This window comes from Miniopterus schreibersii (assembly GCF_964146895.1).
Source record: "Miniopterus schreibersii genome assembly, chromosome: 19".
NCBI lineage: Eukaryota > Metazoa > Chordata > Mammalia > Chiroptera > Miniopteridae > Miniopterus > Miniopterus schreibersii.
In genome coordinates, this window is record NC_138119.1 from 5,078,917 (window position 1) to 5,216,152 (window position 137,236).

At 50.1% G+C, this 137,236-nt stretch overlaps 8 protein-coding genes and 1 long non-coding RNA gene across 15 annotated transcripts; 5 read left to right on the forward strand and 4 right to left on the reverse strand.

Moving 5' to 3' along the window:
* The first annotated feature begins 339 nt into the window (after positions 1-339).
* Positions 340-8,519, forward strand: GPR61 (G protein-coupled receptor 61). Its single transcript, XM_081121450.1, has 3 exons — positions 340-435; positions 3,781-5,964; positions 6,630-8,519. The coding sequence occupies exon 2, from the start codon at positions 4,361-4,363 to the stop codon at positions 5,711-5,713; it is 1,353 nt and encodes a 450-aa protein (XP_080977576.1). The 5' UTR covers positions 340-435; positions 3,781-4,360; the 3' UTR covers positions 5,714-5,964; positions 6,630-8,519.
* Positions 8,520-9,757: 1,238 nt separating this feature from the next.
* GNAI3 (G protein subunit alpha i3) lies at positions 9,758-44,420 on the forward strand. The gene is made up of 9 exons (XM_081121141.1): positions 9,758-10,042; positions 28,098-28,140; positions 28,255-28,396; positions 30,948-31,105; positions 32,827-32,955; positions 36,483-36,612; positions 37,029-37,182; positions 41,020-41,232; positions 41,323-44,420. The coding sequence occupies exons 1-8, from the start codon at positions 9,925-9,927 to the stop codon at positions 41,208-41,210; spliced, it is 1,065 nt and encodes a 354-aa protein (XP_080977267.1). The 5' UTR covers positions 9,758-9,924; the 3' UTR covers positions 41,211-41,232; positions 41,323-44,420.
* A 6,438-nt stretch (positions 44,421-50,858) lies between these two features.
* GNAT2 (G protein subunit alpha transducin 2) lies at positions 50,859-59,180 on the reverse strand (the record flags this gene model as incomplete). Its single annotated transcript, XM_081121142.1, has 8 exons — positions 50,859-51,092; positions 51,608-51,761; positions 53,333-53,462; positions 53,665-53,793; positions 56,029-56,186; positions 56,891-57,032; positions 57,316-57,358; positions 59,063-59,180. 8 exons carry the CDS (start codon positions 59,178-59,180, stop codon positions 50,902-50,904), a joined length of 1,065 nt encoding a protein of 354 aa, XP_080977268.1. The 3' UTR covers positions 50,859-50,901.
* Positions 59,181-66,922: 7,742 nt separating this feature from the next.
* Positions 66,923-69,256, reverse strand: LOC308548959. 2 transcript variants are annotated; one of them, XR_013997691.1, is made up of 3 exons: positions 69,115-69,256; positions 67,549-67,787; positions 66,923-67,138 (listed from the first exon to the last, which is right to left on the reverse strand). It is a non-coding gene; the product is annotated as an uncharacterized lncRNA (long non-coding RNA). The 2 variants fall into 2 exon arrangements; XR_013997692.1 differs by lacking the exon at positions 69,115-69,256 and having other exon boundaries at positions 67,549-68,002.
* AMPD2 (adenosine monophosphate deaminase 2) lies at positions 68,087-79,758 on the forward strand. 3 transcript variants are annotated; one of them, XM_081121144.1, is made up of 18 exons: positions 68,087-68,504; positions 73,412-73,542; positions 73,749-73,879; positions 74,360-74,428; positions 74,527-74,638; positions 74,885-75,071; positions 75,334-75,475; positions 75,583-75,672; positions 75,868-75,997; positions 76,119-76,313; positions 76,393-76,524; positions 76,722-76,885; positions 77,171-77,297; positions 77,388-77,551; positions 77,823-77,943; positions 78,215-78,388; positions 78,522-78,632; positions 78,733-79,758. In XM_081121144.1, the coding sequence occupies exons 1-18, from the start codon at positions 68,495-68,497 to the stop codon at positions 78,940-78,942; spliced, it is 2,400 nt and encodes a 799-aa protein (XP_080977270.1). In that variant the 5' UTR covers positions 68,087-68,494; the 3' UTR covers positions 78,943-79,758. The 3 variants fall into 3 exon arrangements, with proteins under 3 accessions (XP_080977270.1, XP_080977269.1, XP_080977271.1); XM_081121143.1 differs by lacking the exon at positions 68,087-68,504 and adding an exon at positions 69,222-69,465; XM_081121145.1 differs by lacking the exon at positions 68,087-68,504 and adding an exon at positions 71,891-72,163.
* A 12,130-nt stretch (positions 79,759-91,888) lies between these two features.
* On the forward strand, positions 91,889-105,195 carry LOC308549208 (glutathione S-transferase Mu 1). Of its 3 annotated transcripts, none has more exons than XM_081121617.1 (9): positions 91,889-92,016; positions 92,219-92,294; positions 92,704-92,768; positions 93,071-93,152; positions 93,249-93,349; positions 94,042-94,137; positions 94,222-94,332; positions 96,455-96,549; positions 105,132-105,195. In XM_081121617.1, exons 1-8 carry the CDS (start codon positions 91,981-91,983, stop codon positions 96,542-96,544), a joined length of 657 nt encoding a protein of 218 aa, XP_080977743.1. In that variant the 5' UTR covers positions 91,889-91,980; the 3' UTR covers positions 96,545-96,549; positions 105,132-105,195. The 3 variants fall into 3 exon arrangements, with proteins under 3 accessions (XP_080977743.1, XP_080977744.1, XP_080977742.1); XM_081121618.1 differs by lacking the exon at positions 105,132-105,195 and adding an exon at positions 96,672-97,005; XM_081121616.1 differs by lacking the exon at positions 105,132-105,195 and having other exon boundaries at positions 96,455-97,005.
* Positions 99,693-105,417, forward strand: LOC308549207 (glutathione S-transferase Mu 1-like). Its single transcript, XM_081121615.1, has 9 exons — positions 99,693-100,015; positions 100,218-100,293; positions 100,703-100,767; positions 101,070-101,151; positions 101,248-101,348; positions 102,048-102,143; positions 102,228-102,338; positions 104,460-104,554; positions 105,132-105,417. Exons 1-8 carry the CDS (start codon positions 99,980-99,982, stop codon positions 104,547-104,549), a joined length of 657 nt encoding a protein of 218 aa, XP_080977741.1. The 5' UTR covers positions 99,693-99,979; the 3' UTR covers positions 104,550-104,554; positions 105,132-105,417.
* Positions 105,418-114,122: 8,705 nt separating this feature from the next.
* Positions 114,123-117,162, reverse strand: LOC308549478 (glutathione S-transferase Mu 5). The gene is made up of 8 exons (XM_081122116.1): positions 117,034-117,162; positions 116,548-116,623; positions 116,180-116,244; positions 115,426-115,507; positions 115,229-115,329; positions 114,945-115,040; positions 114,745-114,855; positions 114,123-114,488 (listed from the first exon to the last, which is right to left on the reverse strand). The coding sequence occupies exons 1-8, from the start codon at positions 117,076-117,078 to the stop codon at positions 114,390-114,392; spliced, it is 675 nt and encodes a 224-aa protein (XP_080978242.1). The 5' UTR covers positions 117,079-117,162; the 3' UTR covers positions 114,123-114,389.
* Positions 117,163-119,169: 2,007 nt separating this feature from the next.
* On the reverse strand, positions 119,170-130,523 carry EPS8L3 (EPS8 signaling adaptor L3). Of its 2 annotated transcripts, none has more exons than XM_081122113.1 (19): positions 130,429-130,523; positions 128,856-128,919; positions 128,662-128,726; positions 126,952-127,110; positions 126,510-126,659; positions 126,332-126,387; positions 125,869-126,008; positions 125,682-125,797; positions 125,360-125,483; positions 125,222-125,283; positions 124,896-124,970; positions 124,395-124,543; positions 121,918-121,999; positions 121,644-121,678; positions 120,965-121,058; positions 120,649-120,777; positions 120,278-120,351; positions 119,742-119,874; positions 119,170-119,489 (listed from the first exon to the last, which is right to left on the reverse strand). In XM_081122113.1, exons 2-19 carry the CDS (start codon positions 128,884-128,886, stop codon positions 119,478-119,480), a joined length of 1,686 nt encoding a protein of 561 aa, XP_080978239.1. In that variant the 5' UTR covers positions 128,887-128,919; positions 130,429-130,523; the 3' UTR covers positions 119,170-119,477. The 2 variants fall into 2 exon arrangements, with proteins under 2 accessions (XP_080978239.1, XP_080978238.1); XM_081122112.1 differs by having other exon boundaries at positions 119,171-119,489; positions 120,965-121,157.
* Between the last annotated feature and the right edge of the window lie 6,713 nt (positions 130,524-137,236).

A 137,236-nucleotide genomic window follows, 5' to 3' on the forward strand; every position in this document is an offset into this window, starting at 1 on the left:
CAGGTAAGAAATGCAGCCAGAAATGGGAAATGACTTGCCCAAGGTCACATTGCTAGTCAGTGCCAGAGCCAGGCCTTAACTAAGCGTGGATTTTCTGATGCTGAGCCCTCTTTTTACTTTGTCTGGCTCACCAGGAGGGTCCCCCCTGCCTCCCATCACAAGGCCCCACCAGGTTTCTGAGATGCCACTCTAGCAGCCTAAGCGAGGTGGGAGGGGCAGGGCCTGCGCCTGGGCGCCTCGCCTGGGGGCACTGGTGCCTGAAGTGGCTCGGAGGGGCTGGGTGGGAAGTGGGAGGCCATTAGGACCCAGAAGCTCTCGGAGCCTCCTGCTCTGCCGGCTGCCTCTCAGGCTCACTGCAGTGGCTTCGGCAGCCTTGGAGAAGCCTCAGCATCACCGGAGGAGCTATCACATGGGAACCAGAGCTGCTCAGCAAAGGTAGGAGTTGCCGACTAGGCCAGGAACAGGGGCGAGACCTGGGGCCTGGTGCTGGGTGCTCAGGTGCCTATGGAAGGGTCGCTCTGCATCCCAGGGACCTTATGCCAGGGATAGCTCCCAGGTATCCCGAAGGCAGTATTGGGGTGTGGGCATCTCCAAAGCTTAGAGATGGGGGTTGATCTCCTGCCAACTGGAGTACCCACATTCTGCAGGCAGATGGGGTTCTCCGTCTATCTTGTTCCATGTCATAGAGAAGGGTTCCCACGTCCTAGGAATGCGTCCTTTGACATCTAGGCCGATGGGCAACTCTGTGTCCTGGGCGTGGGCAACTCTGCCAGGGAGAGGTGCTACAGACCCCTGGAGGTCTCCCTTGGCTTAGGGGGGGCGTGCTCCTGTCGGAAGGAGGGCCGGCTCGGGTCCCTGGGATGGTAGCTCTGGCCTGGGAAACAGGTGCATGGGAAGCCTACCGGCGCCTTGGTGGCCCTGGGCTGGGCACTGCTGTGTGTCTTGCATCCAGAAATGAGGATATTTGTAACTTGACCATGTCCTTGCTAGAGGCCCAGACCTCAGCCCTGAGGGTGGCAAAGCCTTCAGGTCCTGAGAGGTCCTGAGGTGAGGGCGGGGGCGGGGTGCTGGAAGGAAGCTGTGGATGAGAGCGTCTCAGAAGGCATGATATGAGCTAGGAGGGGACCCAGGCCCCGGGCTTCCCTCCGACACTGGCACCCCACAGCCCTCGCTCCTCAACCCCAGCCCAGCAGTGAGGGGTGCCCGGAGCAGGTACATCAGCCCATCTGTCAGGAGGTGGGCTCCTGGGATTTAGGAGTCAGTGTGGAGATCCTCGCGAGGCCAAGGGAGCTGTGGGAAAGAGAAATGCCCGAAGCTTTTTTGTCTAGGACTCGATCATGTCTGCACAGCACCCACCCCCCTACCCCCATCTCCACGTGGCAACCACGTCTGCTTCCCTCAGTCTGGGACCCTGAGTGGGCCCTGCCGGCAGACTTGATGTCCATGCAGACCTGGCGGGCCTCCACTCCTCCAGCTTCTGAGGCCTCGGAGCTCCATCTCCTGGGCCCCACTCCCAGGTAGAAGGGCTGGGGAAGTCGTGACGTGGAGAGTAAGGGGCAAGGATGCCTCCCCTAGTATTTCTTTCTGCATTTGTTCCTGGTAGACTGTCCTATGAGAAGCCAATGTCTCCGCATCGGGGCTCTCTCCCCACCTTCTCTGCAGCCTCTATGTGGCCATTTTAAGCGTGAAAGGAGCGTTGTTATCCCTGGGGAGAGGCATGTCTCTAGGCAGTTGTCCAAAGTTAGGGCTGCCTTGAGTCCAGGAGCCAGGTCCCCTTTCCAGGAGAGAGGCTCCTGGCTGCACACAGCTGGCTGAGTGTTATTGGAGTGTGTGCTGGCGGCAGGGATTCAAATGATCAATTGGAGTTCGATTCAATTCACAAAACTGTACGGAGCACCTAGTGCCCGCGTGGCAGGCTGGAAGTCAAGTTGGTGCAAGGTTGGTGGTAATGCCCGAAACCAAGGGTGATTTTGACTGTAACCATGGAGGGGATTGGGGACCTGTCTGCCCCATGTGGTCCTCTTTACGGCAGTCAGAGATATGATGGTTTTTAAAAAAATTTTTTAAATCCTTATCTGAGGATGTTTTTATTGATTTTAGAGAGAGGAAGGGAGAGGAAGAGAGAGAAACATCAATGTAAGAGAGAAACATTGATTGGTTGCCTCCCATATGCGCCCAGACTGAGGATCAAACCTGCAACCTGGGTATGTGCCCTGTCTGGGAATCAAATCTGCAACCTTTCCATGTATGGATGACACTCCAACCAACTGAGCCACACTGCCAGGGCTGAAATGGCAGTTTTTTAAAGTTGAGCAACCTCCAGGCCCTCTGTAGCCCAGGAGCTCACAGAGTCATCAGATGTTATCATATATGGGCACCTTGGAGGTCGTCCCGTCCAAGCCTTCCTTTTTACAGATGAGGGAACTGGGACCCAGGCAACTTGTGACTTGTCTACAGAAAGCCCATCCGACTTGGAATGTCCACAGTCTGCCTCTCAGTCACATAACTTAGCACACTATACTGAGGGGGTCTGGACTGCAGGAATGGTCTATGGGGATGAAAAACATTGAAAATTACGTTACGCAACTTATTTCAATTGTATGCAAACTCAGCATGAACAACGAGGCACATGAAACTGATTTGATCTGCCATTTGGTCAGGAGACATGAGAGACACTGAAACCCCAGACTTCCTCTCCCAGTTTCTTCCAGTTTCTTTTCTGGTTCACGCTCACCCACTTCCATGGTCGCAGTCATCTACCCACTCTCACACCTACTCCCTTACACAGATGCCTGCTGCTCCCCCCCCCCCCCCCGGCCCGTTACCGCTGTGATGTGGTAACAGTCCCGGAACAAGAGGGCTTTGGCCCAGGGGTCCTCTGATGGTCACCTCCAATGACCAGAGATCTTGAGCCCCGAGGAGTGGGAGGTTAGGGACAGCTCCTTTCCCACCTGCAGGGACACAGTGGCCTTGAGAAGTTGAGTGGGTGAAGGACAGCGTCCTAGTGACTTCTGCCCTTCCAGCTTTGGGAGTAGTGGAGGCTCAATGAGCTGAACTCCCAGTTTCCTTCCAGCTGGGATGGTTGGTTTGGCTGTTCCTTTTTAAAAATTTAAAAAAAAATTTATTGATTTTAGAGACAGAGAGGGAGGGAGAGATCAATTTGTTGTTCCATTTACTTATGCATCATCGGTTGATTCTTGTATGTGCCTGGCCGAGATCGAACCTGCAACCTTGGTGTATCGGGATGATGCTCTAATCATCTGAGCCACCCAGCCAGGGCTTGTCTGTTTCTTCTTAACACTTCCAAAGTGTCAGCTCTTTGTCTTGGGGGTTGTGGTGTTAGAGCAGACTAAAGCATAGTCTGTCCCCTTGTCAGGGGATCTCTTCCCAGTGGTGGCCCCAGAGCAGCGAGAGACATTTTTAGAGATGGCTCAAATTCCACAGCTATTTACTGGATGCTGATATGTTCCAGCTGCTGTGGAGGGCACCACTGAACCTAGCACGGCACCCAGACCTTGCCACTTACTAGCTGTGTGACCTTCGGTAAGTTACTTACCCTCTCTGGGCCTCAGTTTTATCGACTGCAAAATGGGAATAAGAACAGTACCTACCTGACAGGGTTGTGTGAGGATGAAATGAGCTAACATACCGAGTGCTTAGAACAGGGCCTGGAGTGCGGAAAGCATTATATAATGTCACTGCTCATTATTAGTACTCTTGTTAAAGCTCACAGGGTGCTCCCAACACGGTTGTGAAATAGGTATTATTTCCTATTTACAGATGCCTGGATGAGGAACTTGAAGTTCGGAAGAGTCACCGAGCTAGTAACTCCCAGACCTGCCCCTCAACAGCACCTGCCATTCTGAGGAGCCGAGACATCAGGAAATTTACGTAAACAACTGGGACACTGTCCCAGAGCTCAGCAGGACCCTGGGAAAGGCGAACAGAGGATTTAGAGTCTCTGGATAACAGTCATCGAAAGGACAGCGGAGGAAAGAAAGTGGCGAAGGAGCCAGAGACCAGTCAGCAGGTGGAGTGTTGAGTGGGCGAGGCTCCCCCATCCCTCATGTCTGTCTCTTACGTGGTCACAGTCACCGGGGCAGCCCCAGAGCTACCTCCTCTCTGAGAGATGAGCTCCTGAGCCCTCAGTTACTGGCCTGGCACTTTGTCCCTGCCACCCAGCCTCCAAGGCTGGCCACCAGAGCTTGCCCGAGAGACTCCAGCAGGAGGCGCCCTCTCCCCGCATCCCCCCACACAGCACTGCGAAGCCTGGGCCTGGGCTGGCCATCCCAGGGTCACTGGACTAGGATGGGGGATGGGCCTGTGACAGGAGGTGCCCTGGGTGTCCTCTCTCGGCCCCATGGAGTCCTCACCCATCCCCCAGTCATCAGGGAACTCTTCCACTCTGGGGAGGGCCCCTCACACCCCAGGTCCCTCTACTGCCAGTGGGGTCCCGGAGGTGGGGCTGCGGGACGTGGCTTCGGAGTCCGTGGCCCTCTTCTTCATGCTCCTGCTGGACTTGACCGCCGTGGCTGGCAATGCCGCCGTGATGGCTGTCATCGCCAAGACGCCTGCCCTCCGGAAATTCGTCTTCGTCTTCCACCTCTGCCTGGTGGACCTGCTGGCGGCCCTGACGCTCATGCCCCTGGCCATGCTCTCCAGCTCCGCCCTCTTTGACCACGACCTCTTTGGGGAGGTGGCCTGCCGCCTCTACGTGTTCCTGAGCGTCTGCTTCGTCAGCCTGGCCATCCTCTCGGTGTCGGCCATCAACGTGGAGCGCTACTATTACGTGGTCCACCCCATGCGCTACGAGGTGCGCATGACGCTGGGGCTGGTGGCCTCGGTGCTGGTGGGCGTGTGGGTGAAGGCCTTGGCCATGGCTTCCGTGCCCGTGCTGGGGAGGGTCTCCCGGGACGAGGGAGTGCCCAGCATCCCCCCAGGCTGCTCACTCCAATGGAGCCACAGTGCCTACTGCCAGCTCTTCGTGGTGGTCTTTGCTGTCCTGTACTTCCTGCTGCCCCTGCTGCTCATCCTCGTGGTCTACTGCAGCATGTTCCGCGTGGCCCGCGTGGCCGCCATGCAGCACGGCCCGCTGCCCACGTGGATGGAGACGCCCCGGCAGCGCTCCGAGTCTCTCAGCAGCCGCTCCACCATGGTCACCAGCTCGGGGGCCCACCAGACCACCCCGCACCGGACGTTTGGGGGAGGGAAGGCGGCAGTGGTCCTCCTGGCCGTGGGGGGCCAGTTCCTGCTCTGTTGGTTGCCCTACTTTTCTTTCCACCTGTACGTTGCCCTGAGCGCTCAGCCGTCAGCCGGGCAGGTGGAGAACGTGGTGACTTGGATCGGCTACTTCTGTTTCACTTCCAACCCCTTCTTCTATGGATGCCTCAACCGGCAGATCCGGGGCGAGCTCAGCAAGCAGTTTGTCTGCTTCTTCAAGCAGGCTCCCGAGGAGGAGCTGAGGCTGCCCAGCCGGGAGGGCTCCATCGAAGAGAACTTCCTGCAGTTCCTTCAGGGCACCGGCTGCTCCACGGAGTCCTGGGTTTCCCGACCTCTCCCCAGCCCCAAGCAGGAGCCAGCTGCTGTGGACTTTCGGATTCCAGGCCAGATAGCTGAGGAGACCTCCGAGTTCCTGGAGCAACAACTCACCAGCGACATCATCATGTCAGACAGCTACCTCCGTCCTGCCCCCTCGCCTCGACCTGAATCGTGATGGGCTGCTGGACACATGGAGGGAGATGGGGCTGGGGGCCGGTTAGGAGCATCTTGTGGGATCACCTTTTTCCAGCTGGCTGGGGCTGGGGCCGGGGTTTCTGCACACAGCTTTTGCTTAGTGATTTCTGGGTCAGGAACCGAGCCAACAGGATGGACAGACATGTGGCAAAAGCCTTGGACATGGCTATGATCCTTGACTACTGGGGGAGGGAACCTGGTGAGATGGTGACGAGAGTAAAGGTCATGAAGGTGAGAAGATCGATCTTTCACCCAGTGAGCTTTCCGTGCCTCAGGAAGCAGGGCCACTCTGTAAGGGTAGGAGTTGAAGGATATAGGGCGGCAGGCCAGGCTTGGAATTATTTCGGGACCCTTTAGGATATTTCACTTTTCACTGTAACTGTCCAGGGCAGTAATTGCACCCAAGCAAGGTAAGAAAATGACCCATGTCTTATCTCCTTGCTAGGTTTAAAAAGAACTATTATAGCCAAGTGTTTCAATTTGAGTACATAGATCTTTTTCTAGTTGTGGACCTGAGGGTTCTGTAAAGGAAGAGGACCAGCTGGCTATAGTCCTTTCCTGAATTTGGCCAGAAGCAATGGGAAAGAGCAGTCAGGGCCCACTGAGTAGAAGACAGGAAAGCTGAGTGCAGCTCGCTGTCTCCTGCCCTCCAGGAATGGCCCCTTCTGTTCTATTGCTGTCTCCTGCTCATGGGACATCAAGCTGGGGATTTATCTCAGCAGAGGCAAGAATAAGGCAGGATGGCTCTTTCTCCTTGTCTTTTAGGAAGTGGAAAGATTGGAGGTTGGATGGCTGAAGGTGGGGGTTAGCAGTTGAATTGCTAAGGTGGTTGGATACAGAGAGGCCAGGCAATCACCTTTGCCAATAATACTGTAAATCTTTTTTTTCTTTTCTAGGATTGGCCTCCCTGATCTCTCTCCTCACGGCAGTGACCCACCTCCAGCCCCCTGGACCACTGGGTACAGAGACTAAGGTTGGGAATGGGTCGGGTGGGGTTTCCATGGTCCATTAAATGCCTCCCTACTCCCATTCATCGCTCTCAAAATTAGCTTCAGTGACAAAGACTTAAATCTCTCTCCTATCTGTAGCCCTGGGTTGGAGAGAGGGCACAGGAGTGGGGCTGAGCTGTTCACTGATTAAGACCGTAGGAACTGTGTTGGTTGGTGGTGGCGTTTTCAAGGGAGGGGGAATCATTACAAACTGGACAGGACATCCATCTGGGACTACTTGTCCATCCACTTCCCTCAACTGAATCAGGTAACATTACAGGGTTGAGGCAGGACCAAGAGGGTGGTGTGGTCTGTATTTGAACAAACTCCTGGCTCATTGAGCATCAAGGGGAAGATGACCTGGTGGGAGTGGGATAGTTTCCCCTTTGAACAACCAATAAATAATTTTTATTATAAAAGTTATACTGATATCAACATTGACTCCTTCAGTTCAATTCAGTCCATCATAGTTCAATACTCAATATTCTCTGGGTCCCACATAGAGGATGTGAAGTCACTGTCTTCAAGGCGTTCATAGTCTAATTTGACCAAACACCTTGTATTTTTACAGAGCTTTTACATCTGGTAAAGCACTATAGAGTTGTGTGAAAAGTATGCCGGAGAAAATATGTTCTAACTTCTGAGAGTTCAGTCCGTTGCAGCAAGATACTAACACAGAGGTTTCCTGCAGATCGTGGAAAGTGTGCTGGTTGTGAATGAAACTCTAGTTGAAAAAAATAATTTATTTAATGAAATAGGGCAAACAGCTTTCCCCCTTTAGATCTAGGAAAATTTCCAGGTTTTTCTCTTCTTAGTTTAGTGCTTACTGCATCGAGGACATCCCTTAGATACTATATACACCCAGGAGAGTCTTTTGTGATTGCAAAACACATTCTCTTCTCTCTTCCCTGTTAAGATAAACTCATAAGGGTGGAATCTCAGTTCCTAGGTAGGGGAAAAACTCCCAAACATCACCGATCTGATAGTAGGCCCTAAGCATTGCCAGTAGGTGGCAGTGTGAGTCCAGTGGAAATAGGAAAGGTGCCTGGAAGGAGGGGGCAAGGGGAAGGCGTAGGAGGGGGCATTAAACAGTGTCTGGCAGCCATTTTGTTAATTTATTTTGCCTTTTCCTTCGACTTTGCCCTACAACCCTTCCTTCCCATACATCAAAGAAAAATTTAAGTGTAAGGATAACTCCAATTTAGGCTGAGATTTCCTGACCCTGTGATTTCACAGGCCTTTATTACGGAATTTGACATACCCTGGTTTGTTTGCCATTTATTTTCCCTGAGTGGATCATGAAGGAAATAAAAACTTCTATTATGCTAAGAACTTTCCCAAAAGTTTCCGCCATGACAACCTTCCAGGAGTTTTCTAGTCGCCAGGATCGCAAGTTGGATATGTAATCCTTAGCTGTCGAAGTTGTTCCTGGACCAAATTTGACCTAATCTCCCTGAAGAATCAGCAGGTTGAGACAACCGTCCTGTCAGTTGCTTTTTCCTGCACCCTGGTGGTGCTGGGGTAACTGTCAATCCTACAAGAAAAACTTCTGTTGTTAGGTCTCCCCAGGTAACATCTTACAGTGGCAGGACAGAAAAGGGGTATTTGGGAGTCACATCTACTCACTCGCTGTGTGAACTTGGGAAAGATGCTTAACTTCTCTGAGCCTATTTCCTCATCTGTAAAAGTGGGGATAACATTACCTACCTCACAGGGTTGTTGTGAGGATTAAGCGATGATGTGTGGAAGCACCTAGCCATACCTGGCAAATAGGTACTCAATAAATACTGGTTTTTCTTCCCTTTCCTCTTGCCCTTTTTCCCCCGTAAGTACTGATTATGGGAAAGCATTCTCTTTTATTCTAAGTCATTAGGGAACGAACAGGAGTATTTTCAAACTTTGAAAAATTGGCATTAGGTTATGGGGGTTGAGGCTGTTTAAGGTGGCTCTCGTGAAACCTTTCTAGTTATTGAATCATCACCATATAGCCCTTTCTGTTGGGACCTTATATTCCAAGGTTTAGATATTAGGGAAATGCTTTTTAATCCCAGGGAAAGGTTTTGGGGGCTACAAGAGTTCCCCTCCCTACACTGTATGGTGAAGAGTATTTGTGGGGCTTTTGGGAGAAAAGGTCGTTAAGGGTCACCTTCATGGTGGTACCCAGAATTATGAGTTCAAAAGATGATCAGTCTGGGGCTTTCATAGGGGATTTATTAACTTTCAAGTGATGCCAGAACTGAAAGGCAAATTTTATTAGGACTTCCTTTTTTTGTGTGGTACCGCAACAGGAAATTTTAGGAGATTCACAGGTTACACTGGTTTGTTTCGGTGTGTGGGGCTGAGGTTGACTAATCTTGGTAAAAGTCCTAAGCCCTTTAAGCAGAGCGATCTGCGTAGCGCTAAAACTGGCTTATACTGGGAAAGGCAGCATGGCAATTTTATGCAGGAACCTCACGCTTACCTTTCAGGTAGTCTGCTAGCGACTTCAAGCGGCCCTTTGCCAACAACATAGTAGCCGGACAACTCTCAAGTCCACATGAATTTGCACGTAACGGCACAAGGGCCAGCCAACGGGAGGCGGTGGGCCAGAGATGGCAGGAAGGGATCGCTCAAGTCCTAAGCCTGGTCGGTCTTACAGATCTCAGATGTGAAGCGTGGCCAGGACCCAGGCCCTGACGTTTGTCCCCAAGCCACTGATCTGGCTGAGTAGACCCCGGCGGAGAACGTGTCCTACACTCGGCCAGGGACCCCGGGTTTGGCCAGTGAGAAATTCCCAGCAGAAATTCCCACGCGGGTTGTGGGCTCTTATCGGGAATCTCTCTCATCCACTGAGCTGAAGCAGCCAGTCCCCGGTTTTTGTACATTTATCCCAATAAGACAGCCGAAAACATGAAAAGGTCCGCTAAGGCGAGGTCCACAGGACCTGGGAGACGCGAAGAACCTCTGCCGGGCTCCCCCTCCCCCTCCCAACACTTCCGCTTCCGGTTGCACCTCCAGTACCCGAGCTAGAAAAGTTCGAGCCGTAACGGCCGCGGGGCGTTGCCGGAAGTGTCGTAAACGCAGGATATCCGGTTTCTCGGGGCTCTCCGGGAGCTGACCGAGAGGGCCGCCGCCCAGCAGTAGACGCCGTCTCGGCCACTCGCCCTGCAGTCTCCGCGGTGTTTGAGTGAGTCCGGGCCCGGTCCCCTCTCCCGCCGCCGCCATGGGCTGCACGTTGAGCGCCGAGGACAAGGCGGCGGTGGAGCGGAGCAAAATGATCGACCGCAACCTGCGGGAGGACGGGGAGAAAGCGGCCAAAGAAGTGAAGCTGCTGCTGCTCGGTGAGGGCCTGTGGGCGGGGCGGGCGGGGCTCTCGGGGAGGCCTGGGCACCGGGGGGCCTTGAGGGGCGTCAGGCCGGGCGGGTGAAGAGGACCCTGAAGGAGGTGGAGGGCGTGACGGCCCTGGGGTGGGGTGTTGGGTTGGTGGCCGTGGCTCCGGAGATGGGGCGTTCGGGTTGTAGGAGTTAGGCTGGAGAGGGTGTGACTCCCGGCTGGACTTGCAGTTAGGGAAGAGAGTTTGGGAGTGTGGGGACATAGGACATCGAGACGGTGTTAGGGGTATAGGAAAAGCTCATAAAGGAAGGGAAGGATGTTAGGGAAGGTTTGGCGAGGGAGTGGAGCGTGTTGGGAGCCAGGAGGACGGGATCGAGTGTGTTGGGCTCGTATAATTTTGAGTTTGGAGCGTGGTGATACTTTAGGACAAGGTAGAGATGGGTGGGTGGCCCGAGTGATTCAGATCAATAGAGGGGCTGGCCCAGAGTGGTCCCACAAGGACCCTGGCATTTATTAGAACAGAGTGGGCAGTTTGGACTGTTGGTGAGGTGGAAGAAGCCTGGCTTGTCCAGTAACGTGAAGGTGTGTGGTGGAGCCAAATGACAAGTTCTCGGCTATAAAGGAAGAGAGCGTGGTTGCAGAGGCTGTCTATACTTTTCCACCTTTTCCCCTCGTTTTTATCCTCTTAAGGCTTTATAACCCCTTCCCTTGGTTTTTATAAAGGGGAGCTGGTGTGAGCTGAGGAGATTTAAGGACTGCCTTGCTTGAGGTTTGTGGCCAAAGAAGCAGTGGACAGTAAATTTCACGTTGGCAGTTGCTGAATAGTTGTTAGGAATGATGTGCTGGGGGATGGAGTTGCCTTAGGATAAGTTAAGGAACTGGACACATTTACCGTAAAGACTGGGACAGGCTTCTGGTGAGCTGTTTTATCTTTTTTGGTCTCTTCAAACAACACACACCGGCTTCAGGAATTAGTGTTTCTTTTACCCCCACATTCGTTTTAAGTGGCTTCTAGGTACAGTCAGATGCATTGTACTCAGCGTGATTAGTTTGAACATTTTTGAGAGGCTGGCTTCTAGACACTCAGTAAACCCTGTAAAGTACCCTCGCATCAGCTTACCAATAAATCAAGCCAATTTTTTCACTGTAAGTATTTTCTGGGGATCTGTTGGAGAAGAATAAGTAGGAGTCATGGTTACTGTAAGCATGAACTTTACTTTTTAAAACAATTGATTTTTGAGAAAAAGAAGTTGCTCCAGGAGAGGTGCTCCACCGTCACCTAATTTTGTGCTCCGAGATGTGCTGGGTGCCCATACTGCTCTCTTCATGTTGACCTATTTGGTGGTCTGTAGCTTGCAGAAGCCCTGATAACAGCTTTTTGGATGTAGGGGGAAAGTTACACAACAGAGCTTGAGCTCTCAGTGTGAATACCTGATCTTTGAGAAAGCATGAATTCAAATTGTAGTTCTAGACAACCACTCTCTGTGTAGCAAACATCAGTTGTGAATGAGCATGGTCCCCGGCACATGCTCTTTAAATACTGTTAATGTTGGACACTGCTCCATGGGGCCTTTCAGGTGTTTGGAATAAACCACAATACTCAAGGCATTAGCGTAGTCTATACTGATTGATTGGCTGTAAAATTAAAGGTGTAGCTCATTTTCTGTGAGTGTTTTGATTTATATTGACCATCAGAGATGACCTCAGGACATTAGCCTATTGTAATACAGTTGTAAACTGTGAGGCTTTCTTCCAAGTGGCAGGATTTGGCAGGCGGAACTTGGGCAATCAGAACTTGTCCAAATGCCTACAAAAATCTTTATTCAGGACTTTATAAATAGTGCATTTAATTAAAGACAGAATGGAACACATGACGACTTAGGGAACCTCAAAAGCAGTAAGTAAAAATTCAAGTACTAAAGCATTTACTTTTAATTTTTATCAATTTCATTGTCTTAAGTAGGACTTTTTTATATTCTTGAGCAAGTTTAATCAACCAATTCACGTAGGTTACAGATACAGATGCTCTTGCTTGAACCATATCTTAATGCACATAAGGAATTCAGGTTTTCTCCCTTGCTATTTCTATAAGCAAATGCACCTATCACAGTATACAAAGACTTTTCTTTTTGCTGTAGAATACCTCCTTTGATGTTCATGTAAGTGTTCATGTAAGATGTTCATTTTTACTTCATCTCTGTGAAGCTATCGAACACAGTCTTAAGTTGAGATCTATTTACTTGCCCTTGTCTCTCCTGGCACATAGTAGGTGTTCATTAGATAATACTGTATTTTCTTCCTTGCAGGGACGTAGTTTAGCATAGTGACTAACAGCGTGGACTCTGAAGTCAGATTGTTTCACATTCAAATTCCCATTCACCAGCTATAACCTCCAGAAAGTTATTTGTGCCATTCCTCTCTGCCTCAGCTTCCTCATCTTTTAAAATGGAGAAAATAGAGGTACTTCATAGGATTGCTGTGAGGGTTAAATATGGTCATAATGCGAAGTAGAATACAGCTTAGTGAATATTAGCCATTTTGTTGTTATTAAATCAAAATGAATGTTACAGATTACAGGTGCTGTGCAATTCAGATGAAGAAACTAGTGTGAGTTGAATTAGTTAAGGAAGACTTCAGTGTTACAATTCTTTGATTACCTTTGGTCTGAATTTCCTTTAGATCTGTTATTGGGAGGATCTTGATATGACAAATTAATATGGAATCAGAATATTCTATAGAAAGACAAAATTATATTTTGCAAAGCTTCCCAAGCAGAGTGCAGTGCATAGGATGACATACAAGTGTGCTGTTGGCAAATTTTTAAATAGTTTTGAAATTTTAAATCATTTTTATAATTTTTCATTACAACGGTTGAAATGATACTTTTGTGAAGCTTATCATTTCAGCTATTCTTTTCAAGCAGATTATTTAATTATTTAAAAAATATTAGTATATCCTTTTTAAGCTCTTTAAGGAAATTTAATAAATATCAATCTTTTGTATTACTACTTAGTTTTATAAGTTATTGCATCATCTACTCCTGTGCTCTCTCCAGATTTCTATTTCTTGTAGTTCCCCTTAGCAGATCTTGAGAAAACATGATACAAAATGAGACTGATGCTTTGCTCTTTAGGATTCTGTCAGTGGTGGCATGGCAAAAATTAAGTTGCATGCAGAGAATTGGAATCCTCTAATTCACTAAAACCCTGTCTTATACAATCGATGATTCACATTTAAATGTCTGCGTATCACCCTGGCTGAATATGCTTGTTGAAAATAAGGCAGTCCTTTGATAAGTACTGTGTTACATTATATCCTCATAGGATGATATTCTTTACACTATTTGTCATTATTTGGCATAAGATTCATAGACAGTTGTTAAATTTCTTGGGAGGATGCAACTTGTGTCTAAGAAAAAAAATTGGCATAAAAAATAGAAATTCACATAATAAAAATAGGTTTGTGTTTTATAAGCACTTACTGTTCTTTGTGTCTTTTGTTTAAATGCATTCATCATTCTGCAGTCTTGACAATGTGGCCCTTTTTAGGAATTATAAGATTGTAATCTTCCCTGAATAGGCTAATTCTGTAGTGATGACATACAGAGTGGGGTGCTTAGTACTTATTAGAGTTTACAGGGCATGTAACCTTTTAATCAGGGCGGCAGCTATGTTTCTTTAAAACTAATTTTTAGCCTATTAGACTTACTTGCAGGATTACAAAAAAGTCTTTTAGTTTTGTGGCGGTTTTCTCTAATGAAAGCGAGTTCCTCTTTTAGAGAAAGTTGGTGAAATCTGAAGACCTGTGCTCCTTACTTGGTTCCTCCCCTGGTGCTGAGCTGCCTCATCCCCAGCCTCTTGGCTTTTTAAAAATTGTTGGCCAGGTCTGTGTACCCCTTAGGGCTTCGGAAGATCCATGGCTTTTTAAAAATTGTTGGCCAGGTTTGTGGTTAGATCATTTTCCTGGGGAGAGGAGCCGTAGATTGTAGATTTCATTGGTGGCTCTTCTACAATACCGCCTGCCCTGCATTCTTTACAGTCCCTCACTGGGACTAAGAGAATCAGTAGCTTTGCAAAAATGGAAAGTTCAAAATGCAAAAGAAAAAATCCAGACATTGTGAACAGTTTTTAGTTCCTCTTTTAGAGGACAGTTTTTCACTTGGAATTTTTGAGAAATTTGTTTTCTATACTTGAAATGGCTCATCTTTCTCCTGTTTCCCTAGTGAATTAATGAACTACTGGCTGCTGCTTACCGCGGGTCGATACGTCCAATACAGCACTTACTCCCCACTTCACTCTCCTCCACATCCACCTGTCGTGCACTTGCCTGCTCTGGCCTCATCATTCTCAAAATCATCTAGGCTGAAAACACTCATTTAACTCTTCTCTTGCTGTCATCCTTATAACCAGTTGCCAAGTCCTGTGGCTCATTGTTATCAGATTTTTCGATTTCATGGACCAATAAAATTAATGTTTTTGTTGTTGACTGATTTAGGATTCCTCATTTTCTTTGTCTTAGTAAATACATTTTAAAAATATCCCAGAGTACCATCTATTGTGATTACTGTGTAGTTCCCTTTCCTCCATGAAGCCTTTTTGATGTTCTGAATTGGCTATGATCCGACCCTCTCTTGGAAATCTCATAGTGCTTTCTATGCCTCTTATAGTCTGTCTGCCTTATATTATGATTATTGTATACTTAGCTGCTCCTAACTACATGGTCCTTGAGGGCTGAGAGAACTAGGTATTTTCCATCTTTATATCTGCTGCGGGACCTAATATAATGCTAAGGTGTTTTGCCTGTAAGGAACAGAAACTCACTCATACTTGTTCCAATTGAGGAGTTTATTGAAAGGACACAGTGGGCAACTTCATAGGCATCAGACATCCAAGGATAGATAAGAAATGAAATAGAGCCAGGTCGCATGCGCAGGGAGTGTGATACGTGCCCCTCCCCCCATTTCTCCTAGAACAGAATGGACACTTGTTCTGCTTTGTTGGTAAGTCACCTCTTCAGATCAGCTTTCTCTTCTCACTTTGCCCCTGCACCCTCTGCCACCCCTCAATTTTCAGCTTTGGCTTACTCTTGACACCCCTGGCCCACACACTGCCTGACCTGGTAGTTCAAGGGCTTCATGTCATCTGACTCAGGTTCCCAGGATCCCCGTTTCAGGTTCCTGGGAAGGAATATCAGATTGGCCCAGCCATGTCAGGTGCCCACCACTGTGTAGCCAGCTGTGGGAATATGGCAGGGTTGATGGGGTATGATGAGTTCCAGAAGGCTCGCCCTTTCAGGGACTGGGTGGGTCAAATTCTCTATTAAAGGCGTGCATAGAGAGTTACTGATTAATAGATGACAGTCCTACCGTCTAGTAGACACTCATTAAATACAAGTTGAACTTAATGGAATGAGATAAAATATTGAAGAACTAAACATATCCCTGCTTTAGTTTTTCATTAATTCACGAGAACATGCCTGCTAATTCTCAGTATTAAGTTGTCACTTTATATGATTGGGAGATGTAATTAAATTCAACTTGAGGTAGGGTGCAGGATTTTAAACTCCCGTTATCAACACATCCAACTTAGAATAGTTATTTAATTACTATTCAATAATTGAAATTCACCTGAATTGAATTACTTTCTATTTTAATTCAGGAATTGATTTTTTAATGCATATAATCAGTACAGGGTCTGTGCTTCATCACTCTTGCTTTTTCCTGGGCTGTTTTTTCCCTACTGTTTTTATGAGCACCAGAAAATTGTCCAAAGCTAAGGGAAGAGGTAAAACAGACTGTTTTGCTCCTTGTTAATAATCTTGCCTAGAGGGTTTTTTGTTTTGCTGTGTTTTGTTTCGTTTTTAGGGAGTAGGTAAAAAGACTGCCCATAGATTTGCGCTATCATACTCTGTCTTATGTTTCTTTAATTAGTGTAGTTTTGTTTTATTAAGGGTTGGGGCTTGATGGGGAAAGCGGGGAAGAAGAGATGCTTTCAAGTAATTACTCAGGAGCTAGAATGTTAGCCATAAAGACAAAAAATTAGAAATGTGGGCCTCATAAGAAACGTCTAGAGCAATGGACACTGAATTTGTTCAGATTTCTGGAGTTTGTTTTAAAATTTGATTTTAGACAGAAGACAGTAGGCTAGCACTAATAAAACACATCTCTTTGAACTGGTAGCTCAGTTCAGAAATAGGAGTCACCACAATATAAGGCAAAGAGCAAAGGGACTGAAAATTGGGAGATCAGTCCTACTCTCTGAGCTTTGTTTTCCTTGCTCTGCACGATGGGGTCTGATCTCAGTGGTCCTTTTTCTGCGGAGGTTGTATTATCAACCAGATGGAATATTTTAGCAGATTATAAAGAGGGCTGTTTTTGCATTGTTAGTTCTCTTATTCTTGGGTTCGAATGAACTTAGTTTAACATAAAGCTGTTTAGCTCTTTAGGAAGGTAGTTAAAATCTAAGGTTAAAACCCTGAAAGACATAAATTACGTAAAGTGTCCATAGTGTAAGTGTTCAAGAGACTATAAAGAAAAGCATTTGATTTTAACCCCCCGTTCTTAAACTGTCTTAGTTTTTGGTATATTTATTTTTCAGTGTTTAGCAAGTTAGTTATCTTTAAGCCTTTATCTCTCCAGGCTATCCTGTTACCTGCTTAGCAGTCATCTGTATCATTTCTGTAATTCAAGCTGCTTGAACTGAGTAACATTGTGTTAGGATCACTGTTTAATTGTAGTTTTGATACAGTTCTCTATGTAAATGAAATATTTCATTTTCCATGTTTTGCTCTTAAGTTGTAACAGAAATGAGTATATCTGATATGAACTAAGCAAAGAAGGATTCCAGAAAGACCAAATTTGTTTGGTGATCTTAGACGTCTAAGTTTCAAGAGGGCATAGACTTTAGACATGAATTTCCTTTGATTTCCAAGTCAGACTTGGAAGATACTTAGAAGTTTAAGAAAGACTGTTAAGGATTAGCTGGGATATTATTGTGTTCATTGTTTGCTGCCATGGGCCTCTTTTTGTCACCAAGTCTACTCAAATGGGTTAATGTTTTTAATATTCAACCAAGTCTTAGTTTTGTGAATGATGTTAGTATTTTACATCTCAAAATTGCTTAACTTAAACGTAGGTAGTGTTCTAAATTTTTTCCTAGCTGCTCATGTAAATCTGTAGCTGTAGAACCGGTATGTCTCACCGTGATCAAAACATATACTCTCTTTGTATATTTAAATTGTGCTGGTATTTTCTGCTCTGTTCATGTGGCCTGATGTTAACACCCACTGCACTGGTGATACAGGCACCATTTAAATCAGACTTCTTTAAAATTAGCGAGGTATCTTGATTCTTGTCATCTTGTAATTAATCTTCTGGTAATGGTTCAGTTTTTAAATTAGAATAGTATTCTATTCCATTGAATTCTAAAAAACTTATTATGGAAATATGGCTTTCTGTTTTAGTCATATATTGATATCCCTAGGTTTTAAAATTTTTTCTTATTAAATGGATAGTTTTATGGAAATCGATTTTGCCCAGGACCTTGGAAATTGCATTTTACAAATTACTGTAAGTTACAGAAGGATTGTGTTAGAGTGACATACTTTTAACAGAACATTTTCCCATTTCCTGAGGTTAGAATATGGGAATCATTAACTTCAAAACAGGGCTGTGTTTGAGGTAGTGATGTAATTACCGCCACAATTTGCATAGTTACTGTAGTTCTGATGTCTGTGTGTGATAGCACAGCCTTAAACTTTCTATGGAAGTCGTTTCAATGTTGAGTTATGTATTTTGGAAAATAACAGATTGAACTATTTTGGTTTAATGATAGGAATCTTTTTCACCATTTTGCAGCATTAGTAAATCCTCACATATTTTACTTCATTTCAGGTTGTTAAGAAATAATTTCCTTCCTTCTACTTCTAAGAAGAGAAGTATATTTCTTATTCTTTTATTTGTGTTATTATGGTTGTAATTAAAATCCACATTCATTAGGATTTGTAGTTCTTTCAACTTTTTCTAGACTACTTAAAAGTTTTTTAAAATAAACTTTTTAGTTTGGAATAATTTTAGATTTATAGAAAAGCCACAAGATAGTGCATAGAGTCCTGTACACTCTTCACCTGGTTTCCTGTAATGTTCACATCTTATGTAGCAATGGTACAGTTGTCAGCACTAAACTTCACACTTCATTGGGATTTCAGCAGTTTTCCCACCAATGTTCTTTTCCTGCTCCAGGATCAAGTCTTGGACACCGCATTGCATTTGATCAAGGCTACTTTTAATTGAGCTTTTTGACTTTCAGTGTCGCATTGTCCAGAGGAGGCTCATTTATTAAGCTGCTTATGATTAGGTATCCCTGATCGTCTTATATGTGCTCACGTACTTTCCTAGCCTAGAGATTAAAAATAACTGAGAAATAGAACTCTGAAGCAATCCAAGCTGTGGAGATACACAAGTAAACAGTGATAATATATGTGGAATGTGGTTACAGAAGGAGTAGCCAAATTCTGGTAGGAGGAGGAGGAGGAGATGTATCAGGGGAGGCCTCCCAGAGGAGGTGACATTTGAGATGGACCTTGAAGGATAAATAGGAACTCTTAAGGCAGACACTGGAGAGAAGCGCATCCAGACAGAAGGAATAATAGTATGTACAAAAGCTCAGAAGTATCTGTGAGCAAATAATTAGATTTGCCTGGAATGAAGGGTTGCTATAGGAGTGGAGGAGGTGAGGCCAGAAAGGTATGCAGGGGATTAAAAGAGTGTGGATTTGAGTATTTCACATTTCTGTCTCACAAGAAAATTCGAGGCAGGGTTCATAAGAAATGTATCTTCACAAAATTAATTTTCAGTAATGTCATGTATACGAACCGTATAATTTAGGGTTAGCATCAAAATGGCTTGCTTTTTGTTGACCTGCTTTCAAAGAAGTGAAAGGAAGCTCACTCAGCAGAAGCCATAGTTAGGATACTGAGGCAGCCAGAGGCTAAGCCCCTCCTTGCCCACCAGTGAGCGCCCCCTCGGCGATCTCTTTATATTCTGCAGAGGCGAGGGGCAGCCCCGCTTGTCCCTCTGGCGTGGCCGCTGCCCAGAGAGAACACCTCATCTCTGGCAGCGCTCAGGTTGCCGCGTCACGTCCTAAGTGAGAGTGTTTTGAGGAGAGCGACTTTGCCGAGTGAGCTGCCTCCGTTTTCCCTCTCAACCCAGCCCGCATCTTCCGTAGGTGATCTGTGAATGCTGAAGTGGCGGGCAGCTCTCTGCTTTATAGGCTCTGAGGCTTGTAAAACGATAGGATCGCCCATGGAGGTGGAGAAAGATGTGAAACTGAACAGACCATACGCTACTGTGCCTACTGTGCGAGCCAGACATATTTTGGTGGTTAGAGTTTTTTTTTAATACCTCCCCCTCCCTCATTGCATGTTTACCTTCTAGAAATATTTCATGAAGAAGTAATTGATGTTGGGGAGTGACACAGGTGACTTCAGAGATAACTGGTCATCTTTAATGTTTTATGCTGAGTGATAGGGTGCACAGATGTTTTGTTACACATATGTCACAGATATTCCCTTTTATGTATTCAGTGTTTAATCAAACCACCTTAAGATTGTTTAAAGGCCAAAAAAGGTAATCGATTTAACTTAAAGCCAGTTCCATTCAGTTTTTTTATTTTTTAACTTTAATTTTTTGCTTTGATCACAAGGAACAGAAAACTCAGGCCAGCTCAAGGAGTCGGGCGGGAGCTGCCGTCAGCGGCGAGGGTCTCCCGGGAAGCCGGGAGAACGAACGGAAGCGTGGGCCCGGCGCAGACAGTGCTCTGGCGGCCGCTTCTGTCCCGGTTCTGTCTTCCCGTCGCCTTCCCTCTCTGCCTCTTTCTACTTTCCTGTCTTCGCTTGGTCTCCTGTGCCTCTTCCCGTCCTTTCCGTCTCCCTGGTCCCACCCGTGGTCTTTCCGCGCCTCTGTCCCTTCCCTGCGCGCCCTCGCCTCTCGCGGACCTTCGGGCTCTGCACTTTGTCCGTGATCCTCTCTCCTCTCTCGGCCGCTCCCCGTCCTTCCCCTTAGGACGCTGACGGGCACGGAGCCCTGCTGCGGCAGCCTGGGTTTTCACACACTGCAGCCTCCGTCTCCTCAGAGAATCTGCTTGGGGGCCCTCCCCATCTTTGGAGTGAGGTGGAAGAGGGTGTAGGCCCTCTGTCAGCTGTGGCCGGGTGACTCCGGCCTCGGGCATTTACTTCCTCATCCAGTCACAGGGAGGGGAGTGGCCCGATCGTGTAGGCCTTAGCAAGTTTTATCAAAAATTTCTTACATCCACTTTAAGCCTTTTTGGTGATAGCTTCCAAGAAAAACCTTTTCAGAGAAGAGACCATTTTCTCTGTTCCATTCTCAATTTACTGCCATCTTTTACCTTTAAGATAGTCATTCATTTATTCACTCACTAAACAGTTGTTTGATGAGAACTCACTGTGTTTCACACTTTCTTTTAGGTGTTGGGATACGGGATGGACAGGACAGATTTGTAATAGTTTCACTGAAGTGTATGGTGGGTGTGAGGGAGCTGGGACAGGCTTAGAGTAAGGTTTACGGGGAAAGAGGGAGAGTAGGAGGAGGCTTGTTAGCGAGTCCAAGTTGATCGTATATGTGGGGTGAGAGGTGAGGGATAGCCCGGAATGGGTGTGGGACTGACTAAAAATAGCAGAGGAATGGAAATCGTCTGTTTCTGTTAACTGCCCACATTGAAAATTCCACCCATTGCAACTGGCATTTGCAAAATGTGATTAGGTAACCTCTGAATCTCATGGAAACTCAAGCCATTCATCATACAGGCAGTTATCATGTGCCTACCTGTCCTAGATTGTGGCTAGATGCGGAGGTGGGGGGGCCACACAAATAGAAGCCACTAATTTGTGCTTTGGAAGAGTGTGCTTTTGAGTGTAGGACTACTGGAGACCTAAACAAGTACAACCCAATTTATTACATCAGTTTGACCAAGTGTAGTGTGATGGTGTTTGACACTGGCCTGGAGGATCAGGTTGAGCCTGGTCAGAGTGCCCTTGAGGTGTGGAAGGGTGTTCAGGTGGGACTAAAAGGAGTTTCATTGCCTTAATCAAGACCAAGAAAACCAGTGAGCAGCTTATGAAAAGTGAGGAGGTTAGGAGCTGGGAAGATAGTCAGATAATTTTTTTTAGTGGAGCCAGAGCTGGCTAGAGATAAAAATAAGGTGAGGTAGCTGGGAAGGACAGTTTGGAACTTCATTTTGAAAACTAACCTCTGGGACAGATGCTGAAAGGCAGTGAATAATCTATGCCAGGCACCAGAGTGGGAGTAATGGTGATGTGCAGAGGGATGGTGAAGCTTCAGCAGAGTAGAAGTTTGAACTGAACAGAGTTTTCAAGGATGTTTATGTGCAGAGGCCGAGCATATTTAGAGGGACAGTGGGCTGGGTGGAAAAAATCATTCTGATATTCTAGGCCAAGGAAACTTGCTAATTTCACACAAAGAATAGTTTCTAACTTCGCCCACAGGACCATACATTTCTAAGCTTATCTATTTCTGACACATACAAAAAATGTGGGGGGGAAAAAGACTGAGAAACAATTTTTATTTGCTCTGTGACATTTTTCACATCTGTAATTCTGCTAACCTTTTCTTTTGCTGAATTAGGAAGTGACCAGTTTTTGTATTAAGAATGGTACCTCCTTGGAAAGCATTTTGAAATGTCATTTGCACCTTCATGTGAATTTTATTGTTAGCTGCTTTCTGCCTGTCAATAAAAAGGAATCCGAGGGAGCCATAAATAATCTTGTGATTGGAACTAGCCTGGACTGTGGTCCTGTGGATCCTTAGTTATGGATAGTCACAGTTTTTAAAGAACAGCAATGTAACGTGAATATTCAGCCAGTTTGAGATTATGTAATTACAGCGTACCCTTGAGCACGAATAGAGGCGGTTTGCTGTCAGACACCCCTTCTTCACTGTTGCTGCACTGTCCGATTCTTTCCGTTTGTTCCTCCTTGATCAGGATGTCTGATTGGGGAATATACTGCTCACTGAATTATGGTCACTGTTGTGAATGGTCGGGTTAATAGGAAGATGTGAACCCATGGTCTGATTTCAAGCCCCTGTGTGTCAGAATTAGAGATTTAGTCTGCTCTTAGCCTTGTAGTAACAATACTCATAATATTTGAGTGCAACCGCAGAGCATGTCTAGGCCAAGCCCTTCACATTTGACTTATAAGGAGACAGGCATGTTCATGAAGCTAGGTGACTTGCCAAAGGCCCTACAGTTAGTCATGGCAGAGCTGGGACGAAAGTCAGCTCTTCCAGCAGAGTTTATTGTGACGTGGCATCATTTACTGAGAAAGTCCTTTTAAGTGCTTGAGTTGTAAATGAAAGGTGAGGGTAAGTTAGAAAGAAAAATCAAATATCTTTGTTGGTCAAGTTTTCAACCTGCTGTGGGACACAAGTCTACCCTATTCTAGTCGTATGTTCCCATATTTCTGATAATGGGGCCCGTAGAGAGACCAGGAGAGTGTCTTGGTCTAGCACAGGCTGGTTGTCCACACACAGTGCAGTGCCCTGTAGGAACTTAACTGTGCAGACCTCCTGGACTTTTATAAACTTTAAGATTTTCCATGGGAATAAGTATTTAAAAAGGAAAGAAGAAGGAGATGTTTCAGGTGCCACTGGAATAACCACTAGAACACGAGGTATTGGTACGAGGAGGAAGCGCAGGGAAGAGCTGGAGAGGTGCCGATGGGTGAGGAGTGGGGGAGTGGGGTAGTAGACAGGTGCATCTTGGGCTGAACTTACGTTTAAGGAAGAGAGAGCTTTTTTGTTGTTGCTGTTCCTCTGGGCGGGGTGGAGAAAATGACTCAGAAGCTTTGACATAGTTTGCTGTTTGGTTAGAGAGTGAATCCGGAGTCCATCTAGGGTTTGATTATTGGGAAACACCTGCTACTGGATTTTGAACCAACATCACTGTCCAAGGAGTTTTTATTAAATTACATTCTTTGGGCCCTAACATTACTTGGTGGTATTCTGACAGTGAAAACAACATTCACAATAATAGCTGGTTAATATTTATTGACTATCATGTGTCAGGCACTATTCTGAGCATCTTCAGTTGGCCTTTTAACAGGTCAATAAACCTTATCGCTGAAGGCACAGAAGGTAAAGGAGCAGAACATACCCACATACCCCCTGTGGGCTGGCTTGAAGTTTTCTCTTAGTCAAAATGAAAGAGGAAAGAAGAGAAGGTATCGGGTGACTCTGTTTTTGAGATCAGCCCTTTTTCAGGGTTTATTTTTAAAAACAGTGTGTATGTGAACTGACGTGTTTACTTATGTGATAATGATTTATTTATGTTAGCAGTTGACTGGACTTTTAAAAACATCTTGCAAAGAAATCGTCACCGTCTCTCATTTTTCATCCCCATAATGTAGTATGTGTTATGGGGAAAAATGGGTGGAGCATGTAATAGGAGCTCCTTGAAAATAAAGCTCAGAATGTATTTAGGTAAATATGATGATTCTAGAATAGAGTATGTGCTGGTAAATTGATTTTCATCTAATAGCACTAGTGATTATGTATACACTTGTACTAACCTCTACACACTTCTTGTTCTGTTTGGTTGTTTCTAAGATGATTTTCTAAATTAATTCTGCCCCTTTATTTCCTGCAGATTGCCTTGCTGCTTGTATTGAGAGCGGGACCATGTAACTTAGCTTCTTCTGCCCTTTTTCCTCCAAAAATCTCTGTAGCTTTACCCCTCATCCTTTCTTCCTATTGATATAGGTTGATGACCTTTAGCTATATGTCATTTTAAGGATAAATCTTCTAAGTCGAACTGATCCCATTCCCTTCTGTCTCTGGGCCCTTTCAGATCTTTCTCTCCTATATACCCTACCCCTTGCCCAGTTCCATCCCTCTGTCTATGGAGTCATCTTCAGTTCTCTCCAAGCCATAGATTCTGTCTTTTCAGTCCCTTTGTACCGATCCCATTCTTGGCATCCTTACGATTAGTACCCTGGTAGATTGAAGATGGGCAGATGAATCTCCCCTCAAACTTGTGTTGAATTTTGAAGGAAAGTAGGTAAAAAGATGTAGATAAAATTAGGAAGTTACAAACACCATATACGTGAGGTGAGACATGGGGAAAACCTAAGTGTGAGATATCATAGAGGGGGACTCACTACTGAAGCAGCAGAGCGCAGAGGATTGAGGTACAAATGAAGAGCTCAGACCTAATAAAAGGTTATAGAAAATGTTAGAATTTGGATAATGTTTAGATAAACTGGTGCTTTTTTAATAGTGCCATTTGGAAATAATAAGGAAGGGGGGCTTTGAGCTAGAAGTTGGGAGAAAATTACAGCAGTAACACACAGTAGGCACAAGGTCAGGCATAGACATGTGAGGAGCAGAAAGGATTAATTTGAGAAATGCATGAGGAGAGGAGATTTTGTTACAGCTGGATGTAAGGAGAGAAGAGGAGTAGGATCCAGGTGACTCTTAGATTTCGTACTTGGAAGAAAGGTAAGATGGTGGCACTTTTCATGGTGATCTAGAAGCTGAATGGGTCCAAGACTTTTGGTAGAAAGCAATTCAGTCTTTATTTGTATAAAATGCCTGGAACACCCACTGAAACAAATCCTGCTGCTCGATTCTATGTCAGTGAGAGGTGCCTTCTTTTAAGAGATGGAACTGGATACCTAATAAAAGCTTGGGTGGGAAAAAAAAAAAATATATATATATATATATATATATATATATATATATATATATGTATGTATAAAAATATATAGTGTGATAATGAAGAGGACAGACTGACATTGTATTGGGGAACCTTGGAAAACAGATAGGGCAGCATATTTACATACATATCTTAATCAGCACCTTTATAGGGTAGAACTTAATGAGATGGGTGAAATGGACTCTGAGATTAATAGTTATTATTTCACTCAAAATAATCCAACATAAGTGGTAGAAATGCTCATTTTAATATATAAAAGAATAGTGCAGATTACTTTATTAATCTCTGCCTTTCTTAGTTAATTTAGCTGCTGTTGCTAACAGGGAATAATTTGGAATTCTGTGTTAAATTATTAAAACTATAACTGGTATGCTTTTGTATTCTCTTCCCTTCCCCAGAATAGAAATTGATTCATTAGGGTGTTTTTTTTTTAAAGATATGCGTGGCAGAAATCACTTCTTTTTAACAGTATCATTAGAAAGTTCTCTGTGTGCTACTTGAATGTTAACTATTTTAGTGTTGCCCCTCATTATTGATTAGGTGATAAGAACAGAGATGAGGTCACATGTAAATATCCCTTTTGATTCTGTAAAAATGTAGACGTCTGGAATTTTTAAGTTACTTGAATTTTATTTTAACTAACATTTTTGGTTAATAGAGTTGAGAAATATTTAGTAAACAATCATCGTATTATACATTAGTCATTTATCTGTTCAGCAATATTTATTTGCATGACCGATTTATGTCAGGCCCAGTTTTAGGCCCTGGGAATACAGGGATGTGTAAACCTTCGCGGAGCTTATGTTTTAGTGGAGAAGACAGGAAATGAACAAATCTGTTAAGTGAAGATGTCACAAGTACTTGGAAGAAAATATAACACAGGGCGAGGGGAGCGAGGGCAGTGGGGTGGGGCTTTCTAGGTACATTGGTCAGGGAAGGTGTTCTGAAGGAAGAAGATTTTGTGAAAACCCATTCCAGCAGAGGAGTAGTGAGTTTTGCAAAGACCTGAGCCAGGATCAAGCTCGCTGAGAGCCAGTGTGGGATGTCGGAGGAGAAGTAACAAAGCTGGTCTGACAAGAGCAGAGAGAAGGAAATGGAGAAAGATGGGGGTCGGGGTGAAGAGGGAAGCAGGCCAGGGCCAGAGCGCAGTGCGCCTTCCTGCCCAGGGATTTTCCTTGGAGTGTAATCGGAGGCCGTAGGAGAATTTGAGGGCAGAGTTGTACACGATTTGATTTCCGTTTTACAAACGTCATTCCTGCTCCTGAGGGGAATACTGACCATGGGAAAGTCTCAGTCTGAAGCACTGGAGCACTTACGAAGCCTTTGCAGAGATCACCTGTGGTTTCCACTGTGCTGACCATCTACTGTGGTGCAAGAAGAACCTGTTAGAACTATGTATTTATTTAAATAAAGTTTCCTAATACTTGATTTATGTATTGGTACTGGCATTCACATTTCATCTGTATGTTATTTGTCACTTACCATTTTTAGCTTGAGCGACTGAGTCAGTGCTGGTGTCATTTACTGAGATGACGGACGACACAGGGTGGAGCAGGCTTTGGTGGGAAGGTGGGGAAAGTAACAGCTTTGGGCATTTTAAGTTTGAGAAATAGAAATCTAATGAGATACATATATCAGGTAGGTGGTTTAGATAATAGGAGTCTGGAGCCATGGTTAGAAGCCAAGATTAGAGATGTAAACTTGGAAATCATTAGCATAGAGGCAGTATACAACAACTTCGGAGCCAAGCTGGGTGAGTGCATGCAAATTTTTAGCTCTGCCACTTACTGACTGTAATTGTGGACAAGGTAACTTGACATCTCACTGCCTTATTTACCTCATGTATAAACGGGGGTTAATAATAGTATCTACCACACAGGGTTATTGCAACCTCGAGAATGAATGTAGACAGAGGAAAGGGCCAAGGAAATAATAACAGCCTTTAGAATTCAGAGGCAGGAGGGAGGAGACTGAGAAGGAGTGGGGCAGGAGTCAGACCAGGAGGATGTGGGCTCTAGAAGCCTGCCTAGTGAAGAAAATATTTCAAAGGGAGAAGTTATCAACTTGGACAAGAGATTGAGTAAGAGGAGGACCGGGAATTAACCACTGGCTTTGTTAAGATGGAAGTTTTTGGAGGCCTTGGCATGTGATTTCAGTATAGTGGTTGGTATGAACACCTGACTGGAGTGGGTTAAGTAGAGGACTGGAGGCACAGAATTGGAGAACATGAGTATAGACAACTCAGAGGCGTTTAGATATAAAGAGGAAGAGAAAAAATGGAGTGGTAGCTAGAGGAAGATTAGTGGAGCCAGGGAAGGAAGGAGTGGGGTGTGTTGATTTAAGATGGACGGTAATACAGTAAGTTTGTATACTGATGAGAGTAGCCCAGTGGGAAGAGAAAACTCGGTGATATTTGAGTGACATGGGATAACTAGCAGCCAAGACCTTGAGTAGATAAAATGAGGTGGATACGTGCACAATTGAAGACATTATCTTAGACATTGGCAGAGACAGTTCATCCTTTGATGAAGGTAGAGAGTATTCATGGAGGCACAGGTAGATTGGTGGATTTGGTTATGGGAAAGTGAGTTGTTTTTTGAGTGCTTTAATTTTTCCAAAAAAAGAGTGGCAGGATCATCAGCTGAGAGTCAGAAGTGGGAAGGGGTTTGTAAGGTTTGAGAGAGAGGAGGTAGCATGAAACAGGCATCTTGGAAGGTGGGAGAATGAATTGGCTAGGAAAATGCAGGTGGAATGTCAAGTTCAGAGGGCCCATCTGACACTTGTGGTCGTTAAAGTGGTTCTACCTGGATGAGGAGGGAACTGTGGTCAGCATGGGGGGTGTAGAGTGAAAAAGGGCTGGGGACAGTGCTCTTCTGCTTCTATTTTGAACTCCAGCCCATGGCTGAGAGGATTGCTCTAAGAACATTCCTCAGGTCCATGGGGCGTTGACAGAGGAATTAATCAAAGTGAGTAGACCAAAAACGAATTATTTCATTTTTGCCATGTTCAGTGTAGATATCCTGTTTCATGTACAGGATGAGTTCCTAGAGGTTTTGGCTTATCTCCTAGCGACTGCCTGCTGTGTCCCTGGGATACTTTCAATGAATTTTATTTGGTTGCTGAGTTATGTAAAGAAAGTTAAAAGAAAAAAACTCTAATGGAGAAACTCAGTGGTTTTTCCTGATAGATAGAAAACCTCACCAAAGTTTCCCCGGGACCTGTGGTTTCCATTAATCTGGAATTACCACTCATGTCGAGTTCATGCTTTTGTGTTTGATTCTAGGTGAATTCAAAGTCTGGTTTTCTTTCCTTTCAGGTGCTGGAGAATCTGGTAAAAGCACCATCGTGAAACAGATGAAGTAAGTTGAGACATGGCCTTTTGTAAGACTGCATTTCCTCATAATGCACAGAAGTCCATAGCATCTTTTCATTTAGGTCCATGGTAATGATTTGTGCTTTTCTTCTTTTCAAAGAATCATTCATGAGGACGGCTACTCAGAGGAAGAATGTAAACAGTATAAAGTAGTTGTCTACAGCAACACCATACAGTCCATTATTGCCATCATAAGGGCCATGGGCAGGCTAAAGATTGACTTTGGGGAAGCTGCCAGAGCAGTAAGTGTTTCTCAGTTCCTCTTCTCTTGCTCTTTTTCAGTAGATGCAGTTAAGCAAAATTTGCTTCGTGTTTTGGGGAAATGAATTTAAGCAACAAGATAAGATGTAGCAAAGTACTATGTGCTCATCTGAGAAGTGTTAGCAATCTGTTCAGGAGGTATTAGATTACCACACAAAGAGGAGTGTAGGAAATGGGTCCTGTGGATACAGTAGAAGTTTCTGGGATAACTTATTCATTGCTTCATTTACAGCACTGCTTATTATTTTATAGTAGCAAATGATAGTAAATTGATATGATGTAAAAGAGGGTGCCATGATATGTAGTCTGCTTTCTGAGGTGTAGAGATTAAAGGCAGAAACTGGTCACCCAGTATATACTTGGTAAGGACTGAATGCCAAGTCTGAATTTTAGGGGCAATTTTCATATACTCAAGAAGAGTGTATTCCTGTACTAGATTGGACTATAGGCTATGGAATGGAAGCTTCTCTCTCTCTTTTTTTTTTTTATGTGTAAGAGTTTATATTTATAACTCCTCTATTATCCTTCTCTAGTTATTTATGGTTGGTTAGAGAGTGAATGGAAAAGAATAGAGTTGGGTGTGGGACAGGTGGCTTTTTCATGTCTGCTTAGGGTGAAAGTGTGAAGTTCATTGCAGAGAGAGAGGCATCTTTACAGACCTTTATAAAGAAGGTTTATTGTGGGGAAGCCAGATTGGTCAGTGGAAGAGATTAAGTGGTAAGGGGACAATGTTTCCTCTTAAAACAGTGTTTACAAAGTCAGGACAGCAAAATTACGTAGCAATAGCTCCCTCTCTCGCTCTATTTTATTATTATTATTATTATTATTATTATTATTTATTTATTTATTTTTTAATCCTCACCTGAGGATATTTTTTTCCATATCTTTTCAGACTGTGGGGTGGGGGAGAGAAACAATGTGAGAGACACATTGACTGGTTGCCTCCCACACACGCCCCAACCACAACTAGGGATTGAGCCTGCAACTGAGGCACATGCCCCTGGCTGGAACTGAACCCAGGACCCCTCAGTCCACATGCTGTGACCACTGAGCCAAACCAGCCAGGCTCTCTCTCTATTTTAAAGTTTCCAAAATTAAAATCATGGTATTATATTTTAAAAAGTAATGCTTATTGAGGTTTTAAAATATCTGCATGATTAGAGATCAAATTTCAGAACCAAGGGACTATGAAGTCTTCCAATGTTAAACAAAGTACTATACCATCTACATAGAAGGGGCTGCTCACTGTTTAGAATTTGCCAATTTATGTAATTTTTCAGCTTTTCTCATTCATTTATGTTAAATATTTATCTCTGCAAAGAGAGAAGGGCAATTCAGATATTAGATAAAGTTTCTTAGAGAGAGTTGTGCCTGAAAAAAATGCAGTAAAAAATACAAGAAAGGATCTTAAAGGAGGAATATTACTCAGCAAACACCATTAAGGCTGAAGAGCCTGAGTTTGGCAGAATTAATGGAAGTGTACTCTGGTTGGCTTTGTTTTGCTTTGCGTAGGTGGACACACACATCTTTGGAGGATTTGGCTGTGATTGCATGTGTGGTCGGAAATGCTCTTTGCTGGCCACTGTGATACAATTGATTGCTCCCCTTCCCCCTTCGCTTTTTCTTTACCCAGATACACTTTTTAGTATCTGCATTTGCAGAGTCCATTGGAAATCTCCAGAGGCAGATATTAGATTTTAGTGGGGAGCATCCCATGAGACTGGTGTTCGTTTTTATACGATCTGACAATTCAGGCTGAGAAGAACAAAGCAAAACAGTCACAGTTCTCAGCCCCTTTTGGTCCTCTCTCCCCCTCCCATGTTTTAGGTTTAAAATCTTATAAAGCTGTGTCTGTGACTCATGAAGTTTTGGTCAAATCTCTCTTTATAACTCTCTTTTCCTCCTGCTGCCTTTCCCCCCTGTCTTATTTAGAGGGTTATTATTCCTGTGGGGAAATCTAGACACTGAAATTTCCCTTGAGGGATTTATTTCCCCCCCTAGGCTTCCAGATTTCTAAAATGCCCCAGCCTCCACTTCTTCCTGTTCCTGTCTGACCCGAAGGGGAAAGGAGAGAACACTCTTTCCCTAAACTTGTTTTACTTTCTTTACTCCCTTTGACGCATGTAGACGTTACCTCTTATGTGCTAGTTTTCATTGCAGGCTTCCTTGCACAGAATGCAAATGAGTTACATGTGTCTGTCTCACAGGCCAGTTTTTTTCTGTCATAATTTATGAGTAATCAGGATGGAGATTTGTAGGCCAGTCAGAAGAGATCTTTGCAGGGGATGGTGGTCTGTGGAGAAGTGGGTAGGGGTAGGGGGAGTGAAACCATTCATTCCTTGGCTCACCTTTGCTTCTGACTGTAGAGGAGAAGGGATGAGACTTCACTGTGAATTCTCGGACTGCCCTGCCAGCAAAGGTCTTTTTAATGCCTCTTTAAAAATAATATGACGTATAATGCGTGCGTGCGTGCGTGTGTGTGTAAGAGACTTGCCGAGTCTTTAAGAACTGAGATCACCTGTCTCTCTCCAGGATGATGCTCGGCAGTTATTTGTCCTAGCCGGCAGCGCCGAGGAAGGAGTCATGACCCCAGAACTAGCGGGAGTGATCCGGCGGCTCTGGCAGGATGGCGGCGTGCAGGCGTGCTTCTGCAGGTCCAGGGAGTACCAGCTCAACGACTCTGCCTCATAGTAAGTCATCTTTCCCTTGAAGTCACGGAAAATAACTTGGTGACTCTGGAGGAAGTTCATTGTCCCTCCTTAATGGTGGGAAATGGGGAAGTGACAGACACTCTTCGAAGTTGATGGATTCCTTATAAAGGTGCTTCAGTTTAGTTGGGGAGCCCTTGGTCATTTTGTATGACTTGGAGAAAAACATTTCCTCTGGGAATGTAAACGGGAGACGTGGCGCCATGAAAGTCTCTGTGGTAGTTTATAAGCGACGAGTGAAACTGGGGGCGTCTCTTGCAGCTCAGTGAGCCCCTCTGTCTGCGTCGGGCCTCGCGTCGCGGCCGGCCTGCGGGGCAGCTTAGGACTGGGATCTCTATGCGCCCAGCTCCGTGCCGGGCTGCGCTGTGGATTTCTCTGGTTCTAGTCCCCACTTAGAAATCTCGTGCCAGACCACAAGAGCAGACTTTATATAGAAAGGGAATGTTGAGTCTTGGAACAAAGTTGAAGCATCTGTTTGTCAAGGAAATTCTCTTGGGTAGTTTTAGAAAATTTGTAATGAATGCTTCGGTTAAGCTATAACATGCTCTCCTGTGTGCTTCTTTTACCACATGGTTACTTGTAAGACCTACATTCGAATGTTCTTAACATGCATTTTGGGGGCTTGGTGAGCTCTTGTTACTTGTATTCATTTCTTTACTAAATGAAGACACTTTTAAACATTAAGGTATTTTTTTTCCAGTATTGTATTTTCCCACTTTCCCATCCTCATTCTAGCTTAAATTGTTATAAGAAGAAATTAAATGACATTTGAAAAACTTACTGATTCTTTAAGAAAAAATTTTACTTGAGAAGCATTTCAGGATTCCTGCCCCTCTTTTAATAATATTTTAAAATTGCAAATATTGGTAGTTTAAATAATTCTCTCAGTAGTCATCAAAGCTAGATTGTAATTGTTTTTTTATCAGACATTCAGTAAGCTCTGAATCCTCCAACTACACTTGAAGCCATGTGATTTATAGTGTTTTCCCCCCTAATTATGTATTTAAACTTGACTGATTCCTTATTAATGATTCACTTACAATGCACCACCTGTTCTTCACTTGTCAGGCCAAAAAATCTTTAGAAACCCTGAAATCGTGAAGAATTTAATTTAGCTTTGAAGCAGTCTTTTAATTATTTAACTGACAAATTAAATTTCTTTGAAGGTATTTATAGTTTGTTTTTGGCTTAGATTTTTTTTTTTAAAAAACCACAACTTTTAGTTTCATAAATAAAAACAGGAAATACTCATTCTTATTGAGCATAGTTCTCTTTTTAGTAATTCAAACACCATTCTCTAAAGTCCTAGCAAATGTTTAAACATACAAAAATCCCATTAACTTTAAATGTCGGGGGGCTTTTGGTTTGTGGACTGTGCAGTGCGAAGTTAAATTAGTATCCAATTTCAGGAATCTTTCTTTAGAAGAATAACATTTCCACATTTGTTTTGGTTTTTAATTAGCCTTCACAGTCTAATTCTGATAGAATTAAAACCACTTTTGTGTAGTGTGTATAGACAGATCACTTTGTTTGTCCTGTGCTAGGTTCACATTTTCTTGTTATCATTTCTTTGATACTGATTCTGATTCTGTTCTGCCACTTGAGTTCAAGATCTACCTTTGGTAAGGAGCTAGTTTAGTCTGTTGACTTGCTGTGCACATGGTTGGCTTCCCCAGGTAAAAATTAATGTGTATTTTATTTAGTTACCTAAATGATTTGGATAGAATATCCCAAACCAACTACATTCCAACTCAGCAAGATGTCCTGCGGACAAGAGTGAAGACCACAGGCATTGTGGAAACGCATTTCACCTTCAAAGACCTGTACTTCAAGTAAGTCATTCACCTTTTGGCAGGATGTGCCAAACACACACATCTTTTCTTTAGTGTCTCTTAATGAGGGTAAAGGTTCTCTAGGCAATATTTCTTGGTTTAGAAACTTCTCGTATCCATCAGCCAGTATTTGAATGTTTGAACTGTGGGAGTTGAAGCGTTTCTTTTTTCTCCAAGTAGCATAAATATTTTTGTCCATTTGGAGGAACTAAATTCAAAATTAAATTGTAACTTAGGTGTGAATAAAAGTAATCATCTGGTTACCGATGTGTTTTATTTTGAATTTTACTCTTTTCAGCTGCTTTTTTGTTAGAACCACCAAAACAGGTATTGCATGTTTGTTGTTTAGAAGGGTAACAACAACACTAAAGGCAGAAAACCAGTTTTGTGGCTTTGTTCTACCATTTTGGCATTAAAATGGAAATGCTTTTCTCACCAGTGTCAATCCTTTCTTACTGGGTTACATATCCCTTTAAGTTTAATGGAACGCAGCTAATGTGGTCATGGCTCTTGGACTGATCTGTGCACAACTAAGATTTTAATACAGTGCAGAATGGAAAATTGATCTGGGGATAAAGATTTTTTGGGGAGGTATGATGACATGTTAACAGTGCTTGTTTTAAAAAAAATTCTAGGATTTTAATACAAAGGATTTTCTTATCAGCATTTAGTAATTCTAAAAAAGGCTTCAGCTTGTCTCCGTGTTAGTGGTCTTTTGTAAATATTAGAACTGTCTTTGGTTTCTGTTTTCTGCTTTTGTGACCTTTGAGATTAGAAGTAGACTTTCTCCCTTTAACATATGATGACCTCTTTATGCTTGTATGTAGAATGTAATAGTGAGCATTGTTGCACACAAATGTGACTTTTAGCTCAGATCCTCTGTTTTCTTTTCTCTGAAATAAATTGATTCAGAGGATTTGTGAAATCCACACAGTTTAGGTATGACTAGATACCAGCTGAGGTCTTGAAATCTTAATATACCTAAACAGATTTGAAACCTGGAAATACAGGAAATAGCCGTTCAGCTGAATATTTATAGAAGAGCTGCTTATTTTTAGAACTGGTGAATTTATTTAACAAGAGTAGCAGAGGCCCTGGCCAGTGTGGCTCAGTGGGTTGGAGTGTCGTCCCGTGTACCTAAGGGTCGCAGTGTTCGATTTCCAGTCAGGCTACTTGCCCAGGTTGTGGGTTCGATCTCTGGTCAGGGTGCATGTGGGAGGCAACCGATCGATGTTTCTTTCTCCCTTTCCCTTCCTCTCTAAAAATCAATGGAGACATATCCTCGGGTGAGGATTTAAAAAAAAAAAAAGTAGCAGAGACCAATCACCCGTGAAACCATAAGAATGAGTTGAGTGTGTGTATTAGAAGATTGGTAGTCCATTTATAATTAATGCCATGGCCTTTATTTTGTGTGGGCAACTTGTTGATGTTGGCATAGATTGATCTTTAGTTAGGTGAATCCTACTAAAGGATCCTCCTGTCAGTCTCAGTAGCCAGATCTCATTAAGGTGCTGCACCACGTTATTGTTGGCATGTGGATACCTTGTTGTGAAGTACTATCATGTCTTCCTTTTCCTCTTCTCTCTAGGCAAACCGCTATCCATTCATTCAAACATTTATTGAGCATCTCCTATATGCAAGGCATTGTGTAATTGCTTACTTGCCTCTCAGTTATGAGGTAATGTTTATAAAATGTTGATCTGTTAGTGAATGATGTTGTAAGTGTTAATATGTGCTGAAAGCCTATTTTGGGAACTTCGTAGTGTTTGACCAGTTTTGTGGACTTTTTAGAAGAAAATGGAGGAGTAAACTAAAATTACTGGTTTACCAGTGTCTGTCTCCCCTTGAAGACATCCGTGGTGAAATACATGATGTTCGCTTTCCTAAAACCTATAGTATGACCCTGGATTAAAGCCAATTTGTGATTGCATCATTATAGGCATCTGACCAAAGGTTGAAAAACAAATACTACAAGATCAATCAGAAGAAAAAGTTGGGTCATGAAAAGATAAGATGACCATTTTCTTCAAACATACATGGAGAAATCACTCAGCTATCTCTTAACGGCTCTCAGTGTCTGCAGGGAAAAAATATCTGGAACCAGACCCCTAGTCACTGTAGATCTGATAAACTAAACCAGCTTGGCAGAGTTTTAACCTTTAAACATTCTGTCACCATCATCAAACATACATCTTAAAAATGTCTAACCATTGTATGCCTGCATCCTCCGACCCTAGTACCAGCTGAGACACGGTGCTGCTTGTACTGTAGCAGGTAGACAAGGACTTGTTGACAGAGTTCTGTAGGTGACTCAGGATATCAAGTAGTCCCCTAGAAGGGAGCAGCGGACTAAAAGTAACCTGGATGGAACATAAAGTGTGTGAGCACTTGAGGCTTTGTTAGTATTAATTAGGTTCAAATAAAAATAAGACTTGGGTTGAGAAACATTGGTTAAGTTTTGTTTTTAGATACTGAGTTCTTAAGAGTCCTGCCATAAATATAACTTACTTTTTTCCATAATTAATCTCTAAAATATTTTTTTTAAGTAAGGAAAACATATCTCAATCATACCTCAATTAAAAAAGAGAAAAAAGTAAGGAAAACAAACTTTTGAATCAGTAGGGAGAGGTTATGGAAGAGAATGCACATTTGGGATTTATATTTTATGTTCTCTCAACTAAAAGGTAAACCATTTGAGAGATATTGGTGTTGTGGGTAAAAGCCTGGGTGCTGGAGTCTGAGTGCCTGGGTTCAGATCCCCAGCCCCCATTTGTTAGTTGTGTGCCCTTGGGCAAATTAGTTTAACATATCTCTGCCTCAGTTTCTTCATCTGTAAAATGGGGATACTTACAGGAGCGTTATGAGGGTTAAACCAGTTGATGTACTTAAGATGTTTAGGGTGGTGTCTAGTATCATGGTAAACACTCAATTGTTATCTTTTTATTTTATTTTTAGTTTTTTCAAATCTATCTCCATTGATCCCAGAGAGAGGAAGGGAGAGGGAGAGAGAGATAGAAACATCAACGATGAGAGAGTCATCGATCGGCTGCCCCCTGTACCCCCCCACTGGGGACCGAGCCCGCAATCAGGGCACGTGCCCTGACTGGGAACCGAACCGTGATCTCCTGAATCATAGGTCAATGTTCAACTGCTGAGCCAGGCCGGTCAGGCTGTTATTGTTATCTTAAGTTGTATTACTCAGCTTTTTATTTTTCCTCTCCTTTAATGCATTTCAGTGCTTATTCTGCTGGCTTGGCACATTTGATACAAGCTGTGATAAAGAGGAGGCTCACCCATGTCTCTGAAAGGAGAAGTTTGATTTTTCCAAAGTTTTATTTTCTTGTGTTCTGTTTTACTTTTAACCACAGATAATTACTTTGACTATGCTTTATCTGCTCCTTTGTTTGTCTTTTCTATTACAAATGGGGTTTGGACTATGCAATAGTGGGAAATGCCCTAACCATTTCCAGTTAGGGAGAGGTGTGCATGTGATCTTGCTGACTTTGTGCTCTTCCGCCCTTACTCAGGATGTTTGATGTAGGTGGCCAAAGATCAGAACGAAAAAAGTGGATTCACTGTTTTGAGGGAGTGACAGCAATCATCTTCTGCGTGGCCCTCAGTGATTACGACCTGGTTTTGGCCGAGGATGAGGAGATGGTATGTCGGAGCTTCTGGGAAAGCCTGTCTTGTGCGTCCAGGAAATGGAAACCACCTCTAAGGAGGACTGTGCATTCATGTGCTCACTGAATCAGAACTTAGTATCCTTAATTTTTTCCCTTGTCAGTGAGATTAGATTGTCAGAATATTCACTCATGCCCTATTAACTCTTCTGAGATATGACTATGACAGCAATTGAGTATGTGGGCAGGGCTAAGTCTGCCAGTCCTTCCCACCTCCCAACCTCCCAAGAATTACAAACATGAGGACTGGCCCAGCTTTTGTGTTCTCAGTGTCTGACTTAATTCAGTGAGTGCCATTCAGTGCTTTTAAAAAGTGTTCATCTGTTTTGTCGTGAACAGTTAATCCACCTTAGCTTTTTGTTACTGACCTGACATTCTTTATTTCTTTTTTAGAACCGAATGCATGAAAGCATGAAACTCTTTGACAGCATTTGTAACAACAAATGGTTTACAGACACTTCAATCATTCTCTTCCTCAACAAGAAAGACCTTTTTGAGGAAAAAATAAACAGGAGTCCCTTAACTATCTGTTATCCAGAATACACGGGTAAGGACGCGTGAAGGATTTTTTGGAGGTACCCACCCTAGATCAACACTTCAGTGACACTCCTATAGCCGCCTTTTGTTTTGAACAATGCCTGTTACCCCTGTGGGAAGTGTTCACGGGTAGTGGTACCAACATAAGTATGTGATTAGACCCCTTAAGTCTAAAGTGCTATTCTAGACATAAACGAGTTTACCAGTTTGTTTTATATTTCTGTCCTCATTTTATGAGGAATATAGAGAAAGATAAAAATCAAAATTTGGTAGAAATACATTCAAGACGGCACAAGGATAAGATACAGTCATTGGCGCTCAAGAAACTGACATTAGTTGTAGAGAGACACACACACCAAGCATTTCATTGTAGTATAAAATTTTCATTAGTAGAACAGAAGCAGTGGTTACCTCTGTGGCGTCATTGTAGTGTTTTTCTAGAGGAAATGACACTTGGAGTGAGACAGTAAGAGGATGAATTAGAAATCACCAGGCAGACGGGGGAATAAAAACATTTTAGGAGGAGGGAATAGCATATATGAAAATATGGAGGTAAGAAAATGACAGGATTTGTTCTGGAACCTGGAAGGAATTTGGTGTTGCTGGAGCTTTAAGTGGTGGGAAGGACTGCTTGGAGAGATGGGCAGGGACACTCATGGATTCTCATGCTGAGACACGGGAGCTATTGAAGGATTTTAATTGGGGTACATGATATCGTAGAAACTGTGCTTCAAAAAGGTTATGCAATAAGTGACAATAAAGATTGTAGTAGGGGAGCTGAGTTAGTAAGGACTCTTTTTGGATGCAGATAAAAGCTTTTGGTGAAGATACAGGGTTATATCATAGAAGCCAAGGGAAAAAATACAGACTTGTCTTAAGAATGCAGTTAAGAACCCTGGAAACAGTTCTTTCCCTATTTCTTTTCTCTCCTCCTCTCCGTGTTTTCTTTATTCTTCTCTCTCCTTACTAACTTCTTCCACTGCTCGCTTTATGTGATAAAAATGGTCCTGCCACAGTTTCTATATCTTCTCCATTTAAAAGACCAGGCTAGACTGAAATCGGCCTGCCCTGGGTTCAGATTCCTAGGAGAGACATGACTGCCAAGGCTGCAGCACTGTGACCTTTAGATCAGAGTTGGGTATTTCCAGGGAAGGAGAACTGTTCTTCACTGAACAGACACTAAATGCTTCTGTAATGAGGCTAGGGTAAGGAAGTGGGAAGAGTCAGAGGTACTCCCAGAGTTCTGTCTTGATTGGGTGCTGGTGCTCTTCTCTGAATTCATATTTAGGAACGTTGATTTTAAGTGTCTGGAATATCCAGATGGAGATACCTAACAGGCAGTTATACACGTGGCCTTGGGGCTTGGGGAGAGGTTGGGGGTTAAAGTATAGTGATTGGGGATACAACGTGGAAATGAAAATGATGACTTAGGGTAATGTTACAGAATGAGGAGAGAAAAGGACCATGGGTGGAATAAGAGTACCAGCCTCTATTGGCAGGAGAAAAAGAAAGGTTTGTAGAGGATCCAAAGAGAAGAACCAGGAGAGTGAAAGTATCAAAAACTAAGAGGAGAGTTTAAGAAGTGAGGCATGGTCAACCATGTTGGATGCAGAAAAATAAAGTGAGATACACATTGGACAGCGGCCTCTGGCATTGGCTGTTACTGAGAGCAGTGTCAGTGGAGTGGTTAGAGTGGAGCCAGGGTGAATGTTTATAAGCTTAGAGGTAAGAGCCTATAGCAAAAGAAAAGTTATAAAAAATGGGTGTGACTGATGGAGCGAGGTTTGCAAGCACGCAGGAAAAGAAGGAATCAAGAGTCTAGGTTGGGCTCTGGCCACTGTGACTCAGTTGGTTGAGTGTAGTCTTGTGCACCAAAGGGTCGCTGGTTCGATTCTGGGTCAGGGCACATACCCAGGTTGCAGCTTCGATCCCCAGTCGGGGTGCACATGGGAGGCAACTGATCGATGTTTCTCTTTCTCGCTCTCTCCCCCTTTCCTTTCCCCTGTCTCTCAAAAATCAATAAAAAAAATTTTAATAAAAGGAGTCTAGGTAGGATGAATGGATGAGCAAAGAATGGCATGTCCATAGAGTATTATTTAGCCATAAAAAGGAACAAAGTACTGATGAATGCTACAACTTGGATGAGCTCCATAAACATTTTGCTAAGTGAAAGAAGCCAAACACAAAAGGTCACATTTGTGTGATTCCTTTAATCTGATACATCCAAAATAGGCAAATCCATAGAGACGGAAAGCAGATTGGTTGGTGGTTATGAGGAGACGGGGTGGGGGTGGGGAATGGGTCGTGATTGCCTAATAGGAATGGGATGTGTTTCTGGGGTGGTGAACAAGTTTTGAAACTAGAGAGAGGTGGTGGTTGCATAACATCGTGAATACAGGAAATGCTACTGTATTGTGCACTTTCAAATGTTTTGTTACATGTTATGTGAATTTTACCTCAACTTTTTAAAAAAGAGAGCCAAGTTAGAGTATTGAATTTTGAATTGGAGGGGAGACATCTCTAAGACCAAAGGTAGGCAAATAGCAGTAACTTTTTAAGCATGGTGTTGAGCTAAAAGGTTAGGACTATAGTTGAAGCCCATGGCCTCTTTCTCAGGGAAGTTGGAGATGTGGTCATCTGTTCAGAGTGAGGCAGGGGGTGAGAGCTGGGTGAGTCTATGTAGAAAGTTGGTAGGTTTTAGGAGGAGAGAAATCTTTCTTAAGACAGGTAAAAAGGTTGACATTAATGTTCCAGCTGGGAGTCTTCACACAGCAGAAAGCCCTCAGCGTCACTGCTTCTTTGTTGTTGAACTCCCACGCCTATTTTCCGCTGATTTGTTCTTAAGGATTCTCAGGGCACTGATTGCCCAAGTGTCAATATCTTCAGTATCTCTTCCTACCTGACAAAAATGATTTTTCAATCATCTGTCTCCTTTAAATTACAGAAGTTCTGCAGATCTTCAGAAAACCATTTCAAGCACCTACCAAGCTATCTTCCTTCAGTTCTTTAAATATTCTGTTGAAATAATGCCCTTTTCTATGTTATTTAGTGTTTATATACTTAGTTGCTGGTATTTTTTTGTCATGCTTAATGTCACTGAAAACAGCCTCTGGTTCACAGGAGTAACTGTGTTTTGTTGTGTTTCCCCGGCTGTGCAGCCAGTTTTTGGGGCTATTCTGAAGGCTCACAGGTAGACAAGACGGTGTGGGAAGCAGGTTATTAGGGTGTTAATTATAGATGTTGTTGAAACTAAGGTTTACTTTTGGTCTCCCCACCTTTAAAAAATAACAGCATTATTGAGATATAATTCACATACTGTAAAATTGATTACTTAAAGGTGTATAATTCAGGGCCCTTTTCCCTTTGCATCTGTTGGTTTGTTTTGCTTAATACATTATTGCTGGAAGCCTCTGAAGTTAAGCCCCCTTAACACTGGGATGACTTTGAAAGGAAGCGTGACTTACCCTTTTGAATTATTTTACGATCACTTCAAGAAGCACAGGCTTCGTGACCTTTTAAACAATTGTGTTCTAGAAATGCATCCTCCTACTCCCCTGTTTTCCTTTTATACTTATATCTAGAGTTTTTAGCCAAAAAGTCTAAATGAAAGGGGAAAGAGAAACTTCAAGTTTGTTTTCCTGGATCTTTGTGTGTCGTGATTTTGTTTCATTTATAAGGATATGAGTGCTCTCAAGAAAAATGTAATAATGATCGTAGAAATATAGAAGCCTATCTATATTCAGCTGGCTCATATTCCCTCTCTTTATCAGTAAGTGGCGATGGCCTGACTGAATCGAGTTCAGGCAGCCATTTAATTTGAACTGAGAATATGGGGTGTCTGCTTCAGGTTCCAATACATATGAGGAAGCAGCTGCTTACATCCAGTGCCAGTTTGAAGACCTGAACAGAAGAAAAGATACCAAGGAGATCTACACCCACTTCACCTGTGCCACAGACACCAAGAACGTGCAGTTTGTTTTTGACGCGGTCACAGATGTCATCATTAAGCACAACTTAAAGGAGTGTGGACTTTACTGAAGCATGTAGATGTGAACAAAAGGTAAAACGTGGGCAGTGTTGCGAACGGTGCTACAGTGCTGTCTCTCGACTTGGTAAACTTCCTCTAATTAAGAATGTTCTTCTGTTCTAGTTATTACCGTGTGGAGTGTTGAGATGAGACCAGACTTCTCTCGCTGTCTCTTTGGCAGTGGTGAGCGTGAACGGGACCAGGGATGGCGGCGGCATGCAGAATCTTTGCACTCTTTAGCACACTCTTCTGTATTAGGGAATTCTTAATTGGCACGAGATACTGAAGTCAAACATTGGAATTGGAACAACTGTAAAGTACAAATGAAGACGCCACTTGGATTTCATGATCTCAGATGTTTAGGGCAGATGTGAAGCTGAGGTGCTGCATCCCAGAACTTTAATATGTAGCTTCTTCTTTTTTCCCCCCCTTGTTAACAGACCATCAGTAGTTTATTTTTAAAGTGTTTTTTTTTCCCCATCAAGAATACTAAATTTTATTTCTTTGTTTGCAAAAGAATCTTTATTAAAACACAGAGTCTTAACTATGCACACGATATGAGCGGATCATCTTGAAAATACTCCTCTTAGTAGGAGCTCTTTGATTTTAACTCTTGGTGTGGTCAGAATAGAATATTTCTGTAATTGTGTAATTCTTTTTTATTGGGGCTATAATTATGGCTTTTTTGGATGAAATTTGTGTTACTATCCTGTTGAAAGTACCGTTATGGTTCCTAAATGGTAATTACATTGGAGAGCTCTGTCTAGTTCGCTCTTTTTTAAGCTTAGGGTTGACCGTTAACCAGGTTCATGCTGATTACCAAATTACTAAATAAATGCTTCTGTAGTATGATAAAGTCAACTTTTTGGATCCAGACACCCAGGGCAGCTGCCAATCAAAAAGGCAGATTGCTAAATTTGAAACAGAAGTAGTGACTTTTCTGCTACATCCCTACTAAATTGACTGCTTCGATCCTTGCTTGTCTGTCTCAGTTGTAGGGAGTTTTGTGAATGGTGCCCCGTGTTTTTCATCTTCTGTGGCCTTTTCTGTTGGGAAACATCTAAAGTGTATTAACAGTGCATGCCTTTACTTTGTAAATGTGGTGCCAAAGCCCTGTTTGCCATTGTTTTTGTTGTAGCAATGTTAACTGTAGTAATCCTTAGTCAGTACCTTCTTTGGCCGAAACCATTGCATTTTGGGACCTTTTCCCACTTTGTCATGTGTACAGATTTTAATCTGTTATAGTTGGCAGCAGTATTAAAATGGTGAGTAAAGAGTCCAGGTTTGTTCCTGTTTGTAACTAGTCCCTTCTGGAAATATTTTCTTCTGTTTCTTGTTGCCCCTGCTGAGTGTGCTTTGGCCTTTGTCTGAGAGTGGGTCTAGATAGAAAGGTTCCCTGAAGAGCTAGTCTTTTGATATCATTGTGTTGAATCTTGACCTGCCTGAGGGTCTTATGTCCCATTTGTGTGAGTGACATGCACTCACAGTCCTTTTTCCAGATTTGCATTTGGTCGTGTGGAACGCTATATTCACCTCAGCCTGTAGGTCCTTTTGTACAGTGTACAGCAAATGTCATTAAATATTGGATGGTCCACTGGGGAAGGCAAATGCAGAGTGCATTTTGAGCATTCCATATCAGTAGTTTAACCAGTGCCTTTTGGGGTCCAGTCTTTTGGATTGGATTCTGTTTCATCTTTTGATGTGACCTTTCACTAGTTTAAAAGGAAAATAAATGTTTGGTGGTCATCAAAGCTGGTTCAAAAAGGAAACCACAGTAGTTCAGTGCCTTTATTGGTAGTTTTTTTTTTTCTTACTATTTTTGGAAAAGTATAACTGTGCAGGTGATGAACTGTGTTATCTAACAATTTATTTTTTAGGGTTGGGAAAACTGGATTAAAAGAATGAAAATTGTCAGCTTAAATTGGTGATTGACTTATGGCTCACAATGTAAATAGGGTTGATAGTTCTTGTTTGTTTTGAATAAATCTTTTCCTTATTGTATTTTGTAAATAGAATCATCTGGAAATAAGAACTGCTCCAGTGTTGTTGTAACTATAGTCTTTCTGTAGCCTGGGATAATGGGATGGTATGATAACCCAAAAGAACAGATAACCCAAAAAAGTTAATTTTACTTTGACATTCATTTTGTATTTTCATTTGAATGTGTTTGATATATTCATTTTTTAGCCCTTCTGTTAATGGAAAATAGTAGTTCTCCACATTCCTGCCTCTACTTCATTTACACTTGTTCTGTGTTTACATGAAGATCAACCCCTGCCCCACCAATCCAAATAACTTAGCTAATGTACATTCCTTGTGGACACAGGACCCAGTTTAAGTCAGTTGTTTTCAAATACGCCTCAAGTCAGAATCATCTGGATCCATCTCAGACATTGACTCTTGGCCAGTGGGTTCACAATTATAACTTTAAAAAGGTTATTCTGATCATCAGCATTGCAAGTCACTATTGAAATAGAATTGCAAGTCAATTTTGAAAGGAAAGATTTTTTCTTATAGCAGAGCTAGAGTGTGGGGATGAAACATCATATCTTCCCGCCTGGAGAAAAAGGGTGGATATTTGTAATCAAAGAAACAAAAAGTTGCCTTGTGTCTTGTCTGTGAAGAATGCTGGAGATTTGTGATGGGTCATGTTTCAGAATTCAGGTGGCCAGGCTCTGGACCATCCAAGAAATCAGCACATCTAAGGAAATTAATTTTTAATAACAGTATTTAATAGACCCTAGCAGACAGGACTGCAATAGTGGCATCATTTTGTTGACAGTCATATCTTCTCTACCTGATTAAACTTTGGGCTGTGGAATTGCCGTCCACTAGACTCTGTGTAAAGAGGAAGCATTCTGCTTCTTCCTAGCTAATCTTCCCTCCCTCATCAATTCAGCCTTGCAACAGATTTCACCTCCTGGCATGAAAAGTCCAAAAACTTTTACAGTTTCTTGTATGTGGATCTTGAGATGACGTTTTCACCTTGGACAGTTAGATCCCTAAGTCTAGTTCCATGTATAGTTTTAGTATTTTCAGTGATGGATTGTTCCTTTCCAAGGTGCTGCATTCTGAGAATAGATGGACCAAATTTTTAAAAACTGTTCTCTCGCCTTGTTTATTTTTTATTCTCCTATGTATTTGTTTTATTATATGCACATTTCAGAGTATGTAAAAATAATTGCTGCTGCTTCTAATTCATTTGCGGCACCTTACTTTCATACATCCTGGTCATTGTTTTCTAATTTGTGGTTGTGACTTTCTTTGGACACTGTTTGCCTGGCCTGACTAGTTACTTCATCTGTTTATCCATTTGCTTAGCATAGTTCTGGACTTTGATTTTTTTTCCCCCCTTCCAGATGTTAAAAAAAAATCACAGTCCTCTACTCATTTATAAAACTTAAAGCAGCACTTACTCCCTTCACTCATCACTTGTGCAGTCTTTCAGATGTGATACTGACTTAAGAACAAAGTTGTCCCAGTCTCCCAGTACTGCCAGGCAGTTTTTGTGTGTTACTCCAGGCTTCATGGTACAAATGAGAGGTGTGACCTCAGACCAGCCACAGCTCTCTCGCTTTGTGGCCATCCAAGCACAAGAGAAAACCACGCTGTTTCAAGGCCTCACATTGAAAGTTGATCTTGCTGTCAACTATTGGGAAGTAAAAGAAAGATGTAAGTGAGGCACTGGAGAACTGACTTCCAGGATGGCCAAGATCTTTGTTCAGTTACCTTCGTTTAGGTTTTAAACACCGCAATTTTCTCATCACCTTCGATGAATTACTTCTGCTGAGAAGCACATACTTCAGAACAAGTCAGGGCAGGGTGGTTTTTTCTGATCTGTGTCAAGCCTAGATCCGGCCTGACTCAGACTTCTCAGGAATAGGTCATAAGGAATGGGATACAGGAGTAGGTAGCTGAGATGCATGATTAACATATATGCATGCCTTGGCTAAACTACTTCATTAAGATATCTCAGACTGGTCCTGGGAGTATGCTTCCCCCCCCCCCCCAACATAAGAGCTTATTTAGAAAGTTGCAGAGGTAGTGGAAGTGAGTCAACCGGGCTGCATGGGCTCAGGAAACAAGTTACAGAAGCAAAAGAAGGGCCCTTGGAGCTTAGGAGAGGGAAAGGTACCTGGGGGAAAGAAAAAGGGGAACAGGAATCCGGGCTCCCCAGAGGAAGAGCATGCCAGGAGCGTGTATTTTAAAATAAATTCCTTGCCCGGCCGGGCGTGGCTCAGCGGTTGAACATTGACCTTAGGATCCAGGAGATTGTGGTTTGATTCCCAGTCAGGGCACATGCCCGGGTTGCAGGCTCAATTCCCCGCTGTACAGGAGGCAGCCGGTCAATGACAACTCATCATTGATGTTTCTCTCTCCCTCTCCCTTCCTCTCTCTGAAATCAATGAAAGATATATTTTTAAAAAAATAAAAATAAATTCTTCAGGTGGCTCTGATGCAGCTGATCTGGGCCAACACTTGGGGACAGCTGAGCAGGACCTACTAAACACCAGCACAAATAGTAGACAGGTAACCTCACAGTCACTAGTGAACAACTGAGTTCTTTTTATTTGCCAATAAGAAGCACATTTTATACATGACTTACAGTGCCTTCCACCAACAGTAAATTAGTATGGGGACTGTTTGGTCAAAGAACATTCATACATTTTAGATACTTCGTTTTTATACAAAGTTAAGACAAAACAAGAAACAGGCTTCTAAACATTTATTTTCTTTATTTCACTGCATTTATTTATGCAGTGGAAATGGAAAGATTCACACAGCGAAGGAAAGTTAGAGTCCTGTGACAGAGCGAGCTGTACTGTGATCACGAGCGGTTGCCGTTGGGTGGAGAGCAGAGCCAGCCGGCCTGAACTACGGCATGAAAGGCTAGTGAGAGGGCCTGGGAGGGGGGGGAAGGGGAGTGACTGCGGCGTCGAATGGTAAAGGCTTCGTATGCCGGGGTGCTACTGTTTTCTCTGCCTGAGGTCTCGTGGGAATCAGCAAGGTAGCAGAGATGATAAAGTAATTAGCAAGCACACAGCCGGGACATACCATCTCTGTGTATTAGTGTTCACTGAGCTGTAAGACCTTTGAGAGCTGGAATATTAAATTTTGTACAACCTGATTTTTCTATCTCCTAACCTCTCTTCCCCTCCGTCGTGCACCTGTGTTCCATGTACGAGAGATCGCAAGAAATGACCTGCCCTGTTCATTCTTGCTCGTGTGGGATGAAGGCCGTGAGACCGCAGAATCAGGAGGTTGGAGGGTGGTTCGGCGTGCTGGGCTCGGGTTTTCCCCCGCTTCCAACCAGCTGTGAGATCTTCCAGTCTTACAGCCCTATTCTGTTAACTAAAGGCGGGCTTAGTTGTATCTTCCAACTGTGATGTTCCATGGTTCTCATCAAACAGAAATAACATTTAAAAGTGCTTTGTAAATATTCACGCTACTCAAGATTACGCTGCACTACAAAAAAGGTCATTGTAGCTGCTCATCGTTTCTCAGCATCACTTCCAATACTCATTTTGAAGACCTGAGATGAATGAAGTTCAAGTATATGTGGAGCAGGTGAAAGGTCTTTGTTTTGCACTTAAGTGCAGTTCTTGATTTCCTCGTCATACTGTGGTTTAACTTCATGACTGAAAGGCGGAGAGTTGCCCTGTTTTTTGCCGTGTGTCTGTTGGACCTCCCTGCAGTGTCTTCACGCTTTGACCTGACAGGACCAGCAGGGGCTCTGGCCACTTGCAGCCCCGCCCCACCCGGGTCCTGCTGGAATGTGCTCTGGGGCTGTGCCCGGTAGAGAGGGCAGTGGGAGGTAGGAGCCCATGGCCCTGCACCACCTCCACCCAGCGTGGCCGGCACACTTTGGTCTCCGGCACATCTCCAAGTATAGAGTGGGCTTTGAAGGCTGTAATTTCTCACTTTGGGGATGGGGCTGCTCTGATTTGGACTGAGTTTCAACATGTAAATGACTTTTTTTTATCAGAGTAGGACCTGTTAGAAGTCAATGTCTTTGAAGTTAATGTTAGAAGTTAATGTTGCTTTTAAAGACTGAATTTGCGCTTTCATTCATCCTTATGCACAGAAACATAAAAGCACACTTCCAATAATAGCATCTATTTTTCTATTTTTTATTGTGGTAAAATATGCATAACATAAAACTCAGCATTTTCATTATTTTCAAGTGCACAGTTCAGCGGAATTGATCACATTCACACTGCACAACCATCCTGACCTTCCATCCTGAACCTCATCTTCCCAACCGACTCTGTCCCCGTGAAACGCTCGCTTCCTCTCCGCCCAGCCCCCGCTAACATCGTTCTGCGTCGTGTTAGTGGTGCAGGTCCTTCTGTGTCAGTCATGTATTTTTGTAAAAAGAAAATTTCATCAGGTTTACATATGCGATGGAACCAAGTTTACATTTGCTTTACTGTCACCAGGGCCTGCTCCTGCAGTGCGGGGAGGTGACTGTAGTCTCTGCCCTCTAAGAGTGTGAACAGGAAGTGATACCTTCAACAGACAAAGCAATTTTTATTTTTGTTATTTTATGCTAACCTCACATTCCATTTGAGACCTATTTGTATTTAGCCTGGAGATGATTTTGTTAAATATCTCCAATCTAGAGCTGGCACAAGTAAACAGTAACCAAGAATTTGATTGGGAATGGGAGGAACTTAGGCACTAGGAGAAAACCGACTGGCTGGGTGGTGTGTGCTGGGCCCTTGGTGGCGCGGTGCATCGGGGAAGGCCAGCGGCTTGGAGTCAGAGGCTTGTTTTGAAGCTCCTGCTGCCGCCTCCTAGCAGTGTGATCTTGATAAAGATACTCCACCTCCCTCGGCCTTCGCTTCTTATCTAGAAATTGCTAGTGATGGGTCTGGAATGTTTTAAGTTTCTTCTGGCTTTCACATTCTAAAAATTGAGGTTACAGTTCAAGAAAATAGGATTGAATATTTGTTTCTGACCTACCTCATTACAAAAAAAAAAGAAAATACAACAGTATAGAGTAAATTTAAAATGAAGCAAAAGAGACAGAGACAGCAGAGTGAATGAGTGGCTTAATTTTGGTTTTAAGCTTTCTAGCCTCTATTTTAAATGGAGAACTTTCCGTGCCCACTAATCAAAAAGTCCATGAGATAAAAATAAGCCAACTGTGTGGAAGTAGCAGTGCTTTTTGTCTCTAGCTCTGAGTGTAAAGCTCAGGGACGGTCTCTGCGCCTGGCAGTTGAGCTGAGGTGAGGATGAATACCTTTTGGGGAAGCCTGTCCAGAGTTTGACCTTTACTCAGAAGAGAGCCAGTGTTGGCCGAGAGGTTCAGAAAATTATTTTGACTTTGTCCTAAGGTCAGGTGAATGGGTGACCAAGGCCCCAAAGTTTTATCCCGTGTGGACTTGCTGAAGAGTCTGAGCTTGAAGGCATTGCGAGGACCAGTCCTGAGGCAGCCAGAGCAGTTGCTCCAGTGCGGCTACCTCCGCCTCCAGGATAAACTTTCTGCGGGGTGCTCATACAGGCTGGCTTGTGCGAATTTGTTTATAAGCCAGTTAAAAGTTGGGATATCAGCCAGAGAAAAAGAGGAGAATTTAAACGCCCTGTTTTATTCTGTAGAGATCGCTCTACCAGTAGGCCTGTCCCGCTGGCTCTGCAGGCAGGTTCCATGTTCGTACTGTAGGGCGCCTTACGTAGGAAATCAGTAACCAGGGAGCCTGGGCTAGCCCTTAATAGTTTAACCCGTAACAAATTCCTGCCTAGAGTCAGAAGTTAAAGAAAAGTTAATAAAAGAAGCAAACAGCCCTGGCTGGTGTGGCTCAGTTGGTTGGGTGTTATCCTGTGCACTGAAAGGTTGCTGGTTCAATTCCCGGTCAGGGCACATGCCCAGGTTTCGGGCTCTTATCCCTGGTGGGGGATGTGCAGGAGACAGCCAATCGATATTTCATTCTCACATCAATGTTTCTCTCTCTCCTTCCTTTCTTGTCTCTAAAAATCAATGAAAAAAATCTTAAAAAGGAAAAAGCAAGCAATCTTGTATGATTGGGGGTAGGGGTCCCTATTTGAAGATGTATTAAATGGGATAAATTTACATTTGAGGCCTGTGTAGACAAGGTCATAGCTGTATCAAAGACTCTAACCTGGAGCTTCAGCGCTGCAAAGAGAACCGTATTCAGTATGTTGGTTTTCTTTGCAATTGTCTGAATTTATTTTATGCCTTTTAAAATATTCTGAGAAGGGCCCATAGGTTTCATAACACTGCCAGAGGGATCCATATACCAAAAACAAAACAAAAACTCAGAAGCCCTGTGTGTGGAATTAAAGCAAACAAGTAAATCATAGTCGGAGCGAGCCATTTAGAAAAGTCCCTGAACAGCTCTTGGATACAGGAAGTCTTACCCAGGTTTTTCTTTGGCTTAACTTTTTAAATCGACAGGCAGAGTAGTTTACCTTAATTCTCTGGTAGTTCTCCGAAGTTGGTTTCTTTTCAAGGACTCAGACTATTCAGTGAATCCAGTTTTAACAGCTGCACGTTTCTTCTGTGTATTTCAAGCTTGTATGGCTCTCTAGCATCAACATTGCTAGTAGCAGCCTAAGTGTGAATGTGTGTCTCTGGCAAGGAGCGTATTTTCATCTTACTTGGCACATTCTTTTATGCACTAAACCTTGATGCCAAGAGTCTTCCTCACTAGTAGTTGTGAAAATGCTAAATTTATACTTCACCACCTCCTGTCAAGATAAATGCAAGCTTCATTTTCCCTCCGAGGAGTTCAAAGGAATAATTGAGTACTGGTTGGCTTGGGAAGATGTTTTCAGCCAGGCGGCACAGGGACCCACCCAACTACAAAGATATTTATTGCCTGAAGCAAGAGCAGCTGCCTTTTTTGTTCTGAAACACGTAGCCGTTGAAATGAGAATTTTAGGATTGCTCACTTGGTCTAAATTCTATGATCGAGAAGTAGCAGCAATAGAATCGTTGATACTCCCAAGTGGGAATGCGTTGACATCCTCCAAGTTTATTCAGAAAGTGACTTGTAAATAGCTACTTATAAAGGAGACTCGGTCTTTTTGGCAGCTTGGGGGCAGAGAGATAGTCTATGCTTAATAAAGATCATCGTTTATATATATATTTGTGCCTTAGAAGCTAACTCCCTCTCCTACTCAGTGATCAGATCTCTGAGCCAAGGCACATAGAGGCCTGTTAGTAAAAAGGGGTGGTGGGCTTATTGAGGTTTTGTTGTTAATTGTTTTTTGCTGTTTTGCTTGGGATAGTTCATCTAATAACCTGGTGTTGAATTTCATAAATGGCAGCTTTTAATAGGGTTTCTTTATGTGACTCTAACCACACAGCCTTTCCTTGCCTTCCCTTCCATTTTATTTGTGATCACCAGAACAGCCCTGTGAGTGGTAGAGAAATTATCCTCATTTTATGGGTGACGGTCTCAAGGCTCAGAGAAATGAAATATTTACATTTTGTAGTTAGTTGCAGAACCAGTACTGGAACCTGAGTCTCCTGGCTCCTGGCCTCGGGCTCTTTAAACTGCACTAGCCGCCCTGCTTTGAAAGGAATGTGAGAGACAGTCCCAGTCACGCATCCCTTATCTCCAAGGGAGAATGCAGCCATTCCCCATGTCCTGGTATCATGACCTGTCATTTTCTGCCTGAAATCACCCAGATCCAAGCCTGTTTGTAGAAGATATCCTTGGGAAATGATGACTATCAGAAGAGCCCGCAGTTCTTGAGGTTTTCTTTGATGATAATATCTGTAACTGCGTCAAATACAAATTTGACATTTTGTGTGTCTGTGGCACAGGTCATGTGACTGTAGATTTCTTTGACATCTTTTCGCATGTTGAGGTCAAGGAACTGACTCTTGATATAATTCCCTGCATCCTCATAAGAGTTGTTTCCTGGGTTTCCAGAAATAGTGAAAAAGGGAGATAAATTAGCCCTTCTTAGCTGCTCACTTTTTAGGTGACTGAGTTGATCCTCAAAATGTTGTGTTAGCTGCAGGGAGGGGGCCTGTTTCTGGAGGGAGGGTCCTCTCCTGCATTTCTCACTTGAGTTGAGCAAAGAAATCAAGGAGAGAGATGTCTGTCTCCACCCTTGGTTTCTGGTAGACATCATTGGAATAGCTGATGACTCCTGCATCTAACTTCTGCTCTATCCAGAGACATCTAAATTTAAACCGATAACTCAGTGCCTGAATTTCTCAGATTAGACATCCAAGTATCACTTGGACATCACAAAGCTCCTACGAGGAAGGAGTATTAAAGGGATACGGGATCATCAACTTAGCACAAGCAGGGGCTTTTACTTAGTAAGCCTCAGAGGCAAGTGTCGGTATGTCCCCTTGGTGTAGGAAATTAGGCGACCACCAGTCCTCACTAAGGAAGCTCATTGGTCTCCAGCCCTTGACACTTACCATCGTACTCTGGAAAACAAATGCTGAGATGGACTTTCTTGATTTTTTCCCCAAAGAGGTCCTTCTTGTTGAGAAAGAGGACAATGGAAGTGGCCGCAAAGAACTTGTGGTTGCAAATGCTGTTGAACAGGTGCAGCGACTCATGCATGCGATTCTAGTGAGGAAGCAGCATCAGAGATGTCAGGCTGGGCGAACGGGGGTGTCTGTCTGCTTCCTGTTCTTGGAGAGACCAGTGCCCCCAGCTGCACGGCAGGGTAGGGAATAGCTTATCTCTTAGCGCAGCCAAAGAAATCTGGCTTTCGACCCCTCTTTCCATCCTGGCTGTGTGACGTGGGAAAAATCACTGAGCTTTTCTGAGTCTGTTTCCTTATCTCGAAGGGTTATTACGCAAGTTAAATGAGGTCATGTGCGGAGAGTGTCCGTGGCAGTGAGGGTCAGGAATGTCCTGCAGGTCTCTGGCAGCCGGGGCCCAGCTGAGGATTTTGACGTCCGTAAGTGCTACTGCTACAGGGTTGAAACCGGGCCCGTGTTAGCATGCACCCATTTGCATCTCCGGGGTGATTCTCACAGGCGTCTCTTACAGGGTCCCGGATCTCAGGTTGGGCAGGGACATCATAGGGATTCTTTGGCCCCGGTGCCAAATGGTGAGGGCTAGAGAATTCCCCAGAGCCGCACCACAAGCTCTCCCGCCTGCTTCCTCCTCAGCGCCACGCTGAGCGAGGGAGAAATACGCTGCGTACCTGCAGAGCCCAGGGGGTGCCCAGTGCCCCAGACCAGCCTGTTCTCCGGGAGCAGGCCTTTGGGGTCTTGAAGTATGCTATTAGCTAACTTGGCTCAATCTTTTCATCTAAGAAAAAAGAAAACAAATCTAACTTGTAGCCTTTTCTCATTGCCAGTACTCCTGCAAAACCTGGTTAGACCTCGTAGACTTGAGATCTTGGAAAGTGAACACCCTGTAAGACATTTTGGCTAGAAGGTGTTTAGGGTGCTCTGATGTGAACTTGAACTACTCAAGAGAAGGGAGAAAGACAAGCAAGGGGTAGAAGGACAGAGCTTTGTCTTCTGTCTGTAAGCTCTCGGGCTCCGTTCCTGGAGCAGATGCTTATGTGAAATTAGCGTTGTCCAGACCTTTGACTTCATCTGTCCCAAACTCGGAAGGTAGTTACCTGGGCTGACACCTCTCCTGCAGGGCTCCTGTCCTGTAAAACTACAGGCTCAAGAGAATCACCCTCAGGGAGTCCTCCAGCTGCCAAATTAAGTGGCACGTGAGAAACCGGGTTTGCTGTCTCTCCTTAGTCCTGCGTGCACGTCCCAGGTGGCTTTTTCTGCTCTATCATTTTCATCTCCTGCCCTTCACTTCTGCCGGCAGCCTGGGAGAGTCCTAAGCGTAACTCCTCTGCTTTGCTGAGTTGATGCCTACCCCTTTAGTACTCAGTTCCTCTCACGAGCTTTGTGCTGTCCAAGTGATACCTGGATGTCTCACCTGAGACCAAGCTCACTCTCAGTAAATCTGGGGCTCTAAAGTGCTAACCTAGAACCCGGAACTTGCAGAAGAGGCTTTTCTAGAATTATTTGCATGCAGTATTGATTGGGCTGCCAGAAGATTGGTCGAGTGTCACTGTTAGCTGAAATCACTCACGTCGGGGCACTGGAGTGACACAAGGTTTAGAGGAAGGGTCATGGGGGAACGAACTCTCAAGGGCGCTTGGTGCAAAGGCCACTCACCGCTTCGTCATCTTCTACCAGCACCATGTCATAGGCACTGAGGGCTGCACAGAAGATGATGCAGGTGACTCCCTCGAAGCAGTGGATCCACTTCTTCCTCTCTGATCTCTGCCCTCCCACATCAAACATCCTGAGGGAAGAAACAGCTGTTCTCATAGGTCTGCCCGGCTCATGACCCACATGCTCTTGGTGTTTCCCCCAGGGAGGTGGCCACTTTGGGGCCAGTGGGCAGTGAGATGGGAAGTAAGCACACCCACACCCTGTGATAGCTGAGGTGCCCCCAGGGAACCAGATGTGTACCTGTGGTGCCTTTTGGGGGACCATGTACCCACCTGAAGTTCAAGTCTTTGACGGAAAACTTGGTCTCAATGATGCCTGTGGTTTTGACTCTGGATCGTAGCACATCTTGCTCATTAGGGACATAGTCAGGGGCCGTAATCCGGTCTAATTGGTTCAGGTAGCTAGAGGAAAGTGATTGGCATGGATGACATTATATTTTCCACAGCCAAGGCAAAGAAAGGTCAAGAATCTTACTCAAAGGCATACAGCTAACTTGGGATAGAACCAGGACTAGAACCCATACTGTTAAATCTAGGTTCTTCCCTTCAGGTCCTCCTATGTCCTTACAGAAGGAAGGGTGGGGTGGGCTGAGGGCCAAGGCCTTTTGGGGCAACAGTTCCGCCCCATTGAAGTCAAGTCAGGTAACTGGCATGCATTTCCCTTCACTACAAGATTTCCTAGACTCTTGAATGAGATGTGGTGGTTTAAATGGGCGCCTGGAGTTCCATAAAAAAATAGGAGTGGATTAAAAAGTCTGTAGAGACCCATGAAACATGACTCACTGCAATACGTGGACCTTGTTTATATTCTGAGTCCAGTTGGGGGGGAAAACAGTTGACCTATTGGGGAAACTTGAACAAATGCCTACGTGGATATTTGATGACATTAAGGAATATTAAATATTTAGGTGTAGTTATTATATTGTGATTTCTTTTTAAAAAGAGTCCTTACTTTTAGAGATACATAAGACATTTTTAGGATGAAATGATAGGATATCTGGGATTTACTTCAATATAATCCAGTGGGGGGGTAAAGGTAAAATGAAATAAGAGTGGCCATGAGTTGATAACAGTTGAAGCCAGGTGATCTGTTGTATTCTACTTTGTATATGTTTGTCAGTTACCATAAAAAAAGTTTTTTAAAAAGGTGGGCCTCTGGCCGGGTGGCTCAGTTGGTAGGAGCGTAGTCCTGTATACCAGGAGGTTTTGGGTTCTATCCCCGGTTGGGGCATGTGGGAGAAGCAGCCAATCAGTGTCCCCTCCCCCCAATCTAAAAATCAGTAGAAATGTCCTCAGATGAGGATTGTAAAAAAAAGGTGGAAGCAGGAGGAAGGCAGACATGAGGAGAAGGGACTGAGAGAGAGGGAAGGCAAATCAGCACAGGTGACTACTGTATGCCAGGCATTTTCACATTTAAATTCTCATTTGATCTCATAAGACTGAGTTTCATATCCCATTTTATAGATGAAGGAAAAATTCAGAAGAGTTAAATGACTTGTCCAGGGTCAAGAGTCATTGTGGTATATTGTAAAAAAATTCAACTTTGTGCCCAGCCAGCGTGGCTCTGCGGTTGAGCATCGACCTATGATCCAGATCGCCGTTTGATTCCCGGTCAGGGCACACGTCTGGGTTGCGGGCTCGATCCCCAGTGGGGGGCGTGCAGGAGGCAGCCGATCAAGGACTCTCTCATCATTGATGTTTCTCTCTCTCTGAAGCCAATAAAGATATATATATTAAATTCAACTTTGTGGTCAAATAGACCGGAATTCAATCCAGACTCTGCCATTTATTTATATGACTTTGAGCAAGTTCATTAACTTCTCTGAACCTGTTTTTCATCTATAAATGGGGCTAATAAGAAGTACTGTCTCCCTTGAAGTTACTCAGAGTAAGCGGGATAGTGTACCTAAGTGTGTAAGCCAGGTGAGTGCTCCGGGACAGCACAGGATGACTGTGTTACAGGATTAGGGGACAGGACAAGGGCCCAGCCCAGGTCTGTTTGACTACACAGCTCATGCCTCTCGGTGATGCTTCACAGTTTGTGGTAAGGTTGTGCCTCATCTTTTTGGAATCAGCTTTGCAAAGTTGTTTCCCTCTAATCCCTGAACAGCTACTTTTGGTTTGTCTTGACAGTTTCTGTGTCCCATGCCCTGGCACCCTGGCATAAGATGGCATGAGTGAAAGAGACTTTCATTTCTGCTTAGTGGCCAGAGTAGAGCCTGGGTCACCAGCTAGAAAATTCAGCCCTCAAAAGGCCATCATGAACCACGGGCCTCCTGGGAGAGTGCCACAGACTCCAGGGCCGTCGTAGTGTCCATGGCTCTGAAGGGGGAGACTACGTGTGTGAATTAGGGGACAGGTGAGGGCTGCCACACAGTGGACCTCTGTTGTGAATTTGGGTCTTCAGCTGTGTAGGCCAATGTAAAGCAATACAGAGTGTTGGGAACCACGGCCCACATCCTGATCCAAAGGCATTAAATTCCAAGCACAGTAAAACACCTCTGAGGCCTAACAGGTAGACAGGCTGAATTCAGTCCTTGGGGCTCCAGCTTTCAGTGCCTGGGCTTTCAGGCTGGGTGCAGTTTCTCCTAGGAGGTGGCTTACGCGGCATCGCACTCCTTCCCCAGTGAGTCTTACTAGGATGCCGAGTCGTTGAGCTGGTACTCCGCGGCCCTGTCGAAGCAGGCTTGCACCCCACCATCCTGCCACAGCTTCCTGATGACGCCCACCAGCTCAGGAGGCATGGTGCCCTCCTCAATGGAGTCAGCCAGGTTGTTGAGCTTTCGCCCGTCATCCTGTAAGGCAGAAACCCGGCTGACAACTACACAGGGGTCCTGACTTCCCAGGGGGCTCTGGGAATCCTGCTGGAAGGGCAGCGTTTGCCTTGCTACCAAAGCCTCGGTTGGATACGGTGTTCAGGGAAGAGTCTAAGAAAACATACTGATGAATTTCTGAGTGGGCTTCCGAGACGTAGAGAGGGGCAATCTATCGAGTCCTGGGTGCCTAGTGGATGGCAGAGGTCCCAGGAGCTTCCTCTGTGTGTTTCTATCTTCCATCCTTAGTCCAAAAGCCTGCCCACGTCCCAGAACATGTCCTCTGCTGCCTAGAGACTGGACACTCAAAGACTAGACTGACCGTGAAGTAGACTCGATGGTAGACAGGGACCTGTCACCGTTGGTAAGTGTAGGAAGAGGCCACTTCTGGAACTAGGGATTGAGCTTACAACAGTTCCACGGCCAGGGCGAGGAGCCCAAGGGGAGCAACTTGAATGGTAAAATAAGACAAAAAGGCAGAGAACACTGTCAGCAGGCCTTTGTAACAGGTAGGAACTGCACACTTCCCCAGGACCCAAGTAAAGGAATTTGAAGCTCAGCAGGTGGGATTTTAGTTCTACCCAACTTTTTTGACCCCCGTTTCTTCCTCGCTTGTTGGCTGCTGGCCTGTTTCCTGCTCGCGTTTCTTTCCTTCCAGCCTTAACCACACACGGTTAAGCCCTTACCACGCAGCTTGACTGGGCGTAGTCGATGCCCAGCGTGGACATGGCCCGGACGATCGCCAGGATGGACTGCAGCACGTTGCCGTGGATGACGGACTTGTACTCCAGGCATTCTTCCGGCGAGTAGCCGTCCTGGTGAATGATCCTGCAGGGGGCGCACGCCTGACCCTTAGCTGGACCTGCGCAGCCAGGCCTGACAGATGGAGAATCTGGGAAGATCTAAAGGGTCATCAGAACCTGATCTCTATTCCTACTGCTGTCCCAACGTGGAGAGTTAGAGGGGCAAGGGACATGTAGATGAGGGGTGTCGGGTCTTTCTGTCCTTTACATCAGGGTTCCTGAAGGCCACAGCGCCCTACCTCTGCGCCTCTGCTGGCTCTGTGGCTTCCTCACCCTACCTTGGTCCTTGGGGCTTTGTTCCTACTCACTTCATCTGCTTGACGATAGTGCTCTTTCCTGACTCCCCAGCACCTGCAGGGAGAAATGTTCTTGATCCAGATGTGCACACGCCCGCCCCTGCCCTCCAGTGAGATGGCTGGTGCTCGCCTGGGAGCCACGGGGATGATCGCTGCCCCAGTGTCTGCCAGCCTCGTGCTCAAGCCGTTCCATCTGCATTCAGAGCAGAGATTCTCAGCCTTGGCACCATCAGCATTTTGGGCTGGAGGAGTCTTTTTTTGGGGGGGAGGGTCTGTCCTGTGCCTTGAGAGTATTCAGCAGCATTCCTGGCTTCCACCCACTAGACATCAGTAGCACCCCATGCTGGTTGTGACAACCAGCGTCATGCTGTTTCCTTTATTGACTAAAATGCCCTAATAGCCTGGCTTGAGTGGCTCAGTAGTTGAGCATTGACCCATGAACCAAGAAGTCACCAGTTTGATTCTTGTTACAGGCTCGATCCCCAGTAGGGGACATGCAGGAGGCACCCATTGATGTTTCTCTCTCATCAATGTTTCTATCTCTCATGCCTCTCCTTTCCCCTCTCTCTAAAATCAATAAAAATATATTTTTAAAATGTTTTAAATGAATAATAAAATGCCCTAATATCCTCCTTCACACTCCGCTTCCCCTCCATCAACACCCACATACCCTTCGGCCCTCTCCCCCAGTCCACCTGCCCAGTGCCTTAGCCTCTCCCCCTCAGCCTATGCCTGTTCGCTCTAAGCTACTTATCCTGAAAGAAGAAAGCTGCTTAGGCTTAAAAGATCTCTTAGTGGCCTGGCCGTCTCTCTCCCCCCTCTGTAGCCTCCTGGGTGCCTAGGAGTCTGGGCCCAGCTTACAGAGGTGTGCTCCTTTAGTGTGTCCCTAGAGCTGTGCCACACATCAGCGATGTGTGTCTGGGGGGGGGGGCTTAGCCTGGGGCTCCAGTTCCCAGGCTGCTCCTGGGCTTGGACACCCTGCTGGGCCAGCCCCACTTCTGCTGCACAGACCCCGGCCCCCTCAGCTGCATTCCTCTGTGCTGCCCGTGGGGTTTTTCTAAATCAGGCGTCCCAAACTCGATTGTCTTGGCTCTGTTCACAGCCATGACCAGTTTCTCTGACCGATGAGCTTTTCTCTCTTCTGCCCAAACCCCTGATCTGCTTAGGAGGTCATCAGCACATGCATCTCCCATCTGGCAGCAGCTTTAGAGCAGCTACTAGCACTGCTCTGGTTAAAGACTCTAATCCTCCCCCTCAGGGCCCCTACTTCTAGCATTTTTACTGAGAGCAAGAAGAAAGGACCGGTTTCCTTGGCAAGTGGGCCTGTCCCTGCGACTATGTGACACTGATTATATCTGTGGCAGGACTTCTGAGTCCACCATCCTCTTCTGAGTCCTTGACTCAGTTCTCTGACTGCAGTTGGGGGGTCTGCAAGCCCAGGGTTCATGGTATTTGCCACGCCATGGGTGCTGGGTTTGGTTAGATTTGGAGATGGGCAGGTCCATCCTGGCCCTGGTTCTGCTCCTGGTTCAAGGACCAGCAGAACAATTCCCACGTAGCTTGGGCATCCTGCATCTCGTTGGGGTGGCCCTGCTCAGCCCTAGTGCTCCTGACCCCCTAGCCTGAGACCGGAGGGGGAGAGGGACAGTGAGCCGTCCTCCCGCCTCCCCATGGGGTGGGCAGAGCCCACCTCCATCCACCATGAGCAGGAAGGAGCAGGGCCTTCTCCTTCCCTGGCTCACCCTCCCGTCGCACTCACCCAGCAGCAGCAGCTTGACAGTCTTGGCTTCCTGGTCAGCGTCCTCCTGCAGCTTCTTCTCGAGCTCCTTGGACCTCTTGGCCAGCTCTTTGTCCTCAGCACTGATTCCACTCCCCATCTTTCCGCCGTCTCGCCCTGGGCTGCTTCCTCCGGTCCTTGAGCTTCTCTAGGGTCTCCTATCTGTGAGAGAACAGAGGACCAGTTCCTCAGCCCTAAAGAGCTGGTCTACAGGGGCCGGGTGAGGGAGCAGGCTCCAGATCTTGTTCCCTGCCTGTCCTGGCCGAGGCTCCTACCCCAGCTGGAGACCGACTTAGTGTGGAGATTGGAGCCTTTGCATCCAGCCTTGTCATGGGCCAAGCCAATTAAGAGCTCAGCGTGACAAAGGGCAAAGACCGGGCCGTTTCTCTGACTAGGGAGGTGGTCCGCTGGGTTCTGACACAGGGAGACAGGGTGTGGGTGCCGGAGCTCTGGGATAAGAAAACGGCCGCCTCTTTTCAGGAGAGCAGTCTAGCCTTTGCCTCACAGACATCTCAAACACCCTCCCCATCGGTGGTGTTTCTCTGTACCAATTATCTCAGTTTACCTAAATGAAGCTGGGGGAGCCTCCTCAGAAGGAGATAATTTAGAACTTTGCTGCCTAAATGTGGGGCAAGGCCCAGCACAGGTCACCTGGGAGCTTATTAGAAATGCAGAGTCTCGGGCCCTAACCCAGACCTTTCAGTCCAGAACCTGCATTTTTGACAGGATGGCAGGTGACTTCAAGGACATTAGGGCTGGGAAGCACTGCCCAGGGGGTTACTGGGGAACTGGTTGTTCCTCAGACTCGCCTAGTGATAATCACCTGGAATGCTTATGTATTTCATCAAAACTCAGGTACCACTGATGGGAAGATCATCTGATTTTAAAGGTGTTCCAATGTTATACATGTTTTTAAAAGGGTGTGTTTTAGAATCAATAAGTTCTGGTAATAACATTAATTCCAGAGTCTGAGCAACTATGTTTTAAACTAATATAGGTAACTATTGTCAGGTGGAAAGTTTGAAAAACCCTGATCCAGAACAGTGGTTCTCAACTTTTGATGTATATTGGAGTTTACTTAAAGAGCTTTTAAAAAAAAAAAAATTAAAAAATACTGATTCAATGGGTCTGGAATGCAGCCCGGGCATGAGAATTTTTAAATTTCCTCCAGTGAGTCTAATGTGCAGCCAGGGTAGGGAACCACCAAGCTCAAAGGATTTAACTTTCTCTTTCCTTTTAGAGCTGGGATCATGCAGCGGTGGCCTGTGGGACTGAGAAAGGGGGAAGTCGAACCTAGGTCTCCCATCGGCCAGGCACCCTGAGCCCCTGCTGACCATCTTCTTCCTCCCACCGCCTTGCAGCTGCGTATCTGGGGATCTGACTGAGAAACACTGGGCCTGGAGCCCAGACTCGGGGCTGATGGAGAAATAGGCAACCGCCAAGGTGCCGTCCTTGGTGATCACGTTTTCCCAATCAAAAAATTGACACGTGCTTACTGACTTGAGGGAAAACAGGAGAGCCTTTGATACTGTGACTGTCCCGGAATCTTGGCTATAAGGTGTCAGTAATTCCTGCCCTACCCTACCTACAATATGGGTGACTTACACCTAGGCCAGAGTTGTGCTGCGGCCTGCCCTGTTCACAGCAAGAGACTGCCAGGAACTGTGCCAGACAATTTATGGGGCTCGTATCAATTAATTCCCACAGTAACCTTAAGCTGAGTGCTCTTGTCCCCAATTCACCGGCCGGATAACTGAGACTTGAGGGTTATCACTTGTTCAAGGTCGTAAAGCTTAGGAAACAGACATACCAGGTGATCTTTCTACTCCCCCATCAGCAGGTAAAGAAAACACATGGGCAAAGCAGGCAAATGCCTGAGCTTAATAACAGCACCACTTGCCTTGTTAAAGGAACCCCTGACTTGTTTCACACGCGGGGGAAATGTTTGAGTTTGTTCCCTTTTCGGCTGCCACCTCTGCGAACGTCTGAACTGCTTCTGCTTGCGTCCTAGCTTGGTGGCTCCCCTTTCCCGTGACCAAGCTGAGGAAGGAAGCTCTTGACCCTCGCTGGTCTGACTGCACAGACCTGCTACCACGCATGCACCGTCCTAATGCCACTGACCTGCCTCCCGTCTCCAGCTCCGGTGCCTTACCTGTGGCCGTTCTACTTTATTATGGCATTTGGGTTCGGTGTCCCGGTGGAGTAGGCAAAGCATGTAGGTGCCATTCCCATTTTAGAGGGGAGTGAACAGAAGCACAGAAAGGTGATCCTCATATTGTTAATGGCATTGGGGTTCTTAGATTCCTCAAGATAGAAATTAATAGGAAACCCCAGAGAAATTTCCAGACAGATTTTATTAAGCTTATACTCGAGCACAAGGGAGGCAGCACTGAGCGGGCTCAGGGCCTGGCTCTGCCTGGCTGCTTTATAAGCTGGGGACAAAGTGGGCTTGTGCAAAAAGAAAGATGGGCCTGCAGGAGAAGGCGGGCTAGTGACGGGGCCAGGGAGTGGGATTTAACACGTCAGGGTGGGGCTACTTCCTCCTCCTTTTGGGTTGCTTGGCAACTATCTCCAGCCCCACGCTGTGGGGGCAATGTGGTGGTGTTGCTCATTGCTGCCACCACAGGAAGGCCCCACAGGGGCCAAACCTTGATCAACTGAGCATGTGCAACAGCGGTTTCGACATCTTCTGGCCACCTGGTCTTAACTTATCTTCCTGGCCATCTGGTATTTTTTCATTCCTGGACCCAAGTCCCTATACTGCCTCATTCCCACCCTTGAGAGATTTTTTTCTTGTTTTTAAAGGATTAGGGCCAGAGGTCTCCTGTAACTACTTCCTGCTGAACAAGGGAGGAATAAAATTCTCTCGCTGAGTTAAAGAACAGTAAGGGCTCAGGTCTTCCTTGTCCGGGATGGGCTGGAAGCCTTGCATGACCATCAGCTTAACATGGAACTGTGGCAATCTGGAAGAGACAAACTTCACGAGAAGGTTGAAGTGGCAAGGGCCAAATAACAGGAGGAGCGGAAGGACCATCAGGGGCTCCAGAAGGGGAAGCAACCGGGTAAGTGAAGGCAGGTAACCTTTAACGCGTCCCCAGATTTGATTTGGGTTGTCAGGGTACAATCCTCCTTATTGAGCAAGATTCTGCATTTATTTTCAGTTTTGAGCGACTGCTTGCTTGAGGTTCAAGTAAATGAGCTAATGTTTTCAAAACACCTATAGCTTTTTATCGGATAGGTCCTCATTGTTAACACCATTCATTTCAGCTTTGGAGTCCTCTTAGCAGCAGGTACAGCTGCACTGTGTTCTGACTGGGCCCTGGTGTTCAGAGTTCCCTCCTTTCAACCGGGTGGCCTGTTGTGATGAATTCTCCAAAGTACATGATGTTGTCTAGTTGCAGTCTGTAATTGCAAGGCTCAGGAAAAAACAGTATTAGTTCTCAGTAATTCCAAGGCAAAGGATGGGAGAACATTGGAAACATATTTGGAGAGTCATAGGCAGATATCGGGGGAAACTAGAATTCAGGATCTAGTCCAGTTTACAGGTAGCGAACAAAACAAAACCCAAAAGACAATGAACAGCACTAGAATCTAATATCTACAAGGTATATCAAAGTTTCTATTAAAACATATTTTTTTTCTCACTAAAATCACCCTCATTTTATCAAGGATAGCCAAGTAGAAGACTAATTCATTGTATCAGTCTAGTTTTAATAAATTTGGCCTGGCATTTGCATAAGTGCAACAAGAATAGCAATTGATCATATAGGTTCTTTTTAAATCTGCTTTGCTGGGCTTTTATAAGGAATCTCCAGATTGAAGTTTAATTGCCTTTCAGGGCTAAGAAGTCAAGCCACATAGTTGCCATCAGCATTTTCCTGAAATACCTGTCAATTTGGTGAATTCCTCAGGTTCTCAAGGTTTCTCAAAATGTTTTGAGGCTCTTCCTTTGCCATCTCTCAGGAGAGCAACCTTGGGTTTTTACATGGAAAGACGGCTGTGAGCCATGTAAGCAAGGTTCCAGGCTATTTTCCAAGTGGCTTTTATCAGCCTCCAAAGTCAATCATAATTCCTTATATATTTCACTTACACATATTCATATATTCACACCCCCACCCAGAAACATACAATACTTTCAGATTTAATTTGCCAGCTCTGGACCAAATTCAAAACCGGTTTCAAGTTAAAAACAAAATTTTACAGCCCGTTTGAGATACAGACTCAAAGAACAGATACAGTTCCAGGATCAATTACCTAATTTTCTCACTGTAAAATGAAAGCACTGTTGGTCAGCTATGCCTGGTCAGACAGAACCTGGAAGACTGCCACTGGCCAGGGGTCATGAAACTGCAGTCAGAAAGCTCACTCCCTTCATAGTTACCATTTTTTGATCCCCAAGACAATATTGGGGCCAGGCCACATTGCAAAAGAAAACCAATATTAATTTTTTTCCAACATTGATTTTTTTAGTGTTGAAGAGAGTAGCCCAACAAGTAACTAGGGTGTCAGTAAGTCAGTCTCATTGTGTGGAAACAGGCACACAAAGCAAAAAAACACACAAAACATCTGCAGTGGGACTCAAACCCGATTTTAGGGAACTTCTGCTGTGGGACTGAAACCCAGCGTCGGGATTCTAACCTGAGACGCTCAGGGTGGGACAAAGGGAAGCAACCTGTCTGCCCACCAGCATGACTGCAGTGGGACTTGAACCCACTTTCAGGGACACAAGGACAAGACAAAACAATCAGAGGGAGAGAAAAAGACAAACTGACCAGGAAACAGAATCTGCCTGGGCAGGAGGAGAGGGCTGGGAGGGTCAGAGACAGACTCACTGATCACACTGACGCTGAAGCAAAGGTTCAGGTCTGACCGCTCATCCAGTGCAATGAGGCCAACTAGTGACTTACCTTCTCCCAGCTGTGTCCTGCTGCTACAGGGACACAAGGGGTCCCATCTGAGTTGCCATGAAATGTTACCGGAGTTGAGGTTCCCCAAAATAGAAATTGAGAAGAAACCCCAGAGACATTTCTCGACAGATTTTATTAAGATTATGCTCAAGCACAAGGGAGGCAGCACAGTCCTCTAAACTCTCTCCGGGGCTGGCTCTGCTTGGCTGCTTTTATAAGCTGGGGACAAAGCAGTCTTGCGTGGGCTCGCTCGAAAAGGTGGGCTGGTGAAGGTTTCCAGGAGTGGAATTGAACATGTTAGGGTGGGATTTCTTCCGCCGCCTGTCAGGTTGCTTGGTGCCTGCGCTGTGAGGGCCAGATAGGATGTTGCTCATTACCACCACCCCAGAAATGTCATAGCAGCCAGCCTTTGATCAACTGTGCTTAACTTGGCTTCCTGGTCACTTGGTGTTTTTCTTTCCTTTAGGAAAAAAAAAAAAAAAAAGTTTTTATTGATTTTTAGAGAGGAAGGAAGAGGGAGAGAGAGAAACATCCATTGGCTGCCTCCTGCACACCCCCTACTAGGGATGGAGCCAGCAACCCGCCCACATGTGCCCTGACCCTGAATCAAACCGGTGACCACTCAGTGCATAGGATGACGCTTAACCAACTGAGCCACACCAGCCAGGACCACTCGGTATTTTTCCAGTCCCAGGCCCAAGCCCCTGTACTGTCTCAATATTAAGAAACAACTTAGCATCGGAAACAGCTAGAGCTCAGATGTCCTAGTTCACAGCCTTATAACCAAGTCCTTTTGAGTGAAAGAAAGAATCACCATTTCCCAACAAATTTGGTCCTGTTTCCTGAGCTAAGGGGAGATCTCAGGATCTGTCTTACACCCAGTGGTGGGGACTTGGGGACAGCCTTGTCCTAGTTGGAGTGGGAAGGGCAGGGGGATGCAGGATGAGGAACTTCCAGTCCAAAGGAAGCCGTGGGGTAAATTCACAGAGAAACAACTTAAAGGAACACGGTCGGTGCTAGTGCTGGAGAATTCAGAGCTGTTTAAAACCTCGCCTCCACCCGGGAGGAAAGACAGTGATTCACACAGCTGACTGTCAGACTGATCAGTTCTACAGTAGAAGAAAGGAGGGAGTGATTGTAAAATGAACAGACTTTCAACAGAGGAGCAGAGCCCAGGAGAAATGGGGGACAGGCATTTTAGGGAGAGGAAAGAGCATGAGAAAATGAAGACATGAAGGCACAAGGTATAAAGTGTGCGCAGAGAAGACTGGGAGGGCTGATGTCACTGGCCTGGAGTAAAAGAGCGGAGGTACATGGAGGGGAGGGCTCGGAGCTTTGGACAGGAAAGGGACATTGGTGAGAGCCAGTAAAGGGCCTTGAACGACAAAGTGACTAAAACTCTTGGAAGGCTCATCAACAACTACAGACGACGAACACAGCTGCACCGTAAACAGTGCTGGGTGACTGGGATGGGGGTGGGCAGCTGCTGGGACAAGCTGAGAAACAAGAGCTGAATAGCTTGGTTCTAGAAGGATCTAGGCCTAGAGTATGGTCTGAGAGACTGTCCTGGCCAAGGATCTTTTTGCGGCTGCAGGTGTTCTCTTCCTGGCCTAGGTGGGAGGCTGACATCACAGGTGAGCTCAGGCCAGAGCTCAGAGAAGCAGATCTTGGGAGAATTAAGGAGTGCATGGTCAGTGGGGGCCTGGGGTTCGAGGAAGGCCATTTAAGGAACCATCTGGAGAATAGGCTAGGAGAGGAGGAAGCTGTGTTTAGAGCTGGGGGAAGATCCCAGAGGCACAAAGACAACACTGAGGCCCCAACATGAAAAAAGCCAAGGCTGCAGGATGACTCCCTCCTTCATTTCTCAAACATAGACACTGGACCCTCCCCCCTCCCCCCCCACTCTGAGATTCTTGCTGGTGTTGTGGTGGGGAGATTGATGCTTAGCTGTAATCAGGGCAGGCTTCCTAGCAGAGACAGTGTACCAGGTGGCCTGGGAATGGGGAGGGTTACAGGGTGAGGGATGTGTTGCACGTGGGACTGGGGAGGAGCATGAAGAGACTAGTGAACCGGTTTGTCTGGGTAGGGTAGAGGGCAGGGATTTTAAAACTATGGGCTGACTATGTAGGTAAATAGGTAGGCCGGTCTGAATTAAGGGGGAACTGTAAAGAGACCTGGCCCAATGCAAGATACCACCCCTTAAAACTATGTCAAAATTTGCATTTTATCAGAATATAGTTGACATTCCACGTGGTTACCTGGTGCTTGATTTTTTATTTTGAAATCTATTTTACTATTTATTGTCTTAAAATTCCTAAGGACTCCAAGACCACTTTAGTCTGGGGTTAAGACCCAGGAGAGTCTATTGGGGGTGGGGTATGGAGGCTATTAAAGATTTTTACAGACTTCGGTTTTTTTCCATTTCCTGGATTATAAAAGTAATGAATATTTTAGACAATTTTTCAAATGCAGCTAAGTATAAAGAAGAAAATAAATAAGAACCATAATTCTGCCACCGGCAGGTAATTATTTGTGAACATTTTGGTGTGTTTATTTCCTGTGCACATATGTCACAGTGAGGGCCATACAGTGTACAGATTTTAACATCCATTTTCCACCTCCCTAAGAAATTCTCCAAGAATAATTTTTAACGGCTCTATTTCATTGTACATATGTGACATAATTCGAACATTCCCTTACTGTTGGGCCTTTGCATGGCCGGCCCTTCTCTTCTGTGTGATAACCACTGCAGTGATTAGCAACTTCCTGTGTGTTTTGCCAGCAGCTCTTTTTAGAAGCGCAATTCCCTGGAAGTGGGGTTACTAGGTCAAAAATATGAATTTTTAAAAGATTCTTGATCTTCTATTACTAAATGGCTTTCAGAAAGATTATGTCAATGCTTATGCCCACCAGTATATGTGTTCACCAATTATACTCTTGCCTGCATTTGGACTTTTCCCCCTTAATCTTTGCTAATTCGGTGGGTGAACACCAGTGGTCTCTCCTTTTCTTCTGGGAGGCGAGCTTTCTTCCCCATGTTTATGGAGGCCTTGTTTTTTTTAGTTTGTCCATTGTGAGGAGCAGTAGGCAGGGATCAAGGGAGGTGACACCAGATGCAGGTACAGAAGAGGCTTCAGCGTCCAGATTGTGCCTGGGGAGAGAGGGGGAGGAGGAATTTGGCTGTGGGGGTGGTGAGAACAGGGAGGAGCTGGACAAATTGTATTAGTAAAACTGGGCGTGAGGGGCAAAGGGCTCCCACGAGGTGGAGAAATAGGAAAAAGACTTAACTGCTGCTAATACACTTAATTATGTTCAGTGAAGGCTTAGGGACTTTCCCCAGGGGCTTTCCTTTAGGTAGGCTTCTGGGCCACTTGGGAGTGAGGGTGCTGATGGGGTGGGGTGCCTGCAGTCCCCAGAACAGCCCAACACCCCCCTTCTTTGTAGGCTGCAAGGGGAATCAACCTGTGGGAATGTTAATAGGGAGTCAACCCCGAGGCCAAAGCAAGCATGCACCAATATTAACGGGGTGGTAACCACAGGCCAGGTGTTCTAAGCACTCACATTGGCTCTATCCTCAGGGCCACCGTAGGACAGCAGGGTCTCTTACGCTCACTTTACAGACGAAAATAGAAGTTCAGCTAAGTTAGGTAACCTTCCCCCAGTCAGTCAGGAAGTAGGTGGGGGAGTCTGGAATGGAACCCAGGCATCCTGGCCACAGAGCCTAAGCTCTTAACCAGCAAATATAGAAATAAACGTGGGAAGGGGAGCCAGAATGCAGGGCACACCCTGCCTCCCGACGCCTGCCAGGAGAAAACAGACACCCAGAGTGAGAATGCCGGGGGCAGGCGCTCTGCTAAAAGCGAATCCCGGGCGGCTAAGAACCGCCACCCTCCACTGGGCGCCGACTGGGTGCCGCAGGGCCGGGGAGCGAGGCGGCGCGACCGCCCCGGCCCAGCTGCGGAGGAGGCGGACGCCCGAGCTCGCCCCAAACCCGCGGGGCGGACCGCCGAGGGGCAGCTGCCCACGTGGTGCGGGGCAGAGAAAAGCTGGCGGGGGCGGGGCCGGCCGGGGCGGGGCGGGGCCTGGGGCGCGGGGTGCCAGGTTTCGGTGGGGTCGCACCTGTTGCGTAACGAGCCCGCGATCCGGCTGCGGCGCGCGGACCCCGGGCGCCCCGAGAGTGCGCAGAGCGGCCCAGGCGAGTTCCGGGTCCCGCGCGCCCGGGAGCACGTGGCCTGCCCGCCCTCCCGCCTCTCGAGTGCGGGGCTGGGGCGGGGGTCTCCCTGGCCGGTGCAGCGGCCGAGGTCCGCGGGGGTCCGCCTCCTGCCGGCCGGCGATTTAGAAAGAAACAGCCTGACTTTGCGCATCTCGGTGCCGGGGCAGGGGCTCTTGGAGGGACTTGGCCGGGGTCTGGGCTCCAGCCCCCCGCCCCCTCCCTCGGGACCCGGGCTTCCCGGCGGTGCAGACCCCGGCAGGCAGCCTCCCCGGGCCCCCTCGGGGCTCGGGCAGCATGGCCTCAGGTGAGCGTGCGCGTCTGTGCTGGGGGGAGGGTCTCTGGGACGGAGTCGTGCGGTGGCCTGGGCGACCAGAGGGTGGGGGTCTCAGCGCAGCCGGCAGACCTGAGGAAGGCGGCCGCCTGCCCCTGGGGAGGGCCCGGGAGCGCTGATCCCGAGTTTGGAGCCGGAGGGAAGAGTCGGAAGACACCGGGTCCCTCTTCCCCAGACCCCAGAGGAGCCCCTGCCTCCTGGCCTCCCTGCCTCCCCGCCTTCCTAGAAGGCGGCTTCTGCCAGGCAGCGGAATTTTCCCAGGACAGGCCCCTCCCTCCCGGGCCGAGGTTCTCGGTTCTACCCCATCCCCCCGGAGCTGGGCGACCCTGGAGCTGGGGTTCAGAGAGAGAAGAAACAAACGGGGACTCTGCCCCGGAGGGGCTGGGTGCCCAGGGACTGCGCCCGCGCCGAGCCCGGTGTGCCCCGCGCTCGGGCGGGATCCTGTGGGGGGGTGGTGTTTCCTCCCGGGCTGGCTGGACCGGCTAAGCCTGGACTTTGAGTCCTCGCTCCCGAGGGGGCTCGTGGGGCGCCGGCGCCGGCCCGTCCCCGGCTGGCTCGCACCCCCGCACCCCGGCCTACTCACTCCTGGGATGAGAAGGGGAGGCGCGGCGCGGCGAGGGACAGGGGCGCGGCGAGCGCGCTCGGGCGGGATGGCGCCCCCCTCGCGGAGGTTGCCTAGACAACCTCAGAAATCGTGGCCGGCGCCTCTTCCGCCGGCGGGGCCTGGGCTTCCTGCACCAGTCACTCCCGCGGCGGGGCGGGGCGGAGGAAGGGGTTGGATGTGGCAGGGGCAGGCCCAGCTGCTGCGGCGCCGACTCCCCCGCCATCGCCGCGGCCGGAGCCATGGCATCCTATCCATCGGGCCCAGGCAAAACCAAGGCCAAATATCCCTTTAAGAAGCGTGCCTGCCAGCAGGCCTCCTCCGCGGTACCAGGTGAGTGTGTGCATCCTGGCCGGGGCACTGGCTCTGCTCCACCACTTCTCGCCCTGGCCACTGGACCCCTCAGAGGGAGGCCCCTTCTGCACCCCCTCTGCGGTGATGCTCCTTTGTCCTTGTACCCAGTGACAGCTGGCATGGGAGGTGGTGTGGGCAGAGAGGTGGGGTGGAGGGTGACAGTTTTCTGTGCCAGGGACGCTGCCCTCTGTAACGGGCAGTGGATGTGGGTGTGGGTGCAGCAAGAGGTGTATTTGCACACGTGTCAGCATGCGGATGTCTTAAGACTGTTTGTATAGGGAGTGTATGAATGGAGTGGGGGGGGTGTGGGAGTGACTGGGAGCCACTGGCCACCCTGCTGGCGGCTGGGCCTTTGCCAGGCAGACTCAGGCTGTCTTCCTGAGGCTAGTTTCTCTTTCTAGGACCCCAGATCTCAGACCTCCTCACTGGGGGCGTCTGATGTTGGGGCACACTCATTGCTGCCGGAGTCCCAGGGCTGGGGCTCAACTGCATGGATTGTTTGCTGTGTGCTCATTTCTGGTCTGTCTTGTGAGCTTCCTCAGAAGTATGGGGTGTCCTTGGGCCGGCCCGTGCGGCGCTCAGGCTGGGCCTGTTGCCATCTCTGTGCTCCCGCACCCTTTGGTTCTGCCCCCACTCTGGTAGGCATCTCTGCACCATTTGGAGCAGGCAGTGTGGTGCCGCTGTGCCCAGCTCCAAAGGGATCTGTTGCCTGGGTTTGTGCTTCCTGAGAGATCACCCTGCCATTTGCTGTCCCAAGGCCTTGCAACTAAGGAAATATACCCCTACTTTGGTGACCAGGTCAAGCCAGCCTCTCCCCCTCAGCAGCTGTCTGTATCTGTAGCCTGGTCATCCACCTTCAGTGTTTTCTTAGGACAGTGAGGATGCTGACTTGAGGGTCTGCGTTCCCTGTGCTCAAGTCTGTGCAATCCAGAAGGTGTGTCCCCTGGGGCTAGTTCTGTGTACCTTGGGGTAGTCACATTGGGGGAGCATCTGCTACTTGTGGGTCAAAGCCTTGGGTGCATCTCTGCCTACGGAGGCAGTCATTGCAGTAAGGGAGGGGCTCCTGGTTAAGAGGGTAGAAAGGATGCCAAGAATCTTGGAGTTGGTGGGAGTGGCTGGCCTTTGGTTGTCCCCACCCCCGTGAGAGCATGTGTGCTGTGTGGTATGGTGGCTCAGACCCTGGGAGAAGGGACCAGCAGGCAGCTGGGTCCTCCAGGCCTGGCCTAGGGATTGCGGAGGTTACTGCCTATCTGTTACCTCCAGTGGACCCCGCCACCCTGTGCAATGGCCTGGCAGGCTGGGGGTACTGCTGGAACCTGTCTGGTCACCCAGCATTTCTGTGGAAATCCTGGGCCACCGTGCTAGGAGAGAAGGTTGAGATTGGGGCCTTTGACTCAGCTCCTGCTGACCACTAACAGACCACCCCTGGAGGCCTGTGGTTGGCCTCCCCTGGAGGGGTTTAGAAGTGGGGAGTTGTGTAGGGGCAGCGTTCTTGGCAAGCAAGGACCTTAGGCTCTGTCTTACATCCTGGGGGTGGAGCAGGTGCCTGTCTTTCCTCCTCCTCTTGCTCTGCCCTTTTCCAAGTTAGAGATAGTGTCACCCGCATCCCCACCCCTGCCAAGTTCTGTTCCCTTGATGTCGTTCACGGTTCAGTTGCCTTGGCCTGCGCTGGGCCCAAGAACTCCCACCCTCCCCTGCGTGTGGGACATGTTTGGAGGGTCCCAGGAGTTCATAATCGCAGATTATCGTGTTTTACAGAATACTTGCAGAGCCGTATCTGTGAGCCTTATGGCAGCTGTGGCTAGACAGGATATGACCCGCCTATCGCCCCATTATAGACAGGACTTGAAGCCTCAGGAAGTAAGCGGGAACAGAGTCAGACTCAAGTCCTCCAAATCCTAGTCACTCTTCTCCCAAACCTCTCTCTCCTGCCTGGAAATTTGTCCCCAGTGATAGGCTTGGAACTGGGGATTGGAGGTCTAGGGAGCCATGAACCAGCCCCCTGGGCATCAGGGAGGCTCAGTGACTGTTCCTACCGGACTGAGCTACTTCCCTGGCTGCCAGTCAGCTCCTTTCCCAGGCAGAGGCCCTGTCTCTCCTGAGGGACCCCGTAGGCTGGGCCCCAAAGGACAGTGGTTAGGAAAGCAAGGCCGCCGGGCAGAGGAGGCTGGCCTGGGGCTGCTGGGTGTGGAGAGGAGGGCTGCTCGTCCCCTTTTTTTGCCCCCCCTTCCTTTGGGCATCCAGGTCCCACCCACTCACTGTACCCCAGGGCAGTGCATTTTAAGGAGGCTTGGCCCCTCCCTGCCAGCCTTTCTTGCCCATATCAGCCCACCCTGCTCCTCCCCCTTGGGGGCCCCACTTGGGCTGCACCCTGGCACTGTAGCGGTTAAGGCCCTGGTCATTTCTAGGATTCCTGTTATCCCCAAACTTGGATGCTCCTTCCCTGGATTCCTGGGCTACCCTGAGCTCCCCCAGCCCCCTGCTCACCGGCATCCCAGGGTCTCCCCTGCACGCAGCTGCACTTGGTACAGCCCGTGCCGGCCCCTGAGCTGTCCTGGGGGACTGGCTGCAGCTCCACTCAGCAAACAGGCTGGCAGGGGCACAGGCCTGCTGGCCACTCAGCAGTCAGGCCGGCAGGGGACACAAGGCTGCTGCCTGTGCTGCCCGAACTCTGCAGGTAGGACCCAGCCAGGCATGAGACGAGTGGGTGCTGGGTCCTGGATCAGGGGCAGGCACCTCCCCTTCCCTTAGCCCAGCCTTGGGACTCTGGGGCATTGGGGAGTCGGCCTGGAGACTTTGAGGCTCTCTGCCTGGGCAGAGCCTCCAGTCTGTCCCTCAGCCTCGGTGTAGAGGAGGAAGGGGTGCTGGAGAGGAGGACCCCCCCCCCCCCCAGAGCTGTCTGGGAGAGCCCAGTGGGTGTGGGGAGCTTCCTGCTGGGGAGGGTGGGGCTGGGGAGCCCAGGGAGTGTCCTTTGGGTGGGCTGGGAGCTCAGGCAGCCCCTCTAGACTAGCAGCTCCAAGACCTTTCTTGCCAGCCTCCTAGTGGTGCAGCTGAGTTCTGCCCTCTGTGGGGAGACCCTGGTCTCTGACATTCCCTTTCCCTGGCCCTTCTCGGGGCCTCCGGCCCAGATCCCAGGGCCTCTGAGTGGCGCAGACTCTTTGTGGCAGCTCCCTTTAGAGGGGCAGCCAGCAATGGGAGGGGCAGGCTGGGGCCAGGCCACATCTTGGCAGCCCTGGGGTCCTCGGGGAGAGGCCAGGCCTCCAGGGAGGCGGTAGGGTTCCCGCTGCCAACCACCTCCTCCACAGCCTCACCTCTTCCCTTGAGGTCTGGTCCCCAGGTCAGAGCTGGGTGGCAGCTGTGGCTTCTGTGCTCTGTGAGTCTAGGACGTTGGGTGTGGGCCTGGCCCTCCGAGAAGAGGAAGTGCTGATCCAGAGGCGTGTCTGACCCTGGACCACTGGCCTGGAAGCTTCCAGCTAGGGATCGCTGGCTTTGGCCACCAGGTCCTTGCTGAGCTCTGGGGCGGGCGTGGGCGTGTGTGTGTGTGTGTGTGTGTGTGTGTGTGTGTGTGTGTGGACACACTTGTGCCTGCCTGGAGGAGGTACTCACGTAGAGGTTCTCATGGCCCGAGGGGGGTGCCCCTAGTCCAGGATTCAGATTCTGATTCCTGGAGTGAACGAATCGCCTGTTCTAGCGGCAGACTTGGGACTCCTACCCCCAAGCCTGGCATGGGTGAAGGGTCCCCGTGCTATACTGTGAAGGTGAGGTCCTTAGGGAGCCGCACGCCAGCTCACTCACTCCTCAGCCTCTGAGAAGGGCTTGCCCACTTCCCAGGGCTGGCCTGGGGCAGGCAGGGGCTCAGGGCTTCCCGCGTACCCCTTCCGGTCCTGCCTTCCACCTTTTGACCCTGGTGTCACTGTCTCCACAGAGGCTCGGGGTGGGCTGGGGGCCCCTCCGCTGCAGTCCGCCCGATCCCTGCCAGGCCCCGCCCCCTGCCTCAAGCATTTCCCGCTCGACCTGCGCACGTCTATGGATGGCAAATGCAAGGAGATAGCCGAGGTATCCCCTGGCACCTTATCCTGTGTCTCCAGCGCTGTTCCCATGCCGTCTCTGCTCCCCATCCCCTGACTTTACGCTTGGCTGTGCCCTGACCCCTAGCCTCTCCCTGGTTCCCCAGCTCCTGCCACCCTCACCTCCCCAGACTCTGCAAGGGAGGGCCCAGGGCTGAGGGCTAGGCCACACTGATCCTTCCTCCCTGCCACCAGGAGCTGTTCAGCCGCTCCCTGGCTGAGAGTGAGCTCCGTAGTGCCCCATACGAGTTCCCCGAGGAGAGCCCCATTGAACAGCTGGAGGAGCGGAGGCAGCGCCTGGAGCGGCAGATCAGCCAGGATGTCAAGTGAGCCCCAGGCCCAGAGCCCTGCAGGCAGGCAGCCTCGGGTGGGGAGGCACAGCCAGGCAGCTCTGGGTATAGGACAGAGCCATGCTGCCATGGGCTTATGTGGTGGGGAGGGCCACAGGGTAGTCTGCCTGCCCAGCATCCTTCTGTCTCCATTGGATGCGTTAAGAGCCCCATCTCTATCCCTCTCCCACCCCATCCCTGTTTGGGGCCCACGCGGAGGCAGTCTAGGGCAGTGGGGTGGGGCACAGACCTGGGTGCCAGGCTGCTGCTGGGTGATGGGGCGGCCTGGAACAGGGTGCCTAATGTCTGGGTATGCCTTCTCATCTCTGACTCGGGGCCAGAACAGTGCCCACAGCATGGGCTCTACAGCCCCATGGGGACCATGGTGACAACATACACCAGCACCTAGCTTGGACAGGGACCTGGGAGCACGGGCCGCCCCTTGTCATCTGCTGACCTCTCACCCTTCACCTCCAGGCTGGAGCCAGACATCCTGCTTCGGGCCAAGCAAGACCTCCTGAAGACAGACAGTGACTCAGACCTCCAGTGAGAAGGGCAGAGGGGAGCGGGGACACTGGGAACACTCTGCTGGGGCCTGTCCCACTGCTGGCTTCAACCCCTTCCTTGCATCTCCCTCTCGGTAGGCTCTACAAGGAACAGGCTGAGGGGCAGGGAGACTGGGGCCTGCGGGAGCGCGATGTGGTGCTTGAGCGGGAATTCCAGCGCGTCTCCATCTCCGGGGAGGAGAAGTGTGGGGTGAGTGAGTGGGCAGGGCCGTGGGTCCCAGCAGGCTCCCTCAGTTTGGGAAGCTGGGGGTAAGGCTAGAGAGGGCATTTCTCTCTCTGGAAGCTGCAGGAGCAGAGGGTCCAGCCAGGATCTAGTTGACATGCTGGGAAGAGACAGGGCCGAGCGTTTCTGAGGTCAAGGCCTCAGGGAACAGGTGAGAATGATCCTGGCCTGGGTCTGAGACCAAGGACAGTTATCACACATCCTTGTCTGCAGGTGCCATTCACAGACCTGCTGGACGCTGCCAAGAGTGTGGTGCGGGCCCTCTTCATCCGAGAGAAGTACATGGCTCTGTCCCTGCAGAGCTTCTGCCCCACCACCCGCCGGTACCTGCAGCAGCTTGCCGAGAAGCCTCTGGAGACTCGGACCTACGAGCAGGGCCCTGACACCCCTGTGTCTGCCGGTGGGACCCCCAACCCTGCCTAGCTCCACGTGCTCGGTGCCCCGGGCTTCCTGAGCTCAGAGCCTGGGAACCTCTGCCTTGGCTGCTTCTCCCCTCACCCAGGCTCATGCCAGCCTCCTGGCTCGGGGGTGGAGGCAGGAGCGGGATCTAGCCATCCTGCTGGGGCCTTGCTAGCTCTGCCCCTCTGCAGGGCCTGTGGGTGGGGTGGTGCGTGGTGGCCCTGAAGAGCCCTGGCCCTGACTCCATTCTCCCCACCCCGCAGATGCCCCGGTGCATCCCCCGGCGCTGGAGCAGCACCCATATGAGCACTGTGAGCCTAGCACCATGCCTGGGGACCTGGGCTTGGGTCTGCGCATGGTGCGGGGCGTAGTGCACGTCTACACCCGCAGGGAGCTCGATGAGCAGTAAGAGGGGGTGGAGTGTGCTGGGGGGAAGCTGTGGGGAAGCTGCATTGACTGGGGGACTGCAGGGCTGACCTGCTCTCCTCACCCAAGCTCCCCCCATGTACCAGTTGCCCAGAGGTGGAGCTGCCGTATCCCGACCTGCAGGAGTTTGTGGCTGACGTCAATGTGCTGATGGCCCTGATTATCAACGGCCCCATGTGAGTCCCTGCCAGTCCCCTCCCAGCCTGGACTCTCCTGCCCCAGAGACCTGCTAATTGTCTCTCCCCACTTCAAAGTCACTTGAGTCTTAGACTTGTCTGCTGTCCAGCGTCCCCGTGGCAGCCTCAGCCCTGTGCCCTCCCGGGTGCCTCCCCACAGGCTCTGAGCCCCCTGCCTGGTTCTCGTCCTGCCAGAAAGTCGTTCTGCTACCGCCGGCTGCAGTACCTGAGCTCCAAGTTCCAGATGCACGTGCTGCTCAACGAGATGAAGGAGCTGGCCGCCCAGAAGAAGGTGCCGCACCGGGATTTCTACAACATCCGAAAGGTGGGTCGTCCCCTGGGGCCAGGCCTGCGCCTCTGCCATCTTCCCCCCTGCCCAGCACCAGGCAGGAGAGGCCTCCATCCTCCCAGCCTTGCTGGACCCAGCAGCCCCTGTTCCACCGCAGGTGGACACGCACATCCACGCCTCGTCCTGCATGAACCAGAAGCACCTGCTGCGCTTCATCAAGCGGGCGATGAAGCGGCACCTGGAGGAGATCGTGCACGTGGAGCAGGGCCGCGAGCAGACGCTGCGCGAGGTCTTCCAGAGCATGAACCTCACCGCCTACGACCTGAGCGTGGACACGCTGGACATGCACGCGGTCTGTCCCAGCGGCGGGGGCTGAGGGGCCGGGGCCGCACGCAGGCTGGGGTCAGGGGTGACCTGCCCGTCTCCCCCAGGACAGGAACACCTTCCATCGCTTCGACAAGTTCAATGCCAAATACAACCCTATCGGGGAGTCTGTCCTCCGGGAGATCTTCATCAAGACGGACAACAGAGTTTCTGGGAAGTACTTCGCTCACATCATCAAGGTGAGGAGGTGTGGCTGCCAGGGCCCAGTGTGGGGCAGCGCTCCCCCTGCCTGAGCGAGAGCCCGGGTATCTGGGGGCTTCTACGCTGGGGGAGGAGGGCGGGTCGGAGGCATGAGGCGGCCTGGCCGAGCACACCTGGTAGTGGATGCAAGGACAGGGAAGCCTGAGTGTGACAGCTGCCCCACACGTGTCTCTAGGAGGTGATGTCGGACCTGGAGGAGAGCAAGTACCAGAACGCGGAGCTGCGGCTCTCTATCTACGGGCGCTCGAGGGACGAGTGGGACAAGCTGGCACGCTGGGCTGTCATGCACCGCGTACACTCCCCGAATGTACGCTGGCTCGTGCAGGTGCCCCGTCTCTTGTGAGTGTCCTTAGGGGTGGGAGGGAATAGAGGGGGCAGAGTTCAAGGGGCCAGGGCCTGCCTCCTGCCCTCCTGGGATGGCTGACCGTCTCCTGTCCCAGCTGAGTCCTCTTGGTAGAAGAAGGGCCTTTCCTGCTTCCAGTCACGGTCTGGCCCACCCGGCCCACCCAGTGTGGTTCACAAGTGCTCTGTGATCTCGTGCCAAGCTCTGGCCCTTCCTGGCCTGCTGGTGCCTTCACACCGGCCTGACCCGCACGCTCCTGTGTGCCCACGTCTCACCTGCAGTGATGTGTACCGTACCAAGGGCCAGCTGGCCAACTTTCAGGAGATGCTGGAGAACATCTTCCTGCCGCTGTTCGAGGCCACTGTGCACCCCGCCAGCCACCCAGAGCTGCACCTCTTCCTGGAGCATGTGAGGGGGTGGCGCCCGGCTGGGTGTGGGGGAGACAGCCTGCCTCAGGCCTGGTGGCAGCTCCCGGCCTGACCCAGGGTCCCGTGCCAGGTGGATGGCTTTGACAGCGTGGATGACGAATCCAAGCCCGAGAACCACGTCTTCAACCTGGAGAGCCCCCTCCCCGAGGCTTGGGTGGAGGAAGACAACCCGCCCTATGCCTACTACCTGTACTACACCTTCGCCAACATGGCCACACTGAACCACCTGCGCAGGTCAGGCTCCGCCGGGGCCGCCACTCTGCTGGCCTGTCGTCTCACCTTCTCACCCCCCACCCAACGGGCCTGCCCTGGGCTGTGCCCGCAGAACACTCACCCACCTCTTGCCCCACGCATGGACCTGAGGGTCATTTCTCTGCCCTCGGGGCTCCATGGCTCTCACCTCACCGCCAAGAACCTAGCCCTGCCCCTTGTCACAGGCCCGCAGTCCCAGGGTGGGGGCTCGGAGCCCGGCGAGCCGGGAGCTGACTGTCTTCGTGCCCCCCAGGCAGAGGGGCTTCCACACGTTTGTGCTGCGGCCGCATTGCGGGGAGGCTGGGCCCATCCACCACCTGGTGTCGGCCTTCATGCTGGCCGAGAACATCTCGCACGGGCTGCTTCTGCGCAAGGTCAGGGCTGCACCCCCAGCCTCCTTCCCCGTTGGCCCCCTTCCTCCCGACCCCTTGGGCCCCTGCAGCAGCTGATCCTCCTCAGCAGCCCTGTCTGGACTGCTCCACACCCAGTCTCCACACGGGCCCCAGCTTGGATTCTGGCTGTAACTGACCCTCCACAGACCAGGGGACTCCCCCCTGCGCTACTGTGGCCTGTATCCCCCAGAACCAGGTGTGCTCCCCAGCCCTGAGGCCACCTGACCGGCCCTCCCTCCCTGTTGCCCGCCAGGCCCCTGTCCTGCAGTACCTGTATTACCTGGCCCAGATCGGCATCGCCATGTCCCCACTCAGCAACAACAGCCTCTTTCTCAGCTACCACCGGAACCCACTGCCCGAGTACCTGTCCCGAGGCCTCATGGTCTCACTGTCCACTGATGACCCCCTGCAATTCCACTTCACCAAGGTAAGAACCTGAAGGCGAGGACACCCCAGCTCTGAGGTTTCAGGGCTGGTGCTGCCCCCTGCTGGCGGAGGCCCTGGGGAGGGATGGCCGGCAGGGCCTGGCGCACGTGTCTGAGGGAGCCTGGCCTGTGCAGGAGCCGCTGATGGAGGAGTACAGCATCGCCACCCAGGTGTGGAAGCTCAGCTCCTGCGACATGTGCGAGCTGGCCCGCAACAGTGTGCTCATGAGCGGCTTCTCCCACAAGGTACGATCCCCTTGCCCTCCCCACTGGGAAGGTCCCAGGGTCCTGGGGCATGGCCCCTCGGAGCCGGCTGCAGCCTGCCCGCTACCCTCCCCCCCTACAGGTGAAGAGCCACTGGCTGGGACCCAACTACACAAAAGAGGGCCCCGAGGGCAATGACATTCGCCGCACCAACGTGCCAGACATCCGTGTGGGCTATCGCCACGAGACCCTGTGCCAGGAGCTGGCACTCATCACGCAAGCCGTCCAGAGTGAGATGCTAGAGACCATCCCAGAGGAGTCAGGTCTCACCATGAGCCCGGGGCCTCAGTGAGCCTGGCCCACGTGGCGCCCCACATGGCGCCCCACATCTCAGCACCGTAGCCACGTTTCGTCCTTGGACCCCTCCCACCCTGTGCGGTCTCTGCATGTGTCCATTCTTTGTCCTGTCCTGCATGTCTCAGACCTCTCTCTGTCTCTGTGCCTCCCCGGAGTGTGCTCTGCCCTTGCTTGGTTCAGGCGGCACCCGATGATCCCAAGTTTGAGGGCTGCCCTGTCCCAAGATCCTCTGAAGTCTGGCTAGGGATGGTTGTGGGGGGCTGGCCCCTCCAGCCTTTGGAGTCCTGCCTAGGCAAGTCTGAGCTTTGGCCAGGGTTGAGTTGAGCCCCTCGTCTTGTTTACGTAGCTGAAGTTTAAGGTGGGTCCTGTACACTTCTGCTGTGGGCCCGGGGCTGTTGGGGGCTTGGGGGGCTCCTGCAGCTCTGCGGTGGGTGGAGCTGGGCTGAGAACAGGTGCAGCCGTGACATCCTGGACTCAGGCCCCGGAGTGTTGGCTGCTGCCTCTGCCTGTCAGTGCCTGGCAGCCTTCTCCGTCCTTCCTCCGGTCCCTGTGCTCCGGTGTCTGCTTCCTGTGCCTCTGGGAGGGGCAGTGCTGTGCCATGTCTGGGGCCGCTGCAGCTCGAGGGCCCTGGATCTGCCACCAGCCCTCGGCGTGGTGTCCCCAATGTGGTCCCTAGAGTTTCGACCAGACCTGGATCCTGGCTGGTCCTGTGTTGTTGTTTTTTGGACTGAGGCCTTTGCTGTGATATGCAGTGTTTCATACAATCCCGTCTTTCCTAGTGCATGAGAAATAAAGATTATTTAAGTAATGAGGCAGGTGGGTCTTTGTTGGGAGAGGGCGTGCGGGGTGGGGGTGGCTGAGGTTGGGACCAGGAACTCTTCGGATGGAGGGGAGCGACTGGCTTGGCTGATGTATGTGCACTTGGAAGCTGTGGGAGGGTGAAGAGCTCTACCGGGGACCCATCTGCTGTCCCCAGGCCCTCGTTGAGCCTGCCCCCTCTGAAGGGGACACTTTCCATCTACTTCCAGCCTCTTGGAGCTCCTGGGAGATGTGGGAATGTGCACTTACAAGCAGGCCTAGGCCCATGGTCCTCAAACTCTGCGTCGGCATCTGGGGAGAGCTTGTTTAAAATTCCCTTTCCAGGCCTCACCCTCTGATTCTGATTCAGTGAGTGGAAGGTGTAGCCTGGAACTCTAAGCAGCTCGGCTTCTGTCCTGTGTTTAATACACAATTTCTAGAGCACCTCCCAGGTGGAGAGTAGAGTGTGCCCTGTGCATGCAGGGTCCTGGGTTAGCACCGAGAAGCCTGTCGCTGCCGGTGCTGAGTGGGGTGAGGGACAGGCTGACTGTTTTGGAAGCAATTAGCCCTATTACTGTGTGAGCCTGAGTAATTGAGGGCCTGGTGACGAGCTGGCTTTCTCCTCCCCTTCTGTCAGCTTGCTTGGCCCAGTCTACTGCGTCTGTGCCAGCTACGTCCTGGCATGACACTCCCCCAGTGTACCTGGGGAAAGGCACTCCTGATGCCCCTGCCTCCTGAAGGCCCCTGGAGGGCCAGGCTCCCTCCTGGCCAAAACCCAGGGTCCTTCAGTGTCCAGAAGGCTTCTCATTGATTTCTTGTAGCCATTGACATGTCAGAACTGAGTGTTAGAGCTGGATGCAGAGCTAGAGACTGTACAACTCTGGCTGATTTCTGTTGGGGAAACAGGAGGTGCAAGTGGCTTGTGGCAGAACCTGGACTGGAAGCCAGGGGAGCTCAGCGTCCAGGGCTCCTCCACCCGACGCTGGGCCCCCTCTGCCTGAACGATGCTGCTTTTCCAGGTGAAGGGAACTTATTTTCAAGGAGGTCTATATACTTAATAGTAAAACATGCTGTGTCTTCTCTTCATTTGTAAAATGAGGGAGCAGGATTAGAGGATCTTTCTAAAAGGTTCCTTGAAGGGAAGAATTGCCTGTCTCATGTGCCACACTTAAGACAGCAAGGATTCCATATTTACTTACTGAATTTGTCATATGGTGGAATCCTTTATGCCAGTGTCTCATCCTTTGTGCAGTCTAATCGGTGTTGAGACCCAGCCCTAAGAACGCTACCAATTTCAAGAGTTTCTTAGCGAACTTCCCACTATTTTTTTTTTTAAACAACTTGCTTCTGGATTTTTTGGTTCTCTGAAATATCTCTTTCAAACATTTTTTGAGAGAAAATAATTTTTAAAACAGTAAAGTCAATATGTTTTCCTATCTGAAAAGAAAATTTTCATTCCAGAAATTTGGAAAGTATACAAAAATTGGAACAGCAACAACAACAGCAAGCCCACTCAGCTACCAATAGCAACAAATATTTACTGATCATCTACATACCTGAGATATAAGTTTTTAAATATTTATATATTTCAGTTTTTTAAAAGGCATTTTTGAGTTGAGATAAATGTATAATTTTGTGGTTTTAAAATATTTTAACATCTTTCCATATTTCATTACAATGCTATTTATAAATTTTAATTACTGTTTGCTGTCCTAGGCGAGCCTCGCCATAACTTACCATCATAGCTCTTTTCGGTTGAGAACAACAATGGCCTAGTGAGGGACTGTGCACTCCGGAGCCACACTGCCTTCTGGCTATGTGACCTTGGGCAAATTCCTTCCCCTCTCTGGGCCTCCAGGGGATAGGGAGGATCCAAGTGCTCTGGCTTCTATCCAGGGGCCATGGCTGACGTCAAAGGCCTGGAAAATGGTGAGGACCTGAAAGAAAAACTTTGGGGGCTGCAAAATATGACATGGACAATGTCACAATTGATAAGTGTTTAACTAAATACAGTTTAACGAAAGCTGTTTGTCAGCTTTAATCCTTGTTAATTTGGTGTCCACAGAAATGTCATTCTGTTTGAAAACAATTTGTAAATTGGGTTTTTGGCAATAGTTCCAGACTATGCAGGATGATTGAAGAGAAATCATAAGACCAAGAAAAAAAAAGGGGGGAAATCTTAGCCAATAGTAAATTAAGTGAGTTACTTACTCATCGTGAAGTAATTTCCAAAGCAAATTCATAAAAGCCCTTTTACGTTGAAAGCCAAGAAGAGTTACATTTAATGAGGGAATGTGGGTGCATCTTAACTTTTGTTCCAAGGAGGGTGGGGCCTCGGAGAATCTGAGGCCGGGCCTGCGAAGGGCTGACCGCGGCCCTGGCCTCAGTCCCCCTGGCCCAGTACCCTTTACCCACCTGCCTCTCTTGGAGGCCAGGGCTGGGTCCGATGGCGTGGGAGGCTGGTTCTGTGATGCTTAGTCCAGTATTTTGCTCCCTGTGGCACCCAGTAAATAGCACTGGCAGGGAGTTTGGGGCCCAGAATTTCGCCATCCGGGATAATGATGACAATGGCCAACCTTTATTGAGTGTTTACCATATGTCAGGCACTGTTTTAGAAACTTTACATGTCTGATCTTCTTTAACCCTCAAATCACTCCTATAAAGTGCATGCTGTTATTATTGCCATTTACAGAGAAGGAAATGGAGGCACAGAGAGGTTAAGTAACCTTCCCAGGGTCACACAGCTAGTAAGTGGTGGGCCCAGGATGTCAACCTAGAGGTCTGGTCAGAGGCAATGCTCTATCTGTTGTGCCCCACTCTCTCTTCCTTTGTGTTCTGTGCACAAGGTGGCCAAGGGCCCATCACGGCCAGGCAGGGTGGGGCTGGTCCCTCAGGTTGTAAGGGGGGGGGCTAGGTGTGTCCTGGGCCTCACCAGCCCTCCCAGTGGATTTCCACATGTAGGACATCCTGATTGCGGGCGCAGCCCTCAAACATGGTCAACAGCCCCTGCTCTCTAGGATAGACCCCTGGGGCTGCTGTGTCTCTCTGACCCCGTCAGAGTTTGAGTCAGTTCTTTACCCCTGCTTCCTGGCCCACCTCTGCCAAGCCTAAACCTCCTCCGTGGCTCTCTGCCAGTGCCCCACCGACACCTCTTCTTCCTGGGGTTGTTCCTTGATTCCTTACTGCCTCTTGGCTCCTGGGTAGAATTATTTTCCGCCTAGAGACTGTTTGCTACTCACGTGGCCATGACAGATTCGACCCTAAGTGCAACCCCTTCCCAAGACTTAGGGAAAGCCGAATGCCTTCTACCCTCGCCTGCCCCGAGTCAAAGACAAACCACTATCGTCACCTACCCCCAAACTGGAAAGGATGGCTTTTTCTTTTTTAACATTAAAAAAAAAAATTTTTTTTAAATTTAATGCGCACCCAAGGATATGTTTATTGATTTTAGAGAGAGGGAAGAGTGAGACATTGTCAGAGAGAAGTACCCATCTGTACACACCGCAATTGGGGATCAAACCCATAACCTAGGCATGTGCCCCGACCAGAACTAAACCCGCAGCCTTTCCGCCTACTGGACGGCACTCCAACCAGCCACACGGCCAGGCAAGGATGATTTTTCAATAGTTGTCTCTGGGTCAACTAGAGACGCATAGGGAGGAAATGCAGCCTCCAGCTTCACACCACACACAAGGCTCAACTCCATACGTCCTGGGTGAAAATATAGGACATCTTGATGACCGAGGTGGCGCCCAATGGTTGGACCCTCTCATGCGGACAGAAGCGTGTCCCTTGCAGGATCGGGAGTAGGTGGGAGCTGCCGGGGGTCTGTGGGAGGCCTGGGGGTGGGTGTGTGGGTGGGGTTCAGCCTCCGAGTGGGCAAAGCAGGCCTTCCCCAGGCGGGAGGGACCTGGCTGGGCCTTTCTCCGCCTGAGAGCTGCAAGTTTGGCCAGCAGGGGGCGCTGCTGGAGCGCCCGTCCCCAGGAATGGGATGGAGGGCCTACAACAATACCAATTACTTAAACTTGCAGCCCTCCTGGTGGGCAGGCAGTCTAGTAAATGCGGGATAGTCGGGGTTCACCAGCCTCTTCACAGTGCTCCCATGGCCAGAGGACCCCTCGGGGCTCCCCTCCCATTCTTCCTTTGCCTGCACCCCCTCTAGGGTAGAGAGGGCAGTGAGGGTGCCTGGCCAATGCAGAGAGGCTGGACCCTGCAGCTGGTGGGCTGGGCTTGGCCTCCTTGCTGAAGGTTTGGGACCCAGGATCTGAAGTGTGTCCTGACCCCTCCGAGCCACAGCAGTTCCCTTCCGCCAGGTCTGCATCTGCTTCCTGTTCGATTGGGCAGTTCTCAGCCAGGCTGGAGTGGGCCTGGAACCCCAGATCCCCACTGAGATCCCTCCCTCACTGCCAGTCCCATGGGGACCCCCCTCTTGCTCCACCTCTGGCAGAGTCCCCACCCCCCAAGCAGACACCACCGCGGCCACCATGGCTGCCTGGGATTCCTGCTGCTCCCACCCCAGGTGAGACCTCTTGAACTCATGAGGTACAGCTCCTGTCTGCTGGGTCCAAGCCTATAACCTGCGCCGAGCTCCTGCCAGATCCAACTCACTGCCTCCCCCACCCGCCCCACCCTTTCTCTGCACAACTTCCTTTGTATTTCTCTGTATTTAGAGGTTCACTAATCTCATGCTGTCCAAAAACCCAAGTGTTTATTACAAAGGGCCTTGGTAGCCCAGGGACGTGTTTTGAGCCCCAGCGTGCTGTTACAAAGCTCTCCAGCACATTCTCTCTGGTGTATGGGCCCTTTCTGGCATCTCTGTTGCCTTGTTTCCACCACTGGGAGTGTGTCTAAGGTCTGCCTTGTGAAGTTGTGCCTCTTGCCGATAATGAGCACAAAGGCCACAAAGTGCTCTAAGAAACGTCCACTGTGCTTGGCACCGAGGGCCTCTTGCTCGCTGCCAGGTTTGTCTAGTATCAGCTCCCGCAGTGTTTGGGAACAGTCTTGGATTGTTGTTGGCTTTTCCTGTCCTGCGGCTTCACTCTGTGGGAAGTATGGTGTCCTGGGTAGAGCCTTGGGGTTGACTGGATGGAGTCAAATATACCTTTGTGACTTAGCTGTGTGTCCTTGGGCAAGTTACTTAGTTTCTCTGAGCTTCAGCTTCCTGATCCGTAAAATGGGGGAAGAAATAAGTAATTCAGAGAGATGTTTTGAGAATTCAGTGAGAAAGTCTATGCAGTAGGCACATAATAGGCACTCAATAAATATTGGCTGGGATTATTAGTAAAAGCAAACAGACCCCCTTTTTTAAAGAGGAACAGCTCTTTCCTGAACGCATTTGTCCTGCTTAAACTGACTGCTAAGAAGTAATTGTTTCTCAAGACACCCAGGAGCAGAGGCCAGGGAGAGGGGATATTGTTGGGTGCAGGGGAGATTGGCTGCAACTTGGTGCTAGGGACCTGCACCCTCAGACAAAGAGGGAGACGCCGATTTCCAGCTTCTGCTGGTTTGGGGTGCTGAGCCCTCTGTGTGGGCAGGGAGACGCAGAGGCAGTATTGTTCTCAGAGGAATTAGCTAGAAAGAAGGCCTGCAGCCAAATGTGGAATCAAGTCAGAGAATAGCAGAGCTTCGAAGAACTCAGAGGCCCCACAGCCAGGCGCACGCTTGTTGAACATTTACCGTGTGCAAGGTGCTCTTCTAAGCTCTTTTCATGTGTTAGCAGATTTAATCCCCCAAACAGCCCCCACTGAGTGAAAGCTTTGTGAAGCCTGAGCTTTGTCTATTTTGTCCAGGGCTGAGTTTCACGAGACACGTATTAGATGCCTGATAAGTTTGGTGGATGAAGAAGCCCCGTGAGGCGTGGATATACCATTGTGATTGGAGGAGGGAATGCAAGTACAGAGAGGTGAAGTAACTGGCCCCAGGTCCCCCAGCTGCTGAAGGGCAGAGTGCAGGACTCAAACCCAGGCCACAGTGAGAAGCTGCCTTCGAGCCTCGATGCCAGCCGGGGCAAGGTTCGAGCCTCGATGCCTGACCAGGTTCTTTTCCTTCTCTGATCTGCTTGCTTGCAGCTTTTCCTACCGTGGCCATCTGTAGCTATTTGTATAACTCAGAGGGACTACATTAGGGGCGCTTGGCTCTGCCCACTATTGATTTTCCAACTTCACAGAGTACAGCATTCATGTATTTCAGTAAAGGGTCTGATTTGCAAGTTTTCAAACTCTTGTTTTTTCACAGTGACGCAGGTGCCAAAGAGAATCAGATTTCCAGGGTTAAAGTCCTGTGGATTTACATGCTACTGGAAGTCCTTCAGTGCGTAGTTAGTGAGCATGTGAGAAACGGCTGAGGGTGTCTGAACAGGCCCTTCCTTCCAGCAGCCCGGGAGGAGTTACCCCTAGAGAGAGAACTGGGAAGGGAAGGGAAGGGAAGGAAGAAGGCGAGCTGAGAAAGGAGTGGCCTCCGGTGTGGCGGGGCCTCTGCCTCTCCCTCCGCCTGCCCTCCCCACACCACCCTCCACTTCTCACTACTTCGCCACTGGCCTTCCCACCACAGGCTACTTTTCTGCTTTACCCAGCAGGGACCAGACGAGGCCTCCTGATTGCAGGCAGGCAGGGAAGCTACAAAAACACAGTTACTAAACATCATTTTAATTTGTCATTTCTTAAATCCCACTAGAGTCACAAAATATGCAAATACCTTTGGATGATAATGCATGTCTATTGGTTTGGGCCTTCTGAAAATGTTTCCATACTGTGAGATAAATGCTCATGAGAAACAGCTGGGCGGTTTCTAACCTTTCCTCTGAGTTTTTGTGTGTAAAGAAAACAAAGACAAGACTGGTTACTCTAATTAAAGATAATAATTTGTGTCAGTTAATTGTGCAGCATACAGTAATTGCAGCGAGATACAGGTATGTATGCAGAAAAAGATGTGATTTTCTGTTTATTTAGAAAAAATTTTATGGTTTATTCAAATGGTCCATTAATATGATACATATTCTGTTATTTAATGTACTGATAAGTTAATTACATTATAATGCTATGATTGAAAGCTTTAGAATATTATCTGTTTTATGTTTATATACTTATATATGTCCAAAACATACAAATAAACTATTAATAGATCCTTTACTACAATCTGCTACAAAGGAGTATACTTAGAATTTGGGTCTTTTGTTACCGGGAAACCCGGGTGGGCCTCGGGATGCCTGCTGCTGTATCCAGTTCCAGGAGGCAGGGGTGAATCATCTAAGGCGTTTATTGAGAAGGCCACCAACCAAGAAGACAGGGAGCCTACGAGCATCCCAAACCTGTACCGTAATCCACTGTTCACAGCTGCGCCACCTCCTTAATTGCTTCAGTCCGGGATCGAGGGGAGTTCAGGGTGCAAAGGCCTAGGAGAAAGACGCTAAGGGAAAAAAACTTAAATCCCTGCTTACAGAAGTATTTGTGTTCCACAATTTTATAAGTAATATAATTACATTTCAGATTCACTCAGGTGCTCAATCTTTGGAAATTATAAGTGCCCCTGTCACTTTCATGTAAAATATTTTATGCCCAGGTTATTAGAATTCCTTTTCTTTATCAAATGATTCTCATAACTTTCAGTGCTTTTCCTACACCCTTTAAATCATTTTGTTAGAAATTCCCTTGGATAGCCCCAACCTAAACTCATTTGTTTGCAGACCTAAATGCACGCTCGACATGTATACCAACCACTCCAGAAGGTCCGTCAGCTCCAAAGACTAAAGTATTAGCCCTCACCCAGGCCTGCCAGCTGGTAAAAGGGAAAAAAACCACAAAAAACAAGCACATAGACTTGTAGTGCATGTGCTTGTGGGGTAGTCCTCGAATTTGGAGTGAAGAGTTTTCGAGATTGGACAAAACATAAAGCTCGAGCTGACCGCTCTGCTACTCAGCAGCATGAACAAAGACAGAGCCCGTTGCTCCCCTAATCACATGCAAAGCAGAGGCCCTGGAGGAGTTCAAAGAGGCTGTTTTTAACTGTCAGAGAGAAACCCCTGATTTGGAAAAGTGGAAACATTCAGAAGCAGGAAAGGCCGCAGAAAGATAGTTGACTCACCATCAAATCATTTCAAGTGGAGGTCAGCGAAAACGTTTCATGATAGCACTTGTAAGAGCAGCGACTCACGGGCAACAGCCTTCAACACGGGCGGGGCAGGTAGACGTATTGCCAAAGAGGTTTCAAAAACAAATCCTCCTGCCAATGATCCTGGTCACATGTAAAGGTGAGATTGTTCAAGGACCAAAGTCTCCAGGGCGCTTCATTCTCCGAAGGGACTTCGTACTAAAGCCTCTTGCAGTGGATTATGAATAAGTTCTGGTCATTTTCTGTTTTTTTTTTTTTCCTCCGAGTAGATGAACACTTTATCTTGCCAGAGGGCTATGGCTCTAACTGTGGCAAAAAAAAACTTGCCTGATTCTGTTTTCCAACCTGGGGAATTTCCATTTATCTCTCTAATAACGACACTCGTTTTAATGGTGCTGCTATTAAGGAGCTCTGTAAACTTTGCCTTTTGCCCCTAAACCTTCCTATTTTTATCATGCACAGTCCTTGGGAAAAAAAGAGAGAGAGCTAATGAGATGCTAAATGCTGAAATGAGCAAGCTCTGGATATTTACTGGTCCTTTATCAGTCCTTTGCACAATTTTCTCCCATGCTCTGGGTAATCAGAGTTGATTTACACAAAACAAACATCCTGACACCCTGTATTCTTTCCAGATGACAGAATTTGGCTGTGACTTTCCTCAAAGGCGGGCAAAGAGTGAAGTACAATGTGTATGCAATTCTGTGTCTCTAAAATAAAAAATCGAATCAGTGGCTCGGGGAAAGCCCCCATTACAGGGGACACTGTCCACATGATCTACAAGGGAAAATCCAAAGTCCGGTTTCAGGGGGCTATTTCTTAGAACATCCTCCAAGGAAGTGTTTCAGAACCCACCAAAATGAGGCCCGCCTTCCCTTCCTGAGCCAGGCTGCACCTGGATCCAACGTGAGGGATGTTGAAGGGCTCCCCGCCCCCTTTACGTCTCCACTGCCTGTGAAAACCCTGCCCTCTCCCAAAGGCTTCTGGCCACTCTGAGGGATGCCCTCCCTGGAGGCCTCCGACAGCGCTCAGCTGAGCTCCCCGCAGTCCCCAGAAGGCCCAAGCAGTGTACTCAGGCTCAGGGCGGTGGATTCTCTTCCCCCTTGTCAGCAACAGCAAGAAAGTACATGACCATTTGATTCAGGTAAGCATTTAGGATCTTCTTTATCTCAGGCACCAAGATCCCCACACTTCCTTGAGACACTGGGTGCTGCTCAGATCATTAAGGGCATGTGGAAATGTGCACATGGACTTCAGGACCCCATGTACCGAAGTTGGTCTCAATTCTGAAGCCCAAGAAAAGCGGCACAAACATGCTCTCAGCTGGAGGGAGGCTCGGTGTGGGGGCAGAGGGCCAGCCCCCCTCCCCCCCCATCTGAGTGCGCCTTCCAAGGTGACTCACACCTCCCTCCCTTAGGCTTTCTGACCTCTCCCTCCTGCGTCTGAGGCACGTGCAGAATTCCCTCCCAGCCCCGCCAGGCCAGTGGCTCTGCTTTGTTGTTGACCTCACGCTCTGGACCAGCGCCATCCAATGGAAATACGATGCTCTCCACCTGTCTAATTTTAAGTGTTCCAGTAGCCACATTAACAAGAAGAAAGTAAGTTTCAGGATATATTTTATTTAACCCAATATACCCACATAACACTTTCATTTCAACATGTAAATCAATTCAAAAATTATTAATGAGATATTGTACAAGATCTGGCCCCACTCTGTCTTTGAAATCTGAAGTATATTTTATACTGAGAGCACATCTCAATTAGGACCCTACCTTTTAATTGGAAATACTTGACCTGTATCTAGATTTCAGAACATTTATGGTTGAAAGCATTGATTCACATACCCAATGGAACACACCTAAACATTTTTCAATGACTGAATTGAGTATCAGTTTTTAAAATTAAATTGATTAAAATTAAATGAGGAATTGAGTTCCTCAGTTGCACTAGCCACATTTCAGGTGCTCAGTGGCCACATGTGGCTGGCAGCTACTACATCACACAGCACAATTCTAAACCATAGGCTTCCTGTTTCTTTGCATTCATTCTCTGAGTGAAACAGAGCCCAGCACATAGAGGTAATGAAATGTTTGTTGAATGAATGACTAGCAGAGTTGGGAATTTTAAAAAAGGGAACAGTAAGGGTACACTAAGTGCTTTAAGTGAAATGACATATAAGGAAACCAGTTTTACCCTAGGCCAATAGATATAAATGAGAGTTAAGTTCCTAAGGTATATTTCTGGTCACAAACATCATCAAACTTCTAAACGGAGACCTAAACCACTTTTAATATTAAACATTGAAATAGATGTGAGCTCTATATACACTTAAGAAAAACTAATAACAAGAAGTAAGGAAATGATTTTCAAACCTGCTTATTTCCGGTTCATACTAAATCTGTCCCATATTTCAAAACACCTCTCCCTGTGGTTTCTACCCAACTTCCATTTTAAAATTTATTTTTGATTTTTTATTGTTGACACTATTACAGATGGAGCCCCCCTCCTCTCCTCCACCCAGTCCCGCCGTCCCGCCCCGGGCCTTCAGCACTGTCGGCTGTGCCCAGGGGCTATGTGTATGTGTGTTTCTGGCTACTCTCTTTACCTACTTTTTCCATCCCCTCCCCTCCCCTCTGACCTCTGCCAGTCTGTTCCAGGTTCCAAGAGCTAGAATTGCCTTATTTCACCATGCCTACCATATTTTAAATATTCTGTTTAATGTTAGCGTTTAAAAAATACATTTTCTCAGTGGATTCCGGTCATATTTCTGCTCCAAGCTCAAGATGTGTAAAACTCAATGACAAATCCTAATGTATTATGAAAAATATTAGAGGGCTCTTAAGGGGGCCAGCCCTTGTGTGTGTGTGTGTGTGTGTGTGAGGGTGAGTGTGTGAGGGTGAGTGTGTGAGAGTGTGTGTGAGTGTGAGTGTATGAGTGAGGGTGTGAGTGTGTGTGAGGGTGAGTGTGTGTGTGAGTGTGTGAGGGTGAGTGTGAGCGAGTGTGTGAGGGTGAGTGTGTGTGTGTGTGAGGGTGAGTGTGAGAGTGAGTGTGTGAGTGTGTGTGAGGGTGAGTGTGTGTGTGTGTGAGGGTGAGTGTGAGAGTGAGTGTGTGAGTGTGTGTGTGAGGGTGAGTGTGTGTGTGAGGGTGAGTGTGTGTGTGAGGGTGAGTGTGAGTGTGTGAGGGTGTGAGGGTGTGTGAGAGTGTGTGTGTGAGGGTGAGTGTGTGAGGGTTAGTGTGTGTGTGTGTGAGGGTGAGTGTGAGTGTGTGAGTGTGAGTGAAGGTGAGTGTGTGAGTGTGTGTGTGAGGGTGTGTGAGAGTGTGTGTGTGAGGGTGAGTGTGTGAGTGTGTGAGTGTGAGTGAGTGAAGGTGAGTGTGTGAGTGTGTGTGAGAGTGTGAGCGAGTGTGTGAGGGTGAGTGTGTGTGTGTGTGAGTGTGAGAGTGAGTGTGTGTGTGTGAGGGTGAGTGTGAGAGTGAGTGTGTGAGTGTGTGTGTGAGGGTGAGGGTGAGTGTGTGTGTGAGGGTGAGTGTGTGTGAGCGAGTGTGTGAGGGTGTGTGAGAGTGTGTGTGTGTGAGGGTGAGTGTGTGAGTGTGTGAGTGTGAGTGAGTGAAGGTGAGTGTGTGAGTGTGTGAGTGTGAGTGAGTGAAGGTGAGTGTGTGAGTGTGAGAGTGTGAGCGAGTGTGTGAGGGTGAGTGTGCACGCGCGCTCGTGGCCAGCATGGAGTCAGGCTTCTCGCCGGGAGGAGCCTTCAGCCTGGCTGGTCTAGCCGGGACGGGTGCTGACTGAACTCGACTTGAGGGGCGCCAGTCTTCGGGGTTTAACTGGAGCCCGGGCCTCCCCGAGCGCCCGGAGGCTGTGCAGCCCGGGGGGGGGGCAGGGACGCAGGAGCCCGGCCGCCTTTGTCCCCGCAGCGCGCTGCCCACGGCCCTGGACCCGGCCTCGGTCTGGACGCGGGCGGGAGCCCCGGGGCCGGCGAGGGGCCCAGGCGAGCCCCGCCCCGGGCCTCTGGGGTCTGGCGCCAGACCCGGTGATTGGCGGGCGCGGGGCGGGCGCGGGGCGGGGCGGGGCCTCCCAGGGCCTCTTCCTCCCGGCCCCGCGCAGCCTGACCGCCCCGCACGCAGGCGGGACCCGACCATGGCCATGACGCTGGGTTACTGGGACATCCGCGGGGTGAGCGAGCCTCCGCCCGCGGGGGGCCGGGCCGGGCGGCTTCCCCCCGGGGGTCCTCCTCGGGCCCCTCTCGCCGCCGTCCTCGGTGCGCGCGCGCCCGCGGGTGTCTGTGTGTCGTGGGGCTTTGGGGGGCGGTGGGAGCCGAGGGAGCGCGGTCCAGAGCGGGGCCCTGACCGCTGACCTCTGCCCGCCGTCCCCCCAGCTGGCGCACGCCATCCGCCTGCTCCTGGAGTACACGGACTCCAAGTACGAGGAGAAGCTGTACACGATGGGGGACGGTAATGCGTCCGTGTCGCGTCCCGCCTTAGGCCCAGCTCCTGCCCACTTGGCACCGAGTCCCCGCGCCCCGGCCACCTGTAGCGCACGGGCCGCGGCGGGGCCCTGCCCCTTCCTACCCGCCCAGGCTGGGCCTTGGCCCTCCAGGCAGCACAGGGCAGGGGGTTGCCGGGCCCCCGTGCCAGTAACTGCCCTGGCTTCCCCTAGGCTTTGCCACTGTATGGAAGCCTTAACCATGTGGGTGCCTGAGGCTTTTAAGTGTCTTTTCCCCAGAACAGAGGGAGAGAGACACTTAGTGCTCAGATCATGTGCTCCGGGGCCGGGCCACTGGCTCTTTGGCAGGTTCCCGGGAAAGCGGGAAAGGGGGCTGGTGTCGGGGATGTTTCCTTCACTCCATCTTCTCCACCACAGCTCCGGACTATGACAGAAGCCAGTGGCTGAGTGAGAAATTCAAGCTGGGCCTGGACTTCCCCAATGTAGGTGCAGGGCATGGGGACAGTGGGCGTAAGGGGACCGTGTCTCTACTCTGAGATCTCCTTTCCCTGCTTGCATATAGGTTTTGGGATCTGGGGTTTCTGCTCAGCCCCTTAGCTTCCTGGTTCCTTTACTGCTTTCCCACGATGCTCTGTGTTCCAGCTCATTCTTTAATTTTATGGTATATTTGCTTAGTACCTACTGTGGGCCAGATACTGAGCCCAGGTTTCATGTCTGCTCCAAATGCAGGGGGTGCTTTCAGGGGAGCCTGTGGCCCCCTGACCTGCCACTGTTACCCTTCTAGCTGCCCTATTTAATTGACGGGGACCACAAGCTCACCCAGAGCAATGCCATCCTTCGCTACATTGCTCGAAAGCACAACCTCTGTGAGTGGGGCTGCGGGTGGGTGCAGGGGGACAGGTGGCCATGCCCCTGGGGCTGGCTGGGGTGGGATGCTGAGGGAGTCTCTGTTGTGTCATTAGGTGGGGAGACAGAACAGGAGAAGATTCATGTGGACATTTTGGAGAACGAGATTATGGACACAGCCAATCAGTTGGCGAGGGTCTGCTACAGCCCTGACTATGTGAGTGGCCTCCTGCTGAGCTGGCCTGGGCCACCTTTGCTAGGAGCTTGGACACTTTTGTCTCATCCACACTGGTCCTGTTTGTCATTTGAACTCCTTGGAGCTTCTGATCCTCCAAGCTGGTCCCTATGCTGTCAGCAGAGTGACCCTCATAACCCCCAGGTGCCTCAAATGAAATTTCTGACTCAGTTTCCTTCAATCTTAGGATAGAGTGCAGGCTCCCCAGGGTGGAAGTTCAGTTTCTAACCATGTGTTCAGCTTCTTAGGCCAGCACTGCCTCCTTGACACCTTTGGGCATCAGCACATTTTCCCAGTAGGCAGCGTGGGGTGCCCACAGGGCCTCTCCCTCCCTCTTTCAGCCTCTCAGATTCTCCCCATCTGGCCAGAAAGTGTTCAGTGTCCATTCTGTCACCCACCAACTGGAACCTATAATTTCTGCCCCAGGACACATTAGTTCTTTGTGTCTTTCATTCTGCCTGATGTCTGAGTCCAGGGCTCTGCATGTTCTCCCAGCATCCTGGGTCTAATGAACACAGGTTGGATTGAATGATAAACTGGGCACTGACCCAGGTGCAGCTGGGGGGCATGGCTGCTCATCCGTGGCAGGTGGGGGTCAGGAACAGCCCTGGGAGGCCTGCCTGTCTGCCCAGGAGTCTGTGTCTGAGGGTGGTGACAGCTGTATTGTGTCTCAGGAGAAACAGAAGCCTGAGTACTTGAAGGTGATCCCTGAAAAGATGAAGCTCTTCTCACAGTTTCTGGGCAAGAAGTCTTGGTTTGCAGGGGACAAGGTAAGGGGAAGACTTTGGAGTGGGGGACCTGACAGTTTCCCAGTTTCAGAGTTTGGTGCCCATTCATCCTTTGCCTGTCTGCAGCTCACATACGTGGATTTTCTGGCTTATGATGTCCTAGACCTGCACCGCATATTTGAGCCCAAGTGCCTGGATGCGTTCCCGAACCTGAAGGACTTCATTAGCCGCATAGAGGTGATGCCACGGGTCCTCTTTCTGTTTTATGTCTTTCGTCTTCCCTCTTATCCTTGATGCTTTGCTAGTCCTGGAGCCAAAAAGAAGCTTAACTAGCATTCATTGAGGGTTTGCTTTATGCTAGGATCTGTGTTCAGTATCTCACATATATTGGGTTCAATTTAATCTTTACAACATTCCTACCTGGTGGAAGGTTTATCACCTCTTTTCCCGATAATGAAATGAGGCTGAAAGGGTAAGTCATTTGCTCAAGGTCACAGAGCAAGTACAAGCTGTGTGGGGTTCCCAGTCAGCATTGGCCTCCATGGGCAATAGTCAGTGCCCCCCCTTTCCTGTGCCAGAAAGACGAGCTCAGGTCCTTCTCCAGCCTGGGGTCACAGCTCAGGACATTCTGGCTGAAGCAGAAGGCTCAGGAGTTTGTATGTAGCGTAATTAGTGGAGGTGAGACATGGTAGGAATGATATTAAGTGCCGAAGACACAGACAGTATTGACTTGCTATCTGCAGACAGCTTTGCAGAGTGGGATCCCCTTGGGCAGTACCGAGATTCCCGGGCTGTGGTCGGTGCTGGGATCTGGGTACACATGTGGGTGCCCCCTGCGGGAGGATTTTATCTTGATGTCTCCTGTGGTGGGCACTTTCCTTCCCCTCCCCTCTCCCTTTCCTTCTGTCCAGTTATTCAAGATACTGTCTCAGAGGTGAGGTGTTCCATTTATTTTCAGTCACATTCACTGATGTGCCCTTCTGCTCTGTATGAGGCCTGGTGTCAGGCACAGAGGGGATGCTAGGTGACCCAGCCTTGGAGCACCCCCTCGTGGGTCTCAGTGCAGTGGAGAAGCACAGAGTCCCAGCTGGGTGGTGCTGAGGTTCCGCCTGGGTGGTGGCGGTGCACAGGCCGCCCTCACCTCACAGCTCATCATCGGTTATCCTTGGTCAACTCCCAGGCGGACAAAGTCAGCTTTATACAGATTTGGGAACTTGAGGCCTTATTAGCCCAGGAGGTGTTCATCTTAAATCTTTTTCCCTTCCACCCTCCATCAAGAGATCTGCGTTGTCAGCTGCTTCTCATCAGCTCTGGTTCTGGTCCAGGTGATCAGCCTTGGACATTATGCAAGAGGTGGCATGAGTGACGGGCCGGGAGGGATAGGGGACAGCTGTGGGCTGCAGGCTGCAGCCTGTTGTGGCCAGGCCTTGGTTACAGGCGGTCAGTCCCAGGGCCTCTGAATCCTGTAGAAGTTCCTGGGCGCTGCCTGTGGTGGGAAGATGGGGCTCACACCCCCGTGTGTCTGAAGCCTGCTTGGCTGCAGCAGGACAGGGCTGAGGTAGGTCGGGCGCAGTGAGCTTGAGACCGGGCTCAGGAGCCAGGCCAGGCAGCTGGACTTTCTCCTTTCAGGGGACTCCTGAGGGCCTGGCCTTGCTCTCCTGCTGCACAGCCTCCTATCAGCTTTCAGCCCGTTTTGCTGAGTCATTGGTTGAGATCTGGCCTCCCCTGCGAGCTGCTCAGGCACAGTCTGAGCCCTTTCATTCTGCCTGGGGTCCCTCCTTGGGCAGCCCGGGGAGGCTAGGAGCCTCCCTCTGAGAAAGGAGACTGTTTGTACAGACTGAGGGTCAAGGCTCCTGTGTGGGAGGGAAGGGGACGGGAGGGGAGGAAGGGAGGCGGAAAGGAGAGGAGGGGAGGAGGGGAGAGCAGCAGCAGGAGCACAGAATGGGAGAGAGCCAGGCTGTCCTCTAGCTCTTTGGACTAACTAGCAGTGTGGCATGAGGAGGGGGCTTGAGCTCTGTGTGCCCAGTTTCACTTCTGAAAAATGATGATAGCAGAACCTATCTTGTAGGCAGTGGTGTGCAGGTTCTAAACCCGTATCATAATGTCTCATGGATATAAAGCACCCAGCACAGCGTAGAGTCTCACATGTTGTAACTCCTACTAAGATATCACATCAGGTACAGGAAATTGGAAGAGTTAACTTAGCAGAGCTGGGAACCCCAGGAAGACTGTTGTATGTCCCGTGCTTGACCCGACAAGGGGGTCTTGCCAGGACCCTGAACTTGGAGTGTTTGGAGTGGGGCTGCACAGGCCAGGTGGGGCAGCAGACCCTGAGGCCTGGCCTCCTTTCCCCCCTCAGGGCCTGAAGAAGATCTCCGCCTACATGAAGTCCAGCCGCTTCCGCCCAGCACCTATTTACTCAAAGCCTGCAGTGTGGGGCAACAAGTAGGGCCTGTAAGTGCAGGAGCCGGGAGCGGGGAGCACCCTGGGGCCTGGAGAGCAGCTGGTCCTCCCTGGACCCACCGCACCAGCTGGCTCGCTCTTTTGTTCTTTTCTTTCCTTCACCCACACTCCAGTCCTATTTGACGCCTTTCCCTCCCCCAGTCCAAGTTCTCCCAGGATCTTAAAGCTCTCCAGCTCTCCTTTGTCCAGGGAGTCTCCCTGTGACGTCCTTCACTATGCACTTAGTGCCTTGCCCTGCACTGAAGCCAGCCGGACTGACCTTCCTTTCAGTGATTGCTCCGCTGTCAACCACTGACTCAGCAACAGGAGCTGGACTGGCCCCTTGGCCTCTAGAGCTCAGCCCTGAGCTCCCACCTGAAGAAGAGTTTGCCTGGGTGTGCAGGCCCTTTCCCCAGCGTGGTCCCTGGCCTGCCCGGCCTGATCCCCAGTAAAGCTAAACATCCCTTCTGTGTCCTGTCTTATTCCCTCCTGGCCACCTGAACTCTCCAGTGGGTTCTGCTGCTTCCAAGGGTCTGACTGGTGATGCTCGCAGTGGCCTGGTCCTTGGGGATGTGGAGTGGCAGTAAGGTGTACTGATACTTTTTGTTCCCATTCCTGATACCCTTGGAGCGTGACACCTCATGGGGCTCTCTTTAGAAGGGAGGCCTCTTTCTGGACCCTGACCTCTCATTCATTCATCCACCATTATTGGGGGCTCACTGTGCAGAGCTTCATGTCTTTGCGAGTAGGGCTCAGAGGTGCTGGGAATCCCCAGTGGAGAGAACGGGGATTCTTTCCCACTTTACACTGTCTGACTTTATCACACCTGTAAGATCTCTGGGATTCCATCTCTATGAAAACGGTCCCAGTCTTGAATAGGCATTTCCCAGGAGGGACTATCCAATTGGCCAAGAAGCATATGAAAATGTACTGAACATCATTAGATACTGAAGAATTTATGAATGCAGTTGGATCCTGTTACCCACATAGGCTAAAATTTAAAGGATGGGCAATTGTTGAATGTGTGGAGTCACTGGAACTGTCATTCATTGCTGTTGGGACAACCACTTTGGAATACCAACAGTATCTACTGCAAGTAAATGTACAACCCTCTGCCCATGGAATTTCACTCCCTTATAGTCTAGCAGAGAAGAGTGCTTATGTCTTCAGGGACACGTGCTGTAACCTTCAAGGCCGCTTTATTTGAAATAGCCAATAACTGGCAACAATCCAAAGCCTATCAATGGGAGAATGGACAGATAAAGCTGGTTTATTACTATGACTCCATTATCCATATGATGGAATCCTACACTACAGTGAATATACCATAATGAAGACAAATGCCTTACTGTTACACATAACACGGGTGACTCACAGACAGCGTTGACCAAAAGGATGCAGGTACCATAAAGTACATAGTATAGGGTGTCCCAAAAGTAAACACACATTTTGAATAATTATAAAGGCAGCGTTTATTAAAATACATTTCATTTTCAAAATTGAGCTATCAGCTGTTAAAGTGTGTATACATTTTTAGGGGGACACCTTGTATATACTTAAAGTCAACGGACAAAACTTGTGTTTAAGGTGACTGAGGTCAGCCAAATGGTGACCTTGTGTGTGGGGTGTTGCTCATTGAAGGGACCTTGTGAAGGGTGGAAATGTTTTGTTCTGGGTGGTGATTCCAGAAGAGTATGGTATGTAAAAAGCCATAGAGTAGTACATGAGATTGGGCATTTTATTGCATGTCATACACACACACACACACACACACACACACACATATGTATATACAGTTTATCATCTGTCTCTCCGTGTAGCAGAGGCAGGCCCCAGCATGCCTGGCCCTGGAACAATGTACAGGAGTTTGAGGGGCCTGCTTTCTGATAGCCAGAGTGACACCACTCATGTTCTTGAGGACCAGGCTGCCAGACCCATCCAAATATGTTCTCTGCCCAAGTCTCAATGTCTTGACCCTGATCTGCAGCCTGGTACCTGCAGCAGCAGGCCCCAGGGCAAGACTATTTCCGGGTCCTCCCTGCGGACATCCCTCTCTGTCAGCTGGTAGCCAGGGGAGTGCGGGCTCTGGTCTCCTTCCTGCTAGCTGGAGTTGCCCTCTAACTTGTGAGTGCATTTGTTTTTTGAAGATCCACTCATCTGTTTTCACATCTGCATTCACCCTTATAATAAAGCCTTTTTAAAAAAGAAGATGGCCACAGCCCAAACTGTGTCTGTCCTATTCTCTTAGTTTTCACACAGTGTTCTGCCTTCAAAGTGGAAGTTGGCAGGTAGGACATATTCTTGTGGAGGTTATACCACAGGTCACAGATCACAGAGGGACTTCAAAGGCCACCTGAGCCACTCTCTCATACCCCAAAGCACATGCATGTCAGGAGCCAGGGGCAGGGCTGGAATCCGTGGACCTGAACAGCTGAGGGTCTGCAAAGCACACACTGTGGTTCTGCGGGGCTCCCCCAGGGTCCTGACTGACCTCCCCACCCATTTCTGATGCCCTCTGCAGCAGCACAGGCGGCTGGTCCTCAGAGGACAGCTCTCCCCACTTCACTCACATGCCCTATGTGACCATGCTCGCATGCACCATGCTCCTGGTTATTGTTCCGGCCAATATCAGGGATATCTAGCTGGCTGGAGGGACATTTCTGGGGCTGCACCTCCTTACCCTGCCTCTTCGCAGGGGCTGGTTCTGGATTTCAATCAACAGTTTCCACCATAAAGCCAATTAATTGATTTTCATTTATCATTCTTAGACACATGACTTAAGAGCTGGGTCCTCCCAAGTCCTAGCAAGGAAAACACAGAACACGCCTCCTTTTCTCTGTCCTTGGCCCTAAGGGTTCCTATCTCACTGATAGTGTGATCTGGACGACACGTGGCATCAGGGCTTTGTTCTCAAGTCTCCGAGGGGCCTTCAGCCTGGCTGGTCTACCAGGGACAGGTGCTGAACGAGACTCTGGATTTGAGGGGTGCCAGTCTTTGGGGTTTCATTGGAGTTTGGGCCTCCCTGAGCCCTTGGGAACTTGCAGCCCAGGGGGAGGAGGCAGGAGCCCGGCTGCCTTTGTCCCCCCAGCGCGCTGCCCACGTCCTCGGACCCGGCCGCGGGCGGGGAGCCCCGGAGCCGGCGGAGGGACCCAGGCGAGCCCAGCCCCGCGGCCTTTGGCGGCCGGGCGCCCAGACCGTGCTCCCCAATTCCCACGGCTGATGGCGGACACGGACTGCTTCCATCTGCTCGGGGCGGGAGCCACCGGGAGTCACGGGCTCTCCCGGATCCCGCGGTGCGAGGGGCGGGCGGGGCTTGGGGCGGAGACTAGGGACGGAAACCAGGGGCCCCGCGCGCGGGCCTGCCCCGCCCCCCTCCTGGACCGACTATAAGTTCCCAGCGCAGCGGCGCCAAGGACCCTCCTCTCAGAGCGCAGGACCGACCATGGCCATGACGCTGGGTTACTGGGACATCCGCGGGGTGAGCGAGCCTCCGCCCGCGGGGGGCCGGGCCGGGCGGCTTCCCCCCGGGGGTCCTCCTCGGGCCCCTCTCGCCGCCGTCCTCGGTGCGCGCGCGCCCGCGGGTGTCTGTGTGTCGTGGGGCTTTGGGGGGCGGTGGGAGCCGAGGGAGCGCGGTCCAGAGCGGGGCCCTGACCGCTGACCTCTGCCCGCCGTCCCCCCAGCTGGCGCACGCCATCCGCCTGCTCCTGGAGTACACGGACTCCAAGTACGAGGAGAAGCTGTACACGATGGGGGACGGTAATGCGTCCGTGTCGCGTCCCGCCTTAGGCCCAGCTCCTGCCCACTTGGCACCGAGTCCCCGCGCCCCGGCCACCTGTAGCGCACGGGCCGCGGCGGGGCCCTGCCCCTTCCTACCCGCCCAGGCTGGGCCTTGGCCCTCCAGGCAGCACAGGGCAGGGGGTTGCCGGGCCCCCGTGCCAGTAACTGCCCTGGCTTCCCCTAGGCTTTGCCACTGTATGGAAGCCTTAACCATGTGGGTGCCTGAGGCTTTTAAGTGTCTTTTCCCCAGAACAGAGGGAGAGAGACACTTAGTGCTCAGATCATGTGCTCCGGGGCCGGGCCACTGGCTCTTTGGCAGGTTCCCGGGAAAGCGGGAAAGGGGGCTGGTGTCGGGGATGTTTCCTTCACTCCATCTTCTCCACCACAGCTCCGGACTATGACAGAAGCCAGTGGCTGAGTGAGAAATTCAAGCTGGGCCTGGACTTCCCCAATGTAGGTGCAGGGCATGGGGACAGTGGGCGTAAGGGGACCCTGTCTCTACTCTGAGATCTCCTTTTCCCGCTTGCATATAGGTTTTGGGATCTGGGGTTTCTGCTCAGCCCCTTAGCTTCCTGGTTCCTTTACTGCTTTCCCACGATGCTCTGTGTTCCAGCTCATTCTTTAATTTTATGGTATATTTGCTTAGTACCTACTGTGGGCCAGACACTGAGCCCAGGTTTCATGTCTGCTCCAAATGCAGGGGGTGCTTTCAGGGGAGCCTGTGGCCCCCTGACCTGCCCCTGTTACCCTTCCAGCTGCCCTACTTAATTGATGGGGCCCACAAACTCACCCAGAGCAACGCCATCCTTCGCTACATTGCTCGAAAGCACAACCTCTGTGAGTGGGGCTGCGGGTGGGTGCAGGGGGACAGGTGGCCATGCCCCTGGGGCTGGCTGGGGTGGGATGCTGAGGGAGTCTCTGTTGTGTTACTAGGTGGGGAGACAGAACAGGAGAAGATTTATATGGACATTTTGGAGAACGAGATTATGGACCTCCGAATGTACAACATTAGGACCAGCTACAGCCCTGACTTTGTGAGTTCCTTCTGGCAGGGTTGGGCTGGACAAATTTTGATAGGAGACTAGACTTCTGTGTCCCATCTGTGCTGATCCTGTTGCCATTTGAACTCCTTGGAGCTTCTGATACTCCAAGCTGGTCCCTATGCTGTCAGCAGAGTGACCCTCATAACCCCCAGGTGCCCCAAATGAAATTTCTGACTCAGTTTCCTTCAATCTTAGGATAGAGTGCAGACTCCCCAGGGTGGAAGTTCAGTTTCTAACCATGTGTTCAGCTTCTTAGGCCAGCACTGCCTCCTTGACACCTTTGGGCATCAGCACATTTTCCCAGTAGGCAGCGTGGGGTGCCCACAGGGCCTCTGTGCCTCTCCCTCCCTCTTTCAGCCTCTCAGATTCTCCCCATCTGGCCAGAAAGTGTTCAGTGTCCATTCTGTCACCCACCAACTGGAACCTATAATTTCTGCCCCAGGACACATTAGTTCTTTGTGTCTTTCATTCTGCCTGATGTCTGAGTCCAGGGCTCTGCATGTTCTCCCAGCATCCTGGGTCTAATGAACACAGGTTGGATTGAATGATAAACTGGGCACTGACCCAGGTGCAGCTGGGGGGCATGGCTGCTCATCCGTGGCAGGTAGGGGTCAGGAACAGCCCTGGGAGGCCTGCCTGTCTGCCCAGGAGTCTGTGTCTGAGGGTGGTGACAGCTGTTTTGTGTCTCAGGAGAAACAGAAAGTTGAGTTTTTGAAGGTGGTCCCTGAAAAGATGAAGCTCTTCTCACAGTTTCTGGGCAAGAGGTCTTGGTTTGCAGGGGACAAGGTAAGGGGAAGGCTTTGGGATGGGGGATCTGACAGTTTCCCAGTTTCAGAGTTTGGTGCCCATTCATCCTTTGCCTGTCTGCAGCTCACCTACGTGGATTTCTTGGCTTATGACTTACTGGATGTGCTGCGAATGTTTGAGCCCAAGTGCCTGGATGCGTTCCCGAACCTGAAGGACTTCATGGCCCGCTTTGAGGTGATGCCAGGGATCCTCTTTCTGTTTTATGTCTTTCGTCTTCCCTCTTATCCTTGATGCTTTGCTAGTCCTGGAGCCAAAAAGAAGCTTAACTAGCATTCATTGAGGGTTTGCTTTATGCTAGGATCTGTGTTCAGTATCTTACATATATTGTGTTCAATTTAATCTTTACAACATTCCTACTTGGTGGAAGGTTTATCACCTCTCTTTTCCAGATAATGAAATGAGGCTGAAAGGGTAAGTCATTTGCTCAAGGTCACAGAGCAAGTACAAGCTGTGTGGGGTTCCCAGTCAGCATTGGCCTCCATGGGCAATAGTCAGTGCCCCCCCTTTCCTGTGCCAGAAAGACGAGCTCAGGTCCTTCTCCAGCCTGGGGTCACAGCTCAGGACATTCTGGCTGAAGCAGAAGGCTCAGGAGTTTGTATGTAGCATAATTAGTGGAGGTGAGACATGGTAGGAATGATATTAAGTGCCGAAGACACAGACAGTATTGACTTGCTATCTGCAGACAGCTTTGCAGAGTGGGATCCCCTTGGGCAGTACCGAGATTCCCGGGCTGTGGTCGGTGCTGGGATCTGGGTACACATGTGGGTGCCCCCTGCGGGAGGATTTTATCTTGATGTCTCCTGTGGTGGGCACTTTCCTTCCCCTCCCCTCTCCCTTTCCTTCTGTCCAGTTATTCAAGATACTGTCTCAGAGGTGAGGTGTTCCATTTATTTTCAGTCACATTCACTGATGTGCCCTTCTGCTCTGTATGAGGCCTGGTGTCAGGCACAGAGGGGATGCTAGGTGACCCAGCCTTGGAGCACCCCCTCGTGGGTCTCAGTGCAGTGGAGAAGCACAGAGTCCCAGCTGGGTGGTGCTGAGGTTCCGCCTGGGTGGTGGCGGTGCACAGGCCGCCCTCACCTCACAGCTCATCATCGGTTATCCTTGGTCAACTCCCAGGCGGACAAAGTCAGCTTTATACAGATTTGGGAACTTGAGGCCTTATTAGCCCAGGAGGTGTTCATCTTAAATCTTTTTCCCTTCCACCCTCCATCAAGAGATCTGCGTTGTCAGCTGCTTCTCATCAGCTCTGGTTCTGGTCCAGGTGATCAGCCTTGGACATTATGCAAGAGGTGGCATGAGTGACGGGCCGGGAGGGATAGGGGACAGCTGTGGGCTGCAGGCTGCAGCCTGTTGTGGCCAGGCCTTGGTTACAGGCGGTCAGTCCCAGGGCCTCTGAATCCTGTAGAAGTTCCTGGGCGCTGCCTGTGGTGGGAAGATGGGGCTCACACCCCCGTGTGTCTGAGGCCTGCTTGGCTGCAGCAGGACAGGGCTGAGGTAGGTCGGGCGCAGTGAGCTTGAGACCGGGCTCAGGAGCCAGGCCAGGCAGCTGGACTTTCTCCTTTCAGGGGACTCCTGAGGGCCTGGCCTTGCTCTCCTGCTGCACAGCCTCCTATCAGCTTTCAGCCCGTTTTGCTGAGTCATTGGTTGAGATCTGGCCTCCCCTGCGAGCTGCTCAGGCACAGTCTGAGCCCTTTCATTCTGCCTGGGGTCCCTCCTTGGGCAGCCTGGGGAGGCTAGGAGCCTCCCTCTGAGAAAGGAGACTGTTTGTACAGACTGAGGGTCAAGGCTCCTGTGTGGGAGGGGACAGGAGGGGAGGGGGAGAGGAGGGGTGAGGAGGAGGGGAGGAGGGGAGAGCAGCAGTAGGAGGGCGGAATGGGAGAGAGCCAGGCTGCCTTCCAGCCCTTACCGTTTACTAAGCTATGTGAGTTTGCAGAAGGGGCTTGAGCTCTGTGTGCCCAGTTTCACTTCTGAAAAATGATGATAGCAGAACCTATCTTGTAGGCAGTGGTGTGCAGGTTCTAAACCCGTATCATAATGTCTCATGGATATAAAGCACCCAGCACAGCGTAGAGTCTCACATGTTGTAACTCCTACTAAGATATCACATCAGGTACAGGAAATTGGAAGAGTTAACTTAGCAGAGCTGGGAACCCCAGGAAGACTGTTGTATGCCCCGTGCTTGACCCGACAAGGGGGTCTTGCCAGGACCCTGAACTTGGAGTGTTTGGAGTGGGGCTGCACAGGCCAGGTGGGGCAGCAGACCCTGAGGCCTGGCCTCCTTTCCCCCCTCAGGGCCTGAAGAAGATCTCCGCCTACATGAAGTCCAGCCGCTTCCGCCGAACACCCGTGTACTCCAAGGCCGCCATGTGGGGCAACAAGTAGGGCCTGTAAGTGCAGGAGCCGGGAGCGGGGAGCACAGCCGGCCCTGGAGGGCAGCTGGACATTTCTGCATTCTTAGACCCTTCTGCTTTGCTTCTTTTCAATCCCTTCTCCCCACCCCCCTCACCAGATGCCTGATTGGCCCCTTATCTGCCTCCCAACCCCCTTTCCATCCAGGCCCTTAAGCTGCAGGTCCCCACTTCAGTGATGTTCCTACCCCTCCCACATTAACTCTCTTGCTTTAAATCCAGTGAGACCGACCTTCCTCTCACTGGCTGCTCTGCTTCGAGGAGCCCAACTGGACTCCTGGCCTGGAGAGCTCAGCCCTGAGCTCCCACCACTGCCCTGAAGACCACTATTGCCTGGGCGTGCAGGCCCTGCTCCCCCGAGTGGTCCAGCCCTGCCTGATCCCCAGCAAAGCCTAATCGCACCTGCTTGCTTTATTGCCTCTGGGCCCCTGGACTCTGACTGTGTTGGGGTTTGGGGGTGTCTGTTTTTCCTCTGTTGTCCATACCGGCTGGGTAGTGTGGATGTATGTGAGGGGTGGTGGCGGGGAGGAGCATAAGGTTTGTTTCTCATTCCTAGATCTCTTCATGTTCCGTGTGCCTCAGCCTGGGGTCTCTACAGAAGAGGGTGCTCCTGTGCCCGCGCCTCTCCATTTCAGCATTTGTGGAATGCCTCCTGTATGCTCGTAGTCCTCTGTGTCACTGTGCAAGGGGCTCTTGGGGTGGGGAGGGGGGTTGAGTCGTCCGCTGCTGGTGTGGGATCCTAGTGGCCTGCCTTCTGTCACCTTTCCTGGAAGTATTCCCTGCCGCAGGTCCCCTTCCCCTGTGCTCTTACAACATATCTCAATAAAATGCATCCCGCTGTGCTATTGCCGTTTGACTTGTTTTCCTCTCCATCCTCATCAGAAATTCACTGAGGAGAGAATCCATTTCTTATTGGACTTTTTATCTCTGATATCTATCACACTGCCTGAACGTTTACTCTACGAAAGTTGGAAATCTGAATTAGCTCTAGTAAGACCCTGGCAAACTCTACAACCATTCTTGGGATTTAGAGCTCTGAATATAGTTCATCTCAGGCACCAGAGGTACAAAATAAAGCTCAGAAGATTTCAAATGTACAGGCCTGGGAGGATGAGCCCTTAGCTCTTTCTACCTTAAGCATTTAATAGGCTTTAGCTGCTCTTTGAATAACTTGACGTCTGACCTCAGTAGGCCTGTGTGCTGGGCCAGAGGCTAGCCAGCCTGTGCGGTCAGAAGGTGGTGTGGGCATTGATGGTAGGACACCTTTAAAGGTGGAGGGTTCTTGGGACAGCTGCCTGATCAGCACGGTCCTCAAATATTGCCTCGAGAGTGGAGCTGGGCCTTACTAAGGCATAACCTTGAGACTCAGCTCGCAACCGGGAAGATTTGAAGAGTCTTGTTGGGCATCTGTCCAGATGATCTCTACCTGCAACTGGACTTCTAAAAGTTAGTAAATAAAAAGGGAGCCATGGGAATCATGATGAAAGTCGTTAAGAAATCAATGATTAATTTAAAAAGATAAAACTGGTAAGATAAAAGTTCAGCAAAGCTAACCAAAGTTTATGAAATGGGTAAGAAAAATTAGTTAAGCCAAAAGCTTATTAAACTTTAACTTAAAGATAGGAGGGGTAAGTACGAAAAAGAGCAGTAGTGGAAACTAGGATTGACACTGATAAAAGATAAGCAGAGAATAAAAATATTAAACCTGAGTAAAATAGATGTAGGTCCAGAAGAGGGGTTGGCAAGTGTTCTCTGTAGAGGCATAGATAGTAAATACTTTGGGCTTTTTGGGTCATGTGGTCTCCGTCAATTACCTACTGAAGTGTGAAAGCCAACAGACAAATGAACGGGGCTACATTCCAACAGTATTTCAAACACAGACGGCCGAAGCTTCCCGACTCCTGATCTAGGAGCTCAGATTAAAAGGGCGTAGCTACATTAAAGCCTAAATATTAGCTTTGAGACGTAATAGGTGATTATCAAAGAAATAAAGAACAAAAGAATTCAATCCTTAAAAAGGAGGGAAGATGTGATAACGAAGACAGTCGCAAATGAAAACAATTTTTAAAACATTGTGGTCAGAATTATAAAAGCTAAGTATTTTAAAGTCTGGCGCAGAAGTAGTAGAATGTATGTGCTTCAAACTGTTGGGGGCAGTGGGAACGGCGCCAGGTGTTAAGCAGGTGGGGTCAGACCGGACCTGGGCTCAGCAACCTCAGTACTTGAGTTCTGGTTAGGAAAGAATTCAGAGCCAAGACTCAAGCTATAGTAGAACAATTATTTATAAAATTACAGAAGTGAAAGGAGTAATTCCTAGAAGAAATGGGCTTAGGAAACAAGTTAGAGAGGCAAAGGGCGGGCCCTTGGGGCTTAGAAGTGAGGAAGGTAAATGTGAGGCACCTGGAGGAAGGGGAGGGGAAAGAGGTGAGGAAAGGCAGAGGGCCATGCTCCTAAGGGTTTTAATGGTGGAGATTTTAGGGGCGGTCCCAGGGAAAAATCTCATTATAATATTCAGCAGCTTTCCACGTGTGTCCTTTCAGGGTCTAGGTCTCCACGGATTGATTGGTCGGCGCCGAGGCAGGGGGTCATTATCCAATGCAGCTGGTCCTGAGGTCAGCCGGAGGTCACTTTTCTGGTTTTGCTGTTTTTCTGGGCCTGAAGCTGAAATACAATTGAGGCCTAATGTTCTCTCTAGGGAGGGAAGGTCAGGGGGTCCAAACCCACGACCAGGGATATGCTAGGGGAGGAAAGGTCAGCCTGGGGGTGAGGTCCCACCCCACACTTGTCCTTTGCTAGGCATCCAGGGCTTTTCACGCTGGTGACCTTCGATACCTGGCCCAGCATCCTTGATCTGCTCATGTCTATCTAACTGCCGACCACAAAACTGAGGCAACTGAAAAGAAGATTTGATTGTGGCTGGATCCAGCAGAGGTCCCAAGACTAGGAATACTTTGGTGCCTTGTGACAGTGCTCAGACATCGTTTGGGGTGTGTCTTCCCCTTCGAGAAAGGAAACACAGGACACTCTGAGAATGTGGCATCAGGGTTCCCTGCGTGGGTCTGCAATCACCTGTGGTTAATTACAAGTTCCCTGCCATTGTTATTGTATCTGCAGAGAAAGGCAAAGCTGGTTGAAAATGGAAATTCATTCTTTTTTCATGTTCCATGGGGAATAATGCAGGTGTTATAGGCAGTTAGGCAGACATGAGCAGAGCAAAGACGAGCCAGGTATAGAAACTCACCAGGGCAGAAAGCCCTAGATGCCAAGGCAAAATTGGGAAAACAAGAACCTCATAATCCCCTGCCCTGGCTCTGGCCAATCAGCGGAGACCACGACCCTGAAAGAGCACACCTGGAAAGCTGATGAATATTCTATTGAGACCCTCCCCTGAGACCTCCCCTAAGAGGTCCACCTGCAAGAAAGAGATAAATAGGCTCAGGGTGAAGGACCCAGGGGAGCATGCGCTTGCCATTCCCTTCTCCCTTCTTCCCTCTAAGTGGACCCCACGAGACTTGCAACCAGGGGAGCAATGAGCAGTGGCAGCTCGCCCCTGGCCAACCCCCTGAACCTGTCGCCAAGGCCCCCTTTTCTCTGACCTCAGTGAGCCAAGGCATCCCAGCCTTGGCTCTCCTGTTGCTTCTATGCCCTTCCTTGTTTCACTGTCCTAAGTCTATTTTTGCTTCAATCAATAAATTCTTACTTTTCTACACTTTGCCTCTTGATGGAAAACTTTCCTTCAAGAAGACAAGAACCTCCTTGGCTGGTTTGGCTCAGGCTCAGTGGTTAGAGCATCGGCCCGCAGACGCTTGGGTCTCGGGTTCGATTCGGGCCAAGGGCATGTAGCTTGGTTGCAGGCTCGATCCCTAGACCGTTGGAGCGTGTGTGGGAGGCAATCAATCAATGCGTCTCTGACAATGATGTTTCTTTCTCTCTGTTTCTTCCCCCTTCCACTCTCTCTCAAAAATCAATGAAAAAAAATCCTGGGGTGAAGATTAACAAAAAATGACAAGAACTGAGGTCTTGTCTTCTCCCCGGTAACACAGGCTGTTGGGGCAGCTCTGCTCCATGAAGTTATTCAGGGACTAGGGCTCCTCCCTTCCTGTGGCTCTGACATCCCCTAGGGTGCTTCTCCATCTCCTTGGTTGAGGCTATGTCATGGGTATGGGAAGGAAAACGGAGAAAACCCAAGAAACAACTCCCTGTGCAAGCGAGGCCCAAAACGCATACGTCATAGTCGTTCATGTTCTAGTCCAGAGGTTCAGACGTGAGGCTCTACCTGGACACAGGGGTAGACCCATATTTCAAAAGAGTGGATTTTGGTGACCAACTGCAGTCGCTCCCACACCCCGAAAAGGGGGCATAAAAGTTAAGGCCCCGTCCGGAGGAAACCTTGGTGTTAAGCCAGTCGTTTAAGGTGTGTAGGTTGGAGGCTAACGTATTAAGAATAAGATCTCATTTTCAAATACACCCAAGGGGAGTGGCACATCGCTTCCTGGTTGCTGAAGGGGGGGGAGGAAGGATTTATTTAGGGGTATCAGGTAGCTCGTGGAATCCCTGGGAGGCCAGGGGGTTGACCTGGGAGGCTGGTTAGCCAGGAAGCAGGCCTTACTTGTGGGATTGTTCTGGAGGACACCCCACAACCATTGCTGGGCACAGACACCCGAGGCCCTACCCCTGACACGTAGCATGGGGTGCAAGTGTCTGACCACAGCTGCCTCCAGAGTCCTGACCCTTGTTAGAAAACGAGTTCCCAGGGCCTGCTTCTTTAAGACTGAAGTCCTGCACCCCTGTGTGCAGTTCAGAGCCACGGGGAGGCTGGAAGAACCAGTGAATCAGTAGGATTAAGTTCCACTGGGTACGACTAATAACAGAGGCTTAAGCAGGACAGACGCTGTTTCTCTTGTGCAGAAAGATCTGAAGGTGCACAGTTAAGCAACGGTAATGGTGGCTTCATAGTAGCCTTAAGGCTCAGCCTTTTAACTTTCTGCTCCCGCATCCTCAGCACGAGGTCTCCCCATTCTCTGCCACCTCATAGTGCGAAATGGCTGCCAGAGCCCCATCAGGGCTGCGTTCCAAACAGCAGGAGGCAGAGAGAGGAGTGGGGGCTCTTCTTTCCCTCTTAAGGAAACTTCCTGGAGGTAACACACAACACTTCTACTTATATCTCATGGCCTAGAGCTTAATTTTATTGGGAATGACATCTTTCTCCTGGGAAGTAACATGCCCAGCAGCAGTGGAGGTTCTGCAACAACTAGAAAATGGGGAGGTGTGCTGAGAGGCAGCTAAGCAGCCTTCCACCTGGCAGAGGTGGGACTCGGAACAAGAGAAATTCCCCACCTATAAGGGGGATTTCAAAGATGCAAGAGGACAAATGCAGTCTTTTCTGTCTGCATTTCCAACCGGTCATTACGATAGCCACTGCCAGAAAATGCTCCCACCCAACACAAAGCAGCCACCCCCGTACAGACAAAAACATCCACCCTCTTTTGCTCCAAATGGGGACAGCCCAAAGTGTCAACCACTGTGCCCACTTCCAAGTTTGAGAATCTCTGGGGTGACACTCAGATCGATATTTTGAAAACGACAGACTAAAGCATGTCAATGACCCCCAATTCACCCCATATAAAATAGTAAGGGGATGGGAGGTGGAAGAAGAGGGACCCTTAGGTGAGCTCTGTGATGCAGCAGGAAGCAGCCTGCGCTCGGGTTCGCAGGTAAACTGCTCTGCATTTATTTATGATGCTCATAGGGTGCCTTCCTTGGGTGAGAAGATTCAGAAGAGGTGCTGCAAAATAAGGCTTTTCTTTTTATTGACATCAGCCAATCTCTGGGTTGGCTCTTGTCTCCACTTTCAGGTTTACTGTCACCCCACTTCATTAGCTTATATTTTTCTAACTCCCAGGGCCTGATGAGTGAAACCTTTATTGGTGACAGGCACAGAGACACCTGCCTGCTGCCACATGGTAATTCAAGACTGGGAAGCAGAGAATGAGAGGGGCTGATCCTGATGGACTCCAGGACAACTCCCTCTGTAAATGCCAATCGTTATATTCCTCCTTAATTAGACCTGGCTGCTCCCACTTTGTGGGGGCAGCCCCAACAACTCCCCCGATAAAGCAGAGTCCTGTCCAAAAGGCCCCCAGGCCCCCATATTTCCTACCTTCTTCCAGGGCTCTTCCCATTGGAAACAAACTTTGGAAGGAAGCACATAGGGTCTGTCACAGTTCAAAAAATAAATGTTAATACAATGGAAACATTACACCATGGAAAACAAAATATGGACCTATTCTAGTTTCCTCAAACTTCTAACATAACGCGAACGTGAGCCTGTTGGATGGATTTCCATCCCTCTGCACCCTGGGGAACACACCCTTCTAATGACCTCGGGGTGGCCCTCTGTCTTCATGTGGGGCCATGCAGCATCACCTACTCACTCGAAATTCAAATACACACGCATCCATTTAATCTTTGTTCTGTATTTAAATCTCACACGTGAGTTACCTATAATAATTTTCATTGAAAAGCCCCCAAGAGCCTATCCTGGTTTTCACAAGCGTTTTGTTTCAATTTGGCCTAAGCCAGGAGCAAGCCCGACCATGGACTGACATGACCCACGCTCCAGCCTCCGAGTTCTTTGCTGGTTCCTGAACCCGAACTTCTGTCTTGACTCCCACACTTCTACCTAAACCCTCTCTACAAGTCTGGAGAACAGGGTACGCCATTTCTCTGTGTTCTGTCACCCAACCAGAACAGAACAGAACAGAATTTTAAAAAGTGCCCTGAGAGCATCAAGCACCTATTTGAAGCAATCCCTTCTTTCGTCCCAATTCTCATGAGAACAAAGGGAAACAGTGCCCTGGGTGGGTGCCTGGTTTGTGTCGGGCTCTACACAATCACTGCACACAAGGCTGCTTAAGACACAGTCCCTGCTCTCAGGTGACTTACAGTTTAGTGGTGGAGACACACATTTAAATGAGCAATTAGAGCTCAGTGTGATAAGTACTGATTGAGGGAAAGGTTGAATGCTATGGGGCTAGATTTAAAACTGGTGCATTTAACTTGGCCTGGGATTGCTGGGGGAATGTTGGTCAGGATAAAACAAAGCTCAGTGGCTTAATACACGCTTTTTTAACCGACTCAAGCTTCAGGTCCCATGTGGTCAACAGGGGCCCTGCTGCCTGTGGTGTGTCGGAGACCTAGACTGATGGCGGCTTCAGCTGGGCACCTGCCGCCTGAGTCAGCGCAGCTGCTGGAAGCAGATACGGCGGCAACACACGCCTGGCTCTTCAAGCTTCTGCCTGGAAAATATGCGGGTTTCATGGGCCAAAGCAAGCTGCAAGGCTACACCTAAATTGAAGAGGGTGGGGAAGCTTTCCCCAGTGGAAAGCACTGGAAATCGTTGGTGACCACCACTAATGGTTTCCGCAGGGGTTACTGGGTGTGGCCTCCCTGAGGTAGTGACCTCTGCACTTCCCTAAGAAGATGAATAGTGTTGGGCAGGCCAAGGGGGCCAGAGCAAATGTGTATCCCAGGCATAGAACAGCAATACAAAAGCATTAAGATAAAAGAGGACCTGTTGCTTTGGGACAACTTATATTTATATATAGAACATGGGGCTGTTCTCGGTACTCCAGGCTTCTCATGACAACCAGTGTGTGTGGGGGGGGTGCACTGATCAGAGAAGGCCCAAGGCACAGGGGTCAGTTTTTCGTGGCAAAGCCAGGATCTGAACCCAGCAGCCTGACTCCAGTGACGGCGTGGATCCCTTGGGAATTTAGACAGGCTGGAACCGGTGCTCCAGGGCAGGAGAGGGCAGCACCTGCCAAGACGTAGCTGGATGGGAAGTGGAGAGATCAGGAAGGATTTTGTTAACTGGAAGAGATTGTTATTTTTCCCCCCAGAGGTTTAAGAATCCATTAATTGTGTTTAAGCAGGAGAGTGACATGAGCGAATTTGCACATTGGAAAAAATCACTAAGTGCCAATTCTTCCCCCCCCCTCCCCGAACCCCCTAAACCCTTTTTGATCAGTGTGGCTCATTGCTCGACCTAGTCCTGTCGCTGAAGGGTAAGGGATATACGATTTCTGTTCCAAGTCCAGACTCTGGTGTTCTGAGCCCTTAAGCTAGCTGGAAAGGCAGAGACCCGTGTCCATACCTGTCAGTGGCCCTCACTCCACCCATCCCAGCCATGAACTAATGCTACAAGGCATTTCTCTCGAGTTACATAAGCTATTGGCTTCAGAATGGGAAATGCCTTAATCTAGTTGCTCAACCCTCAACAATGAATACAAATGAGCCTCTCTAACACTTTTTGGGGAGCTTCTCCTATTACAAGTTTTTTTAGTTTTTTTAAAGCTCTTACTGGTGCTGCTGTTTGCACAAGCCCTTCCCTAGTAGACTTCATTTCTCAACACTTGCAGCCTCTGTGCCTCTGGAGGGTAGGGCGTCCGCTTCCCCTCCTTGCCCGGAGGCAGGCGTGTGACAGCCCTCTCTCCCAGGCCCATGCTGGAATCAGTGGGGGGCTGGGGCCTGGTAACCACACCTCCTGTGGGGTGGCTCTGTTCCTCTCAGTGCCTTCCTGCTCTCTGGGCGAGTGAGATCATTGTTTTTGAAGAACTGTTAAGTAGATTTTCACTCACCTAATAACTAGGAAAGCTGGAACACGTGGTTTGTTCATTGCCTATCAGGAATTCATGGGATATACATTTCACCTGCAGGCCTGTGCTTCCTCAACCTCTCTGCTGCACCCCTCCCACCCACAATTTACAAGACCTTCCCTTAGGGCACACTTCACTCCCTCACACTAAGGAAGTTCACCTCAGTAGCTGTCAGATGGCAGAGAGACTCTCAGCTTTACACTTTCTGGCCAAAGGCTTCCCAGACCCAAGACATTGGCTTGGATATCTGACTACTGGTGGCAAAAGGTGGGAGTTAGACTGTCTGCTTCATGTCTTGTCTGTACTAATCCTCCCTGACATTACCTGGTCCCTGGCCACTGAGGCCCTCTGTTCCTCCCTCCCCAGAGAGATCCTCGGCTGCTGGTTGACAGGGGACATTTTTAAAAACTGAATTGTATTAATGATCCATAGGAGTTTTCTGTATAGGCTTTACATTGGGCCTTTGTTTTTAATCTTATTTAATTTTGCTTATTGTGCACTATTATGGAAAGTTTTAAAGATTTGATACTGTTTAAGTCTTTCCTATGGCTTTTTCGTCTTATTGAGAACTTTCCCATCCTCTGACCAGACATTCTTACATTTTTCTTAATACTTCTCCAGCTTTGTGTTTCACACTGGGCCTTTAAATTCCAGACGAACTCATTGCGGTGAGTGGTGTGAGGGAGAGTTCTATTTTCAATTGCTAAGTAACTGTCCCCATTGTGTTTGTCAGTTAGCCCATGGGTTTGAAACACTCTTCATCACACTAAGTTCCCACAGATGAGGGTCTGTTTCTGAACTCCAGCTCTGTTAAGTACACAGCACCACAGTTTTACCGATGTCATCACCAGGTCTTCCCAGGGGCTCCAGTCCCATGTAACACACCTGTTCCCTAAACATATGCAATCTCACCTTTATTTCTAGCGCTCACCCTCAAGGCTTGGGCAAGACCCTCTAGCTGCTGAACACCATTGAGGGTTGGGGGTGTCGATGCTGCAGGGACAGTCACAACTTGGTAATTCTCCCCTATCATTCCTCTCAGCCTTTACTCCCAAGAGAAACCCAGCAGGACACCAGTAGCCCAAGTGCTATTTATTGAAAAGAGCACAGGCCCCCTGGGGCAAGAGGGGACAGAAGCAGTTGAGTCGGCCTCCTGCTCAGCACAGTCTGTTGTTGCCCCACTGGGCCATCTTGTTGTTGATGGGCATCTTGAAGAAGCGGTCAGACTGCATGTAGGTAGCGATCTTCTCCAAAGCCTGAAGGGGAGCACACGAAACCTTGTAAAGACCAGCACGGCCAACAGACCCATTTCAAACCAGCGACACTCACAAGCTGCCTGTCTCCCCCCCTTCTTGCAGACAGAACCCGCAGGGTACAGAAACCAGGCCCAACCATTGATCCCTTTAGGCAAACGCTAGTGTTGGGCGAGAATCTACCACAATGGGGTCCCTTGGAGCTGGGGGGAGCCTGTGAGTGTTTCTGTAAGAGGAAGGTGCTGGCAGCATCCATCACCTCAAAGCGGCACATGAAAGCCTTCAGATTTGGAAATTCATCCAGGCACTTGGGCTCAAACATACGGTTCTGATCCAAGACGTCATAGGTGAGGAAATCCACGAAGGTGAGCTGGAGGGGCAATAAGATGGTGAGGGCTGGGGAGCTCATGAGTACCTGCAGGGACAGAAAGGTATCGCCTCCCTTTCCTTTCTTCCTACCTTTTCCCCTGCAAACCAGGAGAATTTCCCCAGGAACAAGGAGAATTGTCTCAGTTGTCCCGGTAGCTGGTCCAGGTACTGAGGCTTCAATTTTTCCTGGGAGAGAAAGAGGAGCTGTCATCATGTTCATAGCTAATCGGGGTCCAGGCCACTGAGGGACACTTAGGGGCTCCTTCTCCGGGAGCCTTCCTCTCATTGCCTCCAGGTAGGGATGGAAAGGAGGGGTTTGGAAAGGAAAAGGGGCAACACCAGAGTTACACAACAAACCTGCTGAGGAAACTCACATGGTCCGAGTGGTAGCAGAGTCGAACCAGCTGCAAGCGGAAATCCATTATCTGGTTCTCCATGATGTCCACGCGAATCTTTTCTTCTTCAGTGTCGCCACCTGTAGGCCAAACGACAAGAAATCACTCTTGGCATATCCACTCCCCGGTGAGCGGCCAGCCTGGCCTCCCTCACCAGCCAGCCCTACCCCACTCACACATATTGTGCTTGCGCGCGATGTAGCGCAGGATGGCGTTGCTCTGGGTGATCTTGTTCTTGCCATCCATGAGGTAGGGCAGCTGGAAGGCAAAGGACAGGGCAAATGAACCGCCTGCCTCTCCTGGGGCAGGTGGGACACGCGGGGCAGTGAATAGGAAAGAGAAGGTGCCGTGTTAGGAGGAAGCAAATAAGTAGAAGGCAGCGGCTGGGTCCCCACCTGACTCAGACGGGGGCTCGTGATCTCGCTCTGTGCATGTGTGTGCGCGTGTGTGCATGCCACGGACCCTTTTGCAGAATAAGGTTTTTAAACGCATAAAGCAAATTACGCATATTTACACAATTTACAAAAACATTAAGAAGCAAAACTGTAACAGTAATATGTGCCTGTTAGTGAATTAAATAACGAGCGGGTGCAATAAGCACCACAACGTCAAAGTATGACGACTGTAAATATTTACAGCATCTACAACACACCCAACAGAATACGGAAACACCTGATTTCTACTAGTGACACAGTCACAGACATAGCTAACAACCAGCGCCACTTATTGCCTATATTCGCAATAGAAGGAACTGTTCACTTTTAGTTAGTGGTTAGTGGAAATAATTTTTTTTCTCTATCCAAGTTCAAGAACCCCTGAATTCTATTTCTTCTATACAGGTTGAGAGAACCCCAATTCCAGATCCCCCGCCACCAGCGAGCGAAGCCGCCAGGGCGTCCCCCCTGGCCCCTCTCCTCCTAAGCCACCTACGTTAGGAAAGTCCAGGTCTAGCTTGAATTTCACATCCAGCCATTGGCTTCTGTCATAGTCAGGAGCTGCAAGAGAGAGGACGCAGTGGGACCCGGCCTCCTCGGTGTCCCGCCGGAGGGAGGGCCGTGGAAGGGTCTAAAGAAATAACCTAGTGCAGAAAGCGCCCGTTCCCAGGCCCCCATCTGCGGGGCCTATCTGGTTGGTAAGACCTGAGGACGGGGTGGGGCTGGGGCTGGGGCAGGGGGAGAATCCCAGCTCCAGGTAAGAGCTTCCAGGCGACCACGGCGCTAGGGCCACTCGGCTTCGGAGTGATGCCACCTTCGGGGCACAAGGAGACAGGGACGGTTGGAGGGCCAGCGCGGTCTTACCTCCCCCGCAGATGTACCGCTTCTCCTCGTAGGATGTGCCGGTGAACTCCAGGAGCAGGCGGATGGCGTGCGCCAGCTGGGGAGAAGGCCGGTCGGCGCCTGCGCAGCCCGCCCCCGACCCCGGCCGGCCCGGCCCGGCCCGGCCGCCAACGTCCCCCACCCGCGGCTGCCGAGGCCCCGCGTCCCGCCCCGCGGGCCGTGAAGCCGCCCCGGGACCCGCCCCGGTGGCTGGCTGGCTGGCTGGCCTCAGCCCCCCGTCCGCGGGGCCCGGGGTCCCAGGGCCGGGGCAGGGGTCGGCTTCCCGGCCCGGGACTCGCGGGGGGCCGGCGCGTCGAGGCGAGCGCGGCTGGGGTCCCAGGGCAGCCCCTTCCCTTCTCGGGGAGACCGTTGGCCCTGCCCCCCGTCCCCGCCGCCGCCGCCGCCGCCGCCGCCGCCCCCGCGTCCGTCCCCCTGACCGAGCGGCTCGGCCGTCGAGAGGGCACTCACCCCGCGAATATCCCAGTAACCCAGAACCATAGACTTAGACGACATGGTGACGGCGGTTCCCTGCCTTCGGGGCTGGAGGTAGATGGAGGACTCGGGCCGGGGGAACGCGGGCGGGGCTTTATACCCGACGGGAGTGGGCGGGGCCGGCGCGAGAGCCCCGCCCCCGCCCCGCCCCGCCCCCACCGTCCGGGTCCCGGCCTCGAGCGCGTCCCAGGAGCCCCTGCGCAAGCGCGACTTCTGCAGCCCCTGGGGATGGGGCCGGGCGACCCCGAGGCGAGACCCGGGAGGATCCCAGCGAGAGCCGGGGGGACCGGGGGTTGGGGCGCGGCGCTCCCCAAAGACGGGAACGGGCTCCCTTAAGGGTGCCGGTCAGGGTGGGAAGAGCGCCCACAGCCCAAGCCGCGAGGGCCCCGGTTACCCCAGGAGAGTGAGATGCATAATGTAAACATGTATCTGGGGGGAAGGCGGGCAAGACCGAGGCTCTGACCACCAGGGAATTGCCACCCTGGGTGTGCATTGTCCTCAGTGGGTGGGCAGGGGTCCAGAGCTACGCCAAAGGTTCCTGGCCTGGGGGGGGGTGTCTACGCAGCACGACCACTTAGGACCCGAAGCCTCACCCCGCCTCGCCCGGGTGTGGACATTCCTAGTTCTCCATTAGTCTGGATGAAGCAATGTTAGGACTTTTAAAAAGGACATTTCACTAAAAAGAAGGGAAAAAAGTGCAACTCATACGGACAGATACATGAATCATGCCTGAATCTCTCCTCCCAAGATAACGAAAGCCTGGTGGCAGATGAACTCGAGGTGTAAGACTAGCGTTTATTGATCACCAGTGACGTGCCAGGCAGTCACCTAGGTATTTCATATGCGTCAGCTAATTTATTCCAGTGTAAGCTAAACAACTTCCTGACGTAGGTCTTATGCCCATTGTATAGAAGGAGATAATGGGGGCCAGGAGAGGGTGGGTGAGTTGCCTTTCTAAGCTCTCAAGTTCTCATGGGCAGCGGCCGGAGATTCAAACATAGGTCTAATAGCGCTGAGCTTGGACGTCCAGGCAGTCCCTCACCTCATTTAGTCTTTGCTGAGAAATCTGGGGAGCATCGGGCTAAAATGCTTTTTTTCCCTGGCCCTGGAGTTCCTCTTTTTCTAAGACTCCTTCAGCTCCCTGAAGCCCAGAGGACCATGGGTTAATATCTTCTCTCCCCATTCTTTTGCCCTTGACAGTCAGATCCTGTTTTCTCTTTTCTGAGGGAAAAGAGATGATTTTTCTGAGGCCAGGAACCTGAGGGAATGACATAGACAGTGTAAACATTGGGGCCTACGCAATGTTAGGGTCCTGGACAAATTCAGCTAAGAGATACTTATGAAAATATCTTAAGAACCCACAAGGGGCCCTTGATTCACAGGTACATCAAGCCTTATGTGTAGACTGAATCAGTAGAAGTACAACCTGCTATGTGGGGAGTGGAGTCCATGACATTTATGAGATTAAAGACTGCTGCGTATAGCAAATCCTAGAAGCCCCAGACAGTCCCCAAACTCCTCACCTAACCTTTGAGAAAATAGGGGCTCAGAGAGTGAAACGCCTTGCCAGCCAATTGGTGGACTTTGAACTTCCAGTTCAGTGATCCCTATGCTCTGCCTCTAGAGACAAGCTGGGGAGGAAGCTTGAGGTCAGCTCACCCGCCAGGAGGGGACAAAAGTTGTATTAAAAGAGGAAGTTGCCAAGTAGAGCCTGGAGCGTGTGACATGCTTATTAGTGCTTCTCTGGCCCATCAGCCAGTGCGGCTGATCAAAACCTACCACGGTCAGCAGGCCCAGCTCTCTGCTCCCGTGAAGCACTGCGCCCTCGGCTCTGCTCGGTGCCTTGGGATGTACTGGGAGAAATGTACCCAGAAGGACAAAGATGGTGAGCATAGCCCTTATTTGGGAGTTTGTTTAGAGAGAAGGTAAGCAGAGCTTGGGCCGTAATTCTCAAATTCTGACTGTCTGTCCCAGGTTGCAGTAGGAGCTCCCACTCCCACTCAGTCTGGTCGGGCGATGGATGTAGGGCGGCTGCTGTGTCATGCCCAGGGTCCCAGCTCCCCCTGCCTCCCTGCCTTTGGCCCCCATCAGGCACAGAAGATGCAAGGGAGGCACAAGCTTGAAGATGCTTTTATTGGGGAGGAGAGTCCTAAGGAGTCCTGACAAATCTAGGCACACATGATCCAGGCTTAGGATAGAGGCAATAAATAGATGGTCACTGGAGAGGGCTCCCAACACAGCAAGAGGGGGCGCCACTCGCCTAACCTCTGGACTTGCCTGTCCTCTTTGCTGTGTGAACTGGGCGTGGGGTTTGCTGCAAACTGGGCACCTGAAAGAGGAATTCTTGGGGCTCCAAAGGGTATCAGATCCTCCATCGTGCTGAGAGGCGGCCTTGGTCTTGGAGATGTCTGAGTTGGTGCCTAACGGCTTATCTGAGGAAAGGATTGAGGTGAGGCTGGTGCCAGGGAAGGGATCCCCAGAGCTCATGCTAACCCTCAGCTTGGAGCCTCCAGGCCTGCCTGAGCGCATGAAGTCAAGCCCCTGGGGGACGAGCCTGTGCCCGGTACCCACCACACTCGGCTCCACCCCAGGGCAGGACTCCTGGCTCACCCACCCACACTCCTACTGTCACTAAGGAGTACCCCACAGTTCCATTGGGCCTCAGGACCCCAAGGCGTCCTCACCCCAAGCATCCTTCTGACGGCCTCCAGCCGTGCCATGACCCGTGGGGCCTCCTGTGGACACAGCATCTCCAGCTCCCCTGGGCTCATGTAAAGCAGCTGGGTCCCCGTCAGGGACCCGAGGGTCTTCACCGTGCTGGGAAGAAAGAGAGGCTGTCAGTGGTGGGGCAAGAGGACTTGGGCTTGAGTCTTTGGGTAGAGAAAGGCCTGTTTGGGCTTGGAGGCTGGGGTTCTAGGAACATCCATGGAGTAGGGTGTCTGGAAGTGAAGGACTAAGATTCGCATTTTGGCTTAAACCAATCCTTCTGCCTTCCCCATGGCAAGGGCTCCCCACTTAGTGCTCTAACGGAGGCACGAACTCAGCCCCTCTTCTGCTGTCTAACACAGTGGAGGCGGCCTGTGGGACTGTCATATACCATGCAGGTGCCAGTGGGTGCCGTGTAGGTCAGGTGGTATGTTTGGGCTCCAGGTTTCCTTGGTTACTGTGTGAACCCTTCACTAAGGGCCTCCCAACATCCCCCTCGGGGCTGGGCACTCACACAGGGGAGAAGTTCTCTGTCTGCAGCCAGGCTGTGACCTCCTCGGGCTTGGCGCTAAGTCGAAGCATTGGAGCCTAGAATCGGGGAGCACTGGGAGTCAGAGGCCGTCTCTGCCCAGAGCCACCCACAGCCCCCATCGTCTGGGTCCCTTCTCTGGGCTGCAGTCAGATTACTTATGTCACTCCGTGGTCTGCTTTTCTGGCAGGGACCAGGCTTGGTCTCTGCTCTGGCTCCATGATTCACTTGTACTCGAGTACGTGATCATACAGATTAAATCAAACCAGGACGGCCTTCTCCACTTGTCATTGAGTCCTCCCCGCCCCTATCCTGACTCTGGCCTCAGAGCTTCAGGATAGTCTAGGAGGCAATACCCGAAGGGCTGACTGGCTTGGGGTCCTGGGCGCCTCCAACTCTAGGGGCTCCAGGATGTTGCTGGGAACGTAGCCACTCTCTCCTCTCTCATCCTTCACTAGCCACCAGCGCTTGCTGTGGTCCAGAACCTGCCGAGAGTCACCCTCAGTCACAGGCACCTCTGTCCAGCCGGCCTCCCCTCCCCCATAGGGCTTTCTCCCTCCCCAACCCTCCCCACTTTCCTTCTCCCTCTCCAGGCCACCCATCTTGGCAGCCCCGCCCCCACACCACCCACCCCAGGCTGCCTGATTTTCTAGGCTCAGGCCCCAGCCTCACCTCCAGCACATCTCCCTGGACCACAGTCAGCTCCTTTGGGTTCCTGGCTTCAAACTCATATAAGACTTGCATTCTCAGGGCTGGCTTGACAGATCTTGGGGTGAAGGGCACAGGGTTGGGGTCCCCACACTGAGAACCATGGTTGTGTGTCTCCTCTTGAGCCAAGTGTAAGGTGCTCCCTGACTTAACGCTCCTGCCCCGCCCCCACAGACAGAGTCAGGAGAATGGGCCTCAGAAATTGAGCCCTTGCTCCAGCCCCAGAGCCCCAGCTACCTCCCACCCGGAGTCTGGAGGTGACTTTTGGGTTTCCACAGAGCTTAATGACAGGTCAGTGTTAGTGGGCTGGGGGTGGGTTTTCTGCAGGCAGCAGGGGTCTAGAATGTGGCTGATTTCTGCAGACTCATCAGCTGTGGACTTTCCTCTACCTGAGCTCTTCTCTATCTGAGCTCTGGGAAATCAGAGGCAGGTATGGGCAATATCGCTAGAAGAGGGATTGGAGCTCGGGAAGGTAAAAACCTGCATTTTCACTCAAGGTGGGGAAGGCAAGTTCTTGTACACATGTGTGTCTGGCTAAAAGAGAGCCCAGAGGGTCTCTGAGATGAAGCACCCACAGATCCACAGGGTCAGCCCATCTCACCTTCCCCATAACCACATGGTCCTGACTAAGCCCCGGGCTTACCGGAGGGAAGTAGAGTCCTGGTATTCTGAGGGTGCCTATGGGGGCAGGACAGAGTGAGCGAGGGCAGGAGGTCAGCCAGCATGAAGATGGAGAGCTGGTATCAGACCACAGACCCACTTTATCTCCCACACAGCTACCTCTCATCCCCTCCCCTGCCTGCCCACCATCCAGATGTGGGTACTCAGTTGCCATGTGACCATGGTTTTGACCAAGAAGGCAGAAACTAGCCAGAGACCAGGGCTTTGAGTAGGGCTCTGTGCTAAGCTCCCCTTACCTGGTTGAGAGGTTCTGGAGGCTGCCAACCATCATAGAACGTGGGTTGGTAGGGTTGGGGCTCACTGCCTGTCCAGTTGTCCCTGGGGAGAAAAATGAGCTGAGTCCACTGTGTGCCAGGCTGTAGGATGTGGCATGTGGCATGGAGGAGTAGACTGAGCCTAGCCTCGGGGTCTCCTAGGTGATGGAGGACACAGCCCATGTGCACAGGTGAAAGGCCCCAGAACACCCACAAAGGAGCAGAGTTAGGTGTGAGCAGATCCCACAGGGCAGGGATCTGTGGCCAGCTTCACCTCTGCCCATGTTGTTCAGATACACCAACTCCATAAGAACACTCTGGGCACTTGATTGCACTGATCGGGGTTCAAATTTAAGTTGCGGGGAGAGGTGAATATTTCCGCTCCTGCACTGTCACTGAACTTGGGCCACCCCAGGTTCTCCCACACTGTACTGCAAATGACTCTCACATGACCTTGAGGGCTGCTATCCTGAGTACAGTGGAGGGCACATAGGTAGCAACTAATAATATTTATTCAATGGGATCAAATAAATTGTTCCCTTTCCTGAATCTTAAGTGGTTCCTTCTCTTTGCTCTAAAAACAAGCTCAGGTCTTCCCTTGACTGTGTTACTACTGCTTTTAAGCTGTCATTCTATTACATTCCCTTTGGCAAATTTTTTGAGAATGTGTCTACACGCCCTGCCTATACTTTCTTTCCCCCGGTTCTTCTTCCTTTTTAAATATATCTTTATTGACTTCAGAGAGAGGAAAGGAGAGGTAGAGACAGAAACATCAATGACGAGAGAATCGTCACTGATCGGCTACCTCCTGCACGCCCCGACTGGGGATCCAGCCCGCAACCCGGGCATGTGCCCTGACTGGGAACCGAATTGTGATCTCCTGGATCCTAGGTCGATACACAGCCACTGAGCCACGCCCAGCCGGGCTCCCCTGGTTCTTTCATTAGTCCTCTCAGCCTGATTTTTGCCATTACTCTATTGAAATCAGTTTTTCTAAAGTCCCGGTAGTCTCCCAATTGCCAAGTCCAATGGCCTTGTATGGTCCATATCCTTCTGGACCACAGCATTTAGCACTGTTTATAGCTTTGGGTCAGTTTGCCTAAAATCAAGCCACCTTAAATATAATGTGCCTGAAATACAACTTTTCTAGAGTTTTTGCATCCTCTTTAGTCTATTTTCTGCATTTTTGTCTTTTAATTCATTTATTCATGAATTTCTTGTTATTTTAAGAAATTAGAAAACATTTTAGGGCCCATCTGACCTAAGTTTGTATTTAAAAATGATGAACAGAGTTAGAAGGTAGAAGGAGATGGCTGGGCGTTTGGGGGAGGGAGGAAGCAGTACAGTTTTGTTAATCGCTGAACGGGTGCAGAGTTTCTGTTTGGGGTGATGGGACAATTCTGGAAATGGGTAGTGGTGATGGTCGCCCAACGTTAAGTACTTAATGCCATTGAATTATACTCTTAAAAACATGGAAATGGTAAACTACATCTTATGCATATTCTATCACAATTAAAGAGAGATTACATTGAATTATAATCTATGTCATTGGATGGGTTGGACAGCAAACCCTGTAATGAAAAGAACTCACTAGGCAAGATACTAGAGCAAGTGGCTTATATCCTGGTTGGCTTCTCTTTCTAAAATCCTCTTATCTCTAGGTTTTTATGCCTCTGCTTATTTATTTATTTTTTGTTCTTTTGAATCTCGGGAATTTCACTTTGCCTCCCTCTTTCCTTTATCTACCTACACGTAGAAGTTTCCTTTCTCTCTGGGTCAGACAGACCTTGTTCATTCAGGTCCGTTCCGGGCCGCCCGCTGGAGCGCTGACCTCTAGGTGGCGCCAACCATCATTTCTGCACTGACTGTTCTCAAACCCTCAGCCGGGGCGGGACCTCTCACCTGGGGTCGGGGCCACCCTGTCTCTCTGGAATGTTCTGATACCTCAGCCGAGCACATCCAAGCTGCTTTTATCCCCACTCCTATGGCTCTCATCGGTTTGGCCTTGTTGTCCAACTGCCCATCTCATGGTTACATGGACCTGCGATCTCACTTTTGATCTGAAACTCCTCAGCCAGTTGGTCGCCAAGTCTTACAGATGTCACATTTGCAGCATCTCTTACGTCAATAATTTTGAAACTCTGGGCCAGATGGAGACAAAGTTTTCACTTTGTCCTCGAAAATGTGAAAATATTTTAGTAGAAGGTCGCCAACTTGACTTTCTTGGGAAGAATTGTTCTTTTTTTCTGAGATAATTAATGCCTTTCCTTCCGTGGCGGGTGTTGGCAAGTGGTGGTTTTAAAAGGAAATTGTTCATACTTAGTCTAACATAGAGTTGGGAACTCCATGTAGAGCCCTCCAACTTGTTTTGAGATGTTTCTCGTTTGCTACAGTGTAGAGTTTGCCACATCCAATGTCCTGCCCTGTGCCCCCATGTGCCTGGCCTTGACTTCACTCACCGGCTGGTGGTCCAGGCCACACCCAGGCTCTTCCAGAGTTTACTGTCCGGGGGGCTTAGATAGAACTGCAGCATGTCGATGGCTTCGGGGGTGAGGAGGGGTGAGATCACTTGGGATGCTAGGTCATGCTCAGGGCACTCAGCCAGCACCTAAAGGAAGGATGGAAGGTGTCAGGAAGCCGAGGTTCCTGTAGGGCCCAGCCGGAGTGGGAAAGGGCCTGGTATCCCTGTGCCCACTTCGGCGATGCCACATTGCCTCAGGCCTGCTGCTCCTTCCCGGCTCCCCCAGAGCCCTGTTGGCATGGCTCCAACCCCAGCCTGTCTAGTCTGCAGAGGGGTGCTGTCCCCAGTGGGATGGTGTCTTGGGTTCGAGGAGGGTGTGTTGGGGTGAGGGAGGGGAAGACCCCACAGCCTCCTTCTACCCTCTGCCCGCCACCCTGGCCTCTGCTTTGTCTACACTTCAGCTTGTACCTCGTTACCACCCTGACCTCCCTCAACTCACGGAGTTCAGAGCCTGGAAGAGCATGTGCAGCAGCTCTGCGGCACTTGGTTCCTGCAGATGGAGGATCAGCCTCGCCTGGGGACACAGAGGCTGCCATCAGCACCCTCCATCCCACCCCACCCCACCCCACCCCACCCTCATCAGGGCCCCATAATTGTTCTGGGCCCTGGTTGGCAGCGTGGCAATCCCTCCAAAGCCCTGAGAGGGGGCAGAGGAGGTCCCAGGGGGGAAGCTGGAGAAGCCTGGGAGCCTATGAGACCAGAGAGGAGGGGGTGCTGGGGGTGGTGGTGGGAGGAAGGGCTGGGGAACTGGTGGGAGCCACACACCAGGAGGTTGAAGCTGTACTTGAACTTCTGGAAGCAATCGATGTACTGCGCCTGTGTCACCCCTGTGGGCGAAGGAGAGAAGGTAGCGGGTCACAGATGACTCCAGGACCCCCCCCCTCCCCTGGCCTCAGCACTCACCCCCTTGATTCTTTTTCTTTTTCTTTCCCAGTCTCTTCGTCTTCTTAACTCTGGTGCTTGCCTGGGTCTTCCTCAGGTGTCCCATGAACACTTCAATGTCCTCTAGAACGTGGTTCAGCACCTCCTGGACCACAAACAGCTCTTGGCCTTGAGTGGGCACTTAGGCCAAGCCCGGAACTCCCAGCCCTGGCCCTGCCCGAGGCTCCCCGTCCCTCCTCAGCCCAAGGCCTGCCTTGGCCGTCCTGGGACCTGGCTCCCTAGGGGAAGGGTTGGTGGGCCTCCGTTTGGCCAGGCTCAGAAATCCCAGATAATCTGTAGTTACCTCATCCCTCACTGGTTTCTCGGGGGCTGGGGACTGCCTTGGAGGAGGCTGAGCGAAGGTGTTTAGTTCTTGGGCACTGGAGTGTCGTAGCAGGGGCCTTGGGGATGGTGGTATGCCTGTAATGTAAGGGGACCATGGCATCTTTGACCTAAAACCCCTCCCACCCGCCCCCATACCCCAAACTCACTGTGCTCTGTGGCCATCCAGTGGGGCTGTTCTGGAGGATACCCCCGCTCCAGGGGGGGTGATTGCTCCTTAGGGAGTGGCCTTTCGGGAGGAGGCCCCCTCCATTTGTCCTGTCCTGGGTGAGGGGCTCCAAATCGGGGTCTGCTGGGCACATAATGAGGACACAGCCTTGACAGTGCTCTTGGGACAGAAGCTTTCCCCACACTTCTCTCCAAGTCTCCACCTGGAACCTTCCCTGACTCTACCTGGCTTCACCTGCCTACCTCCGAACCCTCTCAGGTCCCATGTCAGGATCGAGGGACAGTCTCCAGTGTCCCCTGGGCTCGGCGCCAGCCCATCTACACCTTGGATCCAGCCTGGACCCTCCCACTCCAGGCCCAGGTTCTGTGGGCTACAGGCTCCTGGGCTCCTGCCCAGGCCCGAGCTCTGAGCTCCTGCAGGTGGGCTGGGCAGAGGCTGCCTACCTGTGCTCCAGCTCCTCCTTCAGGGCCTTCTGCAGGCTGGTCCTCAGCTGCTCTGCCTGGAGGAAGCAGCAGGTAAGCAGGTTGTGTGTGTGTGTGTGTGTGTGTGTTTGGGAGAGAGTCGGGCCCCACACTCACACCCACACTCACGCTTTCCTAGACCCTGCCCCTGGCCACTCACCCCCACTTCCTGGCACTGGAAGAGCAGAGTGCTGCCGCCCTGCAGGCCTGCCTCCCGCACGGTCACGGACAGGACCGAGCTGTAGGAGCAGGAGTTGAGTACCACGTCCATGGCCTGGATGCTGTCCAGGCGGTAAGAGTCCAGCTCCTCCTGGGCCAGGTGGAGAGGTGGCTGTGAGGTCACTGAGAGCCAGGGTGGCTCCTGCTCCTGGCAGTTCCTGACCTGGGTCGCCCCAGCCCTCCAGTGGCCTGGGGCTGGAGTGTCAATGTCCCTGACCCCTCGGCCTCTGTGCCGGGTCTCTTCCAAGGCCCAGATGTGTATGGCACATGGGGAGGGGTGGCTGCTGTTTGAGGCATAGAGGGGTGGAGCTGATGCCTGCCACTTGCTTTGCCACAGCCCGGGTTAGTTATGGCCCACTGCGGGGGATGGCGCGAGTGCTGACCTTGGTCTCGATGTCCAGTAGGTGGAGCCAGCCGTCTTTGACCTGCAGGAGCAGGTTCTGGCTCCACACCCGGCCCTGTGCGTCTATCTCCTGCAGCTTCTGCACTGCGTCCTTGGGCTCCCGGACTCTCTGAGTGCCCAGCTTACAGGTCATCAGGTGCTGAGGGGAGAGGAGGAGGCCCGGGACTGGGAGCAGGTTTGGAGGGAGGTTCACGGGGAGGATCACAGGGGGTGGTGGGCAGGGGCGAAGGGCAGCAGAGGAGGAAGTCATGGCCTTCCCGTAGAGCAGCCTTCAAGGGCCGGTGTGAGGGCCAGAGCTGGCGAGGACAGGGCCCCCAGGGTGGGGTCTGACGGGCTGCTCGAGGGGGTTTAGGACTCTGGAGAAGGGACATGGCCTTTCACAGCCCAGGCCAGCTGAGGGGGCGGGATGGTGGTAGGTGTGGGCTCCAACCACGCAACAGATAAAGCCTGAACTCCTCTGGGTGGGACACAGGACCCTCAGGTTCGTCCCTGGCTTCCTTTGTGCCTTTGGGGATCCACTCGCCCAGCCTGGGCCTTGTCACTGATCTACCATTCCTGTCTCCATGCCTTTGCTCACGCTGGTCCCCATACCCCCTTCCCACTTCTGCTCATCCCGCACCTCCCAGGGCGGGGAGGGGAAGAGCCGGCCAGGCCTCTGCCCTGACTCCTGCCCAGTGAGGTCCGCAGTGGGCAGGGTCTCCACCCAGGCCCCTCCCTCAGCTGGTCTGGCAGGTTTTCTCCTCCCTCTTCCCTCCTCCCTCCTCCCTCCTCCCTCCTCCCATCCACATGCAGCCTTCCCGAGTCACAGTCTCGCCCCTCAGTCCCTCCAGGCCCTTGTCCGGGGAGTGCCATCTGCCTCCTGCCTCTGGTCCCACCGCCCTGCTCTGTGCACAGGTCCCAGCTCCTCTCCTGGAGGAGTCGCTGGCACGTTCAGGCCCCTGACGTGGTGAGCAAACGCCTTGGCATCCTGGACGTGCCCCCTCTTGCTCTCACCTGCTGGGCCTCAGGGAAGCTAGTTTCCAACCCCATGCCCACCATGAAGCCCAGGAGCCCTGGTCCCTACCAGCTGGGGGAGCCCTAGCTCTGCTGCCCTGTGTCCCTCCCTCCTTCTCCGGGACAGCCCAGAGTCTGCTGCTGCCCAGGTGTTTGCTCTCCCCACCACACCCCTCTAGTCTGTGCAGTGTTGTGTTGGTTGTGTCCATAGCCTTTCAGGCGACTTGATGTCACAGTGCCAGTATCCTCCCAGGCAGGGCCTCCAGGCAGCTCCTTTGTGCCCCACCTGCCCTGGGAGCTCAAGACCAGATGCCTCCCTTGTGGGGACCGCTGACCTCACACATTCCTTCTTCCCTGTCAGGCCACATCCTGGGCAAAGAGCAGTTCCCTGGGGACTGGTGGGTGTGTCAGGGGGTGGGTCTAGAGATAGGTGGGGGTGGCTGCACCTGCCTCCTGACCCTGCCTCCACTGCTTGGTCCTGCCTGGCTCTTAGCAGATGCTCAGTTCCTGCCTGGGGCCTCCCCTGGGCCTCCCCTGGGCCTCCCTGGTTCTTAGTCAATGCTCAGCTAGGCTGTTGGACTAGCACCCACCAGATTTGGCTGAGGCAGGACTTGTTTGAATGTCTGGTTTTGGGCAGGGTGTTGGGCACACAGGAAAATGTGGGTTGAATGGGGAAACTGGGCCCCAGGTTACTCACCTCCACCCGGTGTTGCAGGCAGGTGGGCTCCGAGGCCAGGTTGTGCACGTACTCTTTCCGGTGCACTGCACAGAAGAACCAGGTGAGACAGGCATAGGCAGGGGTGGGCCGCATGGGGAGGGGGAGAGCGGAGGGCTGGGGTCCAGGGAACTCAGAGGGAGGGCCAGGGAGAGGGGACCAGAGGGACAGCTTACTGTAAATGGCTTTGCTGCTGGGCCGGGACATGGTGACACTGCTGATGACTCCCTAGACCCTAAACTGAACCAAAGGGACAGCCGTCAGCTGGGGAGAGAAACCGCAGGGCAGAGTGGGGCAGGGTGCTGATCCTGTGACTTGTCCTCGACCCGGCCTGAGGCCTGGACCAGGCTCTCATCTCCTCAGTGAAGCCCTTCTTGACCCCCCCCCCCCACCTAGAGCACCCTCCTAATGTCACCCAGAACCTTGTCTGTTCCTTTCTAACAACAGCCGCCCAGTTAGTGCTGCGAGCCTGAGCCTGGTGCCAAGGCCCTGATGACCATTATGTCATCTAAGTCTCACCACCACCACTTGGACTTCCTTGTGCCCACTGCTGTCCTACGGACTTACTTCCATCAACTCATTTAATTCTCAAAATGTCCTTGCCTGGTGTTATTATCTGTTATTATCCCATTTGCCAGATGAGGACACTGAGGCTCAAAGAGGGTAACAGGCCCGAGGGCACAGTGCGTATTTAATAGACAATGGCCCCAGCCCTGTTTGGCTGCCACCTCCATGCTGGAGTTGTTTATATATGTGCCTCTGTCACTGGGCTGTGAGTCCCTAGGGACAGACTCGTCCTGCCCCTGCTGTCCCCCGAGTGCCTTCGTGGTGCAGAGGGACCTGGAAGATGTTCAGATGGGTGAGTGTGTGTGTGTGTGTGTGTGTGTGCACTCCCGGGTGGGACCTCATTGAGGGTGTGGGTCAAGGGCATGTGTTGTTTGAATGCGGTATCTATGCATCACGAATGGGTGTCAGTCTGGGTGTCCACGATCTGCGCGGTAACCTGTGTCATACAGGACCCCGAGTATTCTGGACAAAGTGTAAGAGAGCAGCCCACGCCCCTGTTTATGGGACTGTTATGAAAATAGTGGAGGCTCTGATGACTCAGTGTGGGGAAGTGAGTTGCTAGTAGACAGGTAAAGCTTTGTGGGGAGGCGCCGGCTCTCTGTCTGTTTGGGGTGAGGGGTGTCGGAAGCCTGCTCCCCACCCCCCAGCCAGCTGCAACATTTCCTGCTTCTACATACGGAAGAGAAAGAAGGGAAAACAAACTCTGCCACGGGCAATACTGCTCCCTGTTGCCCCCCAGCCCCAGCCCCAGCCCCAGCCCCACGCCAGGATGGTCCCCGTGAGTCCCTCTGCAGCTTCTGCTGCTCAAGATCCCGACCACAGGAGAAGGGAGGAGGCTGCTCTGGCCTGTCTTGCCCCTGGCAGGGGACAGGGGTGGTGGCAGTCTAGTTCCTCCATTTACCCCTGAGTTTAGGGGCTTGGAGTAGGGAAGGGGTGTCTGCATCACGGCCACTGGAGAAACTTCTGGAGCCCAGGCTCCCTTGCCTTCTTCCCAGCCAGCCTGCCCGCCCGCCTACCCACCCGTCCACGGCTGAGTCCCACGCCCTTCGTGGGGCTGCTTGTCCTGGCTGCACCTGGGAGTGGGCCCGAGACCCTGGCCCGGGACACCACTGAGCTGCCCCCACCACCCTGGGGTCCCCGGCAGCCATCTGGGCCCTTACCTTCCTGAGGGCCGGGTCTTACCTGGCTTCCAGTGAGGCCTGGTCCCCCGGAGGGGGCTGGTGACTGGAGCTGGTGGCAGGAGGGCAGTGTCTTCTCCTGTCTTCTCCGCTAGTGCCAGGCAGAGGCCCCGTGATGAGGTGAGCTGGGCCCAGCAGGCGGGCTGAACTCAGGCGGTGAGGCCATAAGGCAGCCACACCTGTGCTCTTTGGACTCTGGAGGGCGGGGAGGCCTCCCAGGCCTCCATCTGCCCGACACTGAAGCCTGGACCTGAGGCACTGTGTACACCCACAGGTGTCCCAAGCTTAGCCGGGGACCTCTGCTTGCCTCTGGCAGTAGGGTGTGGCTCCCCCTTCCCTCTGCCTTTTGGGTACCTCTTCTGTGGCCCCAGGTCAGCATCAGGCACTAGGACTGGGACCAGGAGGAGAGCACACCCATGGCCAAGGAGAGCCTGGCCTCTGTGGTCAGGGGACAGGCGGCTGGAGGTGCCCCCCAGGCTTCGGGAAGCTGCAGGCTGGCATGTGTGCCAGAGTGTGCATGTGCTGCATGCATGGGCGCGCAATCTTGTGTGCTCAGGCGGTGCATGGGAGCAGGACATGGATCATGTAGGAGCAGACAGGGACCGGGCACTGGGACCACCTTGGGCATTCCATGGAGGGCCAAGAGTTCCTTCGGGCAGGGCCTACCTCATTCGGCCTTTCCTCTGTTCCCTCCCCCCCAGCAAGGACCCCCCCGGATTCTTGCCCTTCTAGTCTCTTACCTCCCCACCTACCCCATGCCTTCAGACCTCTGGTTGATGCTTGGCAGCCCCTGTCCCTCTTCATGAACCTGCCCAGTCTCTGTGCTTCATTTTATTTAAAAACTCTCCTTGGCACCCAGGGTGGGCCAGGCTGCCGGCCCTCTGGGAGCTCAGTCTAACAAGGGAGTCAGGGCATAAATGCAGAAACCAAGGGAGCAAGGCAGGAGGGCGCGGGGCGGAGGGAGATGCCAGCATGGCGTGGATCTCGCGGGCAGAGGGCCAGGGCTCCAGTGGGTGTGTGGACCTGTGATGGAGGGTCCTGCGGCCTGGGAGCATAGCCTTTGTCCTTACCCCAACTTTGGCTTCCCCAGGGCCATCCCTGGAGATCTCAGCCTACTCCCCGCCCCACCCCACCCCAGCCAACACTGTCCTAGGTGACTTGGAGTCCAGGGGTTGGAGGCTGGCTAGAGGCCTTATCATCTTCGAGAGTCCATCAGGCAGCCACCTGAGGGGCCCAGGGACCAAGTAGGTGCCTGCTGGGCCAGCCCCTAGCCATGGCCTCATGGGAACCAGCCCTCATGACCTCCCTGGGTTCTGTTCTCTTGGTCTCAGCCTCTTGGTCTTTCAGCTTCTTTCAGGACAGGACAACCTGTCCCTTCATTGCCTGTCCCAGTCCCAGTCCAGTCCCAGTCCCAGTCCCAGTCCTGGCCTGAGTGCCCAGCTGAGACCTTGGTACCCTGCCCAGCTCAGGCTGGCCCACCCTTCCCACAGCCCTCTCTCTGAGTCAGTGCGAGCACAGCAGGGGACTGGGCAGGGGCTGGGGCAGGTGCACAACCCCCTGCAGAGATGCCTGTGAAACCTCAGGCTGGGAAACAAGCCTCCCCCCCCCCCCCCCAGTGCCTTGTCCCCTGCAGCACCCTGTAGGGGTGGCCCTGAGGACCTTTTGCATCCTGGGTAGGGCTGGGCCTGGGGCTTTCTCAGTGTCAGGCATTGTGGAGCTAGAGTGAAGCTCTCCAGGGAAGAGGGACAGTAGGAGGGATGGGGAGGCCAGGCCACTCACCCCGGGGGATTTGGGGTCATAATTGATACTTCTGCATAAAGAAAGCTCCAGGTGCCAGAACAATGCTTTGGGGCAAAGTCATCCTGGCTGGGGCCCAGGAGCCAGGACTCAGCTGGGAGGGGAAGGAAGTAGGGACAGAAGGCATCTTGATTGTGAGGCTCTGGAGGCTGTGGGACCTCACTCATTCACTCATTCACTCATTCACTCATTCACTCATTCACTCATTCACTCATTCACTCATTCACTCATTCACTCATTCCCTCCCTCCACAGCTACATATTGAGAGCTTCCTGTCTGCCAGGCACTATGCTAGATGCTGAGAGATGCCTTGGAACTTGGCCTGAGTTCAGTGTCTCCCTCCAAACAACCCAGCTTCTCCTCCATCATTCCCCGCTCAGCAAAGGCACCGACACCCAGCCGAGCACCCCCCGGACACCACACTGCTCCAGCCTGAGCTCAGACCCTCTGCCTGCGACTGTGGGGCAGCCTCCCGACCCCCCGGCCTCCCCTCATGTTCTTATTGGCCCTCCCTCCTCCTGCCCACGGGGCATCTCGCGGAGCTGGAAGTTTGATGGCACCTCTGTCTAGAGCCCATCACTGACGCATCAATCTATTAAAACTTTGGAGATATTTACCATTTACTGGATACATTTTTATTACCTCTAGGAAACCTAGAAGTCCCAGGAATTAGATTTCAAAGGCTTGAGAAAGAATCCTCTATAAAAACTTTAAGTGTTACATTCTCTGATAACTGGACCACTTTTGGCATCATTTTGCCCCTGAACCATGACCTCGATAAATTAGTCAGCAGTGGCCATGAAATCCTGAAGAGATGATGATTTATATTCACTCTTCCTTTTTTTTTTTTTTTTTAGTCTGTAGAGACGTGTGGAGTTTATTTAAAAGGAGAAAGAATGTCCTCTTTTGGTGGGACATTTCCAAAGAGTTATTGTACTTAAAAACTTTTCATATTAAATACTGATGCCAGCAACTCAATAACATCCCTTTTTAAGACTTGTAGGGGTCAAAATTCACACAAATGTTCCCAGATGGTAGATTTTTAAATATATATATATTTTTATTGTTGATAGTATTACAGATGTCCCCCAATTTCCCCCCTCTTTGCCCCCTCCTCCCAGCCCCTGCCCCACCCCAGGCCTTCACCTCTTATCCAAGTGCCATGAACAGCGCCCTACCCCGCACTGAGTGGAATAGGAGCTTCGTGAACTTGAGGCTTCTGCCTCTGAGTCTGGCCTTATCTCTCCCCACTCCCTGTCCCTTGAACTTTACCCTCAGGATGACTGGTGATTCCTAGTCAAGTCATGCCTCCTACCTGGGTATCTGCTGTTCTCGGCCTGGAATGCCTGACCCTTCCTTGCTCACGGGAAACACCTAAGATGCTTCATGTCTGCATGGAAGCTCTGCCTCCTCTAGAAGCTTTCCACTGCCTAGGACTGGTGGGGACTCCGGCTCTTGGCTCCCAGATGACTGGCACACATGTCCCTCCATTATGGCACGAGTCACATGTCCTCGTCAGATGAGGATCTCCGGGGGCCCAGGATAGTTGTTGCCACAGTCTAGAGAAAAGAAGGACCTATGAACAAATATATGCACTGTGGCATCCCAGGTGGGCTTTCCCAGCGCCTTCAGCCACCTCGGGGTGCAGGCGGGTGCCATCCTGGTCCCTCTGGAACAGTTTCTCAGATGCTGGCTCTGTGAGAACCCCTGGAAAGCCCGGCTGGAAACACAAAGTCCCGGACTCCACTGCGGAGGGTCCAGGAGGGAGTCTTGGAGAGTACATCTTACAGTCTCCTCGGGAGCTCTCCTGAGCGACATCCCCCAGCTGGCAATGTCCTGCCTCAAGTGTGTCGCCCAGAGGTGAGTGACCAGTGCTAGGCTGCTGCTCACCAGCTTGGACCTGAGAGGCTGTCCCTCTGGGGTTCTCCATGCTCTGCTCTGGAACTGGGCAGCAGCTGGGGCCAGGAGCCCTGGCCTCCCCAACTCTGACCCTCAGTGGATTCTGTGCCTAGAATGTTCACCCATGCACATGTCCCGGCGACAGCCTCACAGGGCTTCCAGAACAAGCCTGACCAGATGATCCTCAGCAGGCTGGAGGGGTCAGAGCTTGTGAGCAGAGCCCAGAACCCAGGCCACCAAAGACCTCAGAGAGGCCTGCCCCAGATGCCAGAACAGGCCCTCCGGAGGGGCAGCTGTGGAACACCGGTGGGGCTGCCTCTTAGCCTGTGCCTGGGATCCAGAGACCTCCAGAGAAAATGCCAGGGCTCCCCAGGTCTGCGGCCGACCACATCCAAGGAAAAGTGGACAGCCTTGGGGCCGAGGCCCTGGGTAGAGCAGAGCAGCAGCCTGGCCCTCCAGTCCTCTCAGAATGTGGCCCCCTGGGCTGGAGGGGCCCTGAGACCCCCATCCTTTCATTCCTGACTCCCTGGAAGACTCCCTAGGACAGCGTGCTCACAAACATCCAAGACGGTCCCTGTCCCGGCCGCCCAACTCTGACCCATAGAACATCCTTCCTCAGGCCAGCATTGGGCCCGCATCCCTGCAACATCTGCCCACTGGGCCCCTCTTTTAAGGCAAGCCTGCAGATATTTAGAGATAGTATCATGCTCTCCTGGAGCCGTCCAGATGATCATCAATGCCTGGACCCTTGGGTTCAAATTAAACTCTTGGAACCTTAGTTTCCTTGTTTGTGAAATGGAGACAACCTCGGCTATCACTTACTGATTGGTGGCCCTGGCCAGGTGCTGCACTAAGCACAGTGGTTTTAGTAAGAAAACTCCAGGCCGCCTGGAAAGAGGTGTGTGTCCCCTCTGCTGGACAGCCGGTGAATCGCAGGCAGGAGACCAGAAGACAAGGGGGGATCACGGTCCCAGGGAGAGGGACCTCAGAGATGGCCTGGCCCAGCTTAGTGTTTTACAGAGGGGGAAACTGAGGCCAGTTTCCTTTTAGTAATACTTCAACTGGATCTTGAGCAGAGAGAAGAGGCAAGGGCATTGCTGGAGAGGAGATAGCCTGTGTAGAGGTGGGAGGTCAGGGCACACAGGTGAGTGCGTTCAGGGGGAACAGGTGCTTTTCCTGGGGCCAGGTGTTTTGGGGAGGGAGTGATGGGAAATCAATTCGCAAAGGGCCTTTGGAACCAGGTCCTGGGGAGTTTCCTCCCAACCTGTCATTCCCAAAGAGGCCAGCAGGGGGCAGGACTGACCCGTGACTTTTTTCTTAGCCCAGGTCTGGGGTGGAGTGACCCATCTGGGAACAGGGAGGACAAACTGGCCCAGAGGGGAAAATCCAGCTGTGCACAGCTGGGGGTGGAGGTTGGCGGGGAGGGACGTGTCTTCTCCTTTCCTAAAAAGGCCAGTGTGGGAGCACTGAAGCCACCAGGTCAAGGTGACCTGATGGGACAGCCCTGGGGTAGGCACCCTTCATTCCTGGGCATACACCCCCACCTGAGTCAGCTCTCCAGCTGTGTCCCTTTGCCTTTGGTATCCCAGCCCCTCCCTCCAAGTGGAGGGAGCCCCAGCATCACTAGGTATCTGAATTGGGAACCAAATCAAATCCAGGAATGCTCAGTGAATGCCTTCCAAAGTGTTTTACAGAGGGGGAAACTGAGGCCAGTTTCCTTTTAGTAATACTTCAACTGGATCTTGAGCAGAGAGAAGAGGCAAGGGCATTGCTGGAGAGGAGTTAACCTGCGGGAGGTCAGGGCACACAAGTGAGTGTGTTCAGGGGGGAACAGGTACTTTTGGGAGGGAGTGAAACTGTCACAATTCAGTTTCCCCAATAGTGTATGAGAATAGCCATTCCCTCACACCTGCACCAACATGGGTGTTATAAAACTTTTCACTCTGCAGATTTGATAGGTGAAATGACATCTCATTAAAATTTTTAAAAAACTCTGTTAAGAGCAAGACTGAGCAGATTTTCCTATATTTGTTGGCTATTTGAGTTTCTTTTTTCCCTCCTTTTTGTGTGAGTCCCATGTTATTGGCCTTGGACCACTTATGAAGGGTTATTTATTATTCATCTTTTTCTCATTCAATTGTAGGAGCTCTTTGTATATTAAAGACATAAGCATCTCAGATCCATTGTATTATTTTCTCCACTACAAACTCCATGTTTGGAAGGATTCTGTGAAATAGTGGTTTTTCAGTTGTTGCTTTCTCCATCCGATGCTTGTATGCGACTCTCAGAATGTTTGTCAGCACAAGATGGCCAGCGTTTCTGCATTGAGTTGATGTGATTGCAGCCAGGGGCAAAGCCCTGGAATTTTCGTGTATCCCAGAAGGGCTAAACGTAGGATGTCTGTAGGTTTTTTGAAGTATTTTAAGTGGCTTGCATATTTCTCCCTTTGTTTACAGGCACTCATGCGTGTGGGTCTCTTCCCTTCCCCAAAGTTCCCGAGGCAGGACCCAGCCTGCCCCCAGGCCCCACCCAGGGGGACTGGACCAAATCCTGGGGATTGGGAGGAGATGGAGAATGGAGGCAGGCAGGGCTTCCCAGAGGCCCTGACCGCTCTGGCCTCTCCACTTTTTTTAGGGAAATCTCCCAAGAGCCACCTCCTGTTCCCTTGAGGGTGGGTGTAGGCCCTAGGACAGGATAAGAGATGGTTTGCAGAACCCCAGATTGAAGAGTGGGGAGCTAGACACCAAACGTGGGCCTGCGTGTCCTGAAAGGAATGGGAGGCTCAGATGGGATCGGGTGGCGAGCAGAGGCCCTGGGTGGGGGCAGGTGTTTTTCAGGCTTCTGGGTGCCCCCCTTCCGGGTGCTACTGTTCCCTCTTGGTTCTGGGGGGTGTGTGTGAGGTGACTCTGAGATCTCAGTGGGGGCAGGGACAGAGCCCAGGAAGGAGGCCAGAAACCTGGCAGAGCCTTGCTGCTGACTGGGAAGCCTTCAGGTCCGTTGGTTTGACTTTTATGAGACCGCCACATTCCTGGGGGTGGCAGGTGAAAGTGATTCATGGGGTTGGCTGTGGAAGCGGGAGCAGCAGGAGGCAGAGTAGGAGGAAGCTGAGAACTCGG

Bases quoted from the DNA above. Each gene is read 5' to 3' on its own strand.
- GPR61 (XM_081121450.1), top strand. From the start codon at position 4,361: ATGGAGTCCTCACCCATCCCCCAGTCATCAGGGAACTCTTCCACTCTG.
- GNAI3 (XM_081121141.1), top strand. From the start codon at position 9,925: ATGGGCTGCACGTTGAGCGCCGAGGACAAGGCGGCGGTGGAGCGGAGC. The intron at 31,106-32,826 runs GTAAGTCATCTT...TATTTTATTTAG, and splicing joins CTCAACGACTCTGCCTCATA to TTACCTAAATGATTTGGATA. The intron at 36,613-37,028 runs GTATGTCGGAGC...TTTCTTTTTTAG, and splicing joins TGGCCGAGGATGAGGAGATG to AACCGAATGCATGAAAGCAT.
- AMPD2 (XM_081121143.1), top strand. From the start codon at position 69,375: ATGGCATCCTATCCATCGGGCCCAGGCAAAACCAAGGCCAAATATCCC. The intron at 77,298-77,387 runs GTGAGGGGGTGG...GTCCCGTGCCAG, and splicing joins TGCACCTCTTCCTGGAGCAT to GTGGATGGCTTTGACAGCGT. The intron at 78,633-78,732 runs GTACGATCCCCT...CCCCCCCTACAG, and splicing joins TGAGCGGCTTCTCCCACAAG to GTGAAGAGCCACTGGCTGGG.
- LOC308549208 (XM_081121617.1), top strand. From the start codon at position 91,981: ATGGCCATGACGCTGGGTTACTGGGACATCCGCGGG. The intron at 93,153-93,248 runs GTGAGTGGGGCT...TTGTGTCATTAG, and splicing joins TGCTCGAAAGCACAACCTCT to GTGGGGAGACAGAACAGGAG. The intron at 94,333-96,454 runs GTGATGCCACGG...TTCCCCCCTCAG, and splicing joins ACTTCATTAGCCGCATAGAG to GGCCTGAAGAAGATCTCCGC.
- LOC308549207 (XM_081121615.1), top strand. From the start codon at position 99,980: ATGGCCATGACGCTGGGTTACTGGGACATCCGCGGG. The intron at 100,294-100,702 runs GTAATGCGTCCG...TCTCCACCACAG, and splicing joins GCTGTACACGATGGGGGACG to CTCCGGACTATGACAGAAGC. The intron at 100,768-101,069 runs GTAGGTGCAGGG...TTACCCTTCCAG, and splicing joins TGGGCCTGGACTTCCCCAAT to CTGCCCTACTTAATTGATGG.
- LOC308549478 (XM_081122116.1), bottom strand. From the start codon at position 117,078: ATGTCGTCTAAGTCTATGGTTCTGGGTTACTGGGATATTCGCGGG. The intron at 116,624-117,033 runs GTGAGTGCCCTC...CCTTCTCCCCAG, and splicing joins GTTACTGGGATATTCGCGGG to CTGGCGCACGCCATCCGCCT. The intron at 116,245-116,547 runs GTAAGACCGCGC...TCTCTCTTGCAG, and splicing joins GCGGTACATCTGCGGGGGAG to CTCCTGACTATGACAGAAGC.
- EPS8L3 (XM_081122112.1), bottom strand. From the start codon at position 128,886: ATGTCCCGGCCCAGCAGCAAAGCCATTTACA. The intron at 125,798-125,868 runs GTGAGTTTGGGG...CTTACATTACAG, and splicing joins CTGGATGGCCACAGAGCACA to GCATACCACCATCCCCAAGG. The intron at 125,284-125,359 runs GTGAGTGCTGAG...CTTCGCCCACAG, and splicing joins AAAGAAAAAGAATCAAGGGG to GGGTGACACAGGCGCAGTAC.